The sequence below is a fragment of the Oncorhynchus kisutch genome, unplaced genomic scaffold (assembly GCF_002021735.2).
Source record: "Oncorhynchus kisutch isolate 150728-3 unplaced genomic scaffold, Okis_V2 Okis01b-Okis20b_hom, whole genome shotgun sequence".
Classification (NCBI taxonomy): Eukaryota; Metazoa; Chordata; class Actinopteri; order Salmoniformes; family Salmonidae; genus Oncorhynchus; species Oncorhynchus kisutch.
The window spans coordinates 11,049,311-11,173,217 of NW_022261978.1; the positions used below are offsets into that span (position 1 = coordinate 11,049,311).

At 41.3% G+C, this 123,907-nt stretch overlaps 4 protein-coding genes across 4 annotated transcripts; 1 reads left to right on the top strand and 3 right to left on the bottom strand.

The window, feature by feature from the left end:
* Window positions 1-13,805: 13,805 nt before the first annotated feature.
* On the top strand, window positions 13,806-21,103 carry LOC116358927 (piggyBac transposable element-derived protein 4-like). The gene is made up of 3 exons (XM_031811359.1): window positions 13,806-13,849; window positions 15,154-15,268; window positions 18,957-21,103. The coding sequence occupies exons 2-3, from the start codon at window positions 15,183-15,185 to the stop codon at window positions 20,701-20,703; spliced, it is 1,833 nt and encodes a 610-aa protein (XP_031667219.1). The 5' UTR covers window positions 13,806-13,849; window positions 15,154-15,182; the 3' UTR covers window positions 20,704-21,103.
* A 4,894-nt stretch (window positions 21,104-25,997) lies between these two features.
* LOC109876911 (zinc finger protein 420-like) lies at window positions 25,998-80,439 on the bottom strand. Its single transcript, XM_031811084.1, is given in 11 exon segments — window positions 25,998-26,728; window positions 26,730-27,357; window positions 34,881-35,058; window positions 35,183-35,272; window positions 45,770-46,449; window positions 51,717-51,887; window positions 52,532-52,893; window positions 53,066-53,197; window positions 71,915-72,731; window positions 79,715-79,892; window positions 80,257-80,439. Coding segments are annotated over 11 exon segments (3,459 nt in total). The 5' UTR covers window positions 80,260-80,439; the 3' UTR covers window positions 25,998-26,508.
* Window positions 80,440-87,204: 6,765 nt separating this feature from the next.
* On the bottom strand, window positions 87,205-104,573 carry LOC116358941 (zinc finger protein 239-like). The gene is made up of 2 exons (XM_031811389.1): window positions 104,402-104,573; window positions 87,205-89,796 (listed from the first exon to the last, which is right to left on the bottom strand). The coding sequence occupies exons 1-2, from the start codon at window positions 104,544-104,546 to the stop codon at window positions 88,946-88,948; spliced, it is 996 nt and encodes a 331-aa protein (XP_031667249.1). The 5' UTR covers window positions 104,547-104,573; the 3' UTR covers window positions 87,205-88,945.
* Window positions 104,574-110,817: 6,244 nt separating this feature from the next.
* LOC116358942 (zinc finger protein 239-like) lies at window positions 110,818-114,618 on the bottom strand. Its single transcript, XM_031811390.1, has 2 exons — window positions 114,447-114,618; window positions 110,818-112,244 (listed from the first exon to the last, which is right to left on the bottom strand). Exons 1-2 carry the CDS (start codon window positions 114,589-114,591, stop codon window positions 111,400-111,402), a joined length of 990 nt encoding a protein of 329 aa, XP_031667250.1. The 5' UTR covers window positions 114,592-114,618; the 3' UTR covers window positions 110,818-111,399.
* Window positions 114,619-123,907: the final 9,289 nt, after the last annotated feature.

Consider the following 123,907-nt stretch of genomic DNA (forward strand, 5'->3'; position numbering starts at 1 on the left):
CTCTCTGTCCCAGCTTTGATGCACCTGTACTGACCTCGCCTTCTGGATGATAGCGGGGTGAACAGGCAGTGGCTCGGGTGGTTGATGTCCTTGATGATCTTTATGGCCTTCCTGTAACATCGGGTGGTGTAGGTGTCCTGGAGGGCAGGTAGTTTGCCCCCGTGATGCGTTGTGCAGACCTCACTACCCTCTGGAGAGCCTTGCGGTTGAGGGCGGAGCAGTTGCCGTACCAGGCGGTGATACAGCCCGCCAGGATGCTCTCGATTGTGCATCTGTAGAAGTTTGTGAGTGCTTTTGGTGACAAGCCGAATTTCTTCAGCCTCCTGAGGTTGAAGAGGCACTGCTGCGCCTTCTTCACGATGCTGTCTGTGTGAGTGGACCAATTCAGTTTGTCTGTGATGTGTATGCCGAGGAACTTAAAACTTGCTACCCTCTCCACTACTGTTCCATCGATGTGGATAGGGGGGTGTTCCCTCTGCTGTTTCCTGAAGTCCACAATCATCTCCTTAGTTTTGTTGACATTGAGTGTGAGGTTATTTTCCTGACACCACACTCCGAGGGCCCTCACCTCCTCCCTGTAGGCCGTCTCGTCGTTGTTGGTAATCAAGTCTACCACTGTTGTGTCGTCCGCAAACTTGATGATTGAGTTGGAGGCGTGCGTGGCATCGCAGTCGTGGGTGAACAGGGAGTACAGGAGAGGGCTCAGAACGCACCCTTGTGGGGCCCCAGTGTTGAGGATCAGCGGGGAGGAGATGTTGTTGCCTACCCTCACCACCTTGGGCGGCCCGTCAGGAAGGCCAGTACCCAGTTGCACAGGGCGGGTTCGAGACCTAGGGTCTCGAGCTTGGTGACGAGCTTGGAGGGTACTATGGTGTTGAATGCCGAGCTGTAGTCGATGAACAGCATTCTCACATAGGTATTCCTCTTGTCCAGATGGGTTAGGGCAGAGTGCAGTGTGGTTGAGATTGCATCGTCTGTGGACCTATTTGGGTGGTAAGCAAATTGGAGTGGGTCTAGGGTGTCAGGTAGGGTGGAGGTGATATGGTCCTTGACTAGTCTCTCAAAGCACTTCATGATGACGGATGTGAGTGGTACGGGGCGGTCAGCTTTTCCGAAAGGGGGGCGGGGCAGGGCCTTATATGCGTCGCGGAAGTTAGAGTAACAATGATCCAAGGTCTTTCCACCCCTGGTTGCGCAATCGATATGCTGATAAAATTTAGGGAGTCTTGTTTTCAGATTAGCCTTGTTAAAATCCCCAGCTACAATGAATGCAGCCTCCGGATAAATCGTTTCCAGTTTGCAGAGAGTTAAATAAAGTTCGTTCAGAGCCATCGATGTGTCTGCTTGGGGGGGGGGTATATACGGCTGTGATTATAATCGAAGAGAATTCTTCTTGGTAGATAATGCGGTCTACATTTGATTGTGAGGAATTCAAAATCAGGTGAACAGAAGGATTTGAGTTCCTGTATGTTTCTTTCATCACACCATGTCACGTTAGTCATAAGGCATACGCCCCCGCCCCTCTTCTTACCAGAAAGATGTTTGTTTCTGTCGGCGCGATGCGTGGAGAAACCCGCTGGCTGCACCGCCTCGAATAGCGTCTCTCCAGTGAGCCATGTTTCCGTGAAGCAAAGAACGTTACAGTCTCTGATGTCCCTCTGGAATGCTACCCTTGCTCGGATTTCATCAACCTTGTTGTCAAGAGACTGGACATTGGCAAGAAGAATGCTAGGGAGTGGTGCACGGTGTGCCCGTCTCCGGAGTCTGACCAGAAGACCGCCTCGTTTCCCTCTTTTTCGGAGTCGTTTTTTGGGTCGCTGCATGGAATCCACTCCGTTGTCCTGTTTGTAAGGCAGAACACAGGATCCGCGTCGCGAAAAACATATTCTTGGTCGTACTGATGGTGAGTTGACACTGATCTTATATTCAGTAGTTCTTCTCGACTGTATGTAATGAAACCTAAGATGACCTGGGGTACTAATGTAAGAAATAACACGTAAAAAAACAAAAAACTGCATAGTTTCCTAGGAACGCGAAGCGAGGCGGCCATCTCTGTCGGCGCCGGAAGTATAATTATAGTATAACTTTACAAGCTTCCAGTGTTGGGGGGTGGGATCAGTTCATTTGCATGGCAAAGAGGGACTTTGTAATTCATCTGATCACTCTTCATAACATTCTGGAGTATATGCAAATACTCATCATAAACTTTGACGAAAGACACATGTTTTACATATAATTAAAGATACACTGGTTCTTAATGCAACCGCTGTGTCACATTTTCTTTTAAACGTTACGAAAAAAGCATACCATTCAATAATCTGAGACGATGCTCAGAAGTAAATATATTTCTCCGCCATGTTGGAGTCAACAGAAATACGAAATTACATCATAAATATTCCCTTACCTTTGATGATCTTTCATCAGAATGCAGTGCAAGGAATCCTAGTTCCGCAACAAATCATTGTTTTGTTCCATAATGTCCATCACTAGTGTCCAATTAGCTACTTTTGCTACCACGTTTAGTTCACATGTCCAAAAGCTGGCGCTGGTCCAGGTGAACTCGGACAAAAACTTCAAAAAGTTATATTCCAGGTCAAATAAACTGGTCAAACTAAGTAGAGAATCAATCTTCAGGATGTTATTATCTTATATATCCAATAACGTTCCAACCGGAGCATTCTTTTTGTCTACAGAGTAATGGAACGCAAGGCGATATAATGACTGGCATTCTGCCAGACCAGTGACTTAAATAGCTGCCATCCGGTCCCACATTACACTAGAGGCTTCATTCCACGTTCTACTGACTTGTTTTTAAGTCGAAGACACAAAGCACATCAGTAAAATCTCTCCGTTGTAGAAAGGGATCGACACCTGCTGTTTAAATGGCCCAATTTATTATTTAGACGTTCACAGATTTTCAACATTTTGATTATCACTGATATCATATTTTGGGTAAAGTAAAAAATAAGGTGAAATATTTGGAAAGATGTTCCTAAAACTGATAGCAACTGCAATAAACAAATTATAAACGCAACATGTAAAGTGTTGGATGTTTAATGAGCTGAAAAAAAAGATTGCAGAATGTTTTACATCCCTGTTAGTTAACACATATTTTCTGCCAAGATAATCCATCCACCTGACAGGTGTGGCAAATCAAGAAGCTGATTGAACAGCTTGATTATTACACAGGTGCACCTTGTGCTGGGGAAAATAAAAGGCCACTAAAATGTGCAGTTTTGTCACACAACACAATGCCACAGATGTCTCAAGTTTTGAGGGAGCGTGCAATTGGCATGTTGACTGCAGGAATATCCACTAGAGCGGTTACCAGATAATTGAATGTTCAATTCTCTGCCCGAAGCCGCCTCCAACGTCATTTTAGAGAATTTGGCAGTACATCCAACTGGCCTCACAACCAGAGACCACATATAACAACGCCAGCCCAGGACCTCCACATCCTCTGAGACCAGACACCCGAGTTTTATTTCTATTTGTAATGAAGCCCTTTTGTGGGGAAAAACTAATCCTGATTGGCTGGGCCTGGCTCCGCAATGGGTGGGCTTATGCCCTCCAGGGCCCACCAATGGCTGCTCCCCTGCCCAGTCATGTAAAGTCCATAGATGAGGGCCTAATTTATTTATTTACAATGACTGACTTATATGAGCTGTAAATCGTTGAAATTGCTGTTTATATTTTTGGTTCAGTATACACACAGACAGTGCATTCGTTAAGTATTCAGACCCCTTCACCTTTTCCATATTTTGTTAAACAGGAAGTGGAAAATCCGAGGTTTGTAGTTTTTCAACTCAGCCCCTATTGAAGATACAGTGGGATATTGGTTATGTTGCACTTCCTAATGCTTCCACTAGATGTCAACCTTCTTTAGAACTTTGTTTGATGCTTCTACTGTGAGGGGGGGCTGAATGAGAGGGGAATGAGTCAGAGGTCTGGCAAAGTGCCTTGGTCTCGTGACGCGCAGTCATGAGAGAGTTACAGACAATGGAATTCTCTGGTTGGAACATTATTGAAATTTTATGATAAAAACATCCTAAATATTGATTCTATATATCGTTTGATATATTTATACGACCAGTAATATAACTTTTTGGAATTTTCATCCGATCTTTCCGCAGGAAGTTGCACGCGCGTTTCGATTTGTTTTCCAAACGCTAACAAAAGGAGGTATATGGACATAAATGATGAACTTTATCGAACAAATCAAACATTTATTGTGGAACTGGGATTCCTGGGAGTGCATTCTGATTAAGATCATCAAAGGTAAGTGAATATTTATAATGCTATTTCTGACTAATGTTGACTGCGCAACATGGTGGATATTTCTTTGGCTGGTTTAGGTTCTGAGCTCTGTACTCAGATTATTGCATGGTATGCTTTTTCCGTAAAGTTTAAAAAAAAATCTGACACAGCGGTTGCATTAAGGAGAAGTCTATCTAAAGTTCCATGCATAACACTTGTATTTTCATCAACATTTAGAATGAGTATTTCTGTAAATTGATGTGGCTCTCTGCAAAATCACTGCATGTTTTGGAACTACTGAACATAACACGCCAATGTAAAATGAGATTTTGGGATATTAATATGCACTTTATCGAACAAAACACACATGTATTGTGTAACATGAAGTCCTGTGAGTGTCATCTGATGAAGATCATCAAATGTTAGTGACACATTTTTATCTCTATTTGTACTTTTTGTGACTCCTCTTTGGCTGGAAAATTGGCTGGGTATTTCTGTGACTTGGTGGTGACCTAACATAATCGTTTGTGGAGCTTTTGCTGTGAAGCATTTTTGAAATCAGACACTGTGGCTGGATTAACAAGACTTTTATCTTTAAAATGGTGCCTAATGCTTGAATGTTTGAGAAATTTGATAATGAGATTTCTGTTGATTTGTATTTGGCGCCCTGCAATTTCATTGGCTGTTGGCAGCAGAACCCCGTTCCCATACAGGTTAAGACTCCATAATGTTTCATCATTAGATGCTTCAGTCCTCCTTTAAGACTCCATCATTTAAGACTCTCATCCTTTCCGTTTTTTTTTTATTATTTTTTATTTAATAATAATAATAATAATGTTATAACAGGTAATAACTAACTTTAATAACTAGGGTCAATACCTGCCTGGCGCCCCAACAAAATATTTCTTTTATTTATTTATTTTTTATTTCACCTTTATTTAACCAGGTAGGCTAGTTGAGAACAAGTTCTCATTTGCAACTGCGACCTGGCCAAGATAAAGCATAGCAGTGTGAGCATACAACAAAGAGTTACACATGGAGTAAACAATTAACAAGTCAATAACACAGTAGAAAACGAAGGGGGGGTCTATATACAATGTGTGCAAAAGGCATGAGGAGGTAGGCAAATAATTACAATTTTGCAGATTAACACTGGAGTGATAAAAGATCAGATGGTCATGTACAGGTAGAGATATTGGTGTGCAGAAGAGCAGAAAAGTAAATAAATAAAAACAGTACGGGGATGAGGTAGGTGAAAAGGGTGGGCTATTTACCAATAGACTATGTACAGCTGCAGCGATCGGTTAGCTGCTCAGATAGCTGATGTTTGAAGTTGGTGAGGGAGATGAAAGTCTCCAACTTCAGCGATTTTTGCAATTCGTTCCAGTCACAGGCAGCAGAGTACTGGAACGAAAGGCGGCCAAATGAGGTGTTGGCTTTAGGGATGATCAGTGAGATACACCTGCTGGAGCGCGTGCTACGGATGGGTGTTGCCATCGTGACCAGTGAGCTGAGATAAGGCGGAGCTTTACCTAGCATAGACTTGTAGATGACCTGGAGCCAGTGGGTCTGGCGACGAATATGTAGCGAGGGCCAGCCGACTAGAGCATACAAGTCGCAGTGGTGGGTAGTATAAGGTGCTTTAGTGACAAAACGGATGGCACTGTGATAGACTGCATCCAGTTTGCTGAGTAGAGTGTTGGAAGCCATTTTGTAGATGACATCGCCGAAGTCGAGGATCGGTAGGATAGTCAGTTTTACTAGGGTAAGCTTGGCGGCTTGAGTGAAGGAGGCTTTGTTGCGGAATAGAAAGCCGACTCTTGATTTGATTTTCGATTGGAGATGTTTGATATGAGTCTGGAAGGAGAGTTTGCAGTCTAGCCAGACACCTAGGTACTTATAGACGTCCACATATTCTAGGTCGGAACCATCCAGGGTGGTGATGCTAGTCGGGCATGCAGGTGCAGGCAGCGACCGGTTGAAAAGCATGCATTTGGTTTTACTAGCGTTTAAGAGCAGTTGGAGGCCACGGAAGGAGTGTTGTATGGCATTGAAGCTTGTTTGGAGGTTAGATAGCACAGTGTCCAAAGACGGGCCGAAAGTATATAGAATGGTGTCGTCTGCGTAGAGGTGGATCAGGGAATCGCCCGCAGCAAGAGCAACATCATTGATATACACAGAGAAAAGAGTCGGCCCGAGAATTGAACCCTGTGGCACCCCCATAGAGACTGCCAGAGGACCGGACAGCATGCCCTCCGATTTGACACACTGAACTCTGTCTGCAAAGTAATTGGTGAACCAGGCAAGGCAGTCATCCGAAAAACCGAGGCTACTGAGTCTGCCGATAAGAATATGGTGATTGACAGAGTCGAAAGCCTTGGCAAGGTCGATGAAGACGGCTGCACAGTATTGTCTTTTATCGATGGCGGTTATGATGTCGTTTAGTACCTTGAGTGTGGCTGAGGTGCACCCATGACCGGCTCGGAAACCAGATTGCACAGCGGAGAAGGTACGGTGGGATTCGAGATGGTCAGTGACCTGTTTGTTGACTTGGCTTTCGAAGACCTTAGATAGGCAGGGCAGGATGGATATAGGTCTGTAACAGTTTGGGTCCAGGGTGTCTCCCCCTTTGAAGAGGGGGATGACTGCGGCAGCTTTCCAATCCTTGGGGATCTCAGACGAGATGAAAGAGAGGTTGAACAGGCTGGTAATAGGGGTTGCGACAATGGTGGCAGATAGTTTCAGAAATAGAGGGTCCAGATTGTCAAGCCCAGCTGATTTGTACGGGTCCAGGTTTTGCAGCTCTTTCAGAACATCTGCTATCTGGATTTGGGTAAAGGAGAACCTGGAGAGGCTTGGGCGAGGAGCTGCGGGGGGGGCGGAGCTGTTGGCCGAGGTTGAAGTAGCCAGGCGGAAGGCATGGCCAGCCGTTGAGAAATGCTTATTGAAGTTTTCGATAATCATGGATTTATCAGTGGTGACCGTGTTACCTAGCCTCAGTGCAGTGGGCAGCTGGGAGGAGGTGCTCTTGTTCTCCATGGACTTCACAGTGTCCCAGAACTTTTTGGAGTTGGAGCTACAGGATGCAAACTTCTGCCTGAAGAAGCTGGCCTTAGCTTTCCTGACTGACTGCGTGTATTGGTTCCGGACTTCCCTGAACAGTTGCATATCACGGGGACTATTCGATGCTATTGCAGTCCGCCACAGGATGTTTTTGTGCTGGTCTAACAATACCGCTACAGAATTAGCATAGTAGGCCATGTAATTTAAGGTAATCTGAAATATTTAGGACTAACTTATTCCTTTGCCACCCATTCTGAAACTCACTGCAGCTCTTTGTAAGTGTTGCTGTCATTTCAGTTTCCGTGGTAGCTGACGTGTACAGTGTTGAGTCATACGCATACAGACACACTGGCTTTACTCAAATGTCGTTAGCATGTCGTTGGTAAAGATTGAAAAAAGTCAGGTCATCATTTTTAAGGAAAAGTTTTTGTAAAACAAGCAGCTTACATTGGATCATCTTGAAACTCTCTCTCTGAAGCTAACTTTATCAAGGTTTTATATGGTCTATTGGTGTCTCGCTAAAGCCAACTTTATCAAGGTTTTATATGGTCTATTGGTGTCTCTCTAAAGCCAACTTTATCAAGGTTTTATATGGTCTATTGGTTTCTCTCTGAAGCGAACTTTATCAAGGTTTTATATGGTCTATTAGTTCCTCTCTAAAGCTAACTTTTATCAAGGTTTTATATGGTCTATTGGTTCCTCTCTTTTCATTGGTAGAATCCTTTTCAGTGTTATGATATTCATAACATCCATATACACCAGCCTATCTTCCTGTCAACTAACAGAACTCTGCTGGTTGTCCTGGTAACAGATACCAGTGGGCAGATTGTATTTTATTTGTTCAAACTGAACTACAGCACTTACTTTGATGTGTCAAATCTGATCCTTTCTTCTCTTGTCGTCCTCTCACAGTTCCACTCAGCCCCGTTGTTTTCCTGCAGTCCACCAGCAGCACAGACAACCTCTTCATACCCAGCAGTAAGGCGCTACTGGAAGAGGTACGACACGGGGACTCCGGGAGGGAGGAAGGGCTAGTGTTGTCCTGGTAACCATAAAGAGGGGACACAGACACATATCATTATCGATGCTGATGCCACTGTTGTCATGAAGTGCTTTACAGAAATCCAGCCTAGACCCCGATAGAGCAAGCTGTATGCTAGACCAGCCCAAGCTGTACCATCTGGTGTTCTGATCTGGAGAGACTCTTCTCTGCCTCGTCAGCAGGATCAGGATGTTGTTGATGCTCCCCAGAGGATCCACGATAGTCACGTCTCTCTCCTGTGTGAACGAGAACAGCAAACAGACGGTAAACTTATGACCATCTATTGCAATCAAGAGGCATGAATATGTCTAAAATGGCCACTTCCATCATGATTTTGTCAAATATTGTTTGTGTTGCAAATGTAAAGGGTCATTTCCACAAAATGGGTGCCTTTACATCCCTTTGATATTTTAAGTAGATTTTAAAAGCCTGTTATATTAGATGAGGTGAACTTTAATGTAGACCACATGGAGAATGAGAATTCAATACATCGAAGTCCCAAAAACATATGTACCAATGGCAGATTATCCCTTAAACAATTCCCACAGTACTGAACGACATATTCAAGTGTAGAACTGAAGTAGAATGCCCCTTTAAAACAATACATTATTTCAAGAACTACATAGTGTCCCTGTTTTTAAGACAGTACTCACTGGTGGTAGTCTGATCTTCAGCCTCCTCCGCTTTCACTCCCAAAACGTCTTCCTCCTTTTTGATTGAGATAGTCTCCTCTTCCTCTTTTACTCTGAAAGGTTCTTCCTCTTCTTTCACTACATTCTCTTCTTTCAATGTTATGGCATCTTCCTCGTTTTTGATTCTGAAAGCTTCTACCTCCTCCCCTTCCACTTTGACAACCTCTTTCCCATCTTCCTCTTTCACTGTAATATCATCCTCTTCTTCTTTCAATGTGATAGCGTCCTCTTCCTCCCTTTTCATCCTGAAAGCGTCTTCCTCTCCTTTCACCAGAGCTTCTTTCTCGGTCGAGCTTTGTGAGCTCATGCTCCGGTCGATTAGCCTAGTGCAGTATAAATTTAGTAACACATTTGCTAATTTAACGAGCAAATGACGTTAAAATGAACTAGTAGATGGGTAAACATAATTATATTCAAAACACTAAGAGTAATATACACAAGATTGGTCAAAAGAGCTTCAAAGACTCAACTTTATGTTCGCTAGCAAAGCAACACGTTGGTTGAATCAGAAGCCTTTTGTCGCTGTTGAAGAAGCCTCCAGTTCCGTCCACTAGATTATACGTCACGCAAGCAGCATCACCTGAAAGACTCATATCGCCATCTGCTGACTGGAGTGGGTAACGCAGACTGGAAAAATATTAATAACAATGTTTATTCTGGCAAGCCATGTCATGCGAAGAAATTTTAAAAGAGCCAGATGTTATGTTTTCTCTTACTTCTTACATCCAATAGTTTACTCCAGGGCTGACCTGCCCGTTAGACAGGATTAGGTGACAGATTAAAGAGTTTTCCATTTTTGTCATCGTTATTCTGAACCGACTGCCTGCAAGTCATCGTTAAATTTGCCTAAGTGATATGTATTTTCCTTCAAGTTTCTGAAGAGGAAACAGTCAGGAAATGCCCCTGTCTGAGTGCATTTGTCTACCACTATGTGTAGCTGTTAGCGATGATGCTAATGACAACCATCTTCTGGTTGATGGAAAAGCTTTCCCAAAAAACCTTGTCAATTAAATGTTAACTACAAAGTAGTCTATGCCTCCCTGGCAGAATGATATCATGACTATTTGCATCAATCCAGTTGTGATTTGTTCAGCAGACTCTGCAATCACATGTGTGCTACAGAGACACCACTAACCAAGCAAGGCTCTTGTGTGCTACAGAGACACCACTAACCAAGCAAGCCTCTTGTGTGCTACAGAGACACCACTAACCAAGCAAGGCTCTTGTGTGCTACAGAGACACCACTAATCAAGCAAGACTCTTGCTGGTGTCACTTCAATTAAAGGGTATCTACACACAAAAATGAACATGTCTTAGATTTTTCTCAGACATCAAAAGTGGTCTCCTGATGTGGTTTAAGTGTTGTCGTGGACTTAGAATATCCAATGGTGTTGTTTTCTATTAACAGTGTGATTTAGAGAGAAAAACAGACAAACAGGGACAAATCAGAAACCTGGAAAAACTAAATGGAGAAAATGGAATTAGGTTCAATAAAACGGATTAGATAGAGATGTTATAGAGCCATAAATATTCTATACATTTTCTCCCATTACTGTATTATCTAGGGATAGTGTAGAGTAACAGCTGTTTCCTGAAGTGACCTTTAACCTCCCTGCTCCTCAATACTTCTTCCACTGGATCAAAGCTTCAGCCAAGTAGGATACATGATAGTGGCAACACATGGAGTTGGGTTGGATATAGTCATGGTAGGATACATGATAGTGACAACACATGGAGTTGGGTTGATATAGTCATGGTAGGATAGATGACAGTGGAAACACATGGAGGATATATTTGTTGGATATAGTCATGGTAGTAGGATACATGATAGTGGCAACACATGGAGTAGGGTTGGATATAGTCATGGTAGGATACATCATAGTGACAACACATGGAGTAGGGTTGATATAGTCATGGTAGGATACATTGAGTGGCAAGATGTTCTTTACCATTCGGCCATCAGATTTGCCACCAATGCTCCTTATAGGACACCTCACTGCACTCTATACTCTGTAAACTGGTTATCTCTGTATACCAGTCGCAAGACCCACTGGTTTAATGCTTATTTATAAAACCCTCTTAGGCCTCACTCACCCCTATCTAAGATATCTTCTGCAGCCCTCATCCTCCACATACAATACCCGTTCTGACAGTCATATTCTGTTAAAGGTCCCCAAAGCACACACATCCCTGGGTCGCTCCTCTTTTCAGTTCGCTGCAGATAGAGATGGGAACTGTCTGTCTATATAAGGTCCCACAGTTTACAGCGCAAGTCAGAGCAAAAACCAAGCCATGAAGTCGAAGGAATTGTCCGTAGAGCGCCGGCACAGATATGGGGAAGGGAGACAACAACAAAACATTTGCCGCATTGAAGTTCCCAAAGGACACAGTGGCTACCATCGTTCTTAAAAGGAAAAGTTTGGAACCACCAAGGCTCTTCCTAGAGCTGGCCGCCTGGCCAAACTGCGCAATCAGGGAAGAAGAGCCTTGGTCTGGGAGGTTACCAAGAACCTGATGGTCACTCTGACAGAGATCTAGAGTTCCTCTGTGGAGATGGGAGACACCAACACTTGCCTAAATAGCCCATATGCCACCATAGGAAGTGTTATGTGTTGTTCGCGATGAGCCTTGGTCAATTTAGCTCAGAGTATGCCACCCTATTCTATCTGTCACCTTTTTTTAATAGATTTTTTTTTCACCTTTATTTAACCAGGTAGGCTAGTTGAGAACAAGTTCTCATTTACAACTGCGACCTGGCCAAGATAAAGCATGCCTGTTCACACTGCTAACACAGAGTTACACATGGAGTAAACAATTAACAAGTCAATAACACAGTAGAAAAAAAAGAGAGTCTATATACATACCTAATCTGGGACCGAGAGACTGAAAAACAGCTTCTATCTCAAGGCCATCAGACTGTTAAACAGCCACCACTAACATTGAGTGGCTGCTGCCAACACACTGTCAATGACACTGACTCAACTCCAGCCACTTTAATAATGGGAATTGATGGGAAATGATGTAAATATATCACTAGCCACTTTAAACAATGCTACCTTATATAATGTTACTTGCCCTACATTATTCATCTCATATGCATACGTATATACTGTACTCTATATCATCGACTGCATCCTTATGTAATACATGTATCACTAGCCACTTTAACTATGCCACTTTGTTTACATACTCATCTCATATGTTATACTGTACTCGATATCATCTACTGTATCTTGCCTATGCTGCTCTGTACCATCACTCATTCATATATCCTTATGTACATATTCTTTATCCCCTTACACTGTGTATAAGACAGTAGTTTTTGGGAATTGTTAGTTAGATTACTTGTTCGTTATTACTGCATTGTCGGAACTAGAAGCACAAGCATTTGGCTACACTCGCATTAACATCTGCTAACCATGTGTATGTGACAAATAAAATTTGATTTGATTTGATTTAATCCTGCCTAACAGGCAATCCAATCCTGGAGGAAAGTATTGGCTGTAAGAAGTAAGAACATAACATCTGGTTATTTTTTAAATGACTTCTTATGACATTGCTTGCCAGACTGAACATTGTAATTCATATTTTCCAATTTGCGTGACCCACTCCAGTCAGCAGATGGCGATATGAATTTTTCAGGTGATGCTTCTTACGTGACGTATAATCTAGTGGACGGGACAGGAAGCTTCTTCAACAGCGACAAAAGGCTTCTGATTTAACCACGCTATGCTTTGCTAGCAAACCTAAAACCGAAACATTGGAGCTCTTTAGACCAATCTTGTGTATATTACTCTTAGTGTTTTCAACATAATTCTGTTTACATATCTACTGGTTCATTTAAACGTAATTTGCTTGTTAAATTAGCAAATGTGTTACATTGATAATGCACTAGGCTAATCTCCCGGAGCATAAACTCACTAATCTAGACGGAGAAAGAAACTGGTGAAAGGAGGCAAAGAAGCTTGAAGAATGAATAAGGAGGCTATCACATTGAAACAAGAGGATGATATTACAGTGAAAGAGGAATATGGGAACGAGGTTGTCAAAGAGGTAGAAGCTTTCAGAATCAAAAAGGAGGAAGATGCCGTAAAATTGAAAGAGGAGGAAGACCCTTTTGGAGTAAAAGAGGAGGATATCTCAATATAAGAGGAAGACGTTTTGGGAGTGAAAAATGAGACTGAAGATCCGATTACCACCAGTGAGTACTGTCTTAAACGGGCACAAACTATGCAGTTGTTTTTAAAGGGGCATTATACTGAAGTTCTACACTTGAATATGTTGCTCAGTACTGTAGGAATTGTTTATTAAGGGGCAATTTGCCATTGGTACATATATTTTTGGAACTACAAAAATTGATTTATTGAATTCTCTATGTGGTCTATATTAAAGTGCATGACTATCGTGGATCCTCTGGGGAGCCTCAACAACATCCTGATGCTGATGAAGCAGAGAAGAGTCTCTCCAGATCAGAACACCAGATGGTACAGCTTGGTCTGGTCTAGCATACAGCTTGGGGTCTCAGGGTCTGGTCTGGGCTTCTGTAAAGCACTTTTTCAACAGTGACATCAGCATCCATAATGATATGCGTCTGTGTCCCCTCTTTATGGTTACCAGGACAACGCTAGCCCCTCCTCCCTCCCGGAGTCCCCGTTTCGTACCTCTTCCGGTAGCACCTTACTGCTGGGTAGGAAGAGGTTGTCTGTGCTGCTGGTGGACTGCAGGAAAACAATGGGGCTGAGTGGAACTGTGAGAGGAGGAGAAGAGAAGAAAGGATCAGATTTGACTCATCAAAGTAAGTGCTGTAGTTTAGTTTGAACAAATATAATAGATCTTCCCACTGGTATCTGTTACCAGGACAACCAGCAGAGTTCTGTTAGTTGACATGAAGATGGACTAGTATCTTTTACCAGTGGGGCTGTCCCCGACTAATACAAATCTTGTTTGACTTAGCCACCTGTTCTTTTCACCAATCAATTGGTGCAAATGTTAAACATGTATTTCTATATATACACTACCGTTGAAAAGTTTGGGGTCACTTAGAAATGTCCTTGTTTTTGAAAGATTATTTTTTTTTTGGTCCATTTTAAAATAACATCGACAATCAAAAGCCACAAAATGCTGATGCTCCAGATACTCAACTAGTCTAAAGGAGGCCAGTTTTATTGCTTCTTTAATCAGAACAACAGTTTTCAGCTGTGCTAATATAATTGCATAAGCGTTTTCTAATGTTCGATTCGCATTTTAAAATGATAAACTTGGATTAGCTAACACAACGTGCCATTGGAACACAGGACTGATGGTTGCTGATAATGGGCCTCTGTAGATAATAATGGGCCTCTGTGTAGATAATAATGGGCCTCTCTGTAGATAATAATGGGCCTCTAGATAATAATGGGCCTCTCTGTAGATAATAATGGGCCTCAGTAGATAATAATGGGCCTCTGTAGATAATAATGGGCCTCTGTAGATAATAATGGCCCTCTATGTAGATAATCAGCCATTTTCCGCTACACCATTAGCAATGTCTACACCGTATGATAAATGTAATGTTGTTTTAACTGACAAAAGGACATGTATATCCTAACACGATCCGTGTTGTAAACAGCATTCTGCATGAATTACGACTCTTTCAACTTGCAACAAAACAATTTTATGAAATCAAATTTTGTTAGCAATCAAACGTAGCTTAACACGGTCAAGTTCGGTTTCTGTGCAATCCTCAGACACTCTAGAAGGCAACCAAACATGTTTCATAATTCTACATTACGTATTGGCTATACAAGACCTGAATTAGCCCATGAAGGTTCTTGGACCAATGACCACCTATCGTTTTGAAACCTAGCTAGATAGCCAATGATCTGGGATTTCCAGCAGTATGTGAACGCCGTTTGTAGGACAAACAGCCATCATGCTAGAGCTGTGCACAACAGAGTTCATTCTCTGGTGAAAGGAAACCAGATGCACGGTAGTTTACGTTTCACAGCAGTTCGTTCTCTTCTACAGACTTCTCAAGTCTGAAAAAGTTAAACATGGTTACTAAGAGTGGGAAAGCTAAATCTCAGTCCAAGTATAATTATTTTGATGATATTATTGCAGAAATTGACCAGGAGAGTGACACAGAAGGAATGGATGAGGACTCTGTGAGCGACCAGAGTTTTGATTCCAGCGCGGAAGAAATGTTTTTGGAAGGAGAAGATCCACTTTTTGATCAGTAAGTAAAACAAGTTTTTACTTCTCATGCTAATGCAGTTGTTTAAATGGTTGCATATTTGTTTATATATATACACACACACACACACACACACACACACACACACACACACACACACACACACACACACACACACACACAGTCAGAGTTTACATACACTTAGTTTGGAGTCCTTAAAACTTGTTTTTCAACCACTCCACAAATGTCTTGTTAACCTCTCTGGTACAAGTGCGTCCCACCTCGACAACAGCCAGTGAAATTGCAGGGCGCCAGATTAAAAACAACAGAAATCCCATAATTAAAATTCCTCAAACATACAAGTATTATACACCATTTTAAAGATAAACTTGTTGTAAATCCAGCCAAATTGTCCTGTTTCAAATAGGCTTTATGGCGAAAGCACACCAAACAATTGTTAGGTCAGCCCCTAGCCACAGAACTATATAGCCATTTTCCAACCAAGGAGAGGTGTCACAAAAGTCAAAAAATAGCGATTAAAATTAATCACTTACCTCTGATCATCTGGTGGCACTCCCAGGTCTCCATGTTAAACAATAAATGTTTGTTTTGTTCGATAATGTCCCTCTTTATCACCAAAAACCCCCTTTTCGTTCGCGCGTTTAGTCCAGTTATCTGAATGCACAAGGTACAAATTCCAGACAAAAAGTTTTTTTTAAAGTACAATAAAAGTTTGTAGAAACAGGTCAAACTGTAGTATGATCTCAAATAAGGACGCGCGACAACGAGGTTCTAGCTCCAGCCTGTTTATTAACCTGACCCTCGCATGTCCTACATAGGTACGGATACCCCCAAGGGACATCCTACTACATCTTCCCCTCTGCCATGAACAAGAACTCAACATGCATAACCACTGAAGCATAACTGAAATGCAATTTGGAAACCAGTATTATTCTCTAACATGCTAATTCCCATCCTGAACCCGTATGAAAGCATTCAATCACACAGTATGAACATTAACTTAGGTACAGTCTCTTTTTGCTGGGTATGTTCCCCAGCAGTATGTTTTCTCCACGTAAAATAGTCTTTCAGCCACTAGTGGCTTCACATCCCTTTCTGGGTGCGCTTTTGGCTCTGTGAGCATTCTCTCTCCTTCACCCTCTATGTGCATTTTCTGTGGCCTCAGTCTGTGTGGCTGGTAGATCTGGAAGAGTTCTGAGGTGTGTTTTGTTCCTTCTTAGCCCTTCTGAGCCTGTGTCCACCACATAGGAGCGTGGGGCATCCGCTTTCCTCAGCACTATTGCTGGTGTCTTTGAGTTTGGCTAAGAAAAAAAAACAAAAATTCATTCACTACAACGCCAAACTTTTTTCCAAATTAACTCCATAATATCGACAGAAACATGGCAAACGTTGTTTAGAATCATCCTCAAGGTGTTTTTCACATCTATTCGATGATAAATCCTTCGTGGCAGTTGGGTTTCTCCTCAATAGCAAACGGAAAAGTACTGCAGCTGGAGATTACGCAATAATTGCAACGGAGGACACCAAGCGACCACCTGGGAAAGGTTGTCTCTTAGGGTCAATCTTCCAATGATATGCCTACAAATACGTCACAATGCTGCAGACACCTTGGGGAAAACGTGGAAAAGGTAAGCTGACTCCTAGCTCCTCCACAGCCATATAAGGAGTCATTGCCATGAGGCGGTTTCAAAAAATGCGGCACTTCCTGATTGTATTTTTATCTGGTTTTTTTCTGTAACATCAGTTCTGTGGTACTCACAGACAATATCTTTGCAGTTTTGGAAACGTCAGAGTGTTTTCTTTCCAAAGCTGTCAATTATATGCATAGTCAAGCATCTTTTCGTGACAAAATATCTTGTTTAAAACGGGAACGTTTTTCATCCAAAAATTAAAAGAGCGCCCCCTATATCGAAGATGTTAAGAGGTTAATAACCTCTTTAGGCTATGTGGGGTTAGCGTCCCGCATAGGCTAACATCTGGTGAAATAGCATAGCGCAAAGATACTAAATGCATAATTCGTAATATTAAACGTTCTTGTAAATACATGTATCTAACATCTCAAATCTTCCTCTTAATCCAACCACAGTGTCAGATTTTTTAAATGCTTTCGGCGAAAGCAATCTTACGATAATCTGACGACAGCGCGCCACACACAAGTATTACTAGCATTTTCCAACCAAGCATTAGCGCCAGAAATGGCACTCAAATAATCATTTACCTTTGAAGATCTTCTTCTTTTGGCAATACAAAAGGTCCAATCTTCACAATAAATGGTTTTGTTCGATTAAATCCATTTTTATAGCCTAAAACGACACATTTTGTAAAAGGCTTGTGTCATGAATTCCGTATCCTTCAACTTTCAACGATACATTCGATGCAATTTGTCACACAGCATTGACGTTTATCTAGTCATGGTTGGTTTCATTGAAATCCTCTGTTTGTTAGTAACACAACCATACTTGATGATTCTTTTTATGGGCGTACTGATTTGAACACAGCAAACAATGACCTCATTGCGCGCCAATGATATCACCAGTGCTTCTTTGAATGACTGTGGGCAGAAATAATCACCACTGATCCTCTTGAAATCTCGCTTGGTAGACAGCCAATGGGCTGAGGTAAATGGAATTATCTATTGTTTATATCCGGGAAGACCAGCTCTTGAATGAAATTAGAGCGTAACGCAGCCATTCGCCATTGGAATTTCCACCAGAAGGAGCCATTTTCTTTGCGCGAAGCAGTAATGAGTCAAGATTATTTTATTGAAGGAATTATGACGAGTAAATCTGGGAAAGCAAAGGCAAAGTCCAGGTATACAGATCTACATGATATTATTGACGAGATTTAAAGAGAAAGTGACACAGAAGTTCAAGAAGATCTATCGGATTGTGTGTCAAGTTTGGACAGTCAATCTGAGGACATGTTTCTGTATGGTGAGGATGCCATTCTTGATTGGATTGTAATTCTCATGCCGTTGTTTGAAATATTTGACGTGTGTATATATATTCAGGAATGGAATGTTTGTTGAGGTGCCACATGGCTTTCCCTTTGGGTGTCTGTCTGTAAATATTATGTATTTTATCTAAACATGGAATGTTTGTTGAGGTGCCACATGGCTTTCCCTTTGGGTGTGTGTCTGTAAATATTATGTATTTTATCTAAACATGGAATGTTTGTTGAGGTGCCACATGGCTTTCCCTTTGGGTGTGTGTCTGTAAATATTATGTATTTTATCTAAACATGGAATGTTTGTTGAGGTGCCACATGGCTTTCCCTTTGGGTGTGTGTCTGTAAATATTATGTATTTTATCTAAACATGGAATGTTTGTTGAGGTGCCACATGGCTTTCCCTTTGGGTGTGTGTCTGTAAATATTATGTATTTTATCTAAACATGGAATGTTTGTTGAGGTGCCACATGGCTTTCCCTTTGGGTGTGTGTCTGTAAATATTATGTATTTTATCTAAACATGGAATGTTTGTTGAGGTGCCACATGGCTTTCCCTTTGGGTGTGTGTCTGTAAATATTATGTATTTTATCTAAACATGGAATGTTTGTTGAGGTGCCACATGGCTTTCCCTTTGGGTGTGTGTCTGTAAATATTATGTATTTTAAACTAAATCTAAACATGGAACGGAACAGAACCTCACCTGAGTGATTTACGTTCCCTACTCTAATATAATCTGTGTTTCTGTGTCTTTATTTCACAGTCCCTCCGATTCTGATTGGGAGCCCCCACTGCCAAGGTGCCCATCCCCGACAGGAGCTGGATCATCTAGCCGGACCCCTGCTGTCTCCGGCTCCACACCTACCCCCGCCCTGCCAGGTGGGAAGTCTGTGACAAAGAAGTGGAGGTGGGGAAGAGCTAAACCTGCAATCAGAGAGGAGGAGGGTCGTTGGCACTCTGTGCTGGAGGAGGATGTGTTGCCTACACCTCCAGTATTCAGACCGAAGAGGCCACCAGGTCCTCAGCTGGACATGACCTCCAAGTACAGCCCCATGCAACTTTTTCAGCTGTTTTTCACCTCGGCAGTTGTTAATTCCCTGGTGTCGAACACTAATAAGTACGGAGCTAAGAAGCAGGCAGGGAAGAAAGAGGGATGGAAGCCCATTTCCATGTCAGATCTTTTTTGTTTCATGTCAATGGTCATGTACATGGGTCTTGTGAAGCTAAAAACCCTGAAAGACTACTGGAAAACTGCTCCCCTCTATCAACTGCCTTTCCCATCCACTGTCATATCATGCAAAAGGTTTCTGACAATCTCACAGGCACTTCATATCAGTGACCCAGAAGTTGATGAGGACAATGAGAAGATGAGAGGCACAGCAAGGTTTGATAGGCTGTGCAAAATAAAACCTCTCTACACCAGCATTGTTGAGGCTTGCAAAACCTATTTTCAGCCTGCCCAGAACATTTCCATCGATGAGAGGATGGTAGCTTCAAAAGCCAGAATTGGCCTAAAACACTACATGCGTAACAAACCAACTAAATGGGGTTACAAACTGTTTGTTTTGGCTGATTCTACGTGTGCATACACGTGCAATTTTTTTGTTTATGAGGGGAAGAGCAGTTTTGCGACTGGTAAGGGATTTAGCTATGACTCCGTTATGCAGTTATTAGATTTTCAGCTGCTAGGGAAGGGCTACAAACTGTTTGTGGATAACTTCTACACAAGCCCTACCCTGTTCACAGACCTGAGGAAGCGGGATGTGTGGGCCTGTGGCACCATTCGGACCAACAGAGTGGGCTTCCCGAAAACAAAGGTGAATGACATGCCTAAGCGGGCTGAGCGGGGTACCATGAGATGGATCCGTGAAGATGGCCTGCTCTTTGTGAAGTGGATGGACACCAGAGAGGTGGCGATGTGCTCCACTATCCACAAGTCCTTCAGTGGAGATCACGGCGTCAGGCGTGTGAAGGATGCTACTGGGGCATGGACCACCAAAAATGTCCCCATTCCTGCAGCCATCAAGGACTACAACAAGAGCATGGGAGGTGTGCGCCTATCATATGCGCTGATAGGATACTACAATGTTCTCCACAAGACAATGAAATGGTACAAGACATTTTTCTATCATTTCATTGACATTGCTGTGGTGAATGCCTTCATCCTCCAGAAGGAAATGGCTAAGAGCTGTGGACAGCCCCCCATCTCACAGCTAGCCTTCAGAGAGCTGCTCATCCAGGAGCTTGCTAGCTACAGCAGGACCATTGTAGCACCTTCTGTCCCCTCTACGTCTGTCCCCTCTGCTCCAACTAGTAGTGTTCACCTGCCCAGATTCATCTCTGCAGACATGAATGTGCCTCAGGGCAAAAAGGGCACAGTAGGGAGACGTCATTGTGTTCTGTGTCACAGGAAATGCCCCATCACCTGCACCAGCTGTTCAGTAACCCTCTGCTTTACAGCAGAAAGAGACTGCTATTGGACATGGCATCAGAAGAACAATATTGTGTAGAGGACTGAGGGTCTTCACAATATTATACATTGAATGTGCGTAAATAGTTACCCTTGTTATTTAAAACATTTTCAAATGTTCATTTTTTTTGGGGGGGGGGGGGTGGTATGTTAGAATGGCATTTGAGTGTTTTGTATATAGTAATTTACTTCAAAATGTATCACTGTACCAATTCGGCCACTTGGGTACATTTGGGCAACTTGTGTGGGACACCTGGGTGACTATATGCTCAATGTCATGTAGCTCACTCATTCCTGAAGATATCTTTCTGAAACTTTTTTCAAATACTGTTGCCATCTTATGTTCTCCATTCAAACCACCCCCAGCATCCTATCTGTATGTTTGGATGTTATTGTTTCAGTTGAAAGATGATGCAGCAACAATAAAAACAGAAAACGTATGTTTATTTCCTTGTATTTTCTTCTACCAGATCTATGGTGTTATATTCTCCTACATTCAATTCACATTTACACAACCTTCAGAGTGTTTTCTTTCAAATGGTACCAAGAATGTGCATATCCTTGCTTCTGGGCCTGAGCTACAGGCTGTTAGATTAGGGTATGTCTTCAGGCGGAAATTGCACAAAGTAACCCGAAGAGGTTTTTAATAAGGTACGGTAGGTTGAAAGGTTGGTCAGTTGGTTGGTAGGGTCTGTCAGCTGACAGACAGAGAAGATACATAATAAAGGTGTGGTAAAGGAGAGACTATGAGTAAGAAAGTGATCAGAGTAACCATAGCAACAGAGGACATGGTGTCAGCAGCAGCTCTCTACAAAACCTCAAATGTTGCATCACTTGCGGTGGGCCTCAGAGAGACACATCTAGATGGCCTCAAATCTGCCCTTGGACAGATATAAATGAGCTGTTGGCTAAATCTGGTGCTACGCATCACTTCTCACTTCTGACACCATTGAAATCAGTAGACATGAAAATTACCAGCACTCTGACTCTGTCCTGCACCAGGAGAGTCTAATGGACGAGAAACTAGAGAGAGAAAGATTTGTCCATAGCATGAACAGTTACAATTGATTTCCATCCAGCATTATAGCATTTAATCTCACAGCACATTAGTTGTAATGTCTGAGATGAGAGATTCATCATACCTGCTCTTGATGAAGAGTGACCACTGATATCTCCAGATGTCAGGATGTTGTAGAGACGGTTGTGGAGGTGTTTGGGAATGTTGTGAGGTTTGTGAGGGTGTTTGTTGGGGATGTTGTTGGGAGGGTTGTGAAGATGTAGAGGTTGAGGGTTGTGAAGGTGTTTGTTGGGGATGTTGTAGAGAGGTTTGGGAGGGTTGTGAAGGTGTTTGTTGGGGATGTTGTAGAGAGGTTTGGGAGGGTTGTGAAGGTGTTTGTTGGGGATGTTGTAGAGAGGTTTGGGAGGGTTGTGAAGGTGTTTGTTGGGGATGTTGTAGAGAGGTTTGGGAGGGTTGTGAAGGTGTTTGTTGGGGATGTTGTAGAGAGGTTTGGGAGGGTTGTGAAGGTATTTGTTGGGGATGTTGTAGAGAGGTTTGGGAGGGTTGTGAAGGTATTTGTTGGGGATGTTGTAGAGAGGTTTGGGAGGGTTGTGAAGGTATTTGTTGGGGATGTTGTAGAGAGGTTTGGGAGGGTTGTGAAGGTGTTTGTTGGGGATGTTGTAGAGAGGTTTGGGAGGGTTGTGAAGGTGTTTGTTGGGGATGTTGTAGAGAGGGTTGTGAAAGTGTGTTCTCTATGTTGATCATCGGAACTCATTTGAAGGTAACCTATACACACAAATGGAAGTACGGAGGTAGTTTTGTGCCCCCAAAAATAAGGAGTTAAATATATGTAAAACAATATAAAATATTACCTGAGCTTTCTTATATCGCCTAGATAAAGGACAGACACTTCAAAGTGTAAAGCCTTATTACTTAAAACAAATATATAGGTATTTTTTTCCAGTTATAAAATGTGTTTTCAATGCATTTCTATGGGCAATATTAGTAAAGCCCAAATTCAATATTTGATTTAAATATATATATATATAAATATATATTCAGTACCAGTCAAAAGTTTGGACACACCTACTCATTGCAGGGGTTTTCTTTATTTGAACTTTTCTACATTACCAAGAGTGTTGCAAAGCTGTCATCAAGGCAAAGGGTGGCTACTTTGAAGACTCTCAAACATAAAATATATTTAGATTTGATTAACACTTTTTTGGTTCCTACATGATTCTATATATGTTATTTCATAGTTTTGATGTCTTCACTATTATTCTACAAAGCAGAAAAAAGTAAAAATAATGAAAATCTCTGGAATGAGTAGGTGTGTCCAAACTTTTGACTGGTACTGTATATATAAATAAATTAAATATTGAATTTGGGCTTTACTAATATTGCCCATAGAAATGCAATGAAAACACGTTTATAACTGGATTAAAATACCTATATATTTGACTAAGGTTTTGAAGTGTCCAAACTTTTGACTGGTATTACACATATATATATATATATTTATACCTAAAGGGGTCCTAGAATAAAAAATCAAACATCTAAATAATCCACAGTATGGCCATCTTAAAACAATTCCAACCAATAAAATACAGCTACATTTGGAGAGGACAGCATTCGGAAAATATTCAGACACCTTGACTTTTTCCAGATGTTGTTACGTTACAGCCTTATTCTAAAATGTATTAAATTAAGTTTTTCCGTCATCACAATAACCCATAATGACAAAGCAAAAACATGTTTTTAGGAATTTGAACTGAAATACTACATTTACATAAGTATTCAGACCCTTTACTCAGTACTTTGTTGAAGCACCTTTGGCAGTGATTACAGCCTCAAGCCTTCTTGGGTATGACAACACAAGCTTGGCACACCTGTATTTGGGTAGCTTCTCCCATTCTTCTCTGCAGATCCTCTCAAACTCTGTCAGGTTGGATTGGGAATGTTGCTGCACAGCTATTTTCAGGTCTTTCCAGAGATGTTTGTCGTGCCCTCTTTATATAGCCAAATTATTTTTCACTCAGGATGCTCCGGTAAACAGTGGTTGTTGTGCACTGCTGCCACCACCAGGCCTGGAGTCCATTTTGACTTTGTTGATAGCGAGCCGTGTTAGCTAGCCGTGTTAGCTAGTTGTCCGGCTAAAGACGTAGCAGCTAGCTGGCTACTGATCAACCTATTGTGTGTATTGAACATTCTTATTGGACAGCCTTACCTATAGAGTAGCACCACCACCCATCAGCCCATTCTCTTCTTGAAGTCAAAGCCCCAGTGTATTGTTGCTATAGGAGTTTATGATTAATAATCCTATTCATTTCAAGCCACACTAAGATGTCACCATACTTTTCATTTAAAGCCCCACTATGTAAGACATACATCATCAGAGTGGGCCTCCAATTTAAATGTAAACAATGGAGCAAATGCATCACATGTGAACATCACTTGATTATCAGAGGAGTGTATTATGACATCAGATAGAACTACTCAGACATTCCAAATCAGGCTTCATCCATATCATGAAGGTGGATATTGATACAACCATTTCCAAAGTCATGACCGGGCTGATGGAAACAGGATATGCCTGTATACGTTTCTAAATGCCGACAGACGATTTGTTACTTCGTTTGACATGGTGGGGTCTTTTTGTGTCAGTAAAAATGTATAAACGAGAAATGGCGGCATTAATCCTTTATGCGCAAATATCGATTTAATAACGATCATATCTTAGTTAATTTGGAGTCACGCGATGATATATTGTGTGGTCCTCCCACTACGATTTGGGAAACCATGCAGTTTATTAGGCTACAGATTAAATAAATGATGAACTTCACAGGGTGGTGAAAGTGCATGTGTTGAGCTTGATGCTCCTTTCCAATACATGTTGATGGTCTTCTTCTGGTGACATGATGATGATTGATGCTTGGTTGCCATTTGACAAATAAAATAATGTCGCACTCATCCATAATAATCTCATCATGTCGGTAGCCTACCAGCACTGTTAAAATGTCGACCTGTCATTGGATTTAGGTTACCAGTAGGGTGAAAAACAAAATGTCACCAGTCAGCGGTTACCAGTTGTGTGAAAATTAATAAAAATACCTTATGTAGATGGATTTTTACATCCAATCCGTTTTCCACATTGATCAAACATCATCACATGGATTTGTTTTGTTCAAATCAAATGTTATTGGTCACATACACATGGTTAGCAGATGGTGTTGGTCACATACACATGGTTAGCAGATGTTATTGGTCACATATACATAGTTAGCAGATGCTATTGGTCACATACACATGGTTAGCAGATGTTATGGTCACATATACATGGTTAGCAGATGTTATTGGTCACATACACATGGTTAGCAGATGTTATGGTCACATACACATGGTTAGCAGATGTTATGGTCACATACACATGGTTAGCAGATGTTATTGGTCACATATACATGGTTAGCAGATGTTATTGGTGACATACACATGGTTAGCAGATGTTACGGTCACATACACATGGTTAGCAGATGTTATTGGTCACATACACATGGTTGTCAGATGTTATTGGTCACATACACATGGTTAGCAAATGTTATTGGTCACATACACATGGTTGTCAGATGTTATTGGTCACATACACATGGTTAGCAAATGTTATTGGTCACATACACATGGTTGTCAGATGTTATTGGTCACATACACATGGTTAGCAGATGTTATTGGTCACATACACATGGTTGTCAGATGTTATGGTCACATACACATGGTTGTCAGATGTTATGGTCACATACACATGGTTAGCAGATGTTATTGGTCACATACACATGGTTGTCAGATGTTATTGGTCACATACACATGGTTAGCAAATGTTATTGGTCACATGCACAGGGTTAGCAGGTGTTATTGTGAGTGTAGTGAAATGCTTATGCTTCTAGATCCGACAGTGCAGCAGTATCAAACAGATGATATCTAACAAATTCCACAACTAAACCTAATACACATAATCCAGTAAAGGAATGGGAAATATAGAAGTAGAAAACATGGATGAGCAGAAACACAGCAGCTAAGATGCAATATATAGTGAAGAATAGATAGTGAAGGATACAGTATTTACAGTTGAAGCTAAAGATTACATACACTTAGGTTGGAGTCATTATAACTCATTTTTCAACCACTCCACACATTTCTTGTTAACAAACTATAGTTTTGGCAAGTCGGTTAGGACATCTGTGTTAATGACACAAGTCATTTTTCCAACAATTGTTTACAGACAGATTATTACACAACCCCAGTGGGTCAGAAGTTTACATACACTAAGTTGACTGTTCCTTTAAACAGCCTTGGAAAATGCCAGAAAATTATGTCTATAGCTTCTGATAGGCTAATTGACATCATTTGAGTCAATTGGAACAGCACCTGTGTATGTATTTCATTATGGCTTCGTAATAAATTTGATTACATGCAAATTATGTGTCACATAATAGGTCACATCATTTCTCAATTTGCAGTATGTAAGCCAGCCAGATGTGCAGCCAGACTTATTAGCCACTCCTTTGGCCCCAAGTTTTTCAAACATACAGTTTTTAAATTCCTCATCAATTTCATATGGTAAAAACAGGTCAACACATTATAGGCAACAATATAAGACAACGGGAGCACTGGGTATGTTCTCTGATGAATTGTAAGAAAAATGAGATGTGAAATATCAATATACATGCTAAGAGAAGCAATTTCTCTCTCCTGTGTGGATTCTCTAATGACGTTTAAGTGATTGTTATGAGTAATATGTTTTCCCAAAGTCTAAGCTTTTGTAAACATTCTCTGTGTCATGCTCTTTCAGGCTTCCTAAATGGGCAAAAGCTTTGCACCCTGGGTGGAGTGGTAATGCATCTCCCATCTGTGTATTTTCTCATGTTGGTTCAGGCTGTTTTTATGGTAAAAACTCCTTCCACACTGGGAGCAGCAGTAAGGCTTCTCTCCTGCGTGTATTCTCTCGTGCTGTTTCAGATTCCCTGAATGGTTGAAACACTTGCCACACTGGGAGCAGTGGTAAGGCTTCTCCCCTGTGTACTAGCCCGTGTCGTTTCAGGTTCCCTAACCGCTTAAAACACTTGCCACACTGGGAGCAGTGGTAAGGCTTCTCCCCTGTGTGTATTCTTTCGTGGTCTTTCAGATTCCCTAACTGCTTAAAACACTTGCCACACTGGGAGCAGTGGTAAGGCTTCTCCCCTGTGTGTATTCTTTCATGGTCTTTCAGATTCCTTAACCGCTTAAAACACTTCTCGCAGTGGGAGCAGTGGTAAGGCTTCTCCCCTGTATGTACTAGCTCATGGGCTTTCAGGAATTCTGACCTGCCGAAACACTTCCCACACTGGGAGCAGTGGTAAGGCTTCTCCCTTGTGTGTATACTCTCGTGCTGTTTCAGGGCCCATAACCGGTTAAAACACTTGCCACACTGGGAGCAGTGGTAAGGCTTCTCCCCTGTATGTACTATCCCATGGGCTTTCAGGGTTTCTGACCGGCTGAAACACTTGCCACACTGGGAGCAGTGGAAAGGCTTCTCCCCTGTGTGTATTCTCTCGTGCTGTTTCAGGGCCCCTAACCTGTTACAACCCTTTCCACAGTAAGAGCACTGGTGTCTTCTTGCTGGTTTGGACATCCCTGGTTCTGGTTCCTCTGAGTCTGGTCTTTCTCCTGCCAAAGACAGTGTTTAAATGAAAAATAGAGACCGAAAGAAACCTCCACATTATAAAACGGGTAAATCCTAATCAGATCCCTCAATAACCTAAGACCAGTTTTAACAATCTTAGTGTGGGATTGGGATTGTGGCTTAGTGGGGTTTTCTAGGTAAGTCTATGGTTGCCTGAAGTGGTTCTCAATCAGAGGCAGGTGTTTATCGTTGTCTCTGATTGGGAACCATATTTAGGCAGCCATATTCTTTGAGTGTGTCGTGGGTGATTGTTCCTGTCTCTGTGTTTGTTGTCACCAGATAGGCTGTATAGGTTTTCACGTTACGTTTGTTGTTTTTGTATTGTTCGTATTTTCATCGTCATTAAACATGTATCAGGAATACCACGCTGCATTTTGGTCCGACTCTCTTTCACCTAAAGAAAACCGTAACAGGGTGCCCTGAAGCCTTCTTCACAACAATTGAACCGCTCTCCTTGAAGTTCTTGATGAACCGATAAATGGTTGATTTAGGTGCAATCTTACTGGCAGCTATATCCTTGCCTGTGAAGCCCTTTTTGTGCAAAGTAATGATGACGGCACGTGTTTCCTTGCAGGTAACCATGGGTGACAGAGGAAGAACAATGATTCCAAGCACCACCCTCCTTTTGAAGCTTCTAGTTTTTTTTTGGGGGGGGGGGGGGGGTCAGTTCATTTGCATGGCAAAGAGGGACTTTGTAATTCATCTGATCACTCTTCATAACATTCTGGAGTGTATGCAAATATTCATCATAAACTTTGCCGAAAGACACATGTTTTACATATAATTAAAGATACACTGGTTCTTAATGCAACCGCTGTGTCAGATTTTTTTTTAAATGTTACGAAAAAAGCATACCATTCAATAATCTGAGACAATGCTCAGAAGTAAATATATTTCTCCGCTATGTTGGAGTCAACAGAAATACGAAATTACATCATAAATATTCCCTTACCTTTGATGATCTTTCATCAGAATGCAGTGCAAGGAATCCTAGTTCCGCAACAAATCATTGTTTTGTTCCATAATGTCCATTACTAGTGTCCAATTAGCTACTTTTGCTAGCACGTTTAGTTCACACGTCCAAAAACTGCCGCTGGTCCAGGCGAACTCGGACAAAAACTTCAAAAAGTGATATTCCAGGTCGAATAAACTGGTCAAACTAAGTAGAGAATCAATCTTCAGGATGTTATTATCATATATATCCAATAACGTTCCAACCGGAGCATTCATTTTGTCTACAGAGTAATGGAACGCAAGGCGATATAATGACTGGCATTCTGCCAGACCAGTGACTTAAATAGCTGCCATCCGGTCCCACATTACACTAGAGGCTTCATTCCACGTTCTACTGACTTGTTTTTAAGTCGAAGACACAAAGCACATCAGTAAAATCTCTCCGTTGTCGAAAGGGTTCGACACCTGCTGTTTAAATGGCCCAATTTCTTATTTAGACATTCACAGATTTTCAACATTTTGATTATCACTGATGTCATATTTTGGGTAAAGTAAAAAATAAGGTGAAATATTTGGAAAGATGTTCCTAAAACTGATAGTAACTACAATAAACAAATTATAAACGCAACATGTAAAGTGTTGGATGTTTAATGAGCTGAAAAAAAAGATTGCAGAATGTTTTACATCCCTGTTAGTTAACACATATTTTCTGCCAAGATAATCCATCCACCTGACAGGTGTGGAATATCAAGAAGCTGATTGAACAGCTTGATTATTTCACAGGTGCACCTTGTGCTGGGGAAAATAAAAGGCCACTCTAAAATGTGCAGTTTTGTCACAACAATGCCACAGATGTCTCAGAGTGGGCGTAAAATTGGCATGCTGACTGCAGGAATGTCCATTTTTATATTATATTTTTTTACATTGGAGACAGACACAAAGCACCCCAGTAATATTTCCCTGTTGTCGATAGGGTGGACACTGAGAAAAATTACAAGATTGTATTAATACTGTTTAGCCATCGAATAGCTTTGATGGGTACTCTCTCATCTGTGTCTATGGGACTGAGTTGGGCCTCTGGAGCTTGAGCTGACAATTGATTCATTACTTACTGATAAAAACCTAAAGCCGGGTTGGGGGGTTAAAACAACACCAGGTGCAGATGACCATAGGATGAACCCAGGATGGCTTGTGATGCCCCCCAATCAGCATGGGAGGGGTGGAACCAGCCCTGACTAAGCATTTATAAGAGCTCTGTTTTTCATTCAAAGTTAAGCTCTCGACAACACACTCAAGAGTGTGGGGTCAACAGCTTCATTATTGCAATCATTAATCTGAAACTGGAAACACTTATCTCCCTCACTAGCTTTAAGCACCAACTGTCAGAGCAGCTCACAGATTACTGCACCTGTACATAGCCCACCTATAATTTAGCCCAAACAACTACCTCTTTCCCAACTGTATTTAATTTTAATTTATTTATTTATTTTGCTCCTTTGCACACCATTATTTTTTTATTTCTACTTTGCACATTCTTCCATTGCAAAACTACCATTCCAGTATTTTACTTGCTATATTGTATTTACTTTGCCATCATGGCCTTTTTTGCCTTTACCTCCCTTCTCACCTCATTTGCTCACATTGTATATAGACTTGTTTATACTGCATTATTGACTGTATGTTTGTTTTTACTCCATGTGTAACTCTGTGTCGTTTTATCTGTCGAACTGCTTTGCTTTATCTTGGCCAGGTCGCAATTGTAAATGAGAACTTGTTCTCAACTTGCCTACCTGGTTAAATAAAGGTAAAATAAAATAAATAAATAAAAATCAATATTGAATAAACGTTCACAAATGTTGTACATTTTGACTATCACAAATGTCATTGATAGTTTTGGGGTAGATGTTGCTAAAAAAATATAAAACACACACAACAGCTTATTACTCAAAAATGTTGAACACAAATTTGTTTACATCGCTGTTAGTAAACATGTCTCCTTTGCCAAGATAATTCATCCACCTGACAGGTGTGGCATATCAAGCTGATTAAACAGCATGATCATTACACAGGTGCACCTTGTGCTGGGGAGAATAAAAGGCCACACTAAAATGTGCAGTTCTGTCACACAACACAATGCCACAGATGTTTCAAGTTTTGAGGGAGTGTGCAATTGGCAGGTTGACTGCAGGAATATCCACTAGAGCGGTTACCAGATAATTGAATGTTCAATTCTCTGCCCGAAGCCGCCTCCAACGTCATTTTAGAGAATTTGGCAGTACATCCAACTGGCCTCACAACCACAGACCACATATAACGAACAACGCCAGCCCAGGACCTCCACATCCTCTGAGACCAGCCACCCGAGTTTTATTTCTATTTGTAATGAAGCCCTTTTGTGGGGAAAAACTCATCCTGATTGGCTGGGCCTGGCTCCGCAATGGGTGGGCTTATGCCCTCCAGGGCCCACCAATGGCTGCTCCCCTGCCCAGTCATGTAAAGTCCATAGATTAGGGCCTAATTGATTTATTTACAATGACTGACTTATATGAGCTGTAAATCATTGATTTGTTTATATTTTGGTTCAGTATACACACAGACACAATGCATTCGTTAAGTATTCAGACCCCTTCACCTTTTACATATTTTGTTAAACAGGAAGTGGAAAATCCGAGGTTTGTAGTTTTTCAACTCAGCCCCTATTGAAGATACAGTGGGATATTGGTTATGTTGCACTTCCTAATGCTTCCACTAGATGTCAACCTTCTTTAGAACGTTGTTTGATGCTTCTACTGTGAGGGGGGGCTGAATGTGAGGGGAATGAGTCAGAGGTCTGGCAAAGTGCCTTGGTCTCATGACGCGCGGTCATGAAAGAGTTACAGACAATGGAATTCTCCGGTTGGAACATTATTGAACTTTTATGATAAAAACATCCTAAAGATTGATTCTATATATCGTTTGATATGTTTATACGACCAGTAATATAACTTTTTGGAATTTTCATCCGATCTTTCCGCAGGAAGTTGCACGCGCGTTTCGATTTGTTTACCAAACGCTAACAAAAGGATGTATATGGATATAAATGATTAACTTTATCTAACAAATCAAACATTGATTGTGGAACTTGGATTCCTGGGAGTGCATTCTGGTTAAGATCATCAAAGGTAAGTGAATATTTATAATGCTATTTCTGACTAATGTTGACTGCGCAACATGGTGGATATTTCTTTGGCTGGTTTAGGCTCTGAGCTCCATACTCAGATTGCATGGTATGCTTTTTCCGTAAAGTTTTTTTGAAATCTGACACAGCGGTTGCATTAAGGAGAAGTTTATCTAAAGTTCCATGCATAACACTTGTATTTTCATCAACATTTATAATGAGTATTTCTGTAAATTGATGTGGCACTCTGCAAAATCACTGCATGTTTTGGAACTACTGAACATAACACGCCAATGTAAAATGAGATTTTTGGATATTAATATGCACTTTATCGAACAAAACACACATGTATTGTGTAACATGAAGTCCTGTGAGTGTCATCTGATGAAGATCATCAAAGTTTAGTGATACATTTTTATCTCTATTTGTGCTTTTTGTGACTCCTCTTTGGCTGGAAAATTGGCTGGGTTTTTCTGTGACTTGGTGGTGACCTAACATAATCGTTTATGGAGCTTTCGATGCGAAGCATTTTTGAAATCAGACACTGTGGCTGGATTAACGAGACTTTATCTTTAAAATGGTGCCTAATGCTTGAATGTTTGAGAAATTTGATTTATGAGATTTCTGTTGATTTGTATTTGGCGCCCTGCAATTTCATTGGCTGTTGGCGGCAGAACCCCGTTCCCATACAGGTTAAGACTCCATAATGTTTCATCATTAGATGCTACAGTCCTCCTTTAAGACTCCATAATGTTTCATCATTAGATGCTACAGGCCTCCTTTAAAACCTCTTACGGATTATGCGCATTTTCGCAGCTTTTTGTTAAAAATCGCGCAACATTTCAGCATCCTGCTACTCATGCCAGGAATATAGTATATGCATATGATAAGTGTGTGTGTATAGAAAACACTCTGAAGTCTCTAAAACTGGTTAAATTGTGTCTGTGGCTAGAACATAACGTGTTTAGGAGTCAAAATCCTTCGAAAAACTGTTCACCAAAAACACAAAAATAATATCCATCAGCCAGTCAATGTATTGTCTAAGGCTGAAGAAAATACATGGCGATCCCCTGTAAACGCCTACAGCTTCCACACGATGTCGCCAGTGCTGGCATTTTGAGGCGGCTTTATCCTTGGTTTGGTAACGTGAGGCATTTCCTTTCTTGGGGCTCACCACAGGATGTTATGAATGTGAAAACATGGACGATGATTTCAAGACTTGCTGCTATCGAATACAGATCGCCCCGTGATCAATTTAATAGATTATTAACGTGTATTAATACCTAAAGTTGGTTTAGAAAAGTAATTTGAAGTGTAAAAGTATATAGGCAACTTTTGTCATTTTAAAAAGTGACGTTGCGTCTTGTAAAGGGGCATTTTTCTGGATCAGACCGGTCTTCAGCAAATCACATTTTGGGTATACAATGACGGATTTAATCGGGAAAAAGACCCAATTGTGATGTTTATGTGACATATAGGGGTGCCAAGAAAGAAGCTCGTCAAAGGTAATGAATGTTTCATATTTTATTTCTGCGTTTTGGGTAGCGCCGGCTACCGCAAAATCTGTTGTTTTGTTGACGGTCTGGTATTCTTGGGGGTGCATGCTATCAGATAATAGCTTCTCATGCTTTCGCCGAAAAGCATTTTACAAATCTGACTTGGTGGCTAGATTCACAACGAGTGTAGCTTTAATTCAGTACCTTGTATGTGTGTTTTAATGAAAGTTTGAGTTTTATCGAAAACTTTCGGTGGCGCTCTAAAATATCCGCTGATTTGATCCCGCCACAGGGACCTCCTCCCTAACAAGTTTTAAGACTACATAATGTTTCATCATTAGATGCTACAGTCCTCCTTTAAGACTCCATAATGTTTCATCATTAGATGCTACAGGCCTCCTTTAAGACTCCATAATGTTTCATCATTAGACGCTACAAGCCTCCTTTAAGACTCCATAATGTTTCATCATTAGACGCTACAAGCCTCCTTTAAGACTCCATAATGTTTCATCATTAGATGCTACAGTCCTCCTTTAAGACTCCATAATGTTTCATCATTAGATGCTACAGTCCTCCTTTAAGCCTCCATAATGTTTCATCATTAGATGTTACAGTCCTCCTTTAAGACTCCATGTTTAGAATGTGTCTGGAAGCGCTACTCTATTCTACTCTCATCCTTTCAGTTTTAATAATATTTAATAATAATGTTATAACAGGTAATAACTAACTTTAATAACTAGGGTTAATACCTGCCTGGCGCTCCAACAAAATATTTATTTACCCCCTTCTAACAATACGCTACAGAATTAGCATAGTAGGCCATGTAATTTAAGGTAATCTGAAATATTTAGGACTAACTTATTCCTTGCCACCCATTCTGAAACTCACTGCAGCTCTTTGTTAAGTGTTGCTGTCATTTCAGTTTCCGTGGTAGCTGACGTGTACAGTGTTGAGTCATCTGCATACAGATACACTGGCTTTACTCAAATGTCGTTGGCACGACGTTGGTAAAGATTGAAAAAGGTAGGTGCCAAACAGCTGCCCTGGGGAATTCCTGATTCTACCTTGATTGTGTTGTACAGGCTTCCATTAAAGAACACTGTCTGTGTTCTGTTAGACAGGTAGCTCTGGGGTGGCAGGTAGCCTAGTGGTTAGAGCGGTAGGTCAGTAACCAAAAGGTTGCTGGATCTTATCCCCGAGATTACAAGGTAAAACTCTGTCGTTCTGCCCCTGAACAAGGTAGTCCTAGGCCGTCATTGAAAATAAGAATTTGTTCTTAACCGACTTGCATAGTTAAATAAAGGGTCGCTTTTTTTTGGAACTATTTATCCACAATATAGCAGGGGGTGTAAAGCCATACGTTTTTTCAGCAGCAGACTATGATCGATAATGTCAAAAGCCGCACTGAAGTCTAACAAAACAGCCCAAACAATATTTTTATCATCATCAATTTCTCTCAGCCAATCAGTCATTTTTAGGTGCTGTGTTTATTGAATGTCCTTCCCTATAAGCCGGATCACAGCTTTCCTCAGTATTCATTAATTAACAGCGTCTAGAGTTTAGTTTGCCTGTTCAACAGTCTTGTAAAGACAGGGGGGTTGACTGGGACAGGCAATGTAATATCCATAATGTTTTAAGGATACGTTTTTGTAAAACAAGCACCTTACATTGGATCATCTTGAAATTTTCTCTCTAAAGCTAACTTTCATCAAGGTTTTATATGGTCTATTGGTTTCTCTCTTTTCATTGGCAGAATCCTTTTTCAGTGTTATGATATTCATAACATCCATATCCACCAGTCTATCTTCCTGTCAACTAACAGAACTCTGCTGGTTGTCCTGGTAACAGATACCAGTGGGCAGATCTATTGTATTTGTTCAAACTAAACTACAGCACTTACTTTGATGAGTCAAATCTGATCCTTTCATCTCTTCTCCTCCTCTCACAGTTCCACTCAGCCCCGTTGTTTTCCTGCAGTCCACCAGCAGCACAGGCAACCTCTTCATACCCAGCAGTAAGGTGCTACCGGGAGAGGCACGACACATGGACTCCGGGAGGCTGGAAGGGCTAGCGTTGTCCTAGTAACCATAAAGAGGGGACACAGATGCACATCATTATAGATACTGTTGTCATAAAGTGCTCTACAGAAACGCAGCCCAAGCTGATAAAGTAAGCTGTATGCTAGACCAGACCAAGCTGTACCATCTGGTGTTCTGATCTAGAGAGACTCTTCTCTGCCTCGTCAGCATCAGGATGTTGTTGAGGCTCCGCAGAGGATCCACCATAGTCATGTCTCTCTCCTGTGTTCATGAGAACATCAAACAGATGGTAAACTTATGATCTTCTATTGCAATCACAGAGTCTTACAAGAGGCATGAATATGTCTAAAAAGGGCCTAAAATGGCCACTTTCATCTTGATTTCATTAAATATTGTTTGTGGTGCAAATGTAAAGGGTCGTTCCACGAATTGGGTGACTTTTGCATTCCTTTTAAGTATCAATTATGCAGCAATATTGTATTTTAAAAGCCTGTTATATTAGATGAGGTGCACTTTAACGTAGACCACATTGAGAATTTAATAAATCACATTTAAAAGTCTCAAAAATATATGTTCCAATGGCAGATTCCTACAGTACTGAACAACATATTCAAGTGTAGAACTTCGTTACAATGCCCTTTAAAACCACACGTGTTTTTAAGACAGGACTCACTGGTGTTAATCGGATCTTCTGTCTCCTCCTCTTTCACTCCCAAAACGACTTCCTCCTTCACCTTTATTGAGATAGCATCCTCTTCCTCTCTTTCCCCTTTAACATCCTCCTCTTTCATTCTGAAAGCTTCTACCTCCTCTTCCACTCTGGCTGCCTCTATCCCCTCTCCCACTCCTAAAGGTTCTTTATATTTTTTCACAGCAACATCCTCTTCTTCTTTCACTTTAACAGGCTCCTCTTCCTCATTTTTCATTCTGAAAGTGTCTACCTCCTCCTCTTCCACTGGGACAGCCTCTATCCCCACTTCCACTCCAAACGGAGATTTCTCTTCTTTCACTGTAACACCCTCTTCTTCTTCTTCTTTCACGACAATGTTCAGCGCCAGAGCTTCTATCTCCGTCGAGTAGACCTCCTCTTCTTTAGCAGGGGAGGAGTAGTTTAGTGAGCTCATGGTCAGGGATGTTAGCTAGTTATTTAGCATTAGCGACTAGCCTAGTGCTAACCTCAGTATCAATCTTTAACAAGTTTGCTAATTGAACAAGCACATTAGGTTAAAGTTCACCAGTAGATACGTCAACCGAAATGTGTTTAAAACACTGAGATTAGCTAATGTACATTAACATGGTCTAAAGAATCAATTATTCAGTTTTATGTTGGCTAGCAAGCTACCGAGGTGGTTGAAAGAGTAGCCGTGTTGTTGTTCCTGAAGAAGCGTCCCGTCCAGTCCTTCATGCAAGAAGCATCACCTGAAAGATGCACATCGCCATCTGCTGACTGGAGTGGGTAATGCAGTTTGGAAACAATAGTTACTACACTTATTGTATTGGAAAGAACGTCATAATAATTTAACAATAAACTTATATATTTTTTCTTACGTCTTTCAAATGATACTTTCCTGTACACAGACGTAGAAGCTTAATATGAATATGTGGATGATGAATAAATACTTCTACGAATAGGTAATGTGTTAAAACACATTTGTGTTATTACTCTGTTCATTTTTCACATTAGTTTTTATTAGATGTGACCATACTTTCCCCTTAAAGCAACGCTCTATACAATACAAATCATCCTGTAAACAACAGAGCAAATGCATCACATGCAAATAGCACTTGATTATCTGTAGTGCTATACACGGAGTATACAAAACATTAAGAACACCTGCTCCTTCCATGACTTAGAAAGACTAGATGAATCCAGGCTAAAGCTATGATCCCTTATTGATGTCACTAGTTAAATCCACTTCAATCCGTGTAGATGAAGGCGGGAGACAGGTTAAATAAGGAATTTTAAGCCTTGAGACATGAGACATGGACTGTGCATGTGTGCCATTTAGAGGGTAAATGGGGAAGACAAAATATTTAAGTTACTTTGAACGGGGTATGGTAGTAGGTGCCAGGCGCCCCGGTTTGTGTCAAGAACTGCAACGCTGCTGGGTTTTTCAGCCCAACAGTTTCCCATGTGTACCAAGAGTGGTCCAACACCCAAACAGTGGTGGTCAGTGCCGTTTAAGATGAGGCAGGACGATTTGTTTATTCATGGCCTTATTTCTATTAAAGCATATTAGATGACTGTCATTCATATTCCGTTCATGTAACAGCGATAGGTTTAAACTACTACATGATACTAACATTTCCCCTATACCCATCATGTAACAGCGATAGGTTTAGGCTACTACATGATACTAACATTTCCCCTATACCCATCATGTAACAGCGGTAGGTTTAGGCTACTACATGATACTAACATTTCCCCTATACCCATCATGTAACAGCGGTAGGTTTAGGCTACTACATGATACTAACATTTCCCCTATACCCATCATGTAACAGCGATAGGTTTAGGCTACTACATGATATTAACATTTCCCCTATATCCATCATGTAACAGCGATAGGTTTAGGCTACTACATGATACTAACATTTCCCCTATACCCATCATGTAACAGCGATAGGTTTAGGCTACTACATGATACTAACATTTCCCCTATACCCATCATGTAACAGCGATAGGTTTAGGCTACTACATGATACTAACATTTCCCCTATACCCATCATGAGGTAGCAACGTAGCCTATGAATGAAAGTTTAGAATGTAGTGGTCAAGTTCCTCAGTGCTCCGTTCCTCTCCTTGCTTCTTTTGTATGCTGTTCTCCACTGTTTACGCTTCTCATTTGAATATTAATTAGTAAAAATGAATTGTAATAACAAGGTTTAAATTAATTCTATATTTATTTCAATTCATTATACTGGACATTTCAATATATATACAGAATCAGTCAGTGGGACTGAAATATTACCAGAGCTCAAGAATGACCCAAATACTGTTAGAATAGAAATGGTTTTCGCTGTCTGTTATTTTTTCACATCTAAATGTGGCCATACAACTCCCTTAAAGTGAAGGTAGCTAAATGTAACCACATGTAACATATGGATCTGCATTAGTATAGCATCACAAGTCCCTATTGCAAAGTTACACCTCTCTTTTCTATTTTTCCAGTACATAAAACCCATCAGAATTCCAAAGAATGCCGAAGTCATGTCAGAATTGTTTTTTTTACAGGCTGTGAAGTAATATGGAGGACCCGGCTAGCCAGCCTATCCCCTACAATGTCAACTCTGACAGAAATATCTTCAAATAGATCACTGCAAATGAAACCAAATCGTGTGCACTCATGACTAGTGGTTGTCTGTCATAGTTGAAGTGTACCTATGATGAAAATGACAGGCCTCTCTCATCTTTTTAAGTGGGAGAACTTGCACAATTGGTGGCTGACTAAATACTTTTTTGCCCCACTGTATATATATATTTATACACAGTGGGGAGAACAAGTATATGATACGCTGTCGATTTTGCAGGTTTTCCTACTTACAAGGCATGTAGAAAAGCATGTAGAAAAGCATGTAGGGGTCTGTAATTTTTTATCATAGGTACACTTCAACTGTGAGAGACGGAATCTAAAACAAAAATCCAGAAAAGTGAAAATGTCCAAATTGGGCCCAAAGTGTCAATATTTTGTGTGGCCACCATCATTTTCCAGCATGGAGTACACGTCCTGGTAATCCGTCTGGCCCTGCATTGTGATCTGAGGACCCATGCCAAACCTTTTCAGTCTCCTGAGGGGGAATAGGTTTTGTCGTGCCCTCTTTATATAGCCAAATTATTTTTCACCCAGGAAGCTCGGGTAAACAGTGGTTGTTGTGCACTGCTGCCACTACCATGCCTGGAGTCCATTTTGACTTTGTTGATATGAGCTGTGTTAGCGAGCTGCGATAGCGAGCTGTGTGGATAAGCAGCTAACTGCCTATGTAACAGTATAACTTTAGACCATCCCCTCGCCCATACCCGGGAGCGAACCAGGGACCCTCTGCACACATCCACAACAGCCACCCACGAAGCATGGTTACCCATCGCTCGTTACCCAAAAGCCGCGGCCCTTGCAGAGCAAGGGGAACCACTACTTCAAGGTCTCAGAGCAAGTGACGTCACCGATTGAAACGCTATTTAGCGCGCACCGCTAACTAAGCTAGCACCTACTGATCAACCTATTGTGTGTATTGAACATTCATATTGGACAAGTCCCACTAAGATGTCACCATACACCATTAAAGCCTCACAATGTAAGACATACATCATCAGAGTGGGCCTCCAACTTAAATGTAAACAATGGAGCAAATGCATCACATGTGAACATCACTTGATTATCAGAGGAGTGTATTATGACATCAGATAGAACTACTCAGACATTCCAAATCAGGCTTCATCCATATCATGAAGGTGGATATTGATCCAACCATTTCCAAAGTCATGACCGGGCTGATGGAAACAGGATATGCCTGTAGACCTTTCTAAATGCCGACAGACGATTTGTTACTTCGTTTGACATGGTGGGGTCTTTTTGTGTCAGTAAAAATGTATAAACGAGAATTGGCGGTATTAATCCTTTATGCGCAAATATTGATTTTATAACGATAATGTCTTCGTTAACTTGGAGTCACGCGATGATATATTGTGTGGTCCTCCCACTACGACTTGGGAACCCATGCAGTTTATTAGGCTACAGAGTAAATAAATGATGAACTTCACAGGGTGGTGAAAGTGCACGTGATGAGCTTGATGCTCCTTTCCAATACATTTTGAGGGTCTTCTGGTGACATGATGATGATTGATGCTTGGTTGCCATTTGACAAATAAAATAATGTCGCTCTTATCCATAATAATCTCATCATGTCGGTAGCCTACCAGCACTGTATCTTTGAGCTGTTGGCTACAGTGCACGGGACAAGAGGACTTTTGCTATATAACTCAACGATTTTTCAAAACCATCAGTAGAGTTGAAAATGCAATGGAAACCCATTCAACTTGCATATTTCACTCAGTACATGGGAATCCAACAGGAAAACATTTTTTCCGTGCCTTACGTCATCACGCAAAGACTTTTATCTGCAATAAACATGTTGATGCAAACATTTCCGGTGGGAAAATGCGTATATTGTTTCATGCAGATTTGAGAATATTGACATGAAAATCTTCAAATCAATCAAATCAAATGCTAATGGTCACATAGTTCTATGAGATAGATAGCTCTGAATGCACATTATGGCAGAGGTTGAAAAGCCATAGCACAAACAATTTAAAACAACAGGTTATGGTCAATAATATCAAAGGTTGCACTGAAATCTAACAATAGAGCTCCCACAATATTCTTGTTATCAATTTCACTCAACCAATCATCAGTCATTTGTGTCAGTGCAGTAGATGTTGAGTGCCCTTCTCTATAAGCATGCTGAAAGTCTGTTGTTCATTTGTTTACAGAGAAATAGCATTGTATTTGTTCAAACACAATTTTTTCCAACAGGTTGCTAAGAGCTGGCAGCAAGCTTATAGTTCTGCTGTTAGAACCAGTAAAGGCCGCTTTACCACTCTTGGGTAGTGGAATTACTTTGGCTTCCATCCAGGTCTGAGGACAAAGACTTTCCTCTTGGCTCATATAAAAAATGACAGATAGATGGAAAGCTACTGAGGACAGTAGCTGACTCTATAGCCACTCCTAAGTCTTCAATGCCAGGTTTGTCATTATTGATCGATAACAATTGTTCCACCTCTCCCACAGTAACTTTACAAAATTCAAAACTTGCACTGCTTTTCTTTCATAATGTTTTTTTCATCATTCTTTATATCATTGATCTTGGCTTCCTAATAAAATGTATTATTTTTGTTGAGTTTGGTCACATAATTTCTCAATTTGCAGTACATAAGCCAGCCAGATGTGCAGCCAGACTTATTAGCCACTCATTTTGCCCAAACTCTTTCAAACATACAGTTTTTAAATTCCTCATCAATCCATGGAACAGTTCTAACAGTCAGTACATGTTTATCAATAAATGGAAGAAGCAATTTCATCTGGTAAAAACAGGGGCCTGTTGCACAAAACTAGGATAAGGGATAAAGCCAGGATATCTTTGTGATCCTGGCTCAATTGATCCGTAATCCGGTTGCACTAAAGATGGATAGGGGGCAGGAGGATATGTTATGGTATAAATTACCATGGAGATTTATTCTGTGGAGCTAGCCTGCTCCAGACCAGGCTAAATTCCAGGATCTATTTAATCTCATCCCTAATGTCAGTCAGCAGTCACCACAAATGGAAACCAATAGTTATTTCACTGCTCACTATACATTATCACATAACTAGACCCACTGTTATTATAAACGTTTGTGATCATTAATTTCAATGATTTTGGATAAAAAATGATTTTTAGATGATGTTGCTATCATTAGATAATTTACAGTTTCCCATAGACTATAAGGCTATATATAAAATGATAGAATATTAGGGCCACAGAGGGGAAAAAAAACACAAGTCATAATATTGTAACCAGTTGTTTTAAAGGAGGACAGTTGTTAAAATGACAGATGTGGGGCATTTCGTGAAATTGTACTTCAGTATGGTTTCATAAACAAAGACATGCTGATGTGCCAGAATATTAAGTATCACATTGTCATAAGTATCAAAACTGTAAAAACAATATGTAGCTTTTCTGCAGAAAGAACCAGCCTCATAAATTTATGACTTTATCCTTTTTCTTCAGTGTGGCCCTAGTACTCTGTCATATAAACAAATACACATTCCATATGAATATAAACACACAATGTGTAACATTATGTTCCTTTATTGAATAAGGACAAAACAAAGCAGGTAAACCATCAGCTCCTTTCGAAACTGAAGTCACAGTGACTCTACAAGATGGAAAGCACAGAATCCAAGCATATTATACAAAATGATACATACACATTCAAAGGTCTGTATATAACACACCCTGCATGTCTGCACACAAAAATAAATGCAGGACAAATCCATACACATCAACTGAACAGACAAATGAATGGATGCAGTAGCCTCCCTGCAGCCTTGTATTACACACAGTATACCGCACAAACATCATAAGAGGCCAAATTCGTCAAAAAACGAACCCAAAAAAAACCAAATTCCTCTGCCACCGCAGGACAGATTTAACCAAAATTGAAAGCACACATACTAACTAAAATAATTCAACACATATTGGTCCCTCAGCAGCCGACCACTGTCGTCATCAGGGAAGATTGCCGGATTGTCCCAGTCCATGGCTGGTGGCACTCTGGGGGCCCTCTCCTTCCTCAGGCAGGCCACATTGTGGAGGACAGCACAAGCCACAGTAATATCACATGCCCTAACAGGGCTGACCCTTAATTTGTGAAGGCAGTGAAAGCGTGCCTTCAGGAGGCCAAAGGTCATTTCAACTCTGGCCCTGGTCCTGGCATGGGCATGGTTGTAGGCCTGCTGTGCTTCCTGGGGGTCTGTGAAAGGTGTCAGGAGAAAAGGCTGGCAGCCATACCCCCTGTCTCCCAGCAACACACCAGAGAATTCACCTGTCAACACAAAATCTCATCATTACTACCTCATAAACACAGTGATATTCTTGACACAGCCATGATGGTTATAAATAGGGGTTGTGTGGCTTACCTTGTGATAGATTTCAGAGGCCCGAAAGATTCTGGAGTCATGGACTGAGCCAGGCCATTTTGCCACAACATTGCTGATCACACAGTCAGCATTGCAGACCATCTGAAATCATAAGATGAGGAATATTACACCAATCAATGCACATCACTGGCAATGCAGAGTGTTCGTCAATGGACAATATCAAAAAGTTATGTTCACCTGAACATTAATGCTGTGAAAGGATTTCCTATTCACAAAAATCGGCCTCATGGGCACGTGAGGGGGCTTTTATCCTTATGTGTGTGCAGTCCACTGCACCAATGACATTGGGGAAACCTGTCACACAAAGTAATGAGTATCCTACTATGTGTTAAGTTGTCCTGTAATTTGTAGATCCTCTTACCTGCAATCCTATAGAACTCCTCTTTGATGTCACAGAGTCTTCTGTGGCCAGGGAAGGAGATGAAGACATCTGCTAATGCTTTGATAGCCAGACACACACTCCTTATTGTGCGGCAAATTGTGGCCTTGTTCAGCTGTTCTGCATCCCCCACTGAGTACAGGAAGGCTCCACTAGCAAAAAAGCGCAAGGCCACACAAACCATTTGCTCCACACTCAGTGCATGGCTCCGTGCAGTGCGGTGCTTAATCCTGGGACCCAGTAGTCTGCATAGATACCTGATGCCATCTGCAGAAAACCTGTATCTTTCATATAGATGGTCATCAGGGAAGGCCAGTGGGTCCAACCGGTCCCTGAAGACCCTTTCTCGCCTGAAGGCTCTCCTCAGCACAAGTGCTTCTTCATCCACCACATCTCGCACGAATGGGCATGCCATTGTCAGAGCAGAAAGGAACACACAATTTTGGGCCTTCATATAGGCTAGTGACCACACCTGGTGCTGGGGGGGTGGGCAAAAGAGGGCGATGCCTTATAACGATGACTTGGTTGTACTGATTGCTGGGAAAATAAAAAAAACCTTAGAAAGATGCCACCGTCCTGTGTGCTCACAATAAGAGCTCATATGTCATGGCTCACTTGACTTTACGAGAATATACCTCATTTTTATTTTGAGCTGTGTCATCTTCTTGGAGCTGGGGGAGGAAAGAAAAATAATGATTAATACATTTGTGTTACAGTTAGCATACAGTGTACATTGAAGGCATATCTCACCTCCCTCTCAAGTTTTTTTATTTCAAGGTCCAGTTTCCTAATTGTCCTCTTTTTTATTTCGAACTCCAGTGCAAGATTTTCCATCTTTTTCTTCTTGTACTGAATGTCTATGTCTGCCAGTTCTATTTGGCGCCGGAGGTGGTTGCCATACAACTTTCTGATAGCTTGTGAGCTCTGTGAACACAATACAATTAGCGCAGCTGGAATTTGGCAGGATGTGGTGTCCTTTTATTAATACGCACTATGTTGCCAGGCTGGTTTTCCCACTGTATAGCATCTGGGTCCTGTAAAAGAAATTAGATTTTTTGATTTTGATGAGGACTCCTCACCATTGTAGAGTAAATAGTACTTTCACAGTCTTAACATGATACCTCATGCCTTCTGGAATCCAGAGAGATGGTCTCCTCCTCATCATCGTCTCCATCATGTGCTGTTGCTGCTGCACGGGGGCCTTCACCCTATCACATTTAATCGGATTCATATTGAAGCTAGTAGACAAGACATGCCAGGCCTACAGTATGCCTTTGATGGAGTACTCACTGGATCAGCATCGTCTGGTGCTTGTGCTGGTGGCTCTAACAGGAACACAGTGCTGCCAGACACTGCAAGGCAATAGGTAAACCAAAGTCAGACAGTCCAAATTGATTCAATATGAATGTGGTTGTATCCCATGTAGAGATGGAAGGACATACCTTGAATGAAGCGGGTGGCATCTTGGGAGGAACCTATGCTCGTCTCTTTCCCCCCAGGGATCCCCTCTAAGACGGGCCTGCCTTTATTTAGCTCCAAGGCCATGTCCTCTGCTGGGGTAAGGTCAGCCTTTGGTGACCCACCACCCGTGCCTTGTCTGTGGGTATTCTTTTTCACTGCTAAAACAGTACAGACAATGTGTGAGCAGGCACCTTCTGGGTACAATATATACTTGTGCTTTGTTAAATATTAGTCAGGGACCATACCATTCTGCAGAATGTTCTTGTATTTGATTTTGACCTGCTGCCATGTCCGTTTTGGCCCGTTCATGTTTAATCTACACACACACACACACACACACACACATTTAATGGAGTCACACTGCAAAAAATTACTTGGTATTTTTGTCTTGTTTTCAGTAAAAATATCAAAAAATGTATCATAGCTTTATACAGTGTGATGGAGTTACTTTACACAATTTCACTCATATCTGCAGTGCATTTAACCGTTTCATAATTACAGTACAACTGCATTTTTGGAGATGTGAATTAAATATTTGAATTGTAATTGTGATGTTTCAGCGGAGCGGTGAGTGTGTAATTGTGCACTACTTACGCATTCAGGCGGTCTGCAATACTTTGCCACGCTTTTTCTCTTTGCTTTATCACTGTGGCGGTGTTGCCTTTCTTCTTAATTATATATTTTACCTCCTCGTATGCCTCCATGAGGATTTGTGCTTCCGACGGGGAAAAGTACGCGGCTCTAGTTGCCATGGTAAATCAGTTAATCTGTGATCTGTGGCGGGGTCTATTTGAGTGAGCCGTGAGCGCGCACCTATCCAGGATTGGTTTCACCTGGCTTAATGAATCCGTGTCTGCTCATCCTGGCTTGGTCTTTGTGCAACCAATTAAGCCTGGACGCACATGTTTTGGCTTCATTGAGCTCAGCTGAGTCATTTATCCCGGATGTCTTAATTCTACTTTTGTGCAACAGGCCCCAGGTCAACACATTATAGGCAACAATATAAGACAATGGGAGCACTGTGTATGTTCTCTGATGAATTGTAAGAAAAATGAGATGTGAAATATCAATATACACGCTAAGAGAGGTAATTTCTCTCTCCTGTGTGGATTCTCGAATTACGTTTAAGTGATTGTTATGAGTAATATGTTTTCCCAAAGTCTGAGCTTTTGTTAAGTCTTCTCCTCTGTGTCATGTTCTTTCAGGCTTCCTAAATGGGCAAAAGCTTTGCACCCTGGTAGGAGTGGTAATACATCTCCCCTCGGTGTATTTTCTCATGTCGTTTCAGGCTCCCTAACTGGTTAAAACACTTGCCACACTGGGAGCAGTGGTAAGGCTTCTCCCCTGTGTGAATTCTCGCGTGCCGTTTCAGCTTCCCCAAATCGTTAAAACCCTTTCCACACTGGGGGCAGTGGTAAGGCTTCTCCCCCGTGTGAAATGTCTCATGAGCTTTCAGGTGTCCTTTTTGGTAAAACATCTTTCCACATTGTGAGCAATGATAAGGCTTCTCCCCTGAGTGAATTCTCTCATGGGATTTCAGGTTCCCCTTCCATTTAAACATCTTTCCACACTGGGGGCAGTGGTAAGGCTTCTCCCCTGTGTGAATTCTCTCATGTTTTTTCAGATCCCCTGACCAGTAGAAACACTTTCCACACTGGGAGCAGTGATAAGGCTTCTCCCCTGTGTGAATTCTCTCATGTTTTTTCAGATCCCTTGACCAGTAGAAACACTCTCCACACTGGGAGCAGTGGTATGGCTTCTCCCCTGTGTGTATTCTCTCATGTTGTTTCAGGTCCCATAACCGGTTACAACCCTTTTCACAGTGGGAGCACTGGTGTCGTCTTGCGGGTTTGGACGTCCCTGGCTCTGGTTCCACTGAGTCTGGTCTTTCTCCTGCCAAAGACAGTTAATTTTTTAAAATAGATACCCGAATGAAACCTCCACATCATAAAACAACAGTGCTACGAGAGTAAATCCTAATCAGATCTCTCAATAACCTGAGGCCAGTTTTAACAAACTTAGTGTGATTTTAAAACAAATGTAGAGCTTCCTGGTGTTTACACTACTTATTTTATTCATCCTGTTTTACAAGTCAGAACACAAAAAAACTAAACAGTTCTAGGACACTGAAGACACAGACGTCGCTGGATTCCAATTGAGCAGGTGGTTCTAAATATATAACTTTCATAGCTGTATGATACAGAATGTGACCTACACACTTCCTTAAACATACAATAACTAAAGAAGTAATTTTGTGTAATAGTCAAAAACTTGTTTTTACATCGAAGACACAAAGCACATCAGTAACATCTCCCCGTTGTTGAAAGGGTTCGACACAATGTTTAAATGGCCCAATTTCTTATTTAGATGTTCACAGGTTTTCAACATTTTGACTATCGCTGATGTCATATTTTGGGTAAAGTAAAACATAAGGTGAAATATTTGGAAAGATGTTCCTAAAACTGATAGTAACTACAATAAACAAATTATAAACGCAACATGTAAAGTGTTGGATGTTTAATGAGCTGAAAAAAAAGATTGCAGAATGTTTTACATCCCTGTTAGTTAACACATATTTTCTGCCAAGATAATCCATCCACCTGACAGGTGTGGAATATCAAGAAGCTGATTGAACAGCTTGATTATTACACAGGTGCACCTTGTGCTGGGGAAAATAAAAGGCCACTCTAAAATGTGCAGTTTTGTCACAACAATGCCACAGATGTCTCAGAGGGAGCGTAAAATTGGCATGCTGACTGCAGGAATGTCCATTTTTATATATATTTTTACATTGGAGAAAGACACAAAGCACACCAGTAATATTTCCCTGTTGTCGATAGGGTGGACACTGAGAAAAATTACAAGATTGTATTAATACTGTTTAGCCATCGAATAGCTTTGATGGGTACTCTCTCATCTGTGTCTATGGGACTGAGTTGGGCCTCTGGAGCTTGAGCTGACAATTGATTCATTACTTACTGATAAAAACCTAAAGCCGGGTTGGGGGGTTAAAACAACACCAGGTGCAGATGACCATAGGATGAACCCAGGATGGCTTGTGATGCCCCCCAATCAGCATGGGAGGGGTGGAAACAGCCCTGACTAAGCATTTATAAGAGCTCTGTTTTTCATTCAAAGTTAAGCTCTCGACAACACACTCAAGAGTGTGGGGTCAACAGCTTCATTATTGCAATAATTAATCAATATTGAATAAACGTTCACAAATGTTGTACATTTTGACTATCACAAATGTCATTGATAGTTTGTGTAAAGTAAAAAATATTTTGGGGTAGATGTTGCTAAAAAAATATAAAACACAACATGTGAAGTGTTGGTCCCATTTTTCATGAGCTGAAATAAAAGACCCCAGAATTTTTCCATATGCACAACAGCTTATTACTCAAAAATGTTGAACACAAATTTGTTTACATCCCTGTTAGTAAACATGTCTCCTTTGCCAAGTTAATTCATCCACCTGACAGGTGTGGCATATCAAGCTGATTAAAAAGCATGATCATTACACAGGTGCACCTTGTGCCGGGGAGAATAAAAGGCCACTAAAATATGCAGTTCTGTCACACAACACAATGCCACAGATGTCTCAAGTTTTGAGGGAGTGTGCAATTGGCATGTTGACTGCAGGAATATCCACTAGAGCAGTTACCAGATAATTGAATGTTCAATTCTCTGCCCGAAGCTGCCTCCAACGTCATTTTAGAGAATTTGGCAGTACATCCAACTGGCCTCACAACCACAGACCACATATAACGACGCCAGCCAAGGACCTCCACATCGTCTGAGACCAGCCACCGAGTTGTATTTCTCTTTGTAATGAGGCCCTTTTGTGGGGAAAAACTAATTCTGATTGGCTGGGGCTGGCACCGCAATGGATGGGCTTATGCCCTCCAGGGTCCACCAATGGCTGCTCCCCTGCCCAGTCATGTAAAGTCCATAGATTTGGGCCTAATGTATTTATTTACAATGAATGACTTATATGAGCTGTAAATCGTTGAAATTGTTGTTTATATTTTGGTTCAGTATACACACAGACACAGTGCATTCGTTAAGTATTCAGACCCCTTCACCTTTTCCAAATTTTGTTACATTTCAGCATTATTCTAAAATTGATTAAATTGTTTTCCCCCCTCGCCAATCTAAACTCAGCAAACAAAGAGACATCCTTTCACTGTCAACTGCGTTTATTTTCAGCAAACTTAAGATGTGTAAATATTTGTTGGAACATAACAAGATTCAACAACAGACATAAACTGAACAAGTTCCACAGACATGTGACTAACTGAAATGGAATAATGTGTCCCTGAACAAAGGGGGGGGGGGGTTAAGTACTGCACTGCATCTACTCATGAACTGCACCAGATTTGACAGTACTTGCAGTGAGATGTTAACCCATCTGCAAGTTTCCGGACATTTCTGGGGAGAATGGCCCTCACCCTCCGATCCAAAAGGTCCCAGACGTGCTCAATGGGATTGCGATCCGGGCTCTTCGCTGGCTATGGCAGAACACTGACATTCTGGTCTTGCAGGAAATCATGCACAGAATGAGCAGTTTGACTGGTGGCATTGTCATGCTGGAGGGTCATGTCAGGACGAGTCTGCAGGAAGGGTACCACATGAGGGAGGATGATGTCTTCCCTGTAATGCACAGCTTGGAGATTGCCTGCAATGACAACAAGCTCAGTCTGATGATGCTGTGACACACCGCCCCAGACCATGACGGCCCCTCCACCTCCAAATCGATCCCGCTCCAGAGTACAGGTCTCGGTACCTGTACCTGTCCCGCAGGTGTGATGTTCAGATGTACCGATCCTGTGCAGGTGTTGTTACACGTGGTCTGCCACTGCGAGGACGATAAGCTGTCCGTCCTGTCTCCCTGTAGCGCTGTCTTAGGCGTCTCACAGTACGGACAGTGCAATTTATTGCCCTTGCCACATCTGCAGTAGTCCTCATGCCTCCCTGCAGCATGCCTAAGACACGTTCACGCAGATGAGCAGGGACCCTGGGCATCTTTCTTTTGGTGTTTCCAGATTCAGTAGAAAGGCCTTTGGAGTCCTAAGTTTTCATAACTGTGACCTTAATTGCCAACCGTCTGCAAGCTGTTGGTGTCTTAACAACCGTTCCACAGGTGCATGTTCATTAATTGTTTATGGTTAATTGAAAAAGCATGGGAAACAGTGTTTAAACCCTGAGATTTTGGATATAAATATGAACTTTATCGAACAAAACATACATGTATTGTGTAACATGAAGTCCTATGAGTGCCATCTGATGAAGATCATCAAAGGTTAGTGATTTATTGTCTCTATTTCTGCTTCTTGTGACTCCTCTCTTTGGTTGGAAAATGGCTGTGTGTGTTTGAGGCTCTGACCTAACATAATTATATGGTGTGCTTTCGCTGTAACGCTCTTTTGAAATCAGACACGATGGGTAGATTAACAAGAAGTTAAGCTTTAATTTAGTGTATTGCACTTGTGAATGTATGAAAGTTACATATTTCTAAAAAATATTTTGAATTTCGCGCTCTGCCTTTTCAGAGGAATGTTGTTGAGGGGTTCCACTAGCCATAAGAGGTTTTAAGACTCCATGTTTCATTAGATGTTACAGTCCTCCTTTAAGACTCCATAATGTTTCATCATTAGATGCTACAGTCCTCCTTTAAGACTCCATAATGTTTCATCATTAGATGCTACAGGCCTCCTTTAAGACTCCATAATGTTTCATCATTAGATGTTACAGTCCTCCTTTAAGACTCCATAATGTTTCATCATTAGATGTTACAGTCCTCCTTTAAGACTCCATCATGTTTAGAATGTGTCTGGAAGCGCTACTCTATTCTACTCTCATCCTTTCAGTTTTAATAATATTTAATAATAATGTTATAACAGGTAATAACTAACTTTAATAACTAGGGTTAATACCTGCCTGGCGCTCCAACAAAATATTTCTTTACCCCCCTCTAACAATACCGCTACAGAATTAGCATAGTAGGCCTTGTAATTTAAGGTAATCTGAAATATTTAGGACTAACTTATTCCTTGCCACCCATTCTGAAACTCACTGCAGCTCTTTGTAAGTGTTGCTGTCATTTCAGTTTCCGTGGTAGCTGACGTGTACAGTGTTGAGTCATCCGCATACAGACACACTGGCTTTACTCAAATGTCGTTGGCATGTCGTTGGTAAAGATTGAAAAAAGTCAGGTCATCATTTTTAAGGAAAAGTTTTTGTAAAACAAGCAGCTTACATTGGATCATCTTGAAACTCTCTCTCTAAAGCTAACTTTATCAAGGTTTTATATGGTCTATTGGTGTCTCTCTGAAGCCAACTTTATCAAGGTTTTATATGGTCTATTGGTGTCTCTCTAAAGCCAACTTTATCAAGGTTTTATATGGTCTATTGGTGTCTCTCTGAAGCCAACTTTATCAAGGTTTTATATGGTCTATTGGTGTCTCTCTGAAGCCAACTTTATCAAGGTTTTATATGGTCTATTGGTGTCTCTCTGAAGCCAACTTTATCAAGGTTTTATATGGTCTATTGGTTCCTCTCTGAAGCCAACTTTATCAAGGTTTTATATGGTCTATTGGTGTCTCTCTGAAGCCAACTTTATCAAGGTTTTATATGGTCTATTGGTGTCTCTCTGAAGCCAACTTTATCAAGGTTTTATATGGTCTATTGGTTCCTCTCTAAAGCCAACTTTATCAAGGTTTTATATTGTCTATTGGTTTCTCTCTAAAGCTAACTTTTATCAAGGTTTTATATGGTCTATTGGTTCCTCTCTAAAGCTAACTTTTATCAAGGTTTTATATGGTCTATTGGTTCCTCTCTAAAGCTAACTTTTATCAAGGTTTTATATGGTCTATTGGTTCCTCTCTTTTCATTGGTAGAATCCTTTTTCAGTGTTATGATATTCATAACATCCATATCCACCAGTCTATCTTCCTGTCAACTAAACAGTACTCTGCTGGTTGTCCTGGTAACAGATACCAGGCCATCTTCCTGTCAACTAACAGAACTCTACTGGTTGTCCTGGCAACAGATACCAGCCTATCTTCTTGTCAACTAACAGAACTCTGCTGGTTGTCCTGGTAACAGATACCAGTGGGCAGATTGTATTTTATTTGTTCAAACTGAACTACAGCACTTACTTTGAGTCAAATCTGATCCTTTCATCTCTTCTCCTCCTCTCACAGTTACACTCAGCCCCGTTGTTTTCCTGCAGTCCACCATTAGCACAGACAACCTCTTCATACCCAGCAGTAAGGCGCTACCGGGAGAGGTACGACACGGGGACTCCAGGAGGGAGGAAGGGCTAGCGTTGTCCTGGTAACCATAAAGAGGGGACACAGACACATATCATTATGGATGCTGATGCCACTGTTGTCATGAAGTGCTTTACAGAAACCCAGCCCAGACCCCGATAGAGCAAGCTGTATGCTAGACCAGACCAAGCTGTACCATCTGGTGATCTGATCTGGAGAGACTCTTCTCTGCCTCGTCAGCATCAGGATGCTCCCCAGAGGATCCACGATAGTCACGTCTCTCTCCTATGTGAACGAGAACAGCAAACAGACGGTAAACTTATGACCGTCTATTACAATCAAGAGGCATGAATATGTCAAAAATGGCCACTTCCATCATGATTTTGTCAAATATTGTTTGTGTTGCAAATGTAAAGGTTAATTTCCACAAAATGGGTGCCTTTACATCCCTTTGATATTTTAAGTAGATTTTAAAAGCCTGTTATATTAGATGAGGTGAACTTTAATGTAGAACACATGGGAATGAGAATTCAATACATCGAAGTCCCAAAAACATATGTACCAATGGCAGATTATCCCTTAAACAATTCCCACAGTACTGAACGACATATTCAAGTGTAGAACTGAAGTAGAATGCCCCTTTAAAACAATACATTATTTCAAGAACTACATAGTGTCCCTGTTTTTAAGACAGTACTCACTGGTGGTAGTCTGATCTTCAGCCTCCTCCGCTTTCACTCCCAAAACGTCTTCCTCCTTTTTGATTGAGATAGCCTCCTCTTCCTCTTTTACTCTAAAAGGTTCTTCCTCTTCTTTCACTACATTCTCTTCTTTCAATGTTATGGCATCTTCCTCGTTTTTGATTCTGAAAGCTTCTACCTCCTCCCCTTCCACTTTGACAACCTCTTTCCCATCTTCCTCTTTCACTGTAATATCATCCTCTTCTTCTTGCAATGTGATTGCGTCCTCTTCCTCCCTTTTCATCCTGAAAGCTCCTTCCTCTCCTTTCACCAGAGCTTCTTTCTCGGTCGAGCTTTGTGAGCTCATGCTCCGGTCGATTAGCCTAATGCAGTATCAATTTAGTAACACATTTGCTAATATAACGAGCAAATGACGTTAAAATGAACTAGTAGATGGGTAAACATAATTATATTCAAAACACTAAGAGTAATATACACATGATTTGCCTAAAGAGCTTCAAAGACTCAACTTTATGTTCGCTAGCAAAGCAACACGTTCGTTGAATCAGAAGCCTTTTGTCGCTGTTGAAGAAGCCTCCAGTTCCGTCCACTAGATTATACGTCACGCAAGCAGCATCACCTGAAAGACTCATATCGCTCTCTGCTGACTTGAGTGGATAACGCAGACTGGAAAAATATGAATAACAATATTTATTCTGGTAAGCCATGTCATGCAAAGAAATTTTAAAAGAACCAGATGTTATGTTTTCTCTTACTTCTTACAGCCAATACTTTACTCCAGGGCTGACCTGCCCGTTAGGTAGGATTAGGTGACAGATTAAAGAGTTTTCCATTTTTGTCATCGTTATTCTGAACCGACTGCCTGCAAGTCATCGTTAAATTTGCCTAAGTGATATGTATTTTCCTTCAAGTTCCTGAAGAGGAAACAGCCAGGAAATGCCCCTGTCTGAGTGCATTTGTCTACCACTATGTGTAGCTGTTAGCGATGATGCTAATAATCCACTATGTGTAGCTGTTAGCGATGATGCTAATGACAACTATCTTCTGGTTGATGGAAAAGCTTTCCCACAAATCTTGTGAATTAAATGTTAACTACAAAGTAGTCTATGCCTCCCTGGCAGAATGATACCATGACTATTAGCATCAATCCAGTGATTTGTTCAGCAGACTCTGCAATCACATGTGTGCTACAGAGACACCACTAACCAAGCAAGGCTCTTGTGTGCTACAGAGACACCACTAACCAAGCAAGGCTCTTGCTGGTGTCACTTCAATTAAAGGGTATCTACACATAAAAATGAACATGTCTTAGATTTTTCTCAGACTTCAAACGTGTTCTCCTGATGTGGTTTAAGTCTTGTTGTGGACTTAGAACATCCAATGTTGTTGTTTTCTATTAACAGTGTGATTTAGAGACAAAAACAGACAAACAGGGACAAATCAGAAACCTGGAAAAACTAAATGGAGAAAATGGAATTAGGTTCAATAAAACGGATTAGATAGAGATGTTATATATAGATAGAGATGTTATAGAGCCATAAATATTCTATACATTTTCTCTCATTACTGTATTATCTAGGGATAGTGTAGAGTAACAGCTGTTTCCTGAAGTGACCTTTAACCTCCCTGCTCCTCAATACTTCTTCCACTGGATCAAAGCTTCAGCCAAGTAGGATACATGATAGTGGCAACACAATCCCCCAATGATAGTTAAGACTGTTTTCTGTCCGGTCATTACCACACCTATGAAGTCTCTATGATAAACTCCTGTGAGATCCATATTGTACAAAATGTTCAATCAAACATAAGTGAGCTTGTTCATGGTAGGATACATGATAGTGGCAACACATGGAGTTGGGTTGGATTTAGTCATGGTAGGATACATGATAGTGGCAACACATGGAGTAGGGTTGATATAGTCATGGTAGGATACAAAGAGCGGCAAGATGTTCTTTACAATTCGGCCATCAGATTTGCCACCAATGTTCCTTATTCGACACCTCACTGCACTCTATACTCTATAAACTGGTTGTCTCTGTATACCAGTCGCCTGGTTTAATGCTTATTTATAAAACCCTCTTAGGCTTCACTCACCCCTATCTAAGATAACTACTGCAGCCCTCATCCTCCACATACAACACCCATTCTGCCAGTCACATTCTGTTAAAGGTCCCCAAAGCACACACATCCCTGGGTTGCTCCTCTTTTCAGTTCCCTGCAGCTAGCGATGGGAACAAGCTGCAAGAAACCCTCAAACTGGACAGTTTTATCTCCATCTCTTCATTCAAGGACTCAATTATGTATTTAATATTACATAGTAAACTTTAACAATTGTAATATGTATGTTTAAATGACTGTACTAAATTTCTCTCTCTCTTTCTCTCTCCCTCTTTCTCTGTACTAAATTTCTCTTTCTTTCGCTCTCCCTCTTTCTCTCCCCTTGGATGGGAATGTTAAGGGTTAAGAAGTTGTGAATCTAGGGGGCCCTTGCACACAGGGGAACTACATGGACACAAAATAATTAACAACCTGGGCCCCCAGGTGTCTTTGAAAACATCTGTTTTACTAACGACCTAAAAAGATCATTTAAAAAAAAATAGTTACAGGGGGGGATGTCCGGGGGATGTCTGTCTTTGAAAGGGTCATTGTACTCTTTAACTATGCTTCCTTTACTGATGACAAACAGATCATTTTACCCCATGAATAACCTTTTACTGCAGGGGGCTAAAACAGGGGCCTTCAATGCTGCAGAAATGTTTTGGTACCCTTCCCCAGATCTGTGCCTCAACACAATCCTGTCTCGGAGCTCTATGGACAATTCCTTCCACCTCATGGCTTGGTTCTTGCTCTGACATGCACTGTCAACTGTGGAACCTTATATAGACACGTGTGTGCCTTTCCAAAACATGTCCAATCAATTGAATTTACCACAGGTGGACTCCAATTAAATTGTAGAAACATCTCAAGGACGATCAATAGAAACAGGATGCACCTGAGCTCAATTTCGAGTCTCATTCAGCAAAGGGTCTGAATATTTATGTAAATAATTTTGTGTTTAATACATTTGCAAAATATTTATAAAAAAGCTTGTTTCCGCTTTGTCATTATGGGGTATTTTGTGTAGATTGTTGAGGAAATTGTTTTATTTAATCAATTTTAGAATAAGACTGTAACGTAACAAAATGTGAAAAAAGTCAAGGGTTCTGAATACTTTCCAAAGAAACTGTAAGTGATTGAGGAGAGAGCATCATTGCTATATTCTAATTAAAATCATTGACCCATCTTAACGGCATTCATAGGAAGAAGGTGAGGACCAAGGTGCAGCGTGGTACATGTTCATATTATTTATTCGAAACTGAACACTAAAATGCAAAACAACAAAGCTAACAACCGAAACAGTTCTGTCAGGTGCAGATACACAAAAACAGAAAGCAACCACCCACAACTAACAGTGGGAAAACAGGCTACCTAAGTATGGTTCTCAATCAGAGACAACAAAACAAATGTTTACAAAACCAAAGACATGAAAACTGGTGCCAACATTGTATTTAGCTAGGATTTCATAAGGCCAGGAAGGTCATTGAGACATCAGTTAATGTTGCTAGTTTAGGGATGAAGATAGTGAAGGTTCATCAATGTTAAAGATGTTTTTTAATTTGACGTGGAAACAACATTTATTCAACCAGTGGGAGGCTTGTAAATGACCCCAGGAAAGTAAAACAAAGAAGTCTTCATTGAGACAATGATGAAACAGCAATCCGTGGAAGAGTTGAGGTGGATATTATAAAATAAGGATCTGCTGGAGTCCAAGTCAAACCAAGATTCTTTATTTCTGAGATCAGAGAGAATAACAGAGTTTGGTATTTTATTAGGATGCCCATTAGATGTTGTAAAAGCAGCAGCTACTCTTCCTGGGGTCCACACAGAACATGACACATAATACAGAACATCAATAGACAAGAACAGCTCAAGGACAGAACTACATACATTTTGTAAAAGGCACACGTAGCCTACATATCAATGCATACACACAAACTTATATGGTATTAAAGTTAAGGGACATCAGCCTGGGCGGGGTGATCCTCAGTAGGGGATAGAAAGGGAAAACACCATCTTTTGAACTGAGTGTTGCTTGCAAATTGCTGTAAGTGTAAACTCCAGGTTGCAATCCTTATTATCCTTACAAACTAACCTCTGATCAAATAAGTTTTCCTGTGGTCTCTTCTGTGCACATAGGGCAGAATTCCCTTACAGACTATGCAAACAATTTGGGATATTCAACACATTCATGTTTCTTATAAAAAGAAGTGATACAGCCAGTCTCTCCTCAACTCTTAGCTAAGAGAGACTGGCACGCATAGTATTTATATCAGCCCTCTGTTTACAATTAAGAGCAAAATGTGCCACTCTGTTCTGGGCCAGCTGCAGCTTAACTAGGTCTTTCCTTGCAGCACTGGACCACACGACTGGACAATAATCAAGATTAGACAAAACTAGAGCCTGCAGAACTTTTTGGAGTGTGGTGTCAAAATAGAAGAGCATCTCTTTATTATGGCTAGACCTCTCCCTGTCTTTACAACCATTGAATCTATATGTTTTGACCATGACAGTTTACAATCTAAGGTAATGCCAAGTAATTTAGTCTCCTCAACTTGTTCAACAGCCACACAATTCATTACCAGATTCAGCTGAGGTCAATAACTTGAGGAATGATTTGTACCAAATACAATGCTCTTAGTTTTAGAGATGTTCAGGACCAGTTTATTACTGACCACGCATTCCAAAACAGATTGCAACTCTTTGTTAAGGGTTTCAGTAAACTCATTAGCTGTGGTTGCTGATGCTTATATAGTTGAATCATCAGCATACATGGACACACATGCTTTGTTTAATGCCAGTGGCAGGCCATTGGTAAAAATAGAAAAGAGTAGAGGGCCTAGAGAGCTGCCCTGCGGTACGTCACACTTTATATGTTTGACATTAGAGAAGCTTCCATTAAAAACCCTCAGTTCTAGTAGATTGCCATAATGTGGATTCAGAGGTGAGGTTGAAAAGCCATAGCACAGACATTCTTAAACAACAGGTTATGGTCAATAATATCAAAGGCTGCACTGAAATCTAACAATAGAGCTCCCACAATCTTCTTGTTATCAATTTATCTCAACCAGTCATCAGTCATTTGTGTCAGTGCAGTACATGTTGAGTGCCCTTCTCTATAAGCATGCTGAAAGTCTGTTGTTCATTTGTTTACAGAGAAATAGCATTGTACACTGCTCAAAAAATTCATGGGAACACTTAAACAACACAATGTAACTCCAAGTCAATCACACTTCTGTGAAATCAAACTATCCACTTAGGAAGGAACACTGATTGACAATAAATATCACATGTGTATAAAAAAAGTGCCTATAAAGGCAGCTTTCATCGTGATTTCCTAAAATATTGTTTGTGTTGCAAATGTAAAAGGGTTGTTCCACGAAATGGGTGCCCTTTGCGTCCCTTTGATAATTTAAGTATAAATTATGCACCAATGTTGAATTCTGAAAAGCCTGTTTTATGAAGTGCACTTTAACGTGGACTACGTGGATATTTCAATAAATCTAATATAAAAGTCTAAATATGTACCAATGACGGATAGCACCTTTAACAATGTATTGAGAACTGAACAACATATTAAATTGTAGAACTTCAGTAGAATGCCCCTTTCAAACCCCTCATTAGTTCAAGAAATGCATATTTTTTTGCCCGTTTTTAAGTCAGTACTCACTGGTCTTAATCGAATCTTCAGCCTCATCCTTTTTCACTCCCAAAACGTCTTCCTCCTCCTCTTTTATTGAGATATCCTCCTCTTCCTCTTTTACTCCAAAAGGTTCTTCCTCTTCTTTCAATGTTATGGCATCTTCCTCCTTTTTGATTCTGAAAGCTTCTACCTCCTCTTCCACAACCTCTTTCCCATATTCCTCTTTCACTGTAATATCATCCTCTTCTTCTTTCAATGCGATAGCCTCCTCTTCCTCCCTTTTCATCCTGAAAGCTTCTTCCTCTCCTTTCACCAGAGCTTCTTTCTCCGTCGAGATCAGTGAGCTCATGTTTCGGGCGATTAGCCTCGTGCAGTATCAATTTACCACATTAGCTAATTTAACAAGCAATCTACGTTTCAATGAACGAGTAGATATGTAAACAGACTTGTGTTTAAAACACTAAGAATAATATACACAAGATGTGTCTTAAACGCTTCAATGTTTCGGTTTAATGTTCGCTAGTAAACCACCACGTTGGTTGAATCAGAAGCCTTTTGTCGCTGTTGAAGAAGCCTCCTGTCCCGTCCACTAGATTGTACGTGACGTGCAAGAAGCATCACCTGAAAAACTCACATCGCCATCTGCTGACTGGAGTGGGTAACGCAGTTTGGAAAAATATTAATTAAAATTTTTATTCTGGCAAGCAATGCCATAACTAGTCATTTAATTAAAAACAACCAGATGTTATTTTTTTCTCTTACTTCTTGCAGCCAATACTATCCTCCAGGGCTGACCTGCCAGTTGCAGTTCTCACAAAACAATTATATATAACCATACAACACAGCGTGTTTAGTCATGTTAGCTAGCTAATGTGTTCATAGCTAGTAGCGTGGAATATGACATAAACAAACTGTTGTTGAGATAATGGATCTTTAAACTTCCAAGGAGAAAATAGGCTTTGCTGAAACTCACTCATATGCTTGCAGAGTAAAAAAAAAAGGTGCGGTGTTCATACCCGAATACCCCAAACAAGGAGCAACTTCCAAAGCAGCTGAGAAGTGAACCATCACTGAGCCAGTTACAGGACAACATCGTCCGCATCCTCACGGCTAAAATCAAAGAGAGCGCAGATGACATCATGGATTTGGTGAAAAAGAACATTATCAGCATCGCTAACCTGAAGAAAGAGATTGATTTCAATGCCGAGGAAGTATAAACTCTGAAGCAGCAACATTGAAAATTCAGGTTGCAAAGCAAGAGAGGAAACTCCCCGAAATGGAGTCAAAGGTAAACGAAAATGACCGGTATGGTCGGAGATGGAATCTTCGAATTTATGGAATAGCAGAAAAATCTGACGAGAACATCAAAGCAAGAGTGAAGGACATTTACAGGGCAATAGTCCCGGAGGAGGGGCGAAATGTTGCAGGTTCCCTGGATGTAATGCAGTGCCTGGGTAGGCTGAGAGATGCGGAAAACAACCAGCCACCACGACCAGTGAACATGAGATTCATCTCCAGGACAGCGAGGGATATGACATGGAAAAGTGCAAAGAAAAATGACTATTTAAAGAACAATAACCTGAGGTTCAAGGAGGATCTGACAGCATTTGACAAATAAGCTCTGAATCGTCTGTGGCCGATGATTGAGAGAGCAAGGAAGGAAGGGAAGGAAGGAAGGAAGGAAGGAGGGGAAAAGTGCATGCTTTGCGGGAGCCAAGGCTTCTGTTAATGGAAGGGAAATTCACGCTGACGCCTAGCTTGTTGACTGCTGGATTTATCAAGTGAGTTGTGCAGGACTGAGTTTCCTTTGCATCTGATACAACTTTATATTTCTTGAGGAAAGAGCCTTGTTTGTGTGATCCAAGCTTTCTTTTAGATATATTTTATTTATGGCAGGGAAATCCACACGGACACTTAATGTTAGCTTGATGGCTATTCGTTTAACCAATCTATGGCACAATGTTATTTGCAATTGTATAAAACTATATATATATATATATATATATATAATATATATATAATTTAGGTCAACCACTTGCAAAGGACTGTTTTTATTTGCAACTAGTAAAAACGTTTATTTTTGCGAGAACCCGCTTCATGTGAACGTATACAAGTTTAATAATATTCATATAGTCACTGTGATAATAAACGTCAATTTCTGTTTTTTCTATTAATGCCAGGGGAATCGGTAATATTTTAAAAAGGAAATCTTTATTTTTGTATTGTAAGGGTAAGAGTGCCGACTTTTATTTCATTCAAGAAACTCATGCCTGTTCCACAGATACTGCGTTTTGAAGTGTCAATGGGGGAATGATATTTGGTTTTCATTTGGTACTAATCGCTCAGCAGGTGTTTAAAAGCCAACTTTAAGGGTCACATATTGAGTGATGAAGCAGATAATACAGGGAGATGGATTATACTATTAGTAGATGTCAACCACATTCAATTCATTGTTGTAAATACTTATGCTTCCAATAACAAGTCAAGGTACTGTATTTTATTTAGAGACATTCAGAGGAAAATAAGCAAATTACATTTCCATTGGCAAAAGTGATATGGGGTGGAGATGTTAACACAGTATTACATGATAATCTAGATAGATGGCCTCCTAAGGACAGCAATTCTGTTTGTGAGATAAGGAATATATGTCTAAGGTTAGTAGGTGTTCTACATATTTGGAGACATAAGAACCCAGATACGATTATGTTTACATGGAGTACCAAAAATGTATCTATACAATCCCATATTGATTTCTGGCTGATATCTGAAGATATGGCTGACAAGGTTGATACAGTCTCGATTGAACCATCAATTTTAACAGACCACAAAGGGATCTCAATAAAGAGAAATATACATGGTTTGTCAACAAAAAAGGTTAGTTAAGGTTACTGGAAAATTAATGACTTTACTAGAGAATTAAGTATTTAAGAAGGAAGTAGCAGCAATTATTGATAAATACTGGAATTGTGCCTGTGTTATGAATACGTTAGGAAGTTATGAAATTTGATATAAGGCTTTTGGCTATTTCAATGGGGAAAGAAATTGCTCGTGCCAAGAGAGAGAAAGAATATGACATCATAAAGGGAATAATGGATTATACAACAAAAAAACTTAACTAATCAGGAATTACTGGAGCTATCATCATTACAAATGCAGTTAGACTGTATCTACGAGGAAAAGGCCCAGGGAGCGTTTGTAAGATCAAGAAGAAAATGGATGGAAGAGGGAGAGAAAAATACAAAATATTTATTTAATTTAGAAAAAAGGGCAGGCGAAAAGACTTCCATATGTAAATGAATGATTAATAAACTCCCAATGAAAACCCAGAAGAAATCTCAGTATGTTGCCCAGTTTTATCAGAATCTGTATACATCAGCCCAGTCAACTTCCAATATGGATCTTTTCTTAGACACGGTAGCAAACATTGCTAAGAAGATAGATAATGATTTCAGGGATTTTTGTGATGATGAGTTATCTGAAATTGAGGACAATAGGTCACCTGGAAGTGATAGTTTAATACGTTTTATAAAGTTTTGTAACGGGATTCTTCCGTCGAAGGAGAAGAGGACCAAAATGCAGCGTGGTTGAAATTCATGTTTGTTTTTAATATGAAAATTATACATGAATAAACTACAAAAACAACAAACGTGTAAACCCGAAACAGTCCCGTGTGGCACTGACACAGGAGACAATCACCCATAAAACCCAACACCAAACAGGCTACCTAAATATGGTTCCCAATCAGAGACAATGACTAACACCTGCCTCTGATTGAGAACCATATCAGGCCAAACACAGAAACAGACAAACTAGACACACAACATAGAATGCCCACTCAGATCACACCCTGACCAAACAAAACATAGAAACATACAAAGCAAACTATGGTCAGGGTGTGACAGTTTTATAAAGCATTCAATGATCAATTGATTCCTTTCATTCTTGCTATGTTCCAAGAATCAATAGAAAACGGGGAGTTACCGGCTTCCTTAAATCAAGGTGTAATTACTTTGATTCCCAAACCCAATAAGGACCGTCTTTATATAGACAACTGGAGACCCATTAGCCTGTTGAATAATGATGGGAAATTATTTGCCCTTGATAGAGGTTGAAACAAGGCTTGCATCATATAATTGATGAAGAACAATCTGGTTTTTTTCATGGTCAACATTTTATAAATAACATCAGGTTGATCTTAGACTATAATGACCTCATCCTTGATGATTTCATATGTTTGTTGGTTTATATAAAGCTTTTGACACTGTTGAACATGAGTTTATGTTCAAAGCAATACGTTTTTTGGGGTTTGATGACTTTTTTTGAAAGCAGTCCAAACTTTACATAGTGGTTGTACTAGCTCTGTAAAATTAGCTCGCGGGGCATCCCAAAGATTTGATATTGGCCGTGGCATTAAGCAGGGCTGCCCAATTAGTCCATTTGTATTTTTATTGCTTACTCAAATTATGGATACGGTTACTTATCTTGGAATTGTTATATGCAAGGATGAAAAAGTTGTGAAAACTTTAACTCCATTATTGAGAAAACAAAGAAGTTATTGAACCTCTGGTTGATGAGAGATATTTCCTTTTATCATCGGGTTTTATTGGCCAAAGCTGAAGGGTTATCCAGATCGGTTTATGTCTCATTATCACTTGAATTATCCCCTAAAACTGTAAAGGACTTAGATAAGATTCTTTATGATTTGATTTGGAGGAACAAGCCTCACTATCTACGGAAAGATATTCTCACTAATACCCAAGAACACGGAGGTCTTTTAGATTTCAATACTCTAAATAACTATCTAAATAACTATCTAACTGGTCTACACGGACAAGTTCTGGCCTGGTTTAGATCTTATCTGTCGGAAAGATATCGGTTTGTCTCTGTGAATGGTTTGTCCTCTGACAAATCAACTGTAAATTTCGGTGTTCCTCAAGGTTCCGTTTTAGGACCACTATTGTTTTCACTATATATTTTACCTCTTGGGGATGTTATTCGAAAACATAATGTAAACTTTCACTGCTATGCGGATGACACACAGCTGTACATTTCAATGAAACATGGTGAAGCCCCAAAATTGCCCTCGCTAGAAGCATGTGTTTCAGACATAAGGAAGTGGATGGCTGCAAACTTTCTACTTTTAAACTCGGACAAAACAGAGATGCTTGTTCTAGGTCCCAAGAAACAAAGAGATCTTCTGTTGAATCTGACAATTAATCTTAATGGTTGTACAGTCGTCTCAAATAAAACTGTGAAGGACCTCGGCGTTACTCTGGACCCTGATCTCTCTTTTGAAGAACATATCAAGACCATTTCGAGGACAGCTTTTTTCCATCTACGTAACATTGCAAAAATCAGAAACTTTCTGTCCAAAAATGATGCAGAAAAATTAATCCATGCTTTTGTCACTTCTAGGTTAGACTACTGCAATGCTCTATTTTCCGGCTACCCAGATAAAGCACTAAATAAACTTCAGTTAGTGCTAAATACGGCTGCTAGAATCCTGACTAGAACCAAAAAATGTGATCATATTACTCCAGTGCTAGCCTCTCTACACTGGCTTCCTGTCAAAGCAAGGGCTGATTTCAAGGTTTTACTGCTAACCTACAAAGCATTACATGGGCTTGCTCCTACCTATCTCTCTGATTTGGTCCTGCCGTACATACCTATACGTACGCTACGGTCACAAGACGCAGGCCTCCTAATTGTCCCTAGAATTTCTAAGCAAACAGCTGGAGGCAGGGCTTTCTCCTATAGAGCTCCATTTTTATGGAACGGTCTGCCTACCCATGTCAGAGACGCAAACTCGGTCTCAACCTTTAAGTCTTTACTGAAGACTCATCTCTTCAGTGGGTCATATGATTGAGTGTAGTCTGGCCCAGGAGTGGGAAGGTGAACGGAAAGGCTCTGGAGCAACGAACCGCCCTTGCTGTCTCTGCCTGGCCGGTTCCCCTCTTTCCACTGGGATTCTCTGCCTCTAACCCTATTACAGGGGCTGAGTCACTGGCTTGCTGGGGCTCTCTCATGCCGTCCCTGGAGGGGGTGCGTAACCTGAGTGGGTTGATTCACTGTTGTGGTCATCCTGTCTGGGTTGGCGCCCCCCCCCCCCCTTGGGTTGTGCCGTGGCGGAGATCTTTGTGGGCTATACTCAGCCTTGTCTCAGGATGGTAAGTTGGTGGTTGAAGATATCCCTCTAGTGGTGTGGGGGCTGTGCTTTGGCAAAGTGGGTGGGGTTATATCCTTCCTGTTTGGCCCTGTCCGGGGGTGTCCTCGGATGGGGCCACAGTGTCTCCTGACCCCTCCTGTCTCAGCCTCCAGTATTTATGCTGCAGTAGTTTATGTGTCGGGGGGCTGGGGTCAGTTTGTTATATCTGGAGTACTTCTCCTGTCCTATTCGGTGTCCTGTGTGAATCTAAGTGTGCGTTCTCTAATTCTCTCCTTCTCTCTTTCTTTCTCTCTCTCGGAGGACCTGAGCCCTAGGACCATGCCCCAGGACTACCTGACATGATGACTCCTTGCTGTCCCCAGTCCACCTGGCCATGCTGCTGTTCCAGTTTCAACTGACCTGAGCCCTAGGACCATGCCCCAGGACTACCTGACATGATGACTCCTTGCTGTCCCCAGTCTACCTGGCCATGCTGCTGCTCCAGTTTCAACTTCCACCTGACTGTGCTGCTGCTCTAGTTTCAACTGTTCTGCCTTATTATTATTCGACCATGCTGGTCATTTATGAACATTGAACATCTTGACCATGTTCTGTTATAATCTCCACCCGGCACAGCCAGAAGAGGACTGGCCACCCCACATAGCCTGGTTCCTCTCTAGGTTTCTTCCTAGGTATTGGCCTTTCTAGGGAGTTTTTCCTAGCCACCGTGCTTCTACACCTGCATTGCTTGCTGTTTGGGGTTTTAGGCTGGGTTTCTGTACAGCACTTTGAGATATCAGCTGATGTACGAAGGGCTATATAAATAAATTTGATTTGATTTGAATAATACTTTAAAATGATTTGATTCTGAAGAATATTAAGAACCAGAACAGTATTTGGAATGTCTTGCCCTTAGTATTTATTTGACTCTGTTGGTGGTTTAGAATTTTTGCTTTGATGTCATTTTGATGTTGATAAAATCCTAGTAAAATTGGCCGAATTCCATAAGCAGGCGATTTTAGCTTGGATGTTAGCGTATAAACACAGTTCTTCCCCTCACAGATACTTTCTATGGAACAACTAAGATATACGACTTAAAAAATAAGTCTCTTTTTTTCGTAACTAGTTTGAGAATATAATTATTTTGGTTGGTCAGTTACTGAACAAGGATGGATATCTACTCTCATATGGGTAATTTCCTGATAAGTTTAAAATTCCAATAACCCGAAAGAATATGCAATTGTTTTTGATGTGAATCCAAGGGGGGTTGTATCTCTTTTAAATTCCTCTGTGGTCGATGTAAGTAACATAGATTTACATGAAAATATATTCATTGGCAATATTAACATCAAAGATAAATGTAGTAATAAACAGATTAGGAATAATGTTTGTGACACTACAATTCCCTCAGCAAGACTCTTCTGGTCAGATATCTATGGTGATATACAATGGGGGAAAGACTCTTCTGGTCAGATATCTATGGTGATATACAATGGGGGAAAGACTCTTCTGGTCAGATATCTATGGTGATATACAATGGGGGAAAGATTCTTCTGGTCAGATATCTATGGTGATATACAATGGGGGAAAGACTCTTCTGGTCAGATATCTATGGTGATATACAATGGGGGAAAGATTCTTCTGGTCAGATATCTATGGTGATATACAATGGGGGAAAGACTCTTCTGGTCAGATATGTATGGTGATATACAATGGGGGAAAGATTCTTCTGGTCAGATATCTATGGTGATATACAATGGGGGAAAGACTCTTCTGGTCAGATATGTATGGTGATATACAATGGGGGAAAGATTCTTCTGGTCAGATATCTATGGTGATATACAATGGGGAAAAGCAGGGAAAATTGCTAACAAATATTGTATCAGTAACAAGGTAAAGGAAGTTTCATTTAAAATGTTACATAGAATTTATCCTGTGAAACATGTTTTGAAAAGATTCAAGCTGAATAGTGACTTTAAACGTGATTTCTGTGGAATGGAGAAAGAGACCATTTAGCATTTGTTTTCTGCCTGTATTTATAGTAAAAAAATGTGGATTGACATATAGAATTTTGTTACAAAAAAAATAGGACCGGTTATACAATGTAATGATTTATTTCAGAAAGTCTGACATTGATAAAGATGTAGTATATTTAATTCAACTGCCAATAATATTTAAATTAAATTAAATTAAAGGTCAATTTCATATTCACAAATGCAAATGGTACGACTTTACCTAAAATGAAAAACAAACAGGCAATTAAAACTGGTATTATTAATGAATATGATTTGTTTGTTTAGGATTCCTGGCAATGTAAATCGTTTGTATGTATGCTTGTTCGCATGTGACTATTCCGCTTTTGGTTGTTGATATTTGTGAATAAAAAATATTTTTAAAAAGAAGAAAAAAAAGGATCATCTGCTGACTAGTTTGGGAAAATGTTAATTACATTGTTTATTCTTGCTAACAACTTCATAACAAGTATTTTCAAAGTAACCAGATCTGTGTTTACTGCCCCACAGGATGTATTTTGCCATGTTGTCATTGTAAATAAGAATTTGTTCCGAGGCTGCTGTTCATGCTGAGATTGTGGATTGGCAATTAAGTATGGTAAACTAAGAAAACTATCATTTTTATAGTAGATTTTGATCACACAATATTACATTGGACTCAGAAGTAAATACCACACCTTTTCATTCCATGTAATTTATTTCACTACTTTCACAGGACGTTATGCTATACTGCCTACAGGAAGTTATGCTACACTGCCTACAGGAAGTTATGCTACACTGCCTACAGGAAGTTATGCTATACTGCCTACAGGAAGTTATGCTACACTGCCTACAGGAAGTTATGCTATACTGCCTACAGGAAGTTATGCTATACTGCCTACAGGAAGTTATGCTATACTGCCTACAGGAAGTTATGCTACAAATCAAATCAATTTGATTTATTTGTCACATACACATGGTTAGCAGATGTTAATGCGAGTGTAGCTAAATGCTTGTGCTTCTAGTTCCGACCATGCAGTAATATCTAACAAGTAATATAACCTAACAATTCCACAACAACTACCTTATACACACAAGTGTAAAGGAATGAATACGAATATGGACATAAAAATATATAAATGAGTGATGGCCGAACGGCATAGGCAAGATGCAGTAGATGGTATAGAGTACAGTATATACATATGAGATGAGTAATGTAGGGTATGTAAACATTATATATAAAGTGGTTAGTGATAAGCTGATTACATCCATTTTTCCATTGTTAAAGTGGCTGGAGTTGAGTCATTATGTTGGCAGCAGCCACTCAATGTTTGTGATGGCTGTTTAATAGTCTGATGTCCTTGAGATAGAAGCTGTTTTTCAGTCTCTCGGTCCCCACTTTGATGCACCTGTACTGACCTCGCCTTCTGGATGATAGCGGGGTGAACAGGCAGTGGCTCGGGTGGTTGATTGGTTGTTGTCCTTGATCTTTTTGGCCTTCCTGTGACATCGGGTGGTGTAGGTCTCCTGGAGGGCAGGTAGTTTGCACCCGGTGGTGCGTTGTGCAGACCTCACTACCCTCTGGAGAGTCTTCTGGTTATGGGCGGAGCAGATGCCATACCAGGCAGTGATACAGACCGTCAGGATGCTCTCGATTGTGCATCTGTAAAAGTTTGTGAGTGTTTTTGGTGACAAGACAAATTTCTTCAGCCTCCTGAACTGCACCTTCTTCACCACGCTGTCTGTGTGGGTGGACCATTTCAGTTTGTCCTTGATATGTACGCTGAGGAACTTAAAACTCTCCACCCTCTCCACTACTGTCCTGTCAATGTAGATATGGGGCTGCTCCCTCTGCTGTTTCCTGAAGTCCACGATCATCTCCTTTGTTTTGTTGACATTGAGTATGAGGTTATTTTCCTGACACCACACACCAAGGGCCCTCACCTCCTCCCTGTAGGCCACTGTAGTGTCGTCTGCAAACTTGATGATTGAGTTGGAGGCATGCATGGCCACGCAGTTGTGGGTGAACAGGGAGTACAGGAGAGGGCTGAGAACGCACCCTTGTGGGACCCAGTGTTGAGGATCAGCGGGGTGGAGATGATGTTACCTACCCTCTCCACCTGGGAGCGGCCCGTCAGGAAGTCTAGGACCCAGTTGCACAGGGCAGGGTCGAGACCCAGGGTCTCGAGATTAATGACGAGTTTGGAGGGTACTATGGTGTTAAACGCTGAGCTGTAATCAATGAAGAGCATTCTTACATAGGTATTCCTCTTGTCCAGATGGGTTAGGGCAATGTGCAGTGTGATGGCGTCGTCTGTGGAGACTGCCTACACTGCCTACAGAATGTTATGCTATACTGCCTACAGAAAGTTATGTTATACTGCCTACAGGACGTTATGCTATCTTATATCTTCATTCCTACAGCCTTCATCCCTGCCCCGGAGACTCTTCACTGTCTGATCTTCAGCCCATGTTCACAGGAGAGCCCACCTGCACTCAGCTGGTCAAGTGCCTTAACAGGAAAAGGATATGACATCACACAGGGAGAATGAGATGACAGGAGCAATGGTGCCCTGTATGTCCAAGGATTCTCTGGGCCAGATTAGATAGGAAGTAGCAGTGAAGTCCTTTTACCAGTCAGATAGGAAGTAGCAGTGAAGTCCTATTACCAGTCAGATAGGAAGTAGCAGTAAAGTCCTATTACCAGTCAGATAGGAAGTAGCAGTGAAGTCCTATTACCAGTCAGATAGGAAGTAGCAGTGAAGTCCTATTACCAGTCAGATAGGAAGTAGCAGTCCTACTACTACACAAAATGTCACCTGTCATTGGATTTAGGTTGCCAGTTCGGTGAAAATAAAAAATACCTGATGTTCATGGCTTTTTACAAATCCAATCAGTTTTCCACATTAATCAAACATCACATAGATTTGTTTTGTTGAAATGACGTGGAAACAAAGTTAATTCAACCAGTGGGAGGCTTGTAAATGACCCCATGAAAGTAAAACAAATAACCTTCTGTCCAAAAATGATGCAGAAGAATTAATCCATGCTTTTGTCACTTCTAGGTTAGACTACTGCAATGCTCTACTTTCCGGCTACCCGGATAAAGCACTAAATAAACTTCAGTTGGTGCTAAATACGGCTGCTAGAATCCTGACTAGAACCCCCAAAATTTATAATATTACTCCAGTGCTAGCCTCTCTACACTGGCTTCCTGTCAAAGCAAGGGCTGATTTCAAGGTTTTACTGCTAACCTACAAAGCATTACATGGGCTTGCTCCTACCTATCTCTCTGATTTGGTCCTGCCGTACATACCTACACGTACGCTACGGTCAGAAGACGCAGGCCTCCTAATTGTCCCTAGAATTTCTAAGCAAACAGCTGGAGGCAGGGCTTTCTCCTATAGAGCTCCATTTTTATGGAACGGTCTGCCTACCCATGTCAGAGACGCAAACTCGGTCTCAACCTTTAAGTCTTTACTGAAGACTCATCTCTTCAGTGGGTCATATGATTGAGTGTAGTCTGGCCCAGGAGTGGGAAGGTGAACGGAAAGGCTCTGGAGCAACGAACCGCCCTTGCTGTCTCTGCCTGGCCGGTTCCCCTCTTTCCACTGGGATTCTCTGCCTCTAACCCTATTACAGGGGCTGAGTCAGTGGCTTACTGGGGCTCTCTCATGCCGTCCCTGGAAGGGGTGCGTCACCTGAGTGGGTTGATTCACTGATGTGGTCATCCTGTCTGGGTCGGCGCCCCCCCTTGGGTTGTGCCATGGCGAAGATCTTTGTGGGCTATACTCGGCCCTGTCTCAGGATGGTAAGTTGGTGGTTGAAGATATCCCTCTAGTGGTGTGGGGGCTGTGCTTTGGCAAAGTGGGTGGGGTTATATCCTTCCTGTTTGGCCCTGTCCGGGGGTGTCCTCGGATGGGTCCACAGTGTCTCCTGACCCCTCCTGTCTCAGCCTCCAGTATTTATGCTGCAGTAGTTTATGTGTCGGGGGGCTGGGGTCAGTTTGTTATATCTGGAGTACTTCTCCTGTCCTATTCGGTGTTCTGTGTGAATCTAAGTGTGCGTTCTCTAATTCTCTCCTTCTCTCTCTCGGAGGACCTGAGCCCTAGGACCATGCCCCAGGACTACCTGACATGATGACTCCTTGCTGTCCCCAGTCCATCTGACCGTGCTGCTGCTCCAGTTTCAACTGTTCTGCCTTATTATTATACGACCATGCTGGTCATTTATGAACATTTGAACATCTTGGCCATGTTCTGTTATAATCTCCACCCGGCACAGCCAGAAGAGGACTGGCCACCCCACATAGCCTGGTTCCTCTCTAGGTTTCGTCCTAGGTTTTGGCCTTTCTAGGGAGTTTTTCCTAGCCACCGTGCTTCTACACCTGCATTGCTTGCTGTTTGGGGTTTTAGGCTGGGTTTCTGTACAGCACTTTGAGATATCAGCTGATGTACGAAGGGCTATATAAATAAATTGATTTGAACTCTTCATTGAGACAATGATAAACAGCAATCCGTGGGAGAGTTGTGATGGATATTATAAAATAAGGATCTGCTGGAGTCCAAGTCAAACCAAGATTCTTTATTTCTGAGCTCAGAGAGAATAACAGAGTTACACAGCGCAGTGTAGACAGTCTGAATTCCTGAAGCATTGGGTGATGAGCACATATCTTTATAGTTTTCTGTTCCTGGGAGGGACTTTATTCATACAAGGACGCAGGTGGAAGCCAGCTTGCAACGCTGGATGATCCTCCCAGGAACAGGAGATTATAATAGGTCAGTTTCACAACGTTAGTCACATACGCAGATATGTGGACACATATAACTAACATTTTCCATTACAGAGTCTGTGAACATTTTCATGTCATTAAATCATCATTGGGCCAACAATGCAAATGTAAACAATGGAGCAAATGCATCACATCCAAATATCCCTGTATTATCTGTAGTGAAGTCAATATCCCTGTATTATCTGTAGTGAAGTCAATATCCCTGTATTATCTGTAGTGAAGTCAATATCCCTGTATTATCTGTAGTGAAGTCAATATCCCTGTATTATCTGTAGTGAAGTCAATATCCCTGTATTATCTGTAGTGAAGTCAATATCCCTGTATTATCTGTAGTGAAGTCAATATCCCTGTATTATCTGTAGTGAAGTCAATATCCCTGTATTATCTGTAGTGAAGTCAATATCCCTGTATTATCTGTAGTGAAGTCAATATCCCTGTATTATCTGTAGTGCTGGAGGAATGACACACCCAGATAAATACACACATAGAGTTTAAAAAAGGACAATTTAAACACATGGAATTTGATCTACTCTATATTCAAACTGACATAATTCATATTCAATTCATGTTTTCTAATAAAAGCATTTAAATATATGTTTGTACAATGTTATAAACAAGTACACATTCTCAGTCAACAATATAAGACCATGGGAGAGCTGTGTATGTTCTCTGATGAATTATAAGTCAATGTAATGTTAAATATCAATATACACACTAGGATAAGTAATTATTCTCTCCTGTGTGGATTCGTACATGATGTTTAAGTGACTGTAATGAGTAATATGTCTTCCCACAGTCTGAGCATTTGTAAGGCTTCTCTCCTGTGTGCAGTCCCATGTGTTCTTTCAGCTTTCCTGAATAGTTAAAATGCTTTCCACAGTGGGAGCAGCGGTAAGGCTTCTCCCCTGTGTGTATTCGCTCATGAGCTTTCAGGTTTCCTAAATGGGTAAAGCACTTTGAACACCAGAAGCAGTGGTAAGGCTTCTCCCCTGTGTGCAGCCTCATGTGTTCTTTCAGGTTTCCTAAATGGGCAAAACGCTTTGCACACTGGGAGCAGTGGTAAGGCTTCTCCCCTGTGTGCAGTCTCATGTGTTCTTTCAGACTTCCTAATTGGATAAAACGCTTTGCACACTGGGAGCAGTGGTAAGGCTTCTCCCCTGTGTGGATTCGCTCATGAGCTTTCAGGCTTCCCGACTGGTTAAAACTCTTTCCACACTGGGAGCAGTGGTAAGGCTTCTCCCCTGTGTGCAGTCTTGTGTGTTCTTTCAGGCTTCCTAATTGCGTAAAACTCTTTCCACACTGGGCGCAATAGTATGGCTTCTCCCCTGTGTGTATTCTCTCATGAGCTTTGAGGGTGTCTAACCGCTTAAAACTCTTTTCACACTGGGAGCAATGGTGTGGCTTCGCTCCTATGTGTACCCTCTCATGTCTTTTCAAGCTAACTAACTGGTTAAAACTTTTTCCACAATGGGAGCAGAGGTGTCGTCTTGCTGGTTTGGACGTCGCTGGTTCCTCCAAGTTCGGTTTTCCTCCTGCAAAAGACAGTGTTTATTTTATAAGAGACCAGAATGAAATCTCCATATGATAAAACTGCCTTGCTGAGGTTTAATCCAAATCACATCCCTTAATAACCTGAGGCCAATATTCAAACATTTCATCATTTAAAACAAATTATGTTGTAAAGCTACCTGGTAATTAGTGATAATATATTTACATTACTTGTTATTCTTTCTGTTTTATAAGTCGGAACACAACAAACTAGACAGTTCTAGATCACTCAAGACATAATTGGATTCCTATCGAGCAGGTGGTTATAAATATATAACCTTCATAGATGTATGATACAGAATGCGGCCTACACACTTCCTTACACCTAAAATTAAGTAAAGAATTACTTCCACCTGCTCAATAGGTACGATAGATACGATCGATAGATACGTCCAATGTGGACGTTTCATTTTTGCATTGGAGACAGACACAAAGCACATCAGTAACATCTCCCCATAGGGTTGACACATTCCAAGATGGCGTAGCAGTCGGATGGGTGTTGTGTCTTGTCCAGTCCTGTGTAAATATCATTTTATATATTGTTTTCTTTTTGTATATATTTTTATCTCACTTTCCATCTACAGACTGAATATACTCTCCTGCAACCCGCCTCACCCAATGTGGTACGGATCTGCTATTTTTATACTTTAGAACCGGAACCCCATCAGAAGCTAGCCAGCTAACTAGCTACTAGTCAGTTAGCCGCTGCTAGCGGTATTCAACGTTAACCCGACACCAGCCAGCTTCAGCTCGGCCAATACTTGCCAGTCTGCACAGCGTGAAATCAACCCAGAGCATATCGGACTGCCTTTTCTCTACCACATCTCCTGATTCCTACCGCAAGCTCTGAACCTTTACAGCGGATCATCTTAGCTAGCTAGCTGCAATCTGAGTGGCTACTCCTGGCTAACGTCTCTGTGCCGAAGCAAGCACCAGTTAGCTAGCCTCGAACTAGGCCCATCTCCTGGCCTTCCGAAGCGGTTCACCAGGCTATTCTTGGGCTACAATACCTCTTTTGCCAATTGGCCTGGACCCATTACTGCCGACACAGAGCCCCGCTGGTCTATCACGACTGGCCTGCCGACATAATCGTCCGAGGTGGTTTCAACAGGCTCTTCTGTTGCGACATTGCCAAAGGCCCATGTGCTAGCCCCGGCCCGCTAGCTGTCTGAATCGCTGTGTCTCCAGCTCGCCTAGCGTAGTAGCGACTACCGAACATCTCCCTGACTCACCTATTGCTGCTCATTGGACCCTATGATCACAAGGCTACACATGCCTCTCCCTAATGTCAATATGCCTTGTCTATTGCTGTTGTCCCACCCCCCCACACATGCGGTGACCTCACCTGGGTTAACTGGTGCCTCTAGAGACAAAACCTCTCATTGTCACTCAATGCCTAGGTTTACCTCCACTGTATTCACGTCCTACCATACCCTTGTCTGTACATTATGCCTTGAATCTATTCTTCCACGCCCAAGAAATCTGCTCCTTTTACTCTCTGTTCTGAACGCACTAGACGACCAGTTCTTACAGCCTTTAGCCGTACACTTATCCTACTCCTCTTCTGGTGATGTAGAGGCTAACCCCTGCAGCCCCCAGCACCACTCCCATTCCCCAGGCCCTGCAGCCCCCAGCACCACTCCCATTCCCCAGGCCCTGCAGCCCCCAGCACCACTCCCATTCCCCAGGCCCTGCAGCCCCCAGCACCACTCCCATTCCCCAGGCCCTGCAGCCCCCAGCACCACTCCTATTCCCCAGAACCTCCAGCCCCCAGCACCACTCCCATTCCCCAGGCCCTGTAGCCCCCAGCACCACTCCCATTCCCCAGGCCCTGCAGCCCCCAGCACCACTCCCATTCCCCAGGCCCTGCAGCCCCCAGCACCACACCCATTCCCCAGGCCCTGCAGCCCCCAGCACCACTCCCATTCCCCAGGCCCTGCAGCCCCCAGCACCACACCCATTCCCCAGGCCCTGCAGCCCCCAGCACCACTCCCATTCCCCAGGCCCTGCAGCCCCCAGCACCACTCCCATTCCCCAGGCCCTGCAGCCCCCAGCACCACTCCCATTCCCCAGGCCCTGCAGCCCCCAGCACCACTCCCATTCCCCAGGCCCTGCAGCCCCCAGCACCACTCCCATTCCCCAGGCGCTCTCATTTGTTGACTTCTGTAACTGTAAAAGCCTTGGTTTCATGCATGTTAACATCAGAAGCCTCCTCCCTAAGTTTGTTTTATTCACTGCTTTAGCACACTCTGCCAAGCCTGATGTCCTAGACGTGTCTGAATTCTGGTTTAGGAAGGCCACCAAAAATCATGACATTTCCATCCCCAACTACAACATGTTCTGACCAGATAGAACTGCCAAAGGGGGCGGAGTTGCAATCTACTGCAGAGATAGCCTGCAGAGTTCTGTCACACTATCCAGGTCTGCGCCCAAACAATTAGAGCTTCTACTTTTAAAATCCACCTTTCCAGAAACAAGTCTCTCACCGTTGCCACTTGTTATAGATCCCTCTCAGCCACCAGATGTGCCCTGGACACCATATGGGAATTGATTGCCCCAGATCTATCTTCAGAGTTCGTACTGTTAGGTGACCTAAACTGGGATATGCTGAACACCCCGGCTGTCCTACAATCTGCCCTCAATCTCACACAAATGATCAAGGAACCTACCAGGTACAACCATAAATCCGTAACGATGGGCTCCCTCTTAGATATCATTCTGATCAACTTGCCCTCTAAATACAGCTCTGACGTCTTCACCCAGGATCTCAGTAATTACTGTCTCATTGCCTGCGTCCGTAATGGGTCCATGGTCAAACGACCACCCCTCATCACTGTCAAACGCTCCCTAAAACACTTCAGTGAGCAGGCCTTTCTAATCGACCTGGCCCGGGTATCCTGGTAGGATATTGACCTCATCCCGCCAGTAGAGGATGCCTGGTTGCTTTTTAAAAGTAATTTCCTCACCATCTTAAATAAGCATTCAAAAAAATGTTGAACTAAGAACAGATATAGCCCTTGGTTCACCCCAGACTTGACTGCCCTTGACCAGCACAACAACATCCTGTGGCATTCTGCATTAGCATCGAATAGCCAACAATATGCAACTTTTCAGGGAAGTCAGGAACCAATATACACAGGCTAGCTAAGGCTTTTTCAAACAGAAATTTGCATCCTGTAGCACTAATTCCAAAACGTTTTGGGACACTAAAGTCCATGGAGAATAAGAGCACCTCCTCCCAGCTTCCCACTGCACTGAGGCTAGGAAACACTGTCACCACCGATAAATCCATGATAATCGATCATTTCAATAAGCATTTTTCTACGGCTGACCACACTTTCCACCTGGCTACCCCTACCCCGTCCAACAACTCTGCACCCCCTGCAGAAACTTGCCCAAGCCCCCCTACCCAAATCCAGACAGCTGATGTTCTGAAAGAGCTGCAAAATCTGTATCCCAACAAATCAGCTGGACTAGACAATCTGGAACTTCTTTCCCAAAAATGTTGCAACCCCTATTACTAGCCTGTTCAACCTCTCTTCCGTATTGTCTGAGATCCCCAAAGATTGGAAAGCTGCCACGGTCATCCCCCTCTTCAAAGGGGGAGACACTCTAGACCCAAACTGTTATAGACCTATTCCCATCCTGCCCTGCCTTTCAAAAATCTTTGAAAGCCAAGTTAACAAACAGATCCCCGAACATTTCGAATCCCACCGTACCTTCTCCACTATGCAATCTGGTTTCCGAACTGGTCATGGGTGCACCTCAGCCATGCTCAAGGTCCTAAACAATATCAGAACCGCCATCAATAAAAGAACTGTGCAGTTATCTTGATCACCCTGACCAAGGTTTTTGACTCTGTCAATCACCACATTCTTATCGGCAGACTCAATATCCTTGGTTTCTCAAATGATTGCCTCGCCTGGTTCACCAACTACTTCTCAGATAGAGATCAGTGTGTCAAATCGGAGGGCCTGTTGTCCGGACCTCTGCAGTCTCTATGGGGGTGCCACAGGGTTCAATTCTCGGGCCGACACTTTTCTCTGTATATACAGTTGAAGTCGGAAGTTTACATACACCTTAGCCAAATACATTTAAACTCCGTTTTTCACAATTCCTGACATTTAATCCCAGTACAAATTCCCTGTCTTAGGTCAGTAAGGATCACCACTTTTATTTAAGAATGTGAAATGTCAGAATAATAGTAGAGAATGATTTATTTCAGCTTTTATTTCTCCCAACACATTCCCAGTGGGTCAGAAGTTTACATACACTCAATTAGTATTTGGTAGCATTGTCTTTAAATTGTTTAACTTATGTCAAAGTTTCAGGTAGCCTTCCACAAGCTTCCCACAATAATTTGGGTGAATGTTGGCCCATTCCTTCCTGACAGAGCTGGTGTAATTGAGTGAGGATTGTAGGCCTCCTTGCTTGCACATGCTTTTTCAGTTCTGCCAACACATTTTCTATGGGATTGAGGTCAGGGCTTTGTGATGGACACTCCAATACCTTGACTTTGTTGTCCTTAAGCCACTTTACCACAAATTTGGAAGTATGCTTGGGGTCATTGTCCAGTTGGAAGACCCACTTGCGACCAAGCATTAACTTCCTGACTGATGTCTTGAGATGTTGCTTCAATATATCCACATAATTTTCCTAGCTCATGAAGCCATCTATTTTGTCCCTCCTGCAGCAAAGCACCCCCACAACACGATGCTCCCACCCCCGTGTTTCATGGTTGGGATGGTGTGCTTCGACTTGCAAGCACCCCCTTTTTCCTCCAAACATAACGATGGTCAAACAGTTCTATTTTTGTTTCATCAGACCAGAGGACATTTCTCCAAAAAGTACGATCTTTGTCCCCATGTGCAGTTGCAAACCATAGTCTGGCTTTATTTATGGTTTTGGAGCAGTGGCTTCTTCCTTGCTGAGCAGCCTTTCAGGTTATGTCGATATAGGACTTGTTTAACTGTGGATAAAGATAATTTTGTACCCGTTTCCTCCAGCATTTTCACAATGTCCTTTGCTGTTGTTCTGGGATTGATTTGCACTTTTCACACCAAAGTATGTTCATCTCTAGGAGACAGAATGCGTCTCCTTCCTGAGCGGTATGACGGCTGAGTGTTTATACTTGCATACTATTGTTTGTACAGATGAACGTGGTACCTTCAGGCATTTGGAAATTACTCCCAACGATGAACCAGACTTGTGGAGGTCTACAATTTTTTTTCTGAGCTCTTGGCTGATTTCTTTTGATTTTCCCATGATGTCAAGCAAAGAGACACTGAGTTTGAAGGTAGGCCTTGAAATACATCCACAAGTACACTTCCAATTGACTAAAATTATGTCAATTAGCCTATCAGAAGCTTCTAAAGCCATGACATCATTTTCTGGAATTTTCCAAGCTGTTTAAAGGCAGAGTCAACTTAGTGTATGTAAACTTCTGACCCACTGGAATTGTGATAGTGAAATAAAAGTGAAATAATCTGTCTGTAAATAATTGTTGGAAAAATATACTTGTGTCATGCACAGAGTAGATGTCCTAACCGACTTGCCAAAACTATAGTTTGGGAACAAGAAATTTGTGGAGTGGTTGAAAAACGAGTATTAATGACTCCAACATGAGTGTATGTAAATTTCCGACTTCAACTGTATCAATGATGTCGCTCGTGCTGCTGACGATTCTCTGATCCACCTCTACGCAGACGACGCCATTCTTTATACATTTGGCCCTTCTTTGGACACTGTTTTAACAAACTCCAAATGAGCTTCAATGCCATACAACACTCCAACACAGCCCATCTGTAAATAGCACAACCAACTACCTCATCCCCATATTGTTTTTTTTGCACCCCAGTATCTCTAATTGCACATCATTATCTGCATATCTATCACTCCAGTGTTAATGCTAAATTGGCCTATGGTCTATTTATTTCCTTACCTTCCTAATCTTACTACATTTGAACATGCTGTACACATGTACTTTTCTATTGTGTTACTGACTGTACCTTTGTTTATCCCATGTGTAACTGTGTTGTTGTTTTTGTAGCACTGCTTTGCTTTATCTTGGTCGCAGTTGTAAATGAGAACTTGGATAAATAAAGGTGAAAAAAAGGCATTTTATATTTATTTAGAAGTTCACATATATTTTTTAAAATATTTTGACTATAATTAATGTCATGATATTTTGAGTAAAGTAAAAAAATAATTAAATATTTTAGGTAGATGTTCCAAATATGTAAAGTGTTGGTCCCATGTTTCATGAGCTGAAATAAAACATCCCAGTATTTTTCCACACGCATGAAAGATTATTTCTCTCAAATTTGGTACACAAATTTGATAACATCCCTGTCAGTGAACATTTCTTCTTTGCCAAGATATGCCACACCTGTCAGGTGAATGGTTTATCAAGAAGCTGATCAAACAGCATGATCATTACACAGGTACACCTTGTGCTGGGGACAATAAAAGGCCACTAAAATGTTCAGTTTTGTCACACAACACAATGCCACAGATGTCTCAAGTTTTGAGGGAGAGTGCAATTGGCATGCTGACTGCAGGAATATCCACTAGAGCTGTTACCTGAGACTCTAATGTTAATTTCTCTACCATAAGCCGCCTCCAACGTTGTTTTGGAGAATTTGGCAGTACATCCGACCGGTCTCACAACCGCAGACCATATATAACAACGCCAGACCAGGACTTCCACATCGTCTGAGACCAGCCACCCAGAGCTACTTGACCAATTAGGAGAGTGATGTGGTGCTGCAGCAGCTGACCTGGCCTCCACAATCAACCGACCTCAACCCAATTGAGATGTTTTGGGATGAGTTGGACTGCAGAGTGAAGGAAATGTATCCAACATGTGCTTAGCATATGTGGGAACTCCTTCAAGGCTGGTTGTCCTGGTAACAGATACCAGAGGGCAGATCTATTTTATTTGTTCAAACTGAACTACAGCACTTACTTTGATAAGTCAAATCTGATCCTTTCTTCTCTTCTCCTCCTCTCACAGTTCCACTCAGCCCCGTTGTTTTCCTGCAGTCCACCAGCAGCACAGACAACCTCTTCATACCCAGCAGTAAGGTGCTACCGGGAGAGGCATGACACAGGGACTCTGGGAGGGAGGAAGGGCTAGCGTTGTCCTAGTAACCATAAAGAGGGGACACAAACACATATCATTATGGATGCTGATGCCACTGTTGTCATAAAGTGCATTACAGAAACCCAGACCTCAAGCTGTATGCTAGTCCAGACCAAGCTGTATGCTAGACCAGACCAAGCTGTATGCTAGACCAGACCAAGCTGTATGCTAGACCAGACCAAGCTGTATGCTAGACCAGACCAAGCTGTATGCTAGACCAGACCAAGCTGTATGCTAGACCAGACCAAACTGTATGCTAGACCAGACCAAGCTGTATGCTAGACCAGACCAAGCTGTATGCTAGACCAGACCAAGCTGTATGCTAGACCAGACCAAGCTGTATGCTAGACCAGACCAAGCTGTACCATCTGGTGTTCTGATCTGGAGAGACTCTTCTCAGCCTCGTCAGCATCAGGATGCTGTTGAGGCTCCCCAGAGGATCCAGGATAGTCATGTCTCTCTCCTGTGGGGAAGAGAACATGAAACCGATTGTAAACTTATGATCTTCTATTGCAATCACAGTCTTACAAGAGGCATTAATATGTCTAAATAGGGCCTAAAATGGCCACTTTCATCATGATTTCCAAAAATATTGTTTGTGATGCAAATGTAAAAGGCTCGTTCCACAAATTGGTTGGCTTTTGCGTCCCATTGATCTTTTAAGTAGAAAATATGCACCAATATTGAATTTTAAAAGACTGTTATATTAGACGAGGTGCACTTTAATGTAGACCACATGGAGAATTCAATACATCTAATTTAAAAGTCATAGTTTGTGGGGCATAGTTTGTGCCCCTGTTTAAGACAGTACTCACTGGTGTTAATCTGATATTCTGTCTCTTCCTCTTTCACTCCCAAAACGTCTTCCTCCTTCACCTTTATTGAGATAGCATCCTCTTCCTCTCTAAAAGGTTCTTTCTCTTCTTTCACTATAACAGCCTCCTCTTCTTTCACTATAACAGCCTCCTCTTCTTTCACTATAACAGCCTCCTCTTCTTTCACTGTAACAGCCTCCTCTTCTTTCACTGTAACAGCCTCCTCTTCTTTCACTGTAACACCCTCATCTTCCACGACAATGTTCAGTCCCAGAGCTTCTTTTTCCGTCCAGCAGACCACCTCTTCATTAGCAAGGGAGGAGTAGTTTAGTGAACTCATGGTCAGGGATGTTAGCTAGTTAGTTAGCATTAGCGACTAGCCTAGTGCTAACCTCAGTATCAATCTTTAACACGTTTTCAAATTTAACAAGAACATTAGGTTAAAGGTCATCGGATGATAAGTCAACAGAAATGCGTTTAAAACACTGAGATTAGGTAATGTTCACAAACACGGTGTAAAGCGTCAATCTATCGGTTTTATGTTGGCTAGCAAGCTACTGAGGTGGTTGAAAGAGTAGCCGTGTTGTTCCTGAAGAAGCGTCCCGTCCAGTCCATTATACGTCACGCAAGAAGCATCACCTGAAAGACGCCCATCGCCATCTGCTGACTGGAGTGGGTAACGCAGTTTGGAAACAATAGTTACTACACTTTTGTATTGGAAAGAACGTCATAATAATTTAACAATAAACTGATACATTTTCTCTTGCGTCTTACAAATAATACGTTCCTGTACACAGACGTAGAAGCTTAATATGAATATGTAGATGATGAATAAATACATCTATGAATAGGTAGTGTGTTAATATACATTTGCTCTGTTCATTTTCACATTCATTTTTATTAGATGTGACCATACTATTCCCTTAAAGCTATGCTCTATAAGATACACATCGTCCTGTACAGAACAAATGCATCACATGCAAATAGCACTTGATTATCTGTAGTGCTTTACACTGGGTAGACAAAACATTAAGAACACCTGCTCCTTCCATGACCATAGCCTGACTAGGTGAATCCAGGCTAAAGCTATGAACCCTTATTGATGTCACTAGATAAATCCACCTCAGTCAGTGTAGATGAAGTGGGGAGACAGGTTAATAAGGAATTTTAATCAGTGAGACATGAGACATGGACTGTGCATGTGTGCCATTCAGAGGGTAAATGGGGAAGACAAAATATTTAAGTTACTTTGAACGGGGTATGGTAGTAGGTGCCAGGCGCCCCGGTTTGTGTCAAGAACTGCAACGCTGCTGGGTTTTTCAGCTCAACAGTTTCCCATGTGTACCAAGAGTGGTCCACCACCCAAACAGTGGTGGTCAGTGCCGTTTAAGATGAGGCAGGACGATTTGTTTATTCATGGCCTTATTTCTATTACAGCATATTAGATGACTGTCATTCATATTCCGTTCATGTAACAGCGATAGGTTTAGACTACTACATGATATTAACATTTCCCCTATGCCCATCATGTAACAGCGATAGGTTTAGGCTACTACATGATATTAACATTTCCCCTATACCCATCATGTAACAGCGATAGGTTTAGGCTACTACATGATACTAACATTTCCCCTATACCCATCATGTAACAGCGATAGGTTTAGGCTACTACATGATACTAACATTTCCCCTATACCCATCATGTAACAGCGATAGGTTTAGGCTACTACATGATACTAACATTTCCCCTATACCCATCATGTAACAGCGATAGGTTTAGGCTACTACATGATACTAACATTTCCCCTATACCCATCATGTAACAGCGATAGGTTTAGGCTACTACATGATACTAACATTTCCCCTATACCCATCATGAGGTAGCAACGTAGCCTATGAATGAAAGTTAAGAATGTAGTGGTCAAGTTCCTCTCCTTGCTTCTTTTGTATGCTGTTCTCCACTGTTTACGCTTCTCATTTTAATATTAATTAGTAAAAATGAATTGTAATAACAAGGTTTAAATTAATTCTATATTTATTTCAATTCATTATACTGGACATTTCAATTTATATACAAAATCAGTCAGTAGGACTGAAATATTACCAGAGCTCAAGAATGACCCAAATACTGTTAGAATAGAAATGGTTTTCTCTGTCTGTTATTTTTTCACATCTAAATGTGGCCATACAACTCCCTTAAAGTGAAGGTAGCTAAATGTAACCACATGTAACATATGGATCTGCATTAGTATAGCATCACAAGTCCCAATGCAAAGTTACACCTCTCTTTTCTATTTTTCCAGTACATAAAACCGATCAGAATTCCAAAGAATGCCGAAGTCATGTCAGAATTGTTTTTTTTACAGGCTGTGAAGTAATATGGAGGACCCGGCAAGCCAGCCTATCCCCTACAATGTCAACTCTGACAGAAATATCTTCAAATAGATCACTGCAAATGAAACCAAATCGTGTGCACTCATGACTAGTGGTTGTCTGTCATAGTTGAAGTGTACCTATGATGAAAATGACAGGCCTCTCTCATCTTTTTAAGTGGGAGAACTTGCACAATTGGTGGCTGACTAAATACTTTTTTCCCCCACTGTATATATATTTATACATAGTGGGGAGAACAAGTATATGATACACTGTCGATTTGCAGGTTTTCCTACTTACAAAGCATGTAGAAAAGCATGTAGAGGTCTGTCATTTTTTATCATAGGTACACTTCAACTGTGAGAGACGGAATCTAAAACAAAAATCCAGAAAATCACATTGTATGATTTTGTGAGTACACACCTCACATTTTTGTAAATATTTAAGTATATCTTTTCATGTGACAACACTGAATAAATTACACTTTGCTACAATGTAAAGTAGTGAGTGTACAGCTTGTATAACAGTGTAAATTTGCTGTCCCCTCAAAATAACTCAACACACAGCCATTCATGTCGAAACCGTGAGTACACCCCTAAGTGAAAATGTCCAAATTGGGCCCAAAGTGTCAATATTTTGTGTGGCCACCATCATTTTCCAGCATGGAGTACACCTCCTGGTAATCTGTCTGGCCCTGCATTGTGATCTGAGGACCCATGCCAAACCTTTTCAGTCTCCTGAGGGGGAATAGGTTTTGTCGTGCCCTCTTTATATAGCCAAATTATTTTTCACCCAGGAAGCTCGGGTAAACAGTGGTTGTTGTGCACTGCTGCCACTACCATGCCTGGAGTCCATTTTGACTTTGTTGATATGAGCTGTGTTAGCGAGCTGCGATAGCGAGCTGTGCGGCTAAGCAGCTAACTGCCTATGTAACAGTATAACTTTAGACCATCCCCTCGCCCATACCCGGGAGCGAACCAGGGACCCTCTGCACATATCTGCATACATCATCAGAGTAAATGTAAACAATGGAGCAAATGCATCACATGTGAACATCACTTGATTATCAGAGGAGTGTATTATGACATCAGATAGAACTACTCAGACATTCCAAATCAGGCTTCATCCATATCATGAAGGTGGATATTGATCCAACCATTTCCAAAGTCATGACCGGGCTGATGGAAACAGGATATGCCTGTATACTTTTATAAATGCCGACAGACGATTTGTTACTTCGTTTGACATGGTGGGGTCTTTTTGTGTCAGTAAAAATGTATAAACGAGAATTGGCGGTATTAATCCTTTATGCGCAAATATTGATTTTATAACGATAATGTCTTAGTTAACTTGGAGTCACGCGATGATATATTGTGTGGTCCTCCCACTACGACTTGGGAACCCATGCAGTTAATTAGGCTACAGAGTAAATAAATGATGAACTTCACAGGGTGGTGAAAGTGCACGTGATGAGCTTGATGCTCCTTTCCAATACATTTTGAGGGTCTTCTGGTGACATGATGATGATTGATGCTTGGTTGCCATTTGACAAATAAAATAATGTCGCTCTTATCCATAATAATCTCATCATGTCGGTAGCCTACCAGCACTGTATCTTTGAGCTGTTGGCTACAGTGCACGGGACAAGAGGACTTTTGCTATATAACTCAACGGTTTTTCAAAACCATCAGTAGAGTTGAAAATGCAATGGAAACCCATTCAACTTGCATTTTTCACTCAGTACATGGGAATTCAACAGGAAAACTTTTTTTCCGTGCCTTACGTCATCACGCAAAGACTTTTATCCGCAATAAACCTGTTTGATGCAAACATTTCCGGTGGAAAAATGCGTATATTGTTTCATGCAGATTTGAGAATATTCACATGAAAATCTGTCGCAAATTGCATGGAAATTTAGCTACTAATGTGGATATTGATCCAACACCTGCCGCTTATTCAAACCAGCCCACTGGGTACAGACGTCCGTTCAACATCTTGTTTCTATTTACATTTCTTTGATTCGTCAACTAAAGTGAATTCAACATGAAATCAACACAAAATGTCCACCGTCATTGGATTTAGGTTGCCAGTAGGGTGAAACACAAAATGTCACCAGTCAGCGGTTACCAGTTGTGTGAAAATTAATAAAAATACCTTATGTAGATGGATTTTTACATCCAATCCGTTTTCCACATTGATCAAACATCACATGGAGTTGTTTTGTTCAAATCAAATGTTATTGGTCACATACATATGGTTAGCAGATGTTATTGGTCACATATACATAGTTAGCAGATGTTATTGGTCACATACACATGGTTAGCAGATGTTATTGGTCACATACACATGGTTAGCAGATGTTACTGGTCACATACACATGGTTAGCATATGTTATTGGTCACATACACATGGTTAGCAGATGTTATTGGTCACATACACATGGTTAGCAGATGTTATTGGTCAGATATTCCTGGTTAGCAGATGTTATTGGTCACATATACATGGTTAGCAGATGTTATTGGTCACATACACATGGTTAGCAGATGTTATTGGTCAAATACACATGGTTAGCAGATGTTATTGGTCACATGCACATGGTTAGCAGATGTTATTGTGAGTGTAGTGAAATGCTTATGCTTCTAGATCCGACAGTGCACTCATTTTTCAACCACTCTACACATTTCTTGTTAACAAACTATAGTTTTGGCAAGTCGGTTAGGACATCTGTGTTAATGACACAAGTCATTTTTTCAACAATTGTTTACAGACAGATTATTTCACAATCCCAGTGGGTCAGATGTTTACATACACTAAATTGACTCTGCCTTGAAACAGCCTTGGAAAATTCCAGAAAATTATGTCATAGCTTTCGTAGCTTCTGATAGGCTAATTGACATCCTGAGTCAATTGGAAGAGCACCTGTGTATGTATTTCAAGACCTACCCTGAAACTCAGTGCCTCTTTACTTGATAATCATGGGAAAATAAATACAAATCTGCCAAGATCTCAGAAAAAAATGGTAGACCTCCACAAGTCTGGTTCATCCTTGGGAGCGATTTCCAAATGCCTGAAGGCGTCCTCTGGTCTGATGAAACAAAAATAGAACTGTTTGGCCATAATGACCATCGTTATGATCGGAGGAAAAAGGGGGATGCTTGCAAGCCGAAGAACACCGTCCCAACCGTGAAGTACACAGGTGGCAGCATCATGTTGTGGGGGTGCTTCGCTGGAGGAAGGACTGGGGCACTTCACAAAATAGATGGCATCATGGGGTTGGAAAATTACGTGAATATATTGAAGCAACATCTCAAGACATCAGTCAGGAAGTTAAAGCTTGGTCGCAAATGGGTCTTCCAAATGTACAATGACGCCAAGCATACTTCCAAAGTTGTGGCAAAATGGCTTAAGGACAACAAAGTCAAGGTATTGGAGTGGGCATCACAATGCCCTGATCTTAATGCTGTAGAAAACAGATCATTTTTACCCTTTTAAAAATAGTTATAGGGGGAGGTCCGGGGGATGTCTGTCTTTGAAAGGGTCATTGTAATATTTAAGATGTCCCGTTTACTGATGACCTAAACCTAAAAGTCAAGGGGTCTGAATACTTTCCAAAGAAACTGTAAGTGATTGAGGAGAGCATAATTGCTATATTCTAATTAAAATCATTGACCCATAAGGGACCACATGACCAAAGCAATGCGTGACCCATGCAGAATTAAAACTATATTCATCTTAATGAGAAATATAATCGAATAAACAAATGTTTGCATAACCAAAGACATGAAAACGGGTGGGAACATTGTATTTAGCTAGGATTTCATAAGGCCAGGAATGTCATTGAGAATAACAATAGACAATAGTTAATGTTGATAGTTTAGGGATGAAGATAGTGAAGGTTCATCAATGTTAAGCATGTTTTTTAATTTGACGTGGAAACAATGTTTATTCAACCAGTGGGAGGCTTGTAAAAGCCCACAGGAAAGTGGAATGACGAACTCTTCATTGAGACCATCATGAAACAGCAATCTGTGGGTGAGTTGTAGTGGATATTATAATATAAGGATCTGCTGGAGTCCATGTCAAACCAAGATTCTTTATTTGAGCTCAGAGAGAACAGAGTTTGGTATTTGGTATTTTACTAGGATCCCCATTAGCTGTTGCAAAAGCAGCAGCTACCCCTCCTGCGGTCAACACAAAACATGACACAATTGTCACGTCTCTCGTCGGAAGGCATGGACCAAAGCGCAGCGTGGTAAGTGTTCATGATTTTTATTTAATCAAAAAACATTCAAACAAAATAACAAAGAGAAGAACAAACAGTTCTGTAAGGCAAATCAACTATACAGAAAACAACTACCCAAAAAACACAGGTGGAAAAAGGCTGCCTAAGTATGATTCACAATTAGAGACAATGATAGACAGCTGCCTCCGATTGGGAACCACACTCGGCCAAAAACAAAGAAATAGAAAACATAGAAATAAAGAAACTGGAATTCCCACCCGAGTCACCCCCTGGCCTAACCAAAATAGAGAATAAAAGACCTCTCTATGGCGTGACAATAATACAGAACATCAATAGACAAGAACAGATCAAGGACAGAACTACATACATTTTGTAAAAGGTAAACGTAGCCTCCATATCAATGCATACACACAAACTACCTGGGTCAAATAGGGGAGAGGGGTTGCTTTATCTGTTTTTTGAAACCAGGTTTGCTGTTTATTTGAGCAATATGAGATGGAAGGAAGTTCCATGCAATAAGGGCCCTATATAATACTATACGCTTTCTTGAATTTGTTCTGGAATCTTGTGAACTGTGAAAAGACCCCCGGTGGCATGTCTGGTGGGATAAGTGTGTGTGTCAGAGATGTGTGTAATTTGACTTGTAAGAACTTTGATGATATCTGTACATTACAGGAACACCTGTGATGACAAAAGTACAATGATTCATGTTTTGCTTTAGCTTGAGATAAAGAATCAGTGGTAGACACCTTGCAAGTGCATGAAAAGGTCAACTGTACAAAGTCAGATGTCTGTGTGTTGAAACTATATTTTAGGTAACAGATGGATAAAGGGAACTAAGAGTTCCTGTTGATACTATGTTCCAGTCTTACATGACTAGGTAGTGGATTAATTGGGCTTCCCTCCAGGCCTGAGAACAAAGACCTTCCTCTAGGCTCATGTTAAAAATATGTCAGATAGGAGTGGCTATAGAGTCAGCTACTGTCCTCAGTAGCTTTCCATCTAAGTTGTCAATGCCAGGAGGTTTGTCATTATTGGATCGATAACAATTGTTCCACCTCTCCCACACTAACTTTACAAAATTCAAAACTTGCACTGCTTTTCTTTCATGAGGTTTTTTTCCATCATTCTTTATATCATTGATCTTGGCTTCTTAATAAGTTTATTATTTTTGTTGAGTTTGGTCACATAATTTCTCAATTTGCAGTATGTAAGCCAGCCAGATGTGCAGCCAGACTTATTAGCCACTCCTTTTGCCCCAACTCTTTCAAACATACAGTTTTTAAATTCCTCATCAATCCATGGAGCCTTAACATATCTAACAGTCAGTTTCTTAACAGGTACATGTTTATCAATAATTGGAAGAAGCAATTTCATCTGGTAAAAACAGGTCAACACATTATAAGGCAACAATATAAGACAACGGGAGCACTGTGTATGTTCTCTGATGAATTGTAAGAAAAATGAGATGTGAAATATCAATATACACGCTAAGAGAAGTAATTTCTCTCTCCTGTGTGGATTCTCTAATGACGTTTAAGTGATTGTTATGAGTAATATGTTTTCCCAAAATCGAACCTTCTGTAAGCCTTCTCCTCTGTGTCTCATGTTATTTCAGGCTTCCTAAATGGGCAAAAGCTTTGCATCCTGGGAGGAGTGGTAATGCATCTCCCCTGTGTGTATTATCTTGTGCTGTTTCAGGGTCCCTAACTGGTTAAAACACTTGCCACACTGGGAGCAGTGGTAAGGCTTCTCCCCTGTGTGTATTCTCTCGTGCTGTTTCAGGGCCCCTAACTGGTTAAAACACTTGACACAGCGGGAGCAGTGGTAAGGCTTCTCTCCTGTATGTATTCTTTCGTGTTTTTCCAGATCCCCTGCCCCGTTGAAACACTTGCCACACCGGGAGCAGTGGTAAGGCTTCTCCCCTGTGTGTATTCTTTCGTGTTTTTTCAGATACCCTGCCCAGGTGAAACACTTTCCACACTGGGAGCATTGGTAAGGCTTCTCCCCTGTGTGAATTTTCTCATGGGCTTTCAGGTGTTCTTTCTCCCTATACATCTTTTCACATTGCGAGCAATGGTAAGGCTTCTCCCCTGTGTGTATTCTCTCATGTCGTTTCAGCTTCCCCAAATCGTTAAAACCCTTTCCACACTGGGAGCAGTGGTAACGATTCTCCCCTGTGTGTATTACCTTGTGCTGTTTCAGGGTCCCTAACTGGTTGAAACACTTTCCACAGTGGGAGCAATGGTAAGGCTTCTCCCCTGTGTGTATTCTCTCATGTCGTTTCACCTTGCCCAAATCGTTAAAACGCTTTCCACAGTGGGAGCAATGGTAAGGCTTCTCCCCTGTGTGTATTCTCTCGTGTCGTTTAAGCTCATTTAAGTGGTTACAACCCTTTCCACAGTGGGAACACTGGTGTCTTCTTGCTGGTTTGGACGTCCCTGGCTCTGGTTCCTCTGAGTCTGGTCTTTCTCCTGCCAAAGACAGTGTGTTTTTTAAAATAGAGACCCGAATGAAACCTCCACATATAAAACGGCCTTGCTACGAGGGTAAATCCTAATCAGATCCCTCAATAACCTAAGGCCAGTTTTAACAATCTTAAGTGTGATCTTAAAACAAATGTTGTAGAGTTTCCTGGTAATTACTGACAATGTTTACACTACTTATTTATTCATTCTGTTTTCGTCAGAACACAAAAAACTAAACAGTTCTAGGACACTCAAGACACAGACGTCACTGGATTCCAATCGAGCAGGTAGTTCTAAATATATAACTTTCATAGTTGTATGATACAGAATGCGACCTACAGTCATGGCCAAAAGTTTTGAGAATGAAAAATATTAATTTCCACAAAGTTTGCTGCTTCAGTGTCTTTAGATATTTTTGTCAGATGGAGTATACTTACAAGCATTTCATAAGTGTCAAAGGTTTTTATTTACAATGACATTAAGTTGATGCAGTGTCAATATTTGCAGTGTTGACCCTTCTTTTTCAAGACCTCTGCAATCAGCCCTGGCATGCTGTCAATTACCTTCTGGGCCACATCCTGACTGATGGCAGCCCATTCTTGCATAATCAATGCTTGGAGTTTGTCAGAATTTGTGGGTTTTTGTTTGTCCACCCGCCTCTTGATGATTGACCACAAGTTCTCAATAGGATTAAGGTCTGGGGAGTTTCCTGGCCATGGACCCAAAATACTGATGTTTTGTTACCCTTGCCTTATGGCAAGGTGCTCCATCATGCTGGAAAAGGCATTGTTCGTCACCGAACTGTTCCTGGATGGTTGGGAGAAGTTGCTCTTCGAGGATGTGTTGGTACCATTCTTTATTCATGGCTGTGTTCTTAGGCAACATTGTGAGTGTGTCCACACCCTTGGCTGAGAAGCAACCCCACACATGAATGGTCTCAGGATCCTTTACTGTTGGCATGACACAGGACTGATGGTTGCGCTCACCTTGTCTTCTCCGGACAAGCTTTTTTCCAGATGCCCCAAACAATCGGAAAGGGGATTCATCAGAGAAAATGACTTTACCCCAGTCCTCAGCAGGTCAATCCCTGTAACTTTTGCAGAATATCAGTCTGTCCCTGATGTTTTTCCTGGAGAGAATTGGTTTCTTTGCTGTCCTTCTTGACACCAAAAGTCTTCGCTTCACTGTGCGTGCAGATGCACTCACACCTGCCTGCTGCCATTCCTGAGCTCTGTACTGGTGGTGCCCCGGTCCCGCAGCTGAATCAACTTTAGGAGATGGTCCTGGCACTTGCTGGACTTTCTTGGGTGCCCTGAAGCCTTCTTCACAACAATTGAATGGCATTTTAATGGCATCGGACCGAGGCTCTGCATCTGTCCTCGTGCTCCTAGACCTTAGTGCTGCTTTTGATATACCATCGATCACCACATTCTTTTGGAGAGATTGGAAACCCAAATTGGTCTACACGGACAAGTTCTGGCCTGGTTTAGATCTTATCTGTCGGAAAGATATCGGTTTGTCTCTGTGAATGGTTTGTCCTCTGACAAATCAACTGTAAATTTCGGTGTTCCTCAAGGTTCCGTTTTGGGACCACTATTGTTTTCACTATATATTTTACCTCTTGGGGATGTTATTCGAAAACATAATGTTAACTTTCACTGCTATGCGGATGACACACAGCTGTACATTTCAATGAAACATGGTGAAGCCCCAAAATTACCCTTGCTAGAAGCATGTGTTTCAGACATAAGGAAGTGGATGGCTGCAAACTTTCTACTTTTAAACTCGGACAAAACAGAGATGCTTGTTCTAGGTCCCAAGAAACAAAGAGATCTTCTGTTGAATCTGACAATTAATCTTAATGGTTGTACAGTCGTCTCAAATAAAACTGTGAAGGACCCCGATCTCTCTTTTGAAGAACATATCAAGACCATTTCAAGGACAGCTTTTTTCCATCTACGTAACATTGCAAAAATCAGAAACTTTCTGTCCAAAAATGATGCAGAAAAATTAATCCCTGCTTTTGTCTCTTCTAGGTTAGACTACTGCAATGCTCTACTTTCCGGCTACCCGGATAAAGCACTAAATAAACTTCAGTTGGTGCTAAATACGGCTGCTAGAACCAAAAAATGTGATCATATTACTCCAGTGCTAGCCTCTCTACACTGGCTTCCTGTCAAAGCAAGGGCTGATTTCAAGGTTTTACTGCTAACCTACAAAGCATTACATGGGCTTGCTCCTACCTATCTCTCTGATTTGGTCCTGCCGTACATACCTACACGTACGCTACGGTCACAAGACGCAGGCCTCCTAATTGTCCCTAGAATTTCTAAGCAAACAGCTGGAGGCAGGGCTTTTTCCTATAGAGCTCCATTTTTATGGAACGGTCTGCCTACCCATGTCAGAGACGCAAACTCGGTCTCAACCTTTAAGTCTTTACTGAAGACTCATCTCTTCAGTGGGTCGTATGATTGAGTGTAGTCTGGCCCAGGAGTGGGAAGGTGAACGGAAAGGCTCTGGAGCAACGAACCGCCCTTGCTGTCTCTGCCTGGCCGGTTCCCCTCTTTCCACTGGGATTCTCTGCCTCGAACCCTATTACAGGGGCTGAGTCACTGGCTTACTGGGGCTCTCTCATGCCGTCCCTGGAAGGGGTGCGTCACCTGAGTGGGTTGATTCACTGATGTAGTCATCCTGTCTGGGTTGGCGCCCCCCCCTTGGGTTGTGCCATGGCGGAGATCTTTGTGGGCTATACTCAGCCTTGTCTCAGGATGGAAAGTTGGTGGTTGAAGATATCCCTCTAGTGGTGTGGGGGCTGTGCTTTGGCAAAGTGGGTGGGGTTATATCCTTCCTGTTTGGCCCTGTCCGGGGGTGTCCTCGGATGGGGCCACAGTGTCTCCTGACCCCTCCTGTCTCAGCCTCCAGTATTTATGCTGCAGTAGTTTGTGTCGGGGGGCTAGGGTCAGTTTGTTATATCTGGAGTACTCTCCTGTCCTATTCGGTGTCCAGTGTGAATCTAAGTGTGCGTTCTCTAATTCTCTCTTTCTCTCTCTCTCGGAGGACCTGAGCCCTAGGACCATGCCCCAGGACTACCTGACATGATGACTCCTTGCTGTCCCCAGTCCACCTGACCGTGCTGCTGCTCCAGTTTCAACTGACCTGAGCCCTAGGACCATGCCCCAGGACTACCTGACATGATGACTCCTTGCTGTCCCCAGTCCACCTGACCGTGCTGCTGCTCCAGTTTCAACTGTTCTGCCTTATTATTATACGACCATGCTGGTCATTTATGAACATTTGAACATCTTGGCCATGTTCTGTTCTAATCTCCACCCCACATAGCCTGGTTCCTCTCTAGGTTTCTTCCTAGGTTTTGGCCTTTCTAGGGAGTTTTTCCTAGCCACCGTGCTTCTACACCTGCATTGCTTGCTGTTTGGGGTTTAAGGCTGGGTTTCTGTACAGCACTTTGAGATATCAGCTGATGTACGAAGGGCTATATAAATAAATTTGATTTGAACCGCCCTCCTTGAAGTTCTTGATGATCCAATAAATGGTTGATTTTGGTGCAATCTTACTGGCAGCTATATCCTTGCCTGTGAAGCCCTTTTTGTGCAAAGCAATGATGACGGCACCTGTTTCCTTGCAGGTAACCGTGGGTGACATATGAAGAGCAATGATTCCAAGCACCACCCTCCTTTTGAAGCTTCCAGTTTTGGGGGGGGGGATTCAGTTCAATTGCATGGAAAATAGGGACATTGTAATTGATTGCAATTCATCTGAACACTCTTCATAACATTCTGGAGTATATGCAAAAAGCCATCATACAAACTGAGGCAGCAGATTTGGTGAAAATTAACATGTGTCATTCTCAAAACTTTTGGCCACGACTGTACACACTTCCTTAAACATAAAATAAGTAAATAAGTCATTTTAAGTGGAAGTCCAAAACTTGTTTTTATTGTTGAAGACACAAAGCACATCAGTAAAATCTCCCCTTTGTTGAAAGGGTTCAACACCTGCTGTTTTAGTGGCCCAATTTCTTATTTAGACGTTCACAGATTTAACATTTTGACTATCGCTGATGTCATATTTTGGTCAAAGTAAAAAATAAAGTGAAATATTTGGAAAGATGTTCCTAAAACTGATAGTAACTACAATAAACAAATTATAAATGCAACATGTAAAGTGTTGGATGTTTAATGAGCTGGGAAAAAAAGATTAGGAACATCTTTCCAAATATTTCACTTTATTTTTTACTTTACCCAAAATATGACATCAGCGATAGTCAAAATGTTAAATCTGTTAGTTAACATTTATTCTCTGCCAAGATAATCCATCAACCTGACAGGTGTGGCATATCAAGAAGCTGATTGAACAGCTTGATTATTACACAGGTGCACCTTGTGCCGGGGAAAATAAAAGGCCACTCTAAAATATGCAGTTTTGTCACAACACAATGCCACAGATGTCTCAAGTTTTGAGGGTGCGTGCAATTGGCATGCTGACTGCAGGAATATCCACTAGAGTGGTTACCAGATAATTGAATGTTCAATTCTCTACCAGAAGCCTTGCAACGTCATTTTAGAGAATTTGGCAGTACATCCAACTGGCCTCACAACCACAGACCACATATAACGACGCCAGCCCAGGATCCCCACAGCATCTGAGACCAGCCACCCGAGTTGTATTTCTATTTGTAATGAAGCCCTTTTGTGGGGAAAAACTCATTCTGATTGGCTGGGCCTGGCTCCGCAATGGGTGGGCTTATGCCCTCCAGGGCCCACCAATGGCTGCACCCCTCAGTCATGTAAGGGAAGTCCCCCCTGAAATGGACAAAAATTAATGGCAAGTCATTGGCACCGGACAAACCATATACACATCGGTCAATACCACCCAATTGGACATTTATTCATGCAAAGTTGATGGCAAATGTCATATGGCTATTGCCAGTTGTAACACTTCAAAAATCCAACAAGGGGTGAGTGCGCTCCACCGTGGTTTTTCATATTGGAAATGGACCTCAAGTCAACATCCAAAAGCAACATTTTGAAATAATGATTTTTTTGTCAAAAATGATCACCCCTTAAAAAAGTGCTTTCTGGACCGTTTATCAAAATTCTTTCCATTTTTGTGTCAATTACACATGTATAAGAACTGTATCAACATACTTTTGTCCAATTTTCTAATTTTTTTTTTTTTTTTTACATGCGCATAAGAAATATGTTTTGTCCATTTGCAATATGATTTCATATGAAGTCAAAAGTCGAAAATGTGAACTTTTTTAAAAACTTATCACCCTTGTAAAAAAGTGCTTTCTGGACCGTTTTTCGAAATTGTTTGGATTTTATGTCAATTCATCATGTGTAAGAACTATATGAATTTGTAAAATTGTATTATCATAATTTAAAAAAAACTTGTGCATAAGGAATATGATTTGTCCATTTGCAATATGATTTCATAGGAAGTCAAAAGTCAAAGTCAAAAGTCACTTTTTTTGGGGCCAAATACCATAAGAAATTTGACATGCTCAAAAATCCTGCAGAAATGCAAAATTGACTGGCCAGATGAACTCGGGATGGCCTGGCAGTGATAGTTGCTCCTTTCCATCGCTCATTGTGTTGACTTCATCATGTCCATTTTGTGATGTTTTTTCACTGTTGAATCATATTGCAAGTGTACGTGCATTGTTGTGCAACTGGTAACCCAAAAATAAAAATATGGTGATTTCATTATGTCCATTTGTTTATGTTTTCTTACTTTTGCAAAGTCACTGTGCATTTGCAATATGGTTCAATGGGCAGGTACCATCACGAATTTGTCATGCTATAAAAATCCTGGAGGAATGTGAAATTGACTGGCCCGATGAACTCGGGATGGCTGGGCAGTGATTCTGGTTCATCTCAGTCGCTCGTTAGGGTTGATTTCAGAATGTCACTTTGGTGATGGTACCTCACTGTTTAAACATATTGCAAATGGACAAGAGTCACCAGCAAGTCACCGTCCATCAGTCAATTAGATATCATTCTGACACCAAACTGATACAAACTGACACCAAACCCACTTTGGTGATGGTACCTCACTGTTTAAACATATTGCAAATGGACAAGAGTCACCAGCAAGTCACCGTCCGTCAGTCAATTAGATATCATTCTGACACCAAACTGATACAAACTGACACCAAACCCACTTTTTCCAACTCGTTTAGTAGCCAACTATCACATACTTCAGAGCTGGCCCAAAATTCACAACGCCTTCGGTTCAAACCATAAAAAAACCATAAAACACGCAGTTACGTTCTAGCTGCGGGTCCAGTTCTTATGTTATGTGTAGGCCTAGCTGAGGCGACCCCGAATCCCAAGTTTCGGCTCGATCGGTCATTTGGTGTCCGAGCAAAACCCTAATTGGTGCTGAAAATCCACTTTTTTCCATGACTTGCTACGGGGTCCTGGAATGAGCTATCGGACAGAAACGTTGGGATCTGTCTCTATGGGCCGAGCCAGTTTCAATGCACCTAGCCTTGCGTCTCTGAGACTTTTCTAAATGTCGTCATTTTTGTAATGGTCAAAATGAATTGAAATCATTGCAAATGTACGAGGCTGTTTCTCGGTCCGAGAACCTTCTAGAGCCACCTAACTCACCACGCACTATCGACCGGAGGTCTAGAACAGGATTCTAAAGTTTCGGAACTCTAGGTCTGACGGTTCTTTTTTAGCTCGAACAAAGCTAACTATTGCAGTCACTGTCTGTCTCTACGCACCCCAATACGTCCCTCCATCCAAGTTGTGTTTTAGTGTGATTTATTTTTCCTTTGAAATTTTATGGGAAAAATGACTGATTTACAGTTCATGGGGGTTGCCTAATCACATATATGAAGTTTTGGAAAGATCTGACTTTTTTAACCCCTCGAAACAGCCCAAGAGACACCAATTATGGCACTTCCGGTTGGCACAGGAAGCTATAAGTCAACACATATCCTCACTGGGGTATGCTTTTACAGAATCCTGAGTTTTAAGTCCTTACGTTAAGAATTGACTGATTTACACAGGGTTGAATGCACTATGTCTATCAAACTGCAGGCAGGGTATGGATAAACACTTTTAGGGTGATTTTAACCACTTCCGGTTGGTCCAGGAAGCTTAGAATCAACACAGGTAGACCTCATAGTGGCTTGATGGACTGTTACCGAAGACAGGTTCATACGGCATTCATAACCCATATAGGCTTCAGGTTGAATTTAGGTGTGCAGGCAATGTATTCATATGGGGAGAGAAGTCATTGTAATCTGTGAGATCAAAAAACCCTGTTTTACTGTTAAGGGTTAATGCCACACGGTCAAGGTTAGGCTTGCACGGATCGGGAGGACCTTAGGAACATTCCTGTGGTTGAATTGTCCTTCTAAACCTAACGGTTCCGCCGCTGTCACCCAAAAGCAAATGATGTTGTGGTGGAGGCTTCATTTTGGGCCTACTTTTCTAATGGTCGCTGCGCCTAGACCGAGCGAGCTACGGTCAAGCGGGATATCTCGTTGAACTCGGCACGGCCTAGAGATTATGTTTATGCCATTGCCTGCTCTCTGTGTCTTTGAGCACCGCACTTTATCACTCCATCCTTGCTGTGTGTGTATGTGAAAGCTTTTCTTTGACATCTGTTGGGAGAAATGACTGATTTACAGTTCATGAGGGTTACCTAGTCACACATATGAAGTTTTGGAGAGATGTGACTTTTCTAACCCTTCAAAACAGAGTGTGACCCAATTAAAGGCACTTCCGGTTGTCACAGGAAGCTATAAGTCAACACATGTCTTGATTGACATAAACACTTACAGAATCCTGAGTTTTAAGTCTTTAAGTTAAGAATTGACTGATCTACGATCTACACAGTGTTGAATGTAGTCATTTTCACCTTTGAAGGTTATGTACATCAAAACACCTTTTGGGTAAATTTAACCACTTCCGTTTGCTCCAGGAAGCTTAGAATCGACACAGGTAGACCTCATAGTGGTCTGATGGACTGTCATAGAAGACAGGTTCATCAGGCATTCATAACCCACATAGGCTTCAGGTTGAATTTAGAGGTGCAGGCAATGTATTCCTATGGGGAGAGAAGTCAATGCAAACGGTTTGATGTAAACACCTTCTTTTAACTGTTAAGGGTTAATGCCACACGGTCAAGGTTAGGCTTGCACGGATCGGGAGGACCTCAGGAACGTACCGGAGGTCGAATTGTGCTTCTCACCCTAACGGTTCTCTCACTGCCACCCAAAATCAAATGACATTGTGGGGCAGGCTGCATTTTGGGCCTTCTTTTTTTCAAGGTCGCTGCACTCAGAACGAGCTACGGTCAAGCGGGGCGTCTCGTTGAACTCGGCACAGTCTGGAGACTATGGTGATGCCATTTTTTGTGTTGATTTCAGAATGCCATTTTGGTGATGGTCCCTCTCCGTTTAAACACATTGCAAATGTACAAAAGTCAACTAGCAAGTCAGTGTCCATCAGTCAATTAGATGTCATTATGACACCAAACTGATATCAATTGACACCAAACCCACTTTTTCCTACTCATTTAGAAGCCAACTATCACATATGTCAGAGCAGGCCCATAATTCACAGCGCCTTCGGTTTAAAACATAATAAAAACGTAAAACACAGTTACGTTCTAGCTGCGGGTCCAGGTCGGACATTATGTGTAGGCCTATGTGAGGCGACCCCGAATCCCGAGTTTCGGCTCGATAGGTCCTTCGGTGCCCGAGTAAAACCCTAATTGGTGCTGAAAATCCACTTTTTTCCATGCCTTGCTACGGGGTCCTTGAATGAGCTATTGGACAGAAACGTTGGGATCTGTCTCTATGGGCCGAGCCGGTTTCAATGCACCTAGCCTTGCGTCTCTGAGACTTTTCTAAATGTCGTCATTTTTGTAATGGTCAAAATGAATTGAAATCATTGCAAATGTACGAGGCTGTTTCTCGGTCCGAGAACCTTCTAGAGCCACCTAACTCACCACGCACTATCGACCGGAGGTCTAGAACAGGATTCTAAAGTTTCGGAACTCTAGGTCTGACGGTTCTTTTTTAGCTCGAACAAAGCTAACTATTGCAGTCACTGTCTGTCTCTACGCACCCCAATACGTCCCTCCATCCAAGTTGTGTTTTAGTGTGATTTATTTTTCCTTTGAAATTTTATGGGAAAAATGACTGATTTACAGTTCATGGGGGTTGCCTAATCACATATTTGAAGTTTTGGAAAGATCTGACTTTTTTAACCCCTCGAAACAGCCCAAGAGACACCACTTCTGGCACTTCCGGTTGGCACAGGAAGCTATAAGTCAACACATATCCTCACTGGGGTATGCTTTTACAGAATCCTGAGTTTTAAGTCCTTACGTTAAGAATTGACTGATTTACACAGGGTTGAATGCACTATGTCTATCAAACTTCAGGCAGGGTATGGATAAACACTTTTAGGGTGATTTTAACCACTTCCGGTTGGTCCAGGAAGCTTAGAATCAACACAGGTAGACCTCGTAGTGGCCTGATGGACTGTAATCGAAGACAGGTTCATACGACATTCATAACCCACATAGGCTTCAGGTTGAATTTAGGGGTGCAGGCAATGTATTCCTATGGGGAGAGAAGTCAATGCAAACTCTTTGAAGTAAACACCTTCTTTTATCTATTAAGGGTTAATGCCACACGGTCAACGTTAGGCTTGCACGGATCGGGAGGACCGTAGGAACGTACCTGAGGTCGAATTGTGCTTCTCACCCTAACGGTTCTCTCACTGTCACCCAAAAGCAAATGACGTTGTGGGACAGGCTTCATTTTGGGCCTACTTTTCTAATGGTCGCTGCGCTTAGACCGAGCGAGCTACGGTCAAGCGGGATATCTCGTTGAAATCGGCACGGCCTAGAGATTATGTTTATGCCATTGCCTGCTCTCTGTGTCTTTGAGCACCGCACTTTATCACTCCATCCTTGCTGTGTGTGTGTGTGAGAGCTTTTCTTTGACATCTGCTGGGAGAAATGACTGATTTACAGTTTAGGAGGGTTACCTAGTCACACATATGAAGTTTTGGAGAGATGTGACTTTTCTAACCCTTCAAAACAGACAGTGTGACCCAATTAAAGGCACTTCCGGTTGGCACAGGAACCTATAAGTAAACACATGTCTTGATTGACATAGAAACTTACAGAATCCTGAGTTTTAAGTCTTTAAGTTAAGAATTGACTGATCTACGATCTACACAGGGTTGAATGTAGTCATTCTCACCGTAGAAGGTTATGTACATCAAAACACCTTTTGGGTTAATTTAACCACTTCCGTTTGCTTCAGGAAGCTTAGAATTGGCACAGGTAGACCTCATAGTGGTCTGATGGACTGTCATAGAAGACAGGTTCATAAGGCATTCATAACCCACATAGGCTTCAGGTTGAATTTAGGGGTGCAGGCAATGTATTCCTATGGGGAGAGAAGTCAATGCAAACTCTTTGAAGTAAACACCTTTTAACTATTAAGGGTTAATGCCACACGGTCAACGTTAGGCTTGCACGGATCGGGAGGACCTCAGGTACGTTCCTGAGGTCGAATTGTGCTTCTCACCTTAACGGTTCTCTCACTGTCACCCAAAAGCAAATGACATTGAGGGCCAGCCTTCATTTTGGGCCTACTTTTCTAATGGTCGCTGTGCTCAGACCGAGCGAGCTACGGTCAAGCGGGGCATCTTGTTGAACTCGGCACGGCCTAAGAGAATATGGAAATGCCATTGTAGGCTTTGTGTGTCTTTAAGCACCGCACTTTGTCACTCCATCCTTGCTGTGTGTGTGTTTCTGTGTGTGTGTGTGAGAGAGCTTTTCTTTGACATCTGTTGGGAGAAATGACTGACTTACAGTTTATGGGGGTTGCCTAATCACACATATGAAGTTTTGAAAAGATCTGACTTTTTTAACCCTTGGAAACTGCCACTGTGACACCATTTAAGGCACTTCCTGTTGGCACAGGAAGCTATAAATAAACTCATATCCTGATTGAGGTATGCCTTTACATAATCCTGAGTTTTAAGTCTTTACGTTAAGAACTGAGTTATTTACGGAGGGTTTAGTGAGTGTGTGTTATTTCAGAAAATCATAAATCACAGAAATCTCGCAGAGCTCCGCAGCACACTTTAAAAAGATTCGTAAGAACACCCTGCAACTGGATCTGTAACCGTTGAAAAAAAAACACCTATCCGTGAACATCACCAATCTGTCGCTGTACGATTTCTCTTAAATGACGATAGATAAATGGCTGTTTTTTTTTTATTGACACCGGAGGCTCCTTGACTTTGACGTGAAGTGGAAAAATAATTTCTCTATTTTCATTTTGGACCTTTAATCCCAGATAAATGGCCATAACTCAAAAACCGTTGAGGCCTAGACGCCATCTTGTTCGGGGCCAACTGCCCGTTATGCCAAACCTACGCTCACCGAGTTTCGGCTTCGAAATATTTTCAGTTTTCGAGATAAGGCCCGTCGTGAATCGTGATGTTTTGTCCAATAGCAATATGATTGCTTATGCCCTCTTGTGGGAATTTCCGGGACAGCGGCAAAATGACCAAAATCTTATTATTTTTGTAAAACGGAAACCGAATGTCCGACAAAGTTCATTTGATGACTTCCCGGTAGGTCCGGCCCTGCCGCTCGGCCCGACGCCGTCCGCGAATTTTACAAACGATTTCGGACGTCTAGTAAGGGACCGTACATTTCCAATATGGACTTTCTCACTAACCATACGGCACCTGCCGAAATCTTCCCTTAAGGTATGTAAAGTCCATAGATTAGGGCCTAATTTATTTATTTACAATGACTGACTTATATGAACTGTAAATCGTTGAAATGGTTGTTTATATTTTGGTTCAGTATACACACAGACACAGTGCATTCGTTAAGTATTCAGACCCCTTCGCCTTTTCCAAATTTTGTTTCATTTCAGCATTATTCTAAAATTGATTAAATTGTTTCCCCCCTCGCCAATCTAATCTCAGCAAAAAAAAGAAATGTCCTCTTACAGTCAAATGCGTTTATTTTCAGCAAACTTAAGATGTGTAAATATTTGTTGGAACATAAGATTCAACAGCATACATAAACTGAACAAGTTCCACAGACATGTGACTAACTGAAATGGAATAATGTGTCCCTGAACAAAGGGGGGGTGTCAAAATCAAAAGTAACAGTCAGTATCTGGGGAGCTGGAAACAGCAGAAGGGTAGCCTAGTGGTTAGAGAGTTGGACTAGTAATCGAAAGGTTGCAAGTTCATATCCCCGAGCTGACAAGGTACAAATCTGTCGTTCAGTTAACCCACTGGCCGTCATTAAAAATAAGAATTTGTTCTTAACTGACTTGCCTAGTTAAATAAAGGTAAAATAAAAATAAATACAAAATCTGGTGTGGCAACCAGCTGCATTAAGTACTGCAGTGCCTACAAGCCCTCAGTCCAGCCTCTCTCAGCCTATTGCGGACAGTCTGTGCACTGATGGAGGGATAGTGCGTTCCTGGTGTAACTTGGGCAGTTGTTGTTGGCATCCTGTACCTGTTCCACAGGTGTGATGGTCGGATGTCCCGATCCTGTGCAGGTGTTGTTACACGTGGTCTGCCACTGCGAGGACGATAAGCTGTCCGTCCTGTCTCACTGTAGCACGGTCTTAGGCGTCTCACAGTACAGACATTGCAATTTATTTCCCTGGCCACATCTGCAGTCCTCATGCCTCCTTGCAGCGTGCCTAAGGCACATTCACACGGTTGAGCAGGGACCCTGGGCATCTTTCTTTTGGTGTTTCCAGATTCAGTAGAAAGACCTCTTTAGTGTCCTAAGTTTTCATAACTGTAACCTTAATTGCCTACCATTTGCAAGCTGTTGGTGTCTTAACGACCGTTCCACAGGTGCATGTTCATTAATCGTTTATGGTTCATTGAAGCATGGGAAACAGTGTTTAAACCATTTACAATAAAGATCTGTGACTGGATCTGTGATCTGGATTTTTTACCAATAATCTTTGAAAGACAAGGTCCTGAAAAGATCCGTATATTTTTTTGCTGAGTTTAGTTTGTATATGTTTTATGAGTTGAAAGGTGTTTTTTTCTCAGACATAAACAAACAACTCCAGGTGAAAGACAAAGGCCATAGCTGTAATAAAATAACAAATTAACTGGCAAAGCAGCAGAGTGAGGCCCGCACCCAGCAACGTCACGAGTCACATTTTGCAGCTGTTTCAAAACAGCACTACAGGGAGAGAGAGGGGGAGGGGGAAAAAATCCACGGGACTAGTTTCAATGTATGGAATCACTTAGAAGTTTCTGGATTTTGGGTAAACTTCTCCTTTAAAGCATCAGACTCCATAGTAATTCATCATTAGATGCTACAGTCCTCCTTTAAGACTCCATCATGTTTAGAATGTGTCTGGAAGCACTACTCTTATCTATTCAACTAACTTTAATAACTAGGGTTAATACCTGCCTGGCGCCCCAACAAAACTTTATCTATACCCCCCTCTAACAATACCGCTACAGAATTAGCATAGTAGGCCATGTAATTTAAGGCAATCTGAAATATTTAGGACTAACTTATTCCTTGCCACCCATTCTGAAACTCACTGCAGCTCTTTGTAAGTGTTGCTGCCATTTCAGTTTCCGTGGTAGCTGATGTGTACAGTGTTGAGTCATCCGCATACAGACACACTGGCTTTACTCAAATGTCGTTGGCATGTCGTTGGTAAAGATTGAAAAAGGTAGGTGCCAAACAGCTGCCCTGGGGAATTCCTTATTCTACCTTGATTTTGTTGTACAGGCTTCCATTAAAGAACACTCTCTTTGTTCTGTTAGACAGGTACCTCTGGGGCTGCAGGTAGCCTAGTGGTTAGAGCGGTAGGCCAGTAACCAAAAGGTTGCTGGATCTTATCCCCGAGATGACAAGGTAAAACTCTGTCGTTCTGCCCCTGAACAAGGCAGTCCTAGGCTGTCTTTGAAAATAAGAATTTGTTCTTAAAGGGTAGCTTTTTTTGGAACTCTTTATCCACAATATACCAGGGGGTGTAAAGACATACGTTTTTTCAGCAGCAGACTACGATCGATAATGTCAAAAGCCGCACTGAAGTCTAACAAAACAGCACAAACAATATTTTTATCGTCATCAATTTCTCTCAGCCAATCAGTCATTTTTAAGTGCTGTGTTTATTGAAAGTCCTTCCCTATAAGCCTGATCACAGCTTTCCTCAGTATTAGTTCATTAATTAACAGTGTCTAGAGTTTAGTTTGCCTGTTCAACAGTCTTGTAAAGATAGGGGGGTTGACTGGGACAGGCAATGTAATATCCATAATGTTTCAAGTTTAAGTTTTTGTAAAACAAGCACCTTACATTGGATCATCTTGAAACTTTCTCTCTAAAGCTAACTTTCATCAAGGTTTTATATGGTATATTGGTTTCTCTCTTTTCATTGGCAGAATCCTTTTTCAGTGTTATGATATTCATAACATCCATATCCACCAGTCTATCTTCCTGTCAACTAACATAACTCCACTGGTTGTCCTGGTAACAGATACCAGTGGGCAGATCTATTGTATTTGTTCAAACTAAACTACAGCACTTACTTTGATGTGTCAAATCTGATCCTTTCATCTCTTCTCCTCCTCTCACAGTTCCACTCAGCCCCGTTGGTTTCCTGAAGTCCACCAGCAGCACAGACAACCTCTTCATACCCAGCAGTAAGGTGGGACCGGGAGAGGCACGACACATGGACTCCGGGAGGGAGGAAGGGCTAGCGTTGTCCTGGTAACCATAAAGAGGGGACACAAACGCACATCATTATGGATGCTGATGTCACTGTTGTCATAAAGTGCTCTACAGAAACCCAGCCCAAGCCGATAAAGCAAGCTGTATGCTAGACCAGACCAAGCTGTACCATCTGGTGTTCTGATCTGGAGAGACTCTTCTCTGCCTCGTCAGCATCAGGATGTTGTTGAGGCTCCGCAGAGGATCCACCATAGTCATGTCTCTCTCCTGTGTGAATGAGAACATCAAACAGATGGTAAACTTATGATCTTCTATTGCAATCACAGAGTCTTACAAGAGGCATGAATATGTCTAAAAAGAGCCTAAAATGGCCACTTTCATCTTGATTTCCTAAAAAAATATTTGTGATGCAAATGTAAAAGGGTTGTTCCACAAAATGGGTGCCTTTTTATATTTTAAGTAGAACATATGCACCAATATTGAATTTAAAAAAAGACTGTTATACTAGATGAGGGGAACTTTAATGTCGACCACATGGAGAATTCAATACATCTAATTGAAAAGTCCCAAAAGTATATGAACCAATGGCAGATCGACCATTTAACAATTCCTACAGTAAGAATGCCCATTAAAACCCCCACATTAGTTCAACAACTGCATAGTTTGTGTCCCTGTTTTTAAGACAGTACTCACTGGTGTCAATCGGATCTTCTGTCTCCTCCTTTTTCACTCTCAAAACGTCTTCCTCCTTCACGTTTATTAAGATAGCATCCTCTTCCTCTCTAAAATGTTCTTTCTCTTCTTTCACTATAACAGCCTCCTCTTCCTCCTTTTTCACTCTCAAATATTCTTTCTCCGTAAAGCAGACCTCCTCTTCATTAGCAAGGGAGGAGTAGTTCAGTGAGCTCATGGTCAGGGATGTTAGCTAGCTAGCATTAGCGACTAGCCTAGTGCTAACCTCAGTATCAATCTTTAACAAGTTTGCAAATTGAACAAGCTCATGAGGTTAAAGTTCACCAGTAGATACGTCAACCGAAATGTGTCTGAAACACTGAGATTAGCTCATGTACAATAACATGGTCCAAAGAATCAATCTTTTAGTTGTATTGTCAAGCAGGCTACCGAGGTAGTTGAAAGAGTTGGCGCCTTGTTGTTCCTGAAGAAGCGTCCCGTCCAGTCCATTATACGTCACGCAAGAAGCATCACCTGAAAGACGCCCATCGCCATCTGCTGGCTGGAGTGGGTAACGCAGTTTGGAAACAATAGGTACTACACGTTGTATTAGAAAGAACGTAATTTAACAATAAACTGATATATTTTCTATTGCTTCTTACAAATAATACGTTCCTGTACACAGACGTAGAAGCTTAATATGAACATGTAGATGATGAATAAATACATCTATGAATAGGTAGTGTGTTAATATACATTTTCTCTGTTCATTTTCACATTCGTTTTTATTAGATGTGACCATACCATTCGCTTAAAGCCATGCTCTATAAAGAACCCAATGGTCACTCTGACAGAGCTCCTCTGTGGAAATGGGAGAACCTTCCAGAAGGACAACTATCTCTGCATCACTCCACCAAGCAGGACTTTATGGTAGAATTGCCAGATGAAAGCCACTCCTCAGTAAAAGGCACATGAAAGCCAGCTTGGAGTTTACCCAAAGGCACCCAAAGGACTCTCAGACCATGAGTAACAAAATTATCTGGTCTGATGAAACCAAGATTTAACTCTTTGGCCTGAATGCCAAGGGTCACGTCTGGAGGAAACCTGGCACCATTCCTACGGTGAAGCATGGTGGGGATATTTTTCAGTGGCATGGACTGGACTGGGAGACTCATCAGGATCAAGGGAAAGATGAACAGAGCAAAATACAGAAAGACCATTTTGAAAACTTGCTCCAGAGCACTCAGGACCTCAGACTGGGGCAAAGGTTAACCTTCCAATAGGACAACGACCCTAAGTACACAGCCAAGACAACACAGAAGTGGCTTTGGGAGATGTCTCTGAATGTCCTGGAGTGGCCCAACCAGAGCCCGGATTTGAACCCGATCTAACATCTCTGGAAAGACCTGAAAATAGCTTTGTAGCGACGCTCCCCATCCAACCTGACAGAGCTATAGAGGATCTGCAGAGAAGAATGTGAGAAACATGAGGCTCCTGCTGCCCTCAAGGGCACATTGACAGATTTTTCACCTAGTCGTCTCTGGGATTCAAACCAGAAACGTTTCAGTTACTGGCCCAACACTATTAACCGCTAGGCTACCTGCAGCAGGAGACCCATGTTGACAGGAGAGCCCACCTTTATTTCTCCCTCATTATGAACATTCATATTGGTCAACAGTCCTACTATGTGTATTGAACATTCTTATTGGTCAACAGTCAACCTATAGTGTGTATTGAACATTGATATTGGACTGTAGCAGCTAGCTAACTGGCTACTGATCAACCTATTGTGTGTATTGAACATTCATATTGGACTGTAGCAGCTAGCAAACTGGCTACTGATCAACCTATTGTGTGTATTGAACATTCATATTGGACTGTAGCAGCTAGCTAACTGGCTACTGATCAACCTATTGTGTGTATTGAACATTCATATTGGACAGCCTTACCTATAGAGTAGCACCACCACCCATCAGCCCATTCTCTTCTTGATGTCAAAGCTGCAGTGTATTGTTGCTATAGGAGTTTATGATTAATAATCCTATTTCAAGACACACTAAGATGTCACCATACTATTCATTTAAAGCCCCTCTGTCAGATATAAACCATCAGAGTGGGAAACCAACTGACATGGAAACAATGGAGCAAATGTATCACTATCAGAGGGGTCTATTATGACATCAGATAGAACTACTCAGACATTCCAAATCAGGTTTCATCCATATAATGAAGGTGGATATTGATCCAACAATTTCCAAAGTAATGACCGGGCTGATGGAAACAGGATTTGTATGACAATAAAATAATATCTCTCTCATCCATAATAATCTCATCATGTAGGTAGCCTACCAACACTGTATATGTGAGCTGTTGGCTACAGTGCACGGGACAAGAGCACGTTTGTTATATAACTCAACGGTTTTTCAAAACCATCAGTAGAGTTGAAAATGCAATGGAAACACATTCAACTTCCATTTTTCATTCAGTACATGGGAATTCAACAGCAAAACATTTTTTCCGTGCACTACTTCATCACGCAAACTTCTATCCGCAATAAATCTGTTTGATGCAAACGTTTCCGGTGGGAAAATACGTATATTGTTTTATGCAGATTTGAGAATATTCACATGAAAATCTGTCGCAAATTGCATGGAAATTTAGCTACTAAGGTGGATATTGATCCAACACCTGCTGCTTATTCAAACCGTCCCACTGGGCACAGACGTCAGTTCAACATCTAGTTTCTATTTACATTTCTTTGATTCGTCAACTAAAGTGAATTCAACACAAAATGTCCACCGTCATTGGATTTAGGTTGCCAGTTGGGTGAAACACAAAATGTCACCAGTAGCTGGTTACCAGTTGTGTGAAAATTAATACAAATACCTTATGTAGATGGATTTTTACAAATCCAATCCGTTTTCCACATTGATCAAACATCATCACATGGATTTGTTTTGTTCAAATCAAATGCTAATGGTCACATACACATGGTTTGGCAAATGTTATTGTGGTGGGAACATTGTATTTAGCTAGGATTTCATAAGGCCAGGAATGTCATTGAGAATAACAATAGATGTTATTGGTGACATACACATGGTTAGCAGATGTTATTGGTCACATACACATGGTTAGCAGATGTTATTGGTCACATACACATGGTTAGCAGATGTTATTGTGAGTGTAGTGAAATGCTTATGCTTCTAGATCCGACAGTGCACTCATTTTTCAACCACTCTACACATTTCTTGTTAACAAACTATAGTTTTGGCAAGTCGGTTAGGACATCTGTGTTAATGACACAAGTCATTTTTTCAACAATTGTTTACAGACAGATTATTTCACAATCCCAGTGGGTCAGATATTTACATACACTAAGTTGACTGTGCCTTGAAACAGCCTTGGAAAATTCCAGAAAATTATGTCATAGCTTTCGTAGCTTCTGATAGGCTAATTGACATCCTGAGTCAATTGGAAGAGCACCTGTGTATGTATTTCAAGACCTACCTTGAAACTCAGTGCCTCTTTACTTGATATCATGGGAAAATAAATACAAATCTGCGAAGATCTCAGAAAAAAATGGTAGACCTCCACAAGTCTGGTTCATCCTTGGGAGCGATTTCCAAATGCCTGAAGGCGTCCTCTGGTCTGATGAAACAAAAATAGAACTGTTTGGCCATAATGACCATCGTTATGATCGGAGGAAAAAGGGGGATGCTTGCAAGCAGAAGAACACCATCCCAACCGTGAAGCACACAGGTGGCAGCATCATGTTGTGGGGGTGCTTCGCTGGAGGAAGGACTGGGGCACTTCACAAAATAGATGGCATCATGGGTGGGGAAAATTATGTGAATATATTGAAGCAACATCTCAAGACATCAGTCAGGAAGTTAAAGCTTGGTCGCAAATGGGTCTTTCAAATGGACAATGATGCCAAGCATACTTCCAAAGTTGTGGCAAAATGGCTTGAGTGAGGAGACCGAAGCCAGGCGTGACCCATACAGAATTAAAACAACATTATTCTTAATGAGAAATATAATCGAATAAACAAATGTTTGCATAAACAAAGACATGAAAACGGGTGGGAACATTGTATTTAGCTAGGATTTCATAAGGCCAGGAATGTCATTGAGAATAACAATTGACAATAGTTAATGTTGATAGTTTAGGGATGAAGATAGTGAAGGTTCATCAATGTTAAGCATGTTTTTTAATTTGACGTGGAAACAACGAACTCTTCATTGAGACAATCATGAAACAGCAATCTGTGGGTGAGTTGTAGTGGATATTATAATATAAGGATCTGCTGGAGTCCAAGTCAAACCAAGATTCTTTATTTCTGAGCTCAGAGAGAATAACAGAGTTTGGTATTTGGTATTTTACTAGGATCCCCATTAGCTGTTGCAAAAGCAGCAGCTACCCCTCCTGCGGTCAACACAAAACATGACACATAATTGTCACGTCTCTCGTCGGAAGGCATGGACCAAAGCGCAGCGTGGTAAGTGTTCATGATTTTTATTTAATCAAAAAACATTCAAACAAAATAACAAAGAGAAGAACGAACAGTTCTGTAAGGCAAATCAACTATACAGAAAACAACTACCCAAAAAACACAGGTGGAAAAAGGCTGCCTAAGTTTGATTCACAATTAGAGACAACGATAGACAGCTGCCTCCGATTGGGAACCACACTCGGCCAAAAACAAAGAAATAGAAAACATAGAAATAAAGAAACTGGAATTCCCACCCGAGTCACCCCCTGGCCTAACCAAAATAGAGAATAAAAGACCTCTCTATGGCGTGACAATAATACAGAACATCAATAGACAAGAACAGATCAAGGACAGAACTACATACATTTTGTAAAAGGCAAACGTAGCCTCCATATCAATGCATATACACAAACTACCTGGGTCAAATAGGGGAGAGGGGTTGCTTTATCTGTTTTTTGAAACCAGGTTTGCTGTTTATTTGAGCAATATGAGATGGAAGGAAGTTCCATGCAATAAGGGCCCTATATAATACTGTATGCTTTCTTGAATTTGTTCTGGGATCTTGTGAACTGTGAAAAGACCCCCAGTGGCATGTCTGGTGGGATAAGTGTGTGTGTCAGAGATGTGTGTCATTTGACTTGTAAGAACTTTGATGATATCTGTACATTACAGGAACACCTGTGATGACAAAAGTACAATGATTCATGTTTTGCTTTAGCTTGAGATAAAGAATCAGTGGTAGACACCTGGCAAGTGCATGAAAAGGTCAACTGTACATAGTCAGATGTCTGTGTGTTGAAACTATATTTTAGGTAACAGATGGATAAAGGGAACTAAGAGTTCCTGTTGATACTATGTTCCAGTCTTACATGACTAGGTAGTGGATTAATTGGGCTTCCCTCCAGGCCTGAGAACAAAGACCTTCCTCTAGGCTCATATAAAAATATGTCAGATAGGAGTGGCTATAGTCAGCTACTGTCCTCAGTAGCTTTCCAAGTTGTCAATGCCAGGAGGTTTGTCATTATTGATCGATAACAATTTTTCCGCCTCTCCCACACTAACTTTACAAAATTCAAAACTTGCACTGCTTTTCTTTCATGATGTTTTTTACATCATTCTTTATATCATTGATCTTGGCTTCTTAATAAAGTTGATTATTTTTGTTGAGTTTGGTCACATAATTTCTCAATTTGCAGTACGAGAGCCAGCCAGATGTGCAGCCAGACTTATTAGCCACTCCTTTGGCCCCAACTCTTTCAAACATACAGTTTTTAAATTCCTCATCAATCCACAGAGCCTTAACAGTTAACAGTCAGTTTCTAAACAGGTACATGTTTATCAATAATTGGAAGAAGCAATTTCATCTGGTAAAAACAGGTAAACACATTATCAGTCAACAATATAAGACAATGGGAGCACTGTGTATGTTCTCTGATGAGTTGTGAGTCAATGAGATGTGAAATATCAATATACATGCTAAGAGAAGTAATTTCTCTCTCCTGTGTGGATTCTCTAATGACGTTTAAGTGACTGTTATGAGTAATATGTTTTCCCAAAATCGAACCTTCTGTAAGCCTTCTCCTCTGTGTCTCATGTTCTTTCAGGCTTCCAAAATGGGCAAAAGCTTTGCATCCTGGGAGGAGTGGTAATGCATCTCCCCTGTGTGTATTATCTGGTGCTGTTTCAGGGACCCTAACTGGTTAAAACACTTGCCACACTGGGAGCAGGCTTCTCCCCTGTGTGTATTCTCTCGTGCTGTTTCAAGGCCCCTAACTGGTTAAAACACTTGCCACAGTGGGAGCAGTGGTAAGGCTTCTCTCCTGTATGTATTCTTTCGTGTTTTTTCAGATCCCCTGCCCCGGCGAAACACTTGCCACACTGGGAGCAGTGGTAAGGCTTCTCCCCTGTGTGTATTCTCTCGTGCTGTTTCAGATACCTTGCCGAGACTAAAAACTTTCCACACTGGGAGCATTGGTAAGGCTTCTCCCCTGTGTGTATTCTCTCGTGCTGTTTCAGATTCCATGCCCAGGCGAAACACTTTCCACACTGGGAGCAGTGGTAAGGCTTCTCCCCTGTGTGCATTCTCTCATGTCGTTTCAGACTCCCCAAATCATTAAAACCCTTTCCACACTGGGAGCAGTGGTAAGGCTTCTCCCCTGTGTGTATGCTCTCGTGTCGTTTCAGCATCCCCAAATCTTTACAACCCTTTCCACACTGGGAGCAGTGGTAAGGCTTCTGCCTTTTGTGTATTCTCTCATGTCGTTTCAGATTCCCCAAATCATTAAAACGCCTTCCACACTGGGAGCAGTGGTAAGGCTTCTCCCCTGTGTGTATTCTCTCATGTCGTTTCAGCTTCCCCAAATCGTTAACACCCTTGCCACACTGGGAGCAGTGGTAAGGCTTCTCCCCTCTGTGTATTCTCTCATGTCGTTTAAGCTCACTTAACTGGTTCCAACCCTTTCCACACTGGGAACAATGGTGTCTTCTTGCTGGTTTGGACATCCCTGGCTCTGGTTCCTCTGAGTCTGGTTTTTCTCCTGCCAAAGACAGTGTTTTTTAAAATAGAGACCCGAATGAAACCTCCACATGATAAAACGGCCTTGCTACGAGGGTAAATCCTAATCAGATCCCTCAATAACCTAAGGCCAGTTTTAACAATCTTAAGTGTGATCTTAAAACAAATGTTGTAGAGTTTCCTGGTAATTACTGACAATGTTTACACTACTTATTTATTCATTCTGTTTTCGTCAGAACACAAAAAACTAAACAGTTCTAGGACACTCAAGACACAGACGTCACTGGATTCCAATCGAGCAGGTAGTTCTAAATATATAACTTTCATAGTTGTATGATACAGAATGCGACCTACAGTCGTGGCCAAAAGTTTTGAGAATGAAAAATATTAATTTCCACAAAGTTTGCTGCTTCAGTGTCTTTAGATATTTTAGTCAGATGTTACTATGGAATGCTGAAGTATAATTACAAGCATTTCATAAGTGTCAAAGGCTTTTATGACATGAAGTTGATGCAGTTTTTACGTTGAAGACACAAAGCACATCAGTAAAATCTCCCCGTTGTTGAAAGGGTTCGACACCTGCTGTTTTAGTGGCCCAATTTCATATTTAGACGTTCACAGATTTAACATTTTGACTATCGCTGATGTTATATTTTGGGTAATGTAAAAAATAATGTGAAATATTTGGAAAGATGTTCCTAAAACTGATAGTAACTACAATAAACAAATTATAAAACGCAACATGTGAAGTGTTAGATGTTTAATGAGCTGAGAAAAAAAAGATTGCAGAATTGTTTATATCCCTGTTAGTTAACATTTACTCTCTGCCAAGATAATCCATCGACCTGACAGGTGTGGCATATCAAGCTGATTAAACAGCATGATCATTACACAGGTAGAATAGGGGAGAATAAAAGGCCACACTAAAATGTGCAGTTTTGTCACACAACACAATGCCACAGGTGTCTCAAGTTGAGGGAGCATGCAATTGGCATGCTGACTGCAGGAATATCCACTAGAGCGGTTACCAGATAATTGAATGTTCAATTCTCTACCAAAAGCCACCTCACAACTTCATTTTAGAGAATTTGGCAGTACATCCAACTGGCCTCACAACCACAGACCACATATAACGACGCCAGCCCAGGATCTCCACAGCATCTGAGACCAGCCACCCGAGTAGTATTTCTATTTGTAATGAAGCCCTTTTGTGGGGAAAAACTCATCCTGATTGGCTGGGCCTGGCTTTCCATATTTTGTTAAGCAGGAAGTGGAAAATCCGAGGTTTGTAGTTTTTCAACTCAGCCCCTACTGGCTTTACTCAAATGTCGTTGGTAAAGATTGAAAAAGGTAGGTGCCAAACAGCTGCCCTGGGGAATTCCTGATTCTACCTTGATTGTGTTGTACAGGCTTCCATTAAAGAACACTCTCTGTGTTCTGTTAGACCGGTAGCTCTGGGGCGGCAGGTAACCTAGTGGTTAGAGCGGTAGGCCAGTAAACGAAATGTTGCTGGATTGAATCCCCGAGCTGACAAGGTAAAACTCTGTCCTTCTGCCCCTGAACAAGGCAGTTGGGTTGTCATTGAAAATAAGAATTTGTTCTTAACTGACTTGCCTTGTTAAATAAAGAATCCTATTTTTAAAAAAAGAAGCTCTTTATCCACAATATAGCAGGGGGTGTAAAGCCATACATTTTTTTTCAGCAGCAGACTATGATCGATAATGTCAAAAGCCGCACTGAAGTCTAACACAACAGCCTAAACAATATTTTTATCATCATCAATTTCTCTCAGCCAATCAGTCATTTTTAAGTGCTGTGTTTATTGAATGTCCTTCCCTATAAGCCGGATCACAGCTTTCCTCAGTATTAGTTAATTAATTAACAGTGTCTAGAGTTTAGTTTCCCTGTTCAACAGTCTTGTAAAGATAGGGGGGTTTACTGGGACAGGCAATGTAATATCCATAATGTTTCAAGGATAAGTTTTTGTAAAACACGCACCTTACATTGGATCATCTTGACATTTTCTCTCTAAAGCTAACTTTCATCAAGGTTTTATATGGACTATTGGTTTCTCTCTTTTCATTGGCAGAATCCTTTTTCAGTGTTACATCCATATCCACCACTCTATCTTCCTGTCAACTAACAGAACTCTGCTGGGTGTCCTGGTAACAGATACCAGTGGGCAGATCTATTGTATTTGTTCAAACTAAACTACAGCACTTACTTTGATGAGTCAAATCTGATCCTTTCTTCTCTTCTCCTCCTCTCACAGTTCCACTCAGCCCCGTTGTTTTCCTGAAGTCCACCAGCAGCACAGACAACCTCTTCATACCCAGCAGTAAGGTGCGACCGGGAGAGGCACGACACATGGACTCCGGGAGGGAGGAAGGGCTAGCGTTGTCCTGGTAACCATAAAGAGGGGACACAAACGCACATCATTATGGATGCTGATGTCACTGTTGTCATAAAGTGCTCTACAGAAACCCAGCCCAAGCCGATAAAGCAAGCTGTATGCTAGACCAGACCAAGCTGTACCATCTGGTGTTCTGATCTGGAGAGACTCTTCTCTGCCTCTTCAGCATCAGGATGTTGTTGAGGCTCCGCAGAGGATCCACCATAGTCATGTCTCTCTCCTGTGTGAATGAGAACATCAAACAGATGGTAAACTTATGATCTTCTATTGCAATCACAGTCTTACAAGGGGCATGAATATGTCTAAAAAGAGCCTAAAATGGCCACTTTCATCTTGATTTCTTAAAAAAATATTTGTGTTGCAAATGTAAAAGGGTTGTTCCACAAAATGGGTGCCTTTTTATATTTTAAGTAGAACATACGCACCAATATTGAATTTTAAAAGACTGTTATACTAGATGAGGGGAACTTTAATGTCGACCACATGGAGAATTCAAAACATCTAATTAAAAAGTCCCAAAAGTATATGAACCAATGGCAGATCGACCATTTAACAATTCCTACAGTAAGAATGCCCATTAAAAACCCCGTATTAGTTCAACAACTGCATAGTTTGTGTCCCTGTTTTCAAGACAGTACTCACTGGTGTCAATCGGATCTTCTGTCTCCTCCTTTTTCACTCTCAAAACGTCTTCCTCCTTCACGTTTATTAAGATAGCATCCTCTTCCTCTCTAAAAGGTTCGTTCTCTTCTTTCACAATAACAGCCTCCTCTTCCTCCTTTTTCACTCTCAAATATTCTTTCTCCGTAAAGCAGACCTCCTCTTCATTAGCAAGGGAGGAGTAGTTCAGTGAACTCATGGTCAGGGACGTTAGCTAGCTAGCATTAGCGACTAGCCTAGTGCTAACCTCAGTATCAATCTTTAACAAGTTTGCACATGAGGTTAAAGTTCACCAGTAGATACGTCAACCGAAATTTGTCTAAAACTCTGAGATTAGCTCATGTACAATAACATGGTCCAAAGAATCAATCTTTCAGGTTTATTGTCAAGCAGGCTACCGAGGTGGTTGAAAGAGTTGGCGCCTTGTTGTTCCTGAAGAAGCGTCCCGTCCAGTCCATTATACGTCACGCAAGAAGCATCACCTGAAAGACGCCCATCGCCATCTGCTGGCTGGAGTGATTTAATATTGATTTAATAACGATAATATCTTAGTTAACTTGGAGTCACGCGATGATATATTGTGTGGTCCTCCCACTACGACTTGGGAACCCATGCAGTTTATTAGGCTACAGATTAAATAAATGATGAACTTCACGTGGTGGTGAAAGTCCATGTGCTGAGCTTGATGCTCATTTCCAATACATTTTGAGGGTCTTATTCTGGTGACATGATTGATGCTTGGTTGCCATTTGACAAATAAAATATTATCACTCTTATCCATAATAATCTCATCATGTAGGTAGCCTACCAGCACTGTATCTTTGAGCTGTTGGCTACAGTGCACGGGACAAGAGGACTTTTGCTATATAACTCAACGGTTTTTCAAAACCATCAGTAGAGTTGAAAATGCGATGGAAACCCATTTAACTTGCATTTTTCATTCAGTACATGGGTATTCAACAGGAAAACATTTTTTCCGTGCACTACGTCATCACGCAAAGACTTTTATCCGCAATAAACCTGTTTGATGCAAACATTTCCAGTGGGAAAATGTATATATATATATTGTTTTATGCAGATTTGAGAATATTCACATGAAAATCTGTAGCAAATTACATGGAAATTTAGCTACTAAGGTGGATATTGATCCAACACCTGCCGCTTATTCAAACCAGCCCACTTGGCAAAGACCTCAGTTCAACATTCAGTTTCTCGTTACATTTCTTTGAAACGGATTTTGGTTGCAAGTTGGGTGAAACACTAAATGTCACCAGTCACTGGATTTTGGTTGCCAGTTGTGTGAAAATTAATAAAAATACCTTATATAAATCCAATCCGTTTTCCACATTGAATAAACATCATCACATGGATTTGTTTTGTTGAAATCAAATCAAATCAAATGTTATTGGTCAAATACACATGGTTAGCAGATGTTATTGGTCAAATACACATGGTTAGCAGATGTTATTGGTCACATACACATGGTTAGCAGATGTTATTGGTCACATGCACATGGTTAGCAGATGTTACTGGTCACATACACATGGTTAGCAGATGTTATTGGTCACATACACATGGTTAGCAGATGTTATTGGTGACATACACATGGTTAGCAGATGTTATTGGTCACATACACATGGTTAGCAGATGTTATTGGTCACATGCACATGGTTAGCAGGTGTTATTGTGAGTGTAGTGAAATGCTTATGCTTCTAGATCCGACAGTACAGCAGTATCAAACAGATGATATCTAACAAATTCCACAACTAAACCTAATACACATAATCCAGTAAAGGAATGGGAAATATAGAAGTAGAAAACATGGATGAGCAGAAACACAGCAGCTAAGATGCAATATATAGTGAAGAATAGATAGTGAAGGATACAGTATTTACAGTTGAAGCTAAAGATTACATACACTTAGGTTGGAGTCATTAAAACTCATTTTTCAACCACTCTACAAATGTCTTGTTAACAAACTATAGTTTTGGCAAGTCGGTTAGGACATCTGTGTTAACGACACAAGTAATTTTTCCAACAATTGTTTACAGACAGATTATTTCACAATCCCAGTGGGTCAGAAGTTTACATATACTAAATTGACTGTGCCTTTAAACAGCCTTGGAAAATTCCAGAAAATTATGTCTATAGCTTCTGATAGGCTAATTGACATAATTTGAGTCAATTGGAAGAGCACCTGTGAATGTATTTCAAGACCTACCTTGAAACTCAGTGCCTCTTTACTTGACATCATGGGAAAATACATAAAAATCTGCCAAGATCTCAGAAAAAAATGGTAGACCTCCACAAGTCTGGTTCATCCTTGGGAGCGATTTTCAAATGCCTGAAGGCGTCCTCTGGTCTGATGAACCAAAAATAGAACTGTTTGGACAGTTTGGATGCTTGCAAGCCGAAGAACACCATCCCAACCGTGAAACACATAGGTGGCAGCATCACGTTGTGGGGGTGCTTCGCTGCAGGAAGGACTGGGGCACGTCACAAAATAGATGGCATCATGGGTGAGGAAAATTATGTGAATATATTGAAGCAACATCTCAAGACATCAGTCAGGAAGTTAAAGCTTGGTCGCAAATGGGTCTTTCAAATGGACAATGATGCCAAGCATACTTCCAAAGTTGTGGCAAAATGGCTTAAGGACAACAAAGTCAAGGTATTGGAGTGGGCATCACAACGCCCTGACCTTAATGCTATAGAAAACAGATCATTTTTACCCTTTTAAAAATAGTTATAAGGGGAGGTCCGGGGGATGTCTGTCTTTGAAAGGGTCATTGTAATATTTAAGATGTCCCCTTTACTGATGACCTAAACCTAAAAGTCAAGGGGTCTGAATACTTTCCAAAGAAACTGTAAGTGATTGAGGAGAGAGCATCATTGCTATATTCTAATTACAATCATTGACCCATAAGGGACCACATGACCAAAGCAATGCGTGACCCATGCAGAATTAAAACTATATTCATCTTAATGAGAAATATAATCGAATAAACAAATGTTTGCATAACCAAAGACATGAAAACGGGTGGGAACATTGTATTTAGCTAGGATTTCATAAGGCCAGGAATGTCATTGAGAATAACAATAGACAATAGTTAATGTTGCTAGTTTAGGGATGAAGATAGTGAAGGTTCATCGATGTTAAGCATGTTTTTTAATATGACGTGGAAACAATGTTTATTCAACCAGTTGGAGGCTTGTAAAAGCCCACAGGAAAGTGGAATGAGGAACTCTTCATTGAGACAATCATGAAACAGCAATCTGTGGGTGAGTTGTAGTGGATATTATAATATAAGGATCTGCTGGAGTCCAAGTCAAACCAAGATTCTTTACTTCTGAGCTCAGAGAGAACAACAGAGTTTGGTATTTGGTATTTTACTAGGATCCCCATTAGCTGTTGCAAAAGCAGCAGCTACCCCTCCTGAGGCCAAAACAAAACATGACACAATTGTCACGTCTCTCGTCGGAAGGCATGGACCAAAGCGCAGCGTGGTAAGTGTTCATGATTTTTATTGAATCAAAAAACATTCGAACAAAATAACAAAGAGAAGAACGAACAGTTCTGTAAGGCAAATCAACTATACAGAAAACAACTACCCAAAAAACACAGGTGGAAAAAGGCTGCCTAAGTATGATTCACAATTAGAGACAACGATAGACAGCTGCCTCCGATTGGGAACCACACTCAGCCAAAAACACAGAAAAAGAACCTAGAATGCCCACCCTAGTCACACCCTGGCCTAACCAAAATAGGGAATAAAAGCTTCTCTATGGCCAGGGCGTGACAGCCGCTCTGTTCTGGGCCAGCTGCAGCTTTACTAGGTATTTCCTTGCAGCACTGGACCACACGACTGGACAATAATCAAGATTAGACTAAACTAGAGCCTGCAGAACTTGCTTTGTGGAGATTAGTGTCAAAAAAGCAGAGCATCTCTTTATTATGGCTAGACCTCTCCCCAGCTTTACAACCATTGCATCTATATGTTTTGACCATGACAGTTTACAATCTAAGGTAATGCCAAGTAATTTAGTCTCCTCAACTTGTTCAACAGCCACACAATTCATTACCAGATTCAGCTGAGGTCTAAAACTTAAGGAATGATTTGTACCAAATACAATGATCTTAGTTTTAGAGAGGTTCAGGACCAGATTATTACTGGCCATGCATTCCAAAACAGACTGCAACTATTTGTTAAGGGTTTTAGTGACTTCATTAGCTGTGGTTGCTGGTAGCTTATATAGTTGAATAATCAGCATACATGGACACACATGCTTTGTTTAATGCCAGTGGCAGGCCATTGGTAAAAATAGAAAAGAGCAGAGGGCCTAGAGAGCTGCCCTGCGGTACATCACACTTCATATGTTTGACATTAGAGAAGCTTCCATTAAAAACCCTCTGAGTTCTATTAGATAGACAGCTCTGAATCCACATCATGGCAGAGGTTGAAAAGCCATAGCACACACATTCTTAAACAACAGGTTATGGTCAATAATATCAAAGGCTGCACTGAAATCTAACAATAGAGCTCCCACAATATTCTTGTTATCAATTTCTCTCAACCAATCATCAGTCATTTGTGTCAGTGCAGTACATGTTGAGTGCCCTTCTCTATAAGCATGCTGAAAGTATGTTGTTCATTTGTTTACAGAAATATAGCATTGTATTTGGTAAAACACAATTTTTCCAACAGTTTGCTAAGCGCTGGCAGCAAGCTTATAGGTCTGCTGTTAGAACCAGTAAAGGCCGCTTTACCACTCTTGGGTAGTGGATTAATTTGGCTTCCCTCCAGGCAAGAGAACAAAGACCTTCCTCTTGGCTCTTATTAAAAATATGACAGATAGGAGTGGCTATAGAGTCAGCTCCTGTCCTCAGTAGCTTTCCATCTAAGTTGTCAATGCCAGGAGGTTTGTCATTATTGATCGATAACAATTTTTCCACCTCTCCCACACTAACTTTACAAGTTTTTTTTCCATCATTCTTTATATCATTGATCTTGGCTTCTTAATAAGTTTATTATTTTTGTTGAGTTTGGTCACATAATTTCTCAATTTGCAGTATGTAAGCCAGACAGACTTATTAGCCACTCCTTTTGCCCCAACTCTTTCAAACATACAGTTTTTAAATTCCTCATCAATCCATGGAGCCTTAACAGTTCTAACAGTCAGTTTTTTAACAGGTACATGTTTATCAATAATTGGAAGAAGCAATTTCATATGGTAAAAACAGGTAAACACATTATGAGGCAACAATATAAGACAATGGGAGCACTGTGTATGTTCTCTGATGAGTTGTGAGTCAATGAGATGTGAAATATCAATATACATGCTAAGAAAAGTAATTTCTCTCTCCTGTGTGGATGTGATTGTGTGATTGTGATGAGTAATATCTTTTCACAAAATCTAACCTTTTGTAAGCCTTCTCCTCTGTGTCTCATGTTCTTTCAGGCTTCCTAAATGGGCAGAAGCATGGCACCCTGGGATCAGTGGTAATGCACCTCCCCTGTGTGTATTATCTTGTGCTGTTTCAGGGTCCCTAACAGGGTAAAACACTTGCCACACTGGGAGCAGTGGTAAGGCTTCTCCCCTGTGTGTATTCTTTTGTTTTTTCAGATCCCCTGCCCCGCTGAAACACTTGCCACACTGGGAGCAGTGGTAAGGCTTCTCCCCCGTGTGTATTCTCTCGTGCTGTTTCAGGGCCCCTCCCTGGCTAAAACACCTGCCACACTGGGAGCAAATCTGTTGTTCTGCCCCTGATCAGGCAGTTAACCCACTGTCATTGAAAATAAGAATTTGCTCTTAACTGACTTGCCTAGTAAAATAAAGGTACTTTTTTTTTTAATGTGCTCTATACAGGTAGAGACACATTGCCTTTTGCAATGTGGGCACTGCTTCATGTGGCAACACCAAACTCACCTAAATATCCCATATGCCACTGGGTGATAAGTTTTCATTGTTTTTGGGCACCATTATGTGAAGTGTTATTATGTGTTATTAGCGATGAGCTTTGGTCAATTTAGCTTGGAATTTGCCGGCAAGGGTAGCCTAGTGGTTAGAGCGTTGGACTAGTAACCGAAAGTTACTAGTCCTCATGGATTCATTACACAGTCTATAATTACATTCATTGAAATGCTAATCCTTTGCACATGAACGGACTCTCATTCGAGAATAATTGCAACGTATATATATGTTGTCTCTTCTGTTGGATTCCTCCATCGTCCTGTAGGGTTCATCAGAGCCTCTGGTTAACTTTCATTGGGATCCTCCATCGTCCTGTAGGGTTCATCAGAGCCTCTGGTTAACTTTCATTGGGATCCTCCATCGTCCTGTAGGGTTCATCAGAGCCTCTGGTTAACTTTCATTGGGATCCTCCATCGTCCTGTAGGGTTCATCAGAGCCTCTGGTTAACTTTCATTGGGATCCTCCATCGTTCTGTAGGGTTCATCAGAGCCTCTGGTTAACTTTCATTGGGATCCTCCATCGTCCTGTAGGGTCATCAGAGCCTCTGGTTAACTGTCATTGGGATCCTCCATCGTCCTGTAGGGTTCATCAGAGCCTCTGGTTAACTTTCATTGGGATCCTCCATCGTCCTGTAGGGTTCATCAGAGCCTCTGGTTAACTGTCATTGGGATCCTCCATCGTCCTGTAGGGTTCATCAGAGCCTCTGGTTAACTGTCATTGGGATCCTCCATCGTCCTGTAGGGTTCATCAGAGCCTCTGGTTAACTGTCATTGGGATCCTCCATCGTCCTGTAGGGTTCATCAGAGCCTCTGGTTAACTGTCATTGGGATCCTCCATCGTCCTGTAGGGTTCATCAGAGCCTCTGGTTAACTGTCATTGGGATCCTCCATCGTCCTGTAGGGTTCATCAGAGCCTCTGGTTAATATTGAAGTCACAAAGTCTTTTGTAGTTTTAGGTGGTTAGAACCAAATCAAAAGCAATGACGGCAAAATGCAAAAAATAATTTGTTCCGAGGCTCCGTCCGCGCTGAGATTGTTGATTGGCAATTAAGTAAACTAAGATGTCGAATTTCTATAGTCACTGTACAGCCTTTGGAGTGACCCCACGAAATGGGACATCAGCCAACTCAGTGACAACCACTGAACACAAATATATATAGTTTACAAAAATATTAGCGTCTTAGCTCTTATTGCAGGATTTTGACTGGGTACATCACCTCCCCAGTCAACCTATTGTGTGGATTGAACATTCATATTGACTGTACAGCCCTTACCTATAGACGTACACCACCACCGATCACAACTTCCTGTTTCCATCACATCTGTTCAGTTTTTTTTTTACACGGTATGACTTCATTCACATAAAAAACTTCCCATAATGGTAAATCAAGATATAAACAGCCTAATTATTTTCCCCTCAGGAAGCTCTGGTAAACAGTTGATGTAGTGCACTGCTGCCACCACCAGGCCTGGAGGGCATTTTGACTAGCAAGCTAGCTGTGTTAGCAAGCTAGCTGTGTTAGCAAGCTAGCTGTGTTAGCAAGCTAGCTGTGTTAGCAAAAGACCGTAGCAGCTAACTAACTGGCTACTGAACAACCTATTGTGTGTATTGAACATTCATATTGTACAGCCTTACCTATAGAGTAGCACCACCACCATCAGCCGTTCTCTTCTTGATGTCAAAGCTGCAGTTATTGTTGCTGTAGAGTTTATGATTAATAATTCTATTACTTCAAGCCCCACTAAGATGTCACCATACTATTCAGTAAAGCCCCTCTGTCAGATATAAATCATCAGAGTGGGAAACCAACTGACATGGAAACAATGGAGCAAATGTATCACTATCAAAGGAGGTATAGACATCAGATGGAAACTACTCAGACATTCAAATATCACTTATCATCAAGAGGAGTGTATTATGACATCAGATAGAACTACTCAGACATTCAAATATCACTTGATTATCAGAGGGGTGATTTATTGACATCAGATAGAACTACTCAAACATTCTAAATCAGGCTTCATCCATATCATGAAGGGGATATTGATCCAACCATTTCCAAAGTAATGACCGGGCTGATGGAAACAGGATATGCTTTACAATTTATAAATGCAAATAGACAGTAAGTTCGTTACATGGGTGGGATCATTTTGTGTCAGTAAACATTTATGAGCGAGAAATGGTGGTGGAAACTCCTTCGTGCGCAAATATTATATATAATAACCATCAGATCTTAGTTAACTTGGAGTCACGTGATGATATATTGTGTGGTCCTCCCACTACGACTTGGGAACCCATGCAGTTTATTAGGCTGCAGATTAAATAAGTTATGAACAACACAGGGTGATGAAACTGCATGTGATAAGCTTGATGCTCCTTTCCAATACTTTTTGAGGGTCTTATTCTGGTGACATGATGATTGACGCTTGGTTGCCATTTGACAATAAAATATATCTCTCTCTCATCCAAAATCTCATCATGTAGGTAGCTACCAGCACTGTATCTGTGAGCTGCTGGCTACAGAGCACGTTGCCATGTTTCTGCATATAAAACAACAGCTTTTTAAAACCATCAGTAGAGTTGACAATGTGATGGAAACCCATTTAACTTGCATTTCTCATTCAATACATGGGAATCAA

Coding starts and splice junctions, on each gene's coding strand:
- LOC116358927 (XM_031811359.1), top strand. CDS start 15,183: ATGGATGAGGACTCTGTGAGCGACCAGAGTTTTGATTCCAGCGCGGAA. Junction 15,269..18,956: donor GAAGATCCACTTTTTGATCA/GTAAGTAAAACA, acceptor TTTATTTCACAG/TCCCTCCGATTCTGATTGGG.
- LOC116358941 (XM_031811389.1), bottom strand. CDS start 104,546: ATGTGTCGTGCCTCTCCCGGTCCCACCTTACTGCTGGGTATGAAGAGG. Junction 89,797..104,401: donor ATCAGATTTGACACATCAAA/GTAAGTGCTGTA, acceptor TGTCTTTGGCAG/GAGAAAGACCAGACTCAGAG.
- LOC116358942 (XM_031811390.1), bottom strand. CDS start 114,591: ATGTGTCGTGCCTCTCCCGGTCGCACCTTACTGCTGGGTATGAAGAGG. Junction 112,245..114,446: donor ATCAGATTTGACTCATCAAA/GTAAGTGCTGTA, acceptor TGTCTTTGGCAG/GAGAAAAACCAGACTCAGAG.